Below are 144,179 nucleotides of genomic sequence, written 5' to 3'. Positions count from 1 at the left end.
AGTACTTCCGATTTATCCCTATTAATTTTGAGCCCAGCAAACGTGCCAAACTGTTCCTGAACTTGTAGGAGATGGGGCAGGGAGACCTGGGGATTGGTCAGGTACACCAGGACGTCATCAGCGAAAGCCGCTACCTTAAAGGTCTGGCCGTTTTTAGCAAAGCCATAAATGTTAGGGTGGGACATGATTTTACGTAAGAGAGGGTCAATAGTTAAAATGTACAGAAGGGGAGACAGTGGGCAGCCTTGGCGTACCCCACGTCGAATATCCACAGGGTCAGATAATGAGCCATTAGTCATAATACAGGATTGTGGGCAATGATACAGAAGTTCTATATACTTTACAAAGTCCCCCGCCACCCCATAACGTGCTAAAACAGAAAACATAAACTGCCAGGCGACTCTGTCAAAGGCCTTCTCACTGTCGAAGCCAATAGCAAGCGCAGGTATTTTATAGAATTGGCTGAAACTCATTGCGGACAGCAACTGCACTACTTGCCCTGTAGCGGAACGGCCTTTAACAAACCCTACTTGTTGTTCCGTAATTAAGCGGGGCATCAAGAGTGGAAGGCGATCTGCCAGGACCTTCGCCAATATCTTTAGGTCACTATTCAGCAGAGATATGGGACGATACGATTCTGGTTTCTCCGGGTCTTTCCCCGGTTTGGGCAACACTATAATAGTAGCCTTATTGAAAGTGGGCGGAAAGCTGTTCTTGGTTAACCCATCGGCATAAAAATTAGTCAGAGGAACCGTTAGGTGACCTTTCAACAGTTTATAAAAGTCGTACGAAAAGCCATCCGGCCCAGGTGATTTGCCCGAGGCCATAGAATTGATAACCGTAAGCACTTCGTAAGATTGGATAGGACGATTTAGAAAATCCCTTTGTGGAGTGGTCAGACACGGAATGTGCAGGTTGTGAAAAAAATCTTGCTCCCCCCCCTCCACAGGGGCCGGGTCCGCAGCATACAGCATAGAATAGAAGGAATGGAAAACCTTCCCAATAGACTTAAGATCTGTAGCCTTCGTACCCTGGGTAGTTAACATTGCTGGTATCGAACTCCGGGCCTTAGATACCCTGATTAAGTTAGCTAGGGGCTTCCCCACCTTGTTACCATACCGGAAAAAATTGTGCTGCGCCACCTGTAGAGAAGTGCTAGCCCGCTGGTGTAGCACCGTATTGAGCCTATGGAGGTAATGAAAGTACTCCTGCCGATGCTTGTCTGAGGGGCTGGCAATTATTTATTTATTTTTATTTATTTAAATGCTTTTAAAATATACCGACATTCATAGGACACATCATGCCGGTTCACAATCAACATTGCAAAGGAGGAAGAGGAAATTACAAATAACAGGGAGGGGGGAGGTGGAGCAGTGAAGGAAAAAGGAGAGGATGGGGTCAGGTGACAGTAAGCGCAGAAGTTGCGGGAAGGAGAAAGGTAGTGAAGTGCTAGGGGAGAGAGAAATTGATAGGAACTGTGTTAAAAAACTGAGAATAAAAAATTAACAAATTACAAAATCAGCAATTCCCTAGGATGCATCAACGGATTAGAAGGGGTAAGGGAATTGGAAGTGGCAGTGGAGGGGGTTTAGGTCTGATTGGAGTCAGGGTATGCTTGTAAGAAAAGCCAGGTTTTGATGCCTTTTTTGAAGTTGGGTAAGGAAGGTTCAAGGCGGAGATACGTGGGAAGAATTAGGGTCCGCCTAGCCTGTTTGGTTTGAGCGTCCAATTGAAGAATGTCATTGGTGAGACGTTTATAACGGGCACTGACAAAACCGATTATTTCACCCCGCATAACAGCTTTAGCCGTTTCCCAGAACAATTGGGGGTCATCAACATGTTGTGCATTATTCTTCGTGTAATCTACCCATTTGTCCGCCAAAAACTTTTGGAACTCCTTGTCCCCTTTTAAATGGTTCAGGAAACGCCACCAAGTGGATCCACCCGCCTTGGGTCCCAAGTGCAAAGTAAGTGACACAGGAGAGTGATCCGAGATAACCGGATTCTCTATATCAGAGCGGACCACATGCCGGAAGGCTTCTTGAGCCAGAAGAATATAATCTATCCGGGAAAAGGTCTGGTGGGGATTCGAGAAAAAAGTATATTCCTTATCTGTTGGATGCATGGTCCTCCAAATATCTAAGGTTCCTGTCATGTCACAAAATTTCCCCACGACCTCACCCCTCATCCCCAGTCTGGGCTGACCGTGCGTGGATCTATCTAACGAGTTATCTGTCACACAGTTGAAGTCCCCCGCAACACATAAGAGGCCCTCACGGTTTGCAAGTAGTACATCAGCGAACTTTTTTAAATACCGTTGCGGGTTATCTGTGGGTGTGTAGACATTACCAATAGTGATCAGTTGCCCCTTCCACCTCCCAATCACCAATATATAATGCCCATCGGGGTCCACAACAGAACGTTCCAGCACAAAATCTGCAGTTTTGCTAACTAAGATGGCGACTCCCGCTTTACGGCTACTAGCCGCTGCATAGAAGCAAGCTTTTACCCAGTCCTGTGTCAGTTTTTGACTTTCAATGGCGGTCAAATGGGTTTCCTGTAAACAGGCAATATCCCCCTGTAGTCGTTTTAGATGTGTTAAAAAAATTTTTGCGCTTAATAGGGGACCCCATACCGTGCACATTCCACGAAATCAGTTTCAACATCAGCTTATGATAAAGGAAAGCAGCCTTGCCAGTGAAACAAAACACAGAAGCAGAAGAGAGGAGTCCCAGCTGCTCCCCCCTCCCCCCCACACACATACCCCAAACTGGCGCCGCCTGGGAGAACTAACCCTCGCTGAGGAACCCCACATTGTAGCTTTGTGGGACTGGTCAGTCAAATCCGTCTCCTTCACACATTTAATACCACACTCTTGATAACACAACAATGGAACACCCCCCCCACCCCCCCTCCCTCCTGCCCCCCTTATCCCCAAAAAACATAAAGTAAAAGCTAATCATCGGGTAAGCCAGATAATACCCGATCAGGGGGAGTCTGCTTAGGATGTCCGGGTGCCACGGACCACAAACAGTTTAAACCAACCCCTAAGGTGAACAGGAACAGAGCAACAGTCAAACTTGGAATAAAGACCGGTAAAGGAAAACTGCAGGTATCTCCGAGCTTAGGCACTCCAGTGTAGGACACAGTTCTCCGCTATCCTCAAAGAGCCATGGCTCCAAGGGAATCACGTAGTCGGCGCAGTTAGGGCCCACTCCGGCTGGGTCAACTGTAAGCAAAGGAGAAACAGCGTACCATGCCCGCCACCGGTCTAGCGGTAACAAACGGTCCCAGAGACATACCATGTCCAACACGCATACCAACTGGTATAGAGCCTAGAATAAGCCCAGCGACCATCAAGGCTCACAATTTAAGTACCCAAAAATTTCTGCGCCTCTTCCGGGGTTTTAAAAAGGTGGGTTTTCCCTTCCCACCAAACTTTCAACGTGGCCGGGTAAATGAGAGCAAACTTCGTACGTTTCTCATAAAGCTGTGAGCAGAGCGCAGAGAATTTTTTTCGTTGTTGCGTGACTTGGGTCGAGTAGTCTTGCGTAATGCGTAACGTATAATTTTTATATTTCGCCTCAGGATTTCGCCGATAAGCGAGCCAAATTTTTTGTTTGATGGCAGAATTGAGAATTTTTGCAATCGCAATGCGAGGTCTTTTATCCGACTCACGGCGTATCCCCAATCTATGTGCACGTTCCACTTTCAGCGTACCTTGCAGGTCAGGTAGGCCTACCGCCGCCGGTAACCATTCCTCTAAGAAGTCCACCAGGCCTTGAGCGTCCACGGTCTCCGGCAGCCCTAAGAAACGCAGATTATCGTGGCGGAGCCGGTTTTCTAAATCATCTGCCTTCTGCAGGCAATCAGTAAGAGTTTTGTCCTGCATGTTCGTCTTTTCCACGTTGGCTGCGAGCCCTTCTTCCATCCCCACAATCCGCTCCTCTAAGCCGTCTAATCTCGCGTGGAGGTCTGCTAGTGAGGACTTTACCTCCTCTAGTTGCTGTGTGATCCCGGCTAATTTTACGCCCAGCGTGGAATCCAGGGTTGCTTGTAGCGTTTCCACCATGAGCGGTGTTGTTGACACAGGGCCTGCTGTTCCGGGGCTCACCGCCATTTTGGGTTCGGCCACCTTGAGCTTGTCTTTATCTTTGTCCCGTTTTCCACCTCGCGCTGCCATCAGTTGTGGTGATTTGCTCATATAATGCACGATCGACATGAGCTGTAGCCGAGGTAGTTTACTGCACACCGAATCGCCAGGGTTTGGGGGTGATGACGGTAGATTTAAGTCCGTGGCACCCGGAGCTCAGGGAGAACGCGTCCTCCCTAGCAAACCATCCCACGTGACCCCCCATGAACTATTTTCTAACATGAATGCATATGCTCATGTATGTTATAAAATGGCCATGTCCCTGGCTGTGGACTGATGCACAAATGTGTGCCGCTTTGAAAGTTACCATTATAGGGGGTTATTTTCCAAGCTGTGTTATGGGCTTTTCGCGTGCATTAATGCGTTTTTCACGTGCAAAAAGCAGCATAATGCATGGTGCGATGCTAATTTAGAAAAGGGGTGGAGTTTAGGGCAGGATTTCTGGCCAAATGGGCTGGCTTCACAAGATGAGATTTGTACAATGTTCTCTCAAACTAACTTGACGGACTCTCTAGGTTGAGAGAACATTGTACAAATCTCATCTCTGGGTGAGTTTCCTCACTCCGAAGGACATCTCTCTCTCTCTCCCCCCACCCCAGTGGTTATAGGTAGGGATTACAGCAATTGTGGAACTTACCGCAAAGTGTGAAAAGTTATTGTACTCTGTGGTAATACCTGTGCTAAGATAGCACACTTTGGGCCTCATTTTCCAAGCCGCTCGCACGCGATAAGGGACCTTTCGCACGCGAAAAGTCCCTTATCGCGTGCGATACCAGGATGGGGGCGGAGTCGGGGCGGAGTCGGCCCCAGAAGAGGAGGAGTCGGGGTGTCACTGGGGCCGACTCTGTGCCGACACCGTGGACAGCGAAAAGGTAAGGCCCTTTTCACGTCCGCTTTCGCTCCCAATAGCTACACCTCCTATAGTGGCGCTATTGGGTGCGAAACTGGCAGCGATCGCACCGTGATGGTGCGATCGCTGCCGGCTAGCGCAGGCCGCCCCCGATTCGGCCCCCCGCCCCCTCATTTCCTAAAGTATCGCAGGCCTGCAATACTTTAGGAAATGAGGCCCTTTGTGATAAATAAGCTATTACCATAAAACACACCTCTCTTCCTATCACATGCGATAGTTTGATGAATCTAGGCCATAGTGAATAAATGTGCTATGTGCATGTGTTAGCTTTATTACTGAGGAATCAATTGTAATGCTAGCCTAACACAAACCCCCCACCCCAAGAAAAATAGTTAATTTTCCTCATTAAGTGGCCAATTTACTAAGCTGCAATAATGTGTTTGTGCATTTTAAACATCAGTTTTGACTTTTAAAACATCAGTTAATGATTAATCTTGGTTTAGCTTTTGCAGACTTCCTGGATTTCATTCTGACGTCCTTTTCACTACAAAAGAACATTCCATCTGTGCTAACAATGAAGAGCGCCCCTGATTTTTTTTCAGCATTGAATGGCATCCGAGCCTTGAGTCTTTTGTGGATAATCTATGGACACACAAATCAAATTGCTGACATTTTTTTTCTGGGTACTAAGGATATTAATTTGTTAGAGTACAATGCATTACTTGGAATGTATGAGGATAATTTTCAAAAGGTTTTACTTGAGTAACTAAGCAGTTGCCTGGATAAAATTGAGGGCTACAAACTGCCTTATCCCTCTGTGGATAAAAGCACCTGCGCTGTTTCACAGCATCGGTGCCTTTTGCCTGCGTTGAAAAGGGGTGGGATTGGGAATAGAGGAAGGGTGGAGATAGCTGAAAATGTGTAGGAATTTTATTTTGAAATCCCCACATGCTAATGTACCCATAGAATTGATCGGCCTTGAATCATGTGATGGGGAAAAAGTATAAAACAGGCCAGCCTGTGATATGTTGAAGGGGATGGCAGGGCCCAGAGTCAAGAAGCTGCTCTGGGCCCCACTAGCTCACCAGGGATCGTGAGATATGGCAAAAGAGGGTCAGGAGGAGGGCTAGGGAGGGAAAGACAGATTGCTGATCCCAGGGAGGGAACTTATAGAATAAAAGGGGATGGGGTTTGGGGGAGGGGGAAGAGAGAAGGGGAAGGGAGGGGCCTGTGTCACAAAATGTGATTGTTTTTTGGGGGGGGTTTTTAACCTATGTGGCTGCCTCAAGGGGTGGAGGGAGTATGGAACAGGTGGATCTCCCCAGACCCTTGAGATTTTTCTCCACTGGGGACACATATTCAGGCCGCTTGTACCCTGAAAAATGTGGATGTTCCAAATGAATTCTTCAAGATAAGTTTCATTCTTTATAATTTGTGATGGTGAAAGTTTAAGGTATTGAATTGGGAATTTCAAGAAATTAGAGATTGCTTATATTTATCACAACAAAACATACAAGAACACAAGACATTTTCACCAGTAAATTTTTGTAGTGCTCGATTTCAACAAAAAGCTTTCTTGATGTATGCCATAGAGCAATATGGGCACTATGAAAATTATTTCGTTGAAATTGAGCACCATAAAAATGGTTTAATGCCCTGAAGCGGCTATCTTGCAAAACGTAGGCAATAACAGCATTTTTTTAGACTCTCTTTAAATAGAGGCAACTTGGCATTTACAAGAAATCAAAGAAAGTTCAACAACCCATAACAGAAATGTTCTCAGAATTACGATAAGTACATCTTTGATGATTGTAATACCGGGCACATTTTTATTTTAATATAAATATACAAAAATCATACAAAAAAGAAGAAAGGAATTTTCTCAGGAATAAATAAAAAGAGAGATTTTTCAGTCCTGTGACTGTACTATCTGAGTTCAGATTCAGTCGCTGATATTTTCACCAAGCGCGCTTATGTTATAAAATCCGGGGTTGGCACGCGCAAGGGGGTGCACACTTGTGCACCTTGCGTGTGCCAAGCCCTAGGGGAGCCCCCGATGGCTTTCCCCGTTCCCTCCGAGACCGCTCCGAAATCCCCCCCCCCCTCCACCTTTATTATTAAGTTGTGCCTGCCTCCGGGCAGGAATAGGTTGCACGCACCAGCCAAGTGCGTAATAAACGGGCGTAACCCTTTTAAAATCCGCCCCAATGTTTTGGTCTGCTGTTTCTTCCTGGTTGTTTGGACTTCTAGCTCAATTGGAACCAGACCCTGTTTCACTATGGTGCCAGCAGCCAATATCCTTCATTTGCAACTACAATTTTTTTCCTTAATTATTAAATCTTCCCTCCCAACAAACATGGCCCCAGAAATTGCAGTGATAATCATCGGCGTAGGGCTGTGCACCAGGGCTCCCTCCAGAACCTTGCAGACATTTGACCTAAATCCAGCCCAAGTTGTTGCCATTGTGCACGGACTGGGACTAACTCTCCCAGGGTGAAGCTGGTAAAAAAATGATGCCCTTTTCAGGAGCTGTTAGCTTGCCATGAACCTTTTCCCAACTGAAAATCTCTCCAGGCAATAAATTGTCCCAGGCTGTTTTAGGTCAAGGGACCAATAGAAAGAGGAGAAGAACAGAGAGAAAGGGCAGAACAGAAACAAGTCCAATTAGGCAGCTCAAAATAATCAAACAACAGCTAACAGTGACTAATGAGGATAAAGAACCTGTACCAGGCAGAAAATCCAAGCCAGAAAACAGGGAGGCAATGCACAAAGAAAACACTCAAATACACTGTGAAGACAGAACATCAGTCATATAAATGTATGCCAAAATGTCCTGCAAACATGGACAGTATAGTGTAGAAGTTACAGTAAAATATGACACTATCAGGTAAATTTTAAAAGGAGCACGCGAGTGCCCTTAAATGTGCATATTGGCATGGAAACAAAGATACACTTAATTTTATATCATGTGTGCAAGAACATCTCTATCATTTAAAATGTCCCTGCCGTGCACATATGTATGCAGCCTTGAAGTGCATATTTTAATAACATGCCTGCACAAGTGACCATGGGGAGGGGGAGGAAGAGAGAGCGAGAGAATCAACTCAGGGTGGGTTTTGGGGGTGCGGTGTTACAAGAGTCTACAGACACTTGTGCCCTAGGCAGACCAATGTAACATTGCCCCCCAAAATCCACCGTGAGTTGACTCTCTCACTCTCTCTTACGTGTTCAGGACCCCTCTGATTCAAAATCTCCAGACTTACTCTCTGCCCCACCCCTTTTCGGCCTCCATATTCTTGATGCACGCACAGGTATCTATGCACGTACTTCCCAGTTTCTTTAAAATTCCCATTGCTCACATGTGTTCCACATATGCGTGTAGGGGCCATTTTTGTGTGAACAACACTTAAAATCTACCTGTTATGGGTCCAATAATGGAAGTTATCTAGCCAGTTCACTAAGGAGTTAGATAGCCAAATCTGCAAAGGTGATAATTTCCTGCTTCTGAGCAGCTAATTCTTCGAGGACAAGCAGGATGGTAGCTCTCACACATAGGTGACATCATCAGATGGAGCCCCAACATGGACAACTTATGTCAAAGTTTCTAGAAATTTGATTTGTCACACTGAACATGCCCAGCATGTACTATACTGCTGTGGACGGGGCGCTATGGCGAGCCCCGCTCGGGTGTTTAGTGTGCCCTTGGGCCTCAGTCCGACCCCCGACGCGTCCAGGACCGACCCGAGGGTTGACGGCATGCTGCAGCATAGCTGACAGTCTGACCCTCCACCAAGCCTGCAAGATCCCATGGCCAACAACAGAGGATGTTGGAAGTTGAATGGTCCTCCGACCATTCCGAGCCTTTTCGGACCTGCTGCGAGGAACAGCATGGATCAGCAGGCCTGACCTGAGGTGAGGGCAGACGGAGGCCTTGACACATAGACAGGACTATGATTGATGTGACGGCATCATGGACGAGACTTGGCTTGATGCAACGGCATCAGGGACGAGACTTGGGTTGATGCAACGGGATCACAGACGAAGACACTTGGATTGAAGCAACAGCATCAGAGACGAAACTTGGGTAGATGCAACGGCATCACAGACGAAGACACTTGGGTTGAAGCAACGGCATCACAGACGAAACTTGGGTAGATGCAACGGCATCACAGACGAAGACACGGGTTGAAGCAACGGCATCAGAGACGAAACTGGTGTTGATAACAGCTGGGAGGAAGGGCATTTGCACTGTCTCTCAGGGCGCCCTACTCAGCCCACCTGTGGGACTGAGTCATGGACCACCCTGTCCCACTGCGCACCCTACACAGCCCTAGGAGGCTGGTAACGGACCACGAGGAGAGCGGGACAAGCGTAGGGAAGATCCAGGTGAGGAGGAACTCCGATGACGGAGCCGATGTGATCCAAAGCTCTACCTATGGCTGGCGGGAACAGAAGCTCAGGAGCACAGGGACAAATCCCTCCTGTAGGCCACTCCATTCTCGGGCACGACATCATCCGAGAACCACAGCCATACAGGATCAGAAGGCTCAGGAGCATCAGACGAAGATGCAGGGAAGAACATCTGGGCAGGCAGGCACATCAGGATGTGGAAACTCATGACGGGACATCAGGACAGGGAAGATCATGACGGGACATCAGGACATGGAAGATCATGATGGAATATCAGGACATGGACAGGGACCTCAGGCAAGACATCAAGACATGAAGATGTGGTATGAAGGCAAACGAGACAAGAATAGGAGCTCCACGAAGAACAGGAGACCTTACAAGGCTCTGGCAGGCAGGAGCCTCCAGAGAGATGTCACTCCGATGCAAGGCAAAGACGTACTGTGAAGACAGCCCTTAAATAGGGCTAGGCAGGAAATTAGCCCATAGATGGGGTCAGCCACACTTCCTGTGACTGGCCCTTTAAATCCATCAAAGAGACGCGCGCTGGTGCCTAAGAAGTAAGCAGGAAGCTGTGCAGGACCATGGACAGTGGCCTGCACAATGTGCAGCGTGAGAGGTGCAGGGCTGGGCCTGAGGGGCAGGCCCCGACAACGGCGGCGGCTCCGGCCGCTGCAGGAGGCCCCGGGAGCAGCTCCAGCCGCCACTCGAGCCTGGGGATGCGGCCCTCCCGCAGCGAAGGCAAGATGACATCAGCGGCGGCTCCGTGCCGCATGGGGGGATGCTGAGAGATCGTGGGTCCGGCCGCAGAGAAGAGGGCGTGTCAAGGCGGCCTGCAGGCCGCAAGGAAGAACACAGTCCACGGCTCTGGCCACCTGGCAGGCCCAACGGGGCGTCAGATAGCAGCGTCCATCAGATGAGTGAAGCCTGCTTGCAGGGGAAACCCGCGGGCAAAGGGTTCACAACACTATACCATGTATTCACATGCGGTTCCTCTTCAGTCTTTCTTTTCCTGTGGAGCTGTAGCATCGCAGTTTGTGAACTCACTTTGGCTTTTTAGCCTCTTTTGTAAAACTTTCAACTTTTTTCAAATTTCACATGATTTTGTTCTCTGCATTCAACATCAGGTCCCTCTTGGTCCTCTCCATAGTATTTCTATTAAGGGTTTTCAATGTTTCTTGGTAAGTTTCCTTTTGTAATCAATTCCCCATAGTGGCAATGCTTTGGTGCCCGGCAGCCATCGACTTCTTTTGCCATTGATTTTGATCTAGCTTCTCATTTGTTTCCCCAAGTCATGTCCGTGTCTGGTTTTAAACAATGCCCTCTGTGCCCAAGGACCATGTTCATCATTGATCCTCTGCCTGGGGCATTGCATGATATCCGGGATTGCCGCAAGTGCACCCAGATGGCTCCAAAAGGACAGTGTCTTCATCTCAATAAGATGGAATACTTCTTTGGGTTGAAGAAGACTGAGCCATTGGCATCAACATTGGCATCGAAGGACCATGGAGCCACACCAATGGACAATGAGCCATCAACATTGGCAGGACCGTCAATGCCATGGCTGATAGGGGCGCAAGAGATCAGCCATCATCAGGCTTCTCTGAGCCGAAGACATTGGGTTCCTTGTCATCGGCCTTGGCACTAGACAAAGACCTTGCCAAGCATTGAGGGAAGTCAAAGAAGCATCGGTGTCAGTCTCCATTGATGATTGGTTCTGAGCACAGGGATGTGCCAACTCATGGTGTGTTGCCCCGAAGCGAACCTGTGGTAAGGATTGCCAGTCCTCCATTGGTGCCGGGAGGTCCACAAGGTCTCCACCAGTCCTGATGCCAATTACCAATCCTCCTCATAGTTTCAAAGAGGATTTGGCCACCCTTTCTTCCTTCCAGTTGGTGTTGGCATTGGCAATGTTTAAGGAGGAGCTTGAGAGGCACCAACAGCAACGGAGATGGCACTGTCCATCTTGGAGCTGCTGTTGGAAAAGCTCCATGCGCTCATCGGCACATTAGCAATCCAGCTGGCTTCGGTTCCTGGATTGGCATTGGTGCCCGTCGGGGCCCACAGCCTCCCCCTGCTAATATGGTGGTCATGGCTGGTATGTCAAAGGAGGATGCTCCATCTAGGCCTGTAGAGATGCCAAGGTCTGCAGCCCCATCCAGCTCAACCAGAGCCTGCACCTCTGGATGAAGGCCGAGCGCCTAGGGACCCATCCCCAGTCACTTTCATTGAGGATGAGGGCCTCTATGAACCCCTGGGGGGATGACACCATGGAGACCTCCACCGATGGTTCTGAGGGTTTCCCCTCAGTCTCTTCTCCTCCAGAGGAGTGAAGGAAGTCTCAACCTGAAGACGTGACCTTCACAGGTTTTGTGTGGGCAATGGCTGAGGTCATGCCTTTTAAAGTCACTGACAAAGGAGGATTTCAGGCACAAAATGCTTGAAATCCACCAGTTCATGGTGTCTCCTAAGGAGATGTCACTCCGATGCAAGGCAAAGACGTACTGTGAAGACAGCCCTTAAATAGGGCTAGGCAGGAAATTAGTCCATAGATGGGGTCAGCCACACTTCCTGTGACTGGCCCTTTAAATCCAGCAGAGAGACGCGCGCCGGCGCCTAAGAAGTAAGCAGGAAGCTGTGCAGGACCGTGGACAGTGGCCTGCACGACGCGCAGCGTCCCAGTGCATGATAACCTTATGGAGTTACTGCAGATGATGTGGAAACACTCCCTTACAGTGCCTCCTGTGAATAAGAAGGCTGACAACGTTTACCTTGTCCAGAAGGCTCCCAAGGTCTATAAGTAACAGCTTCTACACCAATTGGTTGTAGTCGAATCCAATCTCAAGACAGCCAAGCGGATTTGGACCTATTCCTCAGTGCCCCAGTAAAGGATCACAGAATGATGGACACTCTTGGGAGAAAGATTTTTCAGGGAGCCATGCTCATTGCCCGCATAGCTTCCTACCAGCTCTACATGAGCCAGTACTCATGGGACATCTGGAAGCAGGTACAGGGGAAGACTAGAATAGCTGCCTCAGCAGCAGCAGGACCCCCTAATGTCGCTGGTGCATAAGGGCCTGGAGTGCGGAAAACACAAGGTCTGCGTAACCTATGATTTTTTGAAAATGGCTTCAAGGGTCTCTGCAGTAGGAACTGGTGCCCACAGAATGGCATGGCTGAGGGTCTCAGATCTCATCCCAGGCAGCAGAGGATTCCCAAGGCCCACCTGGCACCTCAATTAACTCCAGGGATGGGGTTTTGACTGGGTTGTAGGTAGTATAGTCCAGTTTCCCTTACCTGGGGTGATGGATCCACTGGTCAGAGGCAGGCTGTGGTTCTTTGCGAACCAGTGGCCCAGTGTAAGCTTAGAACAGTGGGGTCTTTCATTCGTCCATCAAGGGTACTGATTGAATCTACTGGGTGCCATACCAAGTTGCCCTCTGAGTCCATTTTGGGAGTGACTAGTGCATCAGGAGGTACTACTAACCGAGCTCTCCTCCCTCTTAACAGCCAGAGCAGTTGGGTCCCTTCTACCAGGGTAAAGAGGGCAGGAATTTTACTCCAGGTATTTTCTGATTCCAAATAAAACAGGAGGACTCTGTCCCATTCTAGACCTAAGGACCTTGAACAGGTTTATTAGAAAGGTAAAGTTCAAGATGATTTCTCTGGGCACCTTGATCCTCCTTTTACAAAAGGGGACTGGCTCTGCTCCCTCAATCTGAAGGACACATACACCCACATCGAGATCTTCTCAAGTCACCAGAACTATCTCTGAATCTTGGTGAGAAAACAGAAATTCCAGTATCGGGTGTTTCCATTTGGGCTCACATCAGGCCCATGGGTCATCACAAAATGTCTGGTCATGGTGGCAGTGCAGCTCTGAAGGCTGAAGGTGCATGTTTTCCCTTATCTAGTCAAAAGCACATCTTAGGCAGGGGACATCAAGTCCATTCGCTTGACCATCCAGGTGTTCGAGTCACTAGGGTTCGTCATCAACTACCCAAAGTCCCATCTCAGCCCATCACTTCAATTGGACTTCATAGGACCCTGCTAGACATAGCTCAGGCCAAGGCCTTCCTGCCTCATCAAAGGGCAGGTCCCCTTACCTCCACAGTGAGGCTCTCAGGCATGGCTCTCCCCCATTGCCGGCGGCTGCAGTGGCCGCCAACCACTGCCGATAAGGCCTGCCCTCATGGCTTGGCACACTGCCATCCCAGTCTCTGCACTCTCTTCCCAAGGTGCGCGCGCACCGTCGAGCCTAATTTAAAGGGCCCGTGGCGAGAAAGTTCCCCACAGCCTGTGAAGATGACATCAGCCAGTGCGGGTATATATACCCGGCCCTAACTCCAGCACTCTGCCTCAGCAAAGGGTCATGCTTAGATATTGAATGCATCGTCTGCGATTGTTCCTGATCTTGATCATGCATTCCAGCCTTGCCTTCTTGATCCTGTGTTCCAGCCTTGCCTTCCTGATCCTGCGTTCTGGTCCAGCCTCCTGTTCCTGTGCTCCTGCCTCGGTTCAGTTCCTGTTCTTGCCCTCAGACTGACTCCCCCGGTTTTGGACTTCTGCCTGGTACCTCGTCTATGCTTGACCTCCACCTGCCCTGACCTCCAGCTTGTCTCTTTGTCCTGCCTATCCGCTGCCTGTCCTGACCTCTGGCCTGTTCACTGCCTGCCTCGACCTTGCCTGCCTGACACCATGTTGTCTTCTCCAGGGACTCCCCAACATGAGAGACCCACACTTATGTCCTGCCAGCCTCGCCACCCAAGGGCTCAACCTGCGGGGTACGTGGGCTGGTAAAGGTGAAGCTCCAGTTGGGTCTTCTCCACCTGCACCACCTCCCAACGATGAGGACCACTGGGGGCCTCCCCTAGGTAGTGGAGGTATCAACCTCATCTCGGCTCAAGGGTCCACACACGCAACAGGCCATCACTTTGATGACCATCACGGCAGAGCAAATAAATGGAAGCCTGGTATATCTTGAGGTTGTTGAGCCATATGGTTGCAACCGTCCACATCACTCCCTTGGCATGATTATACATGTGCAAGGCCCAATAGACCTTGAAATCACAGTGGGGCCAGGCCATGAAAAGCCTCCAAGATTGCATCCATATCACTTCGCCCCTCCAGGACTCTTTGTCCCAGTGGCGGGTATTTTCCAATCTGGATCTCTTTCCAAGATCCTCCTACCCAAATTGTCCTAACCATGGATGCATCTACCCTAGGCTAGGAAGCTCATGTAGATGGGCTCAGCATTCAGGGTCTCTGGTCTGCCCAGGAAATCAGTTACATAATCAATTTCCTGTAGATTGGGTTGATCTGGTACGTGCTATGGGTTTTCAGAGATCGGTTTTCCAACAAAGTTGTCCTGATTCAAACCAGCAACCAAGTGGTGATGTGGTATGTTAAGAAGTAGGGAGGTATGGGGTCATACCTCCTGTGTCAGGAAGCAGTTCAGATCTGGTCATGGGCACTGTCCCTTTGGATGGTGCTGAGAGCCATGTACCTGGCTGGAATTGCGTCCTCTTGGAACAGAAGGGTGCTCAGTTCTGCTTCCTGTAAGGACAGATGGCAATCTAGCCTCAGACACCCTTGCCCAACATTGGGTAGAAGGTTTTCTGTATGCATATCCTCCAATTCCCCTAATAGTGAAGACTCTCTTGAAGCTTTGTGAGTACAAGTGGACTATGATCCTCAAAGCCTCTTATTGGTCAAGACAGATCTGGTTTCCATTCCTGCTGGAGTTGGCCATTCGGAGGCCGATCAGTCTGGGGACCCCCAGATCTCATCATGCAAGATCGAGGCAAGATGAGACATCCCAGCCTCCAGGCCCTGTCACTCACAGCCTGGAGGTTGAGAGGTTAGTTTTGCAACCACTCAATCTTACAGAAGATGTGTCTCGGGTCCTGGTGGCTTTTAGAAAGCCTTCCACTAGAAAGTCCTATGGACTAAAGTGGAGGAGATTTTCTGTGTGGTGTGAGTAGAAGTCCCTATATGTGTTCTCCTGCTCCACACAAAAACTGTTTGATTACCTTCTACACCTATCAGAAGCTGGATTGAAAACCAACTCCATCAGAGTTCATCTGAGTGCAACGGTGCATACCACCATGATATATATGGTATGCCCATTCTGTGCAGGGTCAGCGAGCTCCAAGCCTTAGTGACTTATCCACATTACACAAAGTTTTATCATGACAGGGTGGTCTTCTGTACGCACCCTAAGTTCCTGCTTAAGATGGTGACAGACTTTCATCTTAACCAGTCCATCATCCTGCCAACATTCTTTCCATTTGCACCAAGGTGAATGAGCTCTGCATACTTTGGACTGCAAGCAAGCCTTAGCCTTCTATCTGGAGCATACAGAAGCCCATAGACGGTCCAGCCAAATTTGTGTTTTTTTTGAAAGGAATAGATTGAGCATTGCTGTTGCCAAACAGACACTGTTGAATTGGCTAGCAGACTGCATCTTGGGGGTCATGTCAAGGCTTACACTGCCCAAGCCATGGCAGTGTCAGTGGCCCACTTGTGAGCAGCTCCCATGGAGGAGATCTGCAAGGCTGCAACGTGGAGTGCTCTCCACACATTCACATCTCATTATTGCTTGGATAGGGATGGCTGACGCAACAGTAGGTTTGAACAATCTGTCCTTCGGAATCTGTTTGAGGTGTAGAACCCAACTCTCTCCTGCCTAGTGCCTGTTGTTTGGGTTCAGGCTGTCTCCCCCTCTTTTATCAACAGCACCACTGTTGTTGTGCCAGTTGGCACCTGGTGTCAGTGTCTGTTGGTCCCCTTTTTGTGTTTGGGAGCAGCCAGTAGCTAGGGATTCACCCATGTATGAGGACTACCATCCTGCTTGTCCTTGGAGAAAGCAGAGTTGCTTATCTGTAACAAGTGTTCTCCGAGGATAGCAGGATGTTAGTCCTTACAAAACCCGCCCTCCACCCCACAAAGTTGGGTTTCTCCTAATTTTGATCTAATTCTATATTATATGACTGAAGAAGGACCCAACATGGATGTGTGCTATAGGGCATGCTAGGCATGATCAGTGTGGCATGCCAAAGTTCTAAAAACGTGGACATAAGTTTTCTGTGTCACGGTTCCATCTGATGATGTCACCCATGTGTGAGGACTAACATCTTGCTGTCCTCGGAGAACATCTGTTATAGATAAACAACTCTGCTTTACTATATAGCCACCTAGTTTTATTAGCCATTAAGATGATTATTTTTAAATAGCCTGCATAGCGGTAAAGTCTGTGAGGACATTGTACATGAAAACTTCACCAATTATTTTCAGAGCAAACTTATGTATGGAAGTGTGCTTTGAAAATACCAGAATAATTAGCCGAGTACACACACACATTCACTCATGTAATTATACCTCCTCTTTCAAGGGCATAACTTGCATGTGCATACAAGAGACATAAATAAATTGAGTGCCCTTGGTATGGAACCAAGAGTGACTGACTGGGTTAGAAACTGGTTGAGTAGAAGGTGACAAAGAGTATTGGTAAATGAAGTTTACTCTGACAAGGAAGGCATTATTAGTGGTGTGCCTCAGGGATCGGTCCTTCGACCAGTTCTTTACAACATTTTTGTGAATGACGTAGCAGAAGGATTGTTGGGAAAGGATTATCTTTTTGCCAATGATACCAAAATCTGCAACAGAGTAGACAGCTAGGAAGTTGTGGAAAATCTGAAGATGATTCTATCAGTGCTCGAGGAATGGTCTAGAGACTGGCATCTAAGATTTAATGCTAAAAAATGCAGAGTTGTGCATTTGGGCTGCAAAAACCCAAGGGAGAAGTATAGTATTGGGGAAGAAATTCTTCTAAGCACAAAAGAGAAGCAGGATCTGGGGGTGATTGTATCTGATGATTTTAAGAAAGTCAAACAGGTGGATAAAGTGACAGCAAAAGCCAGAAAAATTCTTGGCTGCATAGGGAGAGGAATGGTCAGCAGAAAAAGGAAGGTGAGATTGCCCCCTATAGATCCCTGGTGAGACCTCATTTGGAATACTGTGTACAATTCTGGAGACCGCACCTTCAAAAGGATACAAACCAATTGGAATTGGTCAGGAGAGTTGCTACTAAAATGGTTAGTGGTCTTCATTCTAAAGCATATGGGGAAAGTCTCAAAGATCTAAACATTTACACCCTGATGGAAAGGCAAGGTAGGAAAGATATGATAGAGACATTTAAATATCTCAAAGATTTCCATGCCCAGGAAGTGGGCCTCTTTCAATAGAAAGGAGGTTTTAGAACAAGGGGTCATGGGATGAGGGTGAAGGAGTAGACTCAGGAGTAATCGTAGGAAATATTTCTTTATAGAGAGGGTAGTGGATGCATGGAACGGCCTCCCAGTGGAGGTGGTGAAGACAAAAAAAGTATTTGAATTCAAGAAAGCATGGGGTAATGCCCGGATTCTCTGAGGGAGTGATAGGAATTGTAAGGGTGAGATAAATTAGACAGATGGGCAGACTAAATGGGCCATATGGTTTTCTGCCATCATATTTCTTTGTTTGACAATCAAAGTGTATACATGTAAGTGCTGACTGTGCCTCAACACCTCTGCACAATGCACATAAAAGTCCACAAGAAACTGGGTTATGTGCACGCACTGAACCACGATCAATTTTAGAACAACCAATTACACGCATAAAACTAGATTTTATTCAAGTAAACCACTTTATAAAAATTACCTCCTAACATATCAAACTTAGGGCATCATTTACTAAGCATTTTTCCCATAGACACAGAATGGGAGAAAAGCCTTAGCAAATCAGGCACATAGACTAGGACCAAACACAAGGAGAAAATTAACCATCAGGAACTAGAGGAGAATCAGCTTATCCATCTATGCTTATTTTAATTTAATGATGATAATGTCAAGAAAAAATAAAAACTTCACTTACTTTTACACATATGCTTGTCTTCTCATAGATAATAAGAAAGAATACATAGAAAAAATGCTAGGCGATCCCCTACACTGGTTTGCTGAATGCCGGCCTTTCTATTTAGCTGTGGATAATTTCTTCCTGCTCAGGTAAGAATGCAGTCTTATAGTTTAACAATCTAAAAGACAAGGCTGGCCTGATGGTCCATGGGAAGTACGCACTGATATCCAGGTTTTATTCCCAAACCCATTTCCTGCTTGGACAGTCAGGATCTTGGGAGGCTGTGAAAGCAGCATTCATGACTATAGGGAAGAAGCTTTGACTATTGCACAACCTTGACACCTACAATGTAACTCAGGAGTATGATTACAGTGAGCTCCATCCAGAAATAATCATGGTACATAGCTTTCAGCCTGTGGACTGACTAATTGGACTGAAAAATTTAAAAAAACTAGGATGGGGGGAGGGAGATAAAAAATGAGGAAAAAAACTTTGCGAAGCCACAAACTAAAGGCTGATAGGTCTATAGCCCCAGAAGGAAGCCAAAAGGGAAGTAGAGGCCTGCGGAAGAATATAATCTGAAACGCTGTAGTAGAGGTGTGCATGGGTGACATGCAGCAACTTGCATCCTGCCCTGGACCCTTGATAGAAAACTCAAAAAAGCCAAGCAGTCAGTCTTGCGTAAAGTAACCGCAGCTTTTTTTTTCCTTTACTCAGCTTGACATTTCACTGGTAACAATTACAATGCAGTTGGCAAAACTGATATGCAAATATACACAGAATTAAACAAACAGTGTATCAAACAAACTGGTCTAAATAGTCCATACAATCAATATATGATGCATAATGCTCAGCGAATAAAAGCAGACTGGCAACCCACAAAGCTTGGATAAAAAGCCTGGTCTTTAAGGACTGGCAAAAAGCCAAATAATCATATACTCAGGTTTGCCCAAACTATTAACAATCATCTTAAATTCCCTTTAGAGATGTAAGATTCTCTTTCCCTCAGCCACTCTCGAGTGCAGGTTCCCCAGGCCAAGGCTTTAGAGAGCTTATGCTCACCTGGAGCAGTAACTCTAAGCTTTCCTTCTTGACCTCCCCCTACTCTTTTGGCTGTTCCATCTTTAGTGTAAAAGGAATCTGTCCCTGCCGTCTCTTTCCCCTTTCTACCTCTGCAGTTGGTTTTGCTTTCCCTGGCTTCTCACACCCATATCAGCTTCACTTGTCTCCCAGGGTGTTGGCTCTGTGGAGCTACATCACCCAAAAGCCCTGTCTTGTTTGGTGCCCACTCTTTTCCTCTTCTGCTTCTCCAGGGTGACAAATACAATCTACATGATTCTGAGATTACATTACCCCAAATCCCCCCTTTAAAATTACACTTTTTTTCTTCTCTTTCCCCTCTTTCTTTCTCCAGAGCTCGCTATTACCCCGACAAGCTGTTCGCTCGGTTTTGCTTGGCCAGGTCTGTGGGTGTGGAATACCTGTTTCATCATAGCATGCAAAATGATTTCATTTTGCTTTGTTTTTCAATTTTTTGTTTAGTTTTCGTCTATTACAGGGTTTGTTGTTTGTTTTGTATCGTTTCATTTTTAGCATTGCTATTCTTTACAACATATGCTATTTTTTACAATGTGTGTTTTTCGCAACTAGCACATGCCATTTGCAAAACTTAGCATGATGACATGAAAAATAGCATTTGCTAAAATGTTTTAGCATGTGCTGAAATCATCCAATTGCAAAAACAATATTTTATTATTTTTTGGTGTCATTTCAGATGGGAAAAGACAGAACAAAGGGCATGATTTACTAAGGCTTTTCTACCATTTAGTGTCTATGGGAAAAATGCTTAGTAAATGAGGCCCAAATATTGCTGTTTCCTGTCATTTTAAGCCAACAGTATAGCCCTACTGGGATTTGTAAAAGTGTGCTTTTTAAGTGCAACACTTGTTTCAGCTTCTGTAATAACCTGTATGTTCTCCTGTAAAGGTTCCATGTTGCTTTGTGCTCTTCAGATCCGCAGCCTATTCTTCTAACTACACATTTTAATCTGCAACCTACTGTCGCTGAACCAATGACAGGGAGTCTGTCACTGACTAAAAGTAGTAACTCCCTTACCTGTGTTAGTAGGAGAACTCTCATCAACTTTAGCCAAGTTGTTCATATCGTTGCCTTTATTATTCCACACTGTCCCTTTCCTTCCCTCTACAGGAACTAGGGATATGCATTTGTTTGAAACAAATGTGTAAAATGTGAGGAATGAGGCCATTTTCATTTTATTCCTGGTCTCCCAAAATGAATGGAAATAAACATTTTCATTTCCAAACATTTATGTTTCTTATTAAAGTCTACGGCATAGTGTGACAGTGGCAGCTAGCTTGTCCTCCTTCTCTTCAAGGTAACTTAGCAACCAAGCAAAGCCGGTGCGGTCATAGACTGACCACAATCAAGGCAGGAAGCAGCAGAGAAAAAGACAGTAAGGAGGACTTATCAAGGTCAAGCAATTTTTTTTAACCAGTCCATAGCTGGTACCTGTATCAAGTGATGCTTATGTCCTCTTCCTGAAAGGTTTGAGCATATACAAACTCCATTTTGAGATTTTCTTCTCTGGTGTATTTTCCCAGCGGAAGGCTGTATTTTCTGGAGCCCCTTCTTGAGTGAAAGAAAATGTTTTAAAAAAAGGAAGGAAAGAAAAAAGCCTAGGTAAAGCAAAGGCTTTGTTCTTATCTTTACTACTGCATTCCATAATGTCAGAGAGCAGAATCACTGGAAATCTGTCTTTCTGCTCACTGGAGTACAGTAATGGGGAGAAGAATGAACAGGGAGTATTTTTAGTATCTCGGTTTCACTGCAGTCTACTGCAGTCCACTGTATGTGTGTTTATGTGTGAGTCATTTTTGCACATTAGGCATAGCCAGCCATCAGACAGTTGGTGCATCTCAGTCTCTGGACTTGTTTGTGCACGTAATAGTCACTCAGCCTTATGAGTGATACTAGTGTGAATAAACTATAGTATATGCTACAAAATTTTATTGTAACAACTATGAATATCGCCTCTCAATAAAATAGCAGCTCATCTTTAATTGATTAATATTTGAATATTTCACACTGAACATTAGAAGGACCATCATATTAAGAGGCTAAATGTTTTGCCATTTAGTTTTCAACACAGTCTGTATATTATTTATTTATTTATTTATTTATTTACTTACTTACTTATTTAACATTTTTCTATACCGACCTTCATGGTAATAACCATATCAAATCGGTTTACATAAAACAGGGAGGAACTTTAACAATAAATAATAAATAATCATTTAACAGAAGGAGCAAAGTTACAATCAACAAGGAGGATAAACTTGGAAGCAGAGGTAGCTGGAAAAAAGAGTAGAAGGAGACAAATAGCTGAGAACATAATAACAATACAGGTTAGAATTTTATATATTTTGGCTGCTTAGGGGTTTCTAATTCCAGAGTTCTTGAATTGTGGCTAAGGGCCGTTAGTGTGCTTCAGAAGGTTGCGGGAAGGCTTGGCGGAAAAGCCATGTCTTAAGTTTTTTTCTGAATGTTAGATGGCATGGTTCCAATCTAAGATCTGTGGGGATGTTGTTCCAGATAGTAGGGCCTGTTATCGAGAATGCCCAGTCTTTCGTGATAGTGAGCCGTGCGGCTTTGGTTGGGGGGGCTTGCAGAGTTCCTTTGTATGCTTCTCTAATTGGTCTGGTTGAGGTGTGGAGTCTGAAAGGGATTTCAAGGTCAAGCTGTAGATGATTGTGGACCGTTTTGTGTATTATGGTGAGGGATTTGTGTAGGATTCTGAAGTTTACTGGCAGCCAGTATAGGTCCTGGAGGATGGGGGAGATGTGTTCTCCACGGTTGGTGTTGGTCAAGATTCTTGCTGCGGCATTCTGCAGCAGCTGTAGAGGTTTGGTGGTGGAGATGGGGAGTCCGAGGAAGAGAGCGTTACAATAATCTATCTTGGCAAAGAGCATGGTTTGTAAGACTTTCCTGAAGTCGTGGAGGTACAGAAGGGGTTTGAATCTTTTTAACACCTGAAGTTTATAGAAACAATCTTTGGTCGTGTTGTTGATAGCTTTCTTTAGGTTTAGGCGGTTATTGAGGATAATACCGAGGTCTCTTGCATGTGTGACCTGAATGTTGGGGTGGGTCTGTGGAGGGGAATTGTCTTGGTTGGAGGAAATAAGGAGGAGTTCGGTCTTGGTGGTATTAAGGACCAGGTTTAAACTGGTGAGGAGGCTGGTGATGGATTGTAGGCAGTTGTTCCAGAAAGAGAGTGTTTTTGTGATAGATTCTGTTTTAGGAATCAGAATCTGCACGTCATCTGCGTAGAGGTAATGTATTAAGTTTAGGTTCGTTAGCAGCTGGCAGAGGGGGAGGAGGTAAATATTGAAGAGGGTAGGTGATAGGGATGATCCTTGAGGTACACCTAGCGAAGATTTTATGATGGGAGATTCTTTATTGTTAATTTTTACCTTGAAACTTCTGTTACTGAGGAAGGAGATGAACCAATTGTGAACCAATCCTGATAGACCAATGTCTGAGAGACGATTGAGAAGGATGGAGTGGTTGACTGTGTCGAACGCCGCCGAGATGTATAGAAGAACTAATAGGAAAGAGTGACCTTTGTCTAGTCCGATGATGATCCAGTCTGTTAGGGAGATGAGGAGGGTTTCTGTGTTACGTGATTTGTGAAAGCCATATTGGGAAGGATATAAGATTTCGTGTACTTCCAAGTATTCTGAAAGTTGTGTATTGACCAGTTTCTCTGTGAATTTGGAATGAAAAGCTTCCTGCAGACCTCTCTTTGGGCCATGGCAAGATAGGCTTTGCCATGGTCGTGCAAGACTTCTTGTCAGGCTTCAGCAGGATGGGCTCTGCCACGACCATGCAGAACCTCTCGTTAAGCCGTGGCAAGATGGGCTCTGCCACGGCTCCACAGGTTTTTCTTCGGGGCAGGTAAAACTACAGGATCAGAGCAACCAGGCCACCAGGAGATGCCCAATCCCCCTATAGGCCAGTCCGCCCATGCCTTGGTGATGTAGCTACCACTCTGACTTTCTGCCATATCCCAGACTCTACACCTTGGAGGTCTTGCTGCCACTCTATCTTGATGCCTCCCTGATATTTGCTATACCTTACACTCTATGCCATTGGAGGGAGGGTTAATTCCTTGGTGCTGTGTGCGATACCCCTCATTCTACATCTTGGGGGTTTTGATGTCTCCATGCTGTATGCAACACAATACACTCAACCTGCCATTGCTGGATGTTTACCTAAAGTGCATTGAGATGTTTGATTCTTGCAAACTCTTTTTCCAGTATAATTTAAATATGGTAGAATAGCTGTAATATCTGCTTCTTTCAAGTTTTCATTCAAGAGGCTGGCCATCAATATTGATTTCTTCTGCTCACATTTTATCTCTGCCTGCTTTATTCTCGGCTATGGACCCCTGAAAGCCAGTTTCGTTTGTTGCATTTTGTGCCACTGCTATGGTTCTCAAAGCTGGATATTTGTTGTTTCTGTATTTCTTACATTACACCATTTTGATTCAGTGTTTGGTTCATTCATCTTCTGAACTGCTACTGTGGTCCTCTTTTACTGTGGCCTTATCTCCCCCTGGTTGTTATTCCTCTTCTTCTGAGCATAAACACTGTCCATTTGTGGGATTTTATGCTACTATTGAGGTAGACGTGTTGTTTTTTAACACTCTCCTGCCCCCACTCCATGTTGATTGCCTTTCCCAGTATGATCCCACCATCTAAGTGATGTTTTTCCAGACATTTAAAGGTCTCTGACTCCCACAATAATTCTATCCTGGATCATTTCTTCATAGAGGGCACATATTCAGAATATTCATCAAGTGAATATAGAACATGATGAATTCATATACAGGGTGCTTTTCTCTTTTCATACATGAAATTAAACTTTACCTGTTCATAAATAACATTGTACTTCAGAATGAAATATTTTTCTACATTTCCCATGATTCTTGTCATATCTTCTAAATCCACTATAAATTTTCCTCACCTAAACACCAACGTACTAAAGTGTGCCGGATTTTGCAAAGTCTGTTTTGTCCATAAAAACTGCAACTTGTGGACAGAAGTTGTGCTAAAGCATACAATTTTCCCTTTTTATATGTGAAGCATATTTTACAAAATGTTTTGAATTTGCATATAGTTAATTTTCACATATAAGTTTACACTTGCAAAATTTTATGCTAAATTACATTTTCTGTGAAGCAAATTCATGCAAAGCAGCCCATTAGCTCTGTTTGCAGTCCTAAAATACACACATAAAAAGGTCAGTAAGATGTAGCTATCTTTTTGGTGAAGTTGCCCATACAGGAGGAAACTTGCACAAATAAGCTTTCTACCAGGCTTATTTGCATACAACTTATGGTAGAAAACCTATGCACAGAAATTTAAATTTCTGTGTGAAATTTGGCACACTTTAGTACATGATCCTCCAGGTCCGAAAGGCAGCAGGATGTCTCTGTTTTGTCCCCCATTAATTAGATCAGCCTGTTGATCTTCTCCTCCTCTGATTTACTTTTTAACCCACAGGCAGGCCACATCCATTTGTCATAACTTGTAGAGGTATGAACCCTGGGCCGAAGTGAGAGGTGTCACCGCCCACAGGGAGGAGCCCTGTGAGTCTCACCATCGGTAGGCATAAGAACATAAGAACATAAGAAAATGCCATATTGGGTCAGACCAAGGGTCCATCAAGCCCAGCATCCTGTTTCCAACAGTGGCCAATCCAGGCCATAAGAACCTGGCAAGTACCCAAAAACTAAGTCTATTCCATGTTACCATTGCTAATGGCAGTGACTATTCTCTAAGTGAACTTAATAGCAGGTAATGGACTTCTCCTCCAAGAACTTATCCAATCCTTTTTTAAACACAGCTATACTAACTGCACTAACCACATCCTCTGGCAACAAATTCCAGAGTTTAATTGTGCGTTGAGTAAAAAAGAACTTTCTCCGATTAGTTTTAAATGTGCCCCATGCTAACTTCATGGAGTGCCCCCTAGTCTTTCTACTATCCGAAAGAGTAAATAACCGATTCACATCTACCCGTTCTAGACCTCTCATGATTTTAAACACCTCTATCATATCCCCCCTCAGTCATCTCTTCTCCAAGCTGAAAAGTCCTAACCTCTTTAGTCTTTCCTCATAGGGGAGTTGTTCCATTCCCCTTATCATTTTGGTAGCCCTTCTCTGTACCTGCTCCATCGCAATTATATCTTTTTTGAGATGCGGCGACCAGAATTGTACACAGTATTCAAGGTGCGGTCTCACCATGGAGCGATACAGAGGCATTATAACATTTTCCGTTTTATTCACCATTCCCTTTCTAATAATTCCCAACATTCTGTTTGCTTTTTTGACTGCCGCAGCACACTGTACCGACGATTTCAATGTGTTATCCACTATGGATGGACTCAGTGGTTGTCAGACACGGCCGTGGAATAGAGTCTTTATTAGGAAATAAGAAAGGCACAGCCTGTGGAGCGGGAGGTGCAGTTAAAGTAAAGTAAAGTCCTGAGCAGAAGGGTATCCCCAAGGGTAATATCTCCATTGTGCAGATCCGGTAGTGGCCCGCAGAGCGGGATTCGCTGATGAAGTCTCTCTGTAGTGGGGATACGGTAGTGGCCTGCAGCGCAGGGTACACCGAGGAATTCCTCACACAGAGGTGATGAGATGGTGGTCAGAGGTGCAGGAACCCGAATGAGGGTCCTGTAGCGATGGTGCGGTAATGTATTAATTTATTAATTTATCAAGTTTTATATACTGTCGTTCAGTTTCGCCATCACAACAGTTTACAAAGTTTTGATGTTTAACAGAGTTTCCAAAAGATTCATGCGATTGTTAATATAGATATTGTAGGCTTTATAAGCGTAGTTCGGATGTCAAACTATACAGGTTCAATTATGTGATCTATTACGTGCTTGCATTGGTTCCACATGTTTGCATAGGACCAGTATGAGGGAAGTAATATCTGGGAGTCATTGGGTGTTTTGGTAGGCTTTGGTAAACATCCAGGGTTTTAGTTCTATTTTGAAGGTTTTTATATTTTTGGGAAGGTGTTCCAGAGTTTGGGACTTCCTAGGGATATGGCTCTCTTCCGAGTTGAGGTAAGTTGTTTGGAACGAGCAGGTGGAATCTTTAATAGATCTTTGTTAGCTGAGGGAGGTTTCTGTTTGGAGAGTGTAGTTTTATGGATGTACTTAGTCAGTTTGTTTGTTTTTCGTATATTATTTTGTGCAATATAGATAGTATTTTGTTTTCTATCCTGAATTTTATTGGGAGCCAGTGTAGTGATATAAGTGTTGGAGTAATGTGATCATGTTTTTTAGTTCCAGTGAGTATTCTGGCGACTGTATTTTGGAGGATTTGGAGTGGTCGGATAGTGGTGAGAGGTAATTTGAATAGCAGGGAGTGCAGTAGTCCAGGTTGGAGAAGATGAGTAGTTGAAGGACTGTTCTTAAGTCGGGGGAAAGGAAAGGTTTTAGACGACGTAGGGTTAGGAGTTTGTGATATCCGCCTTTGATTTTAGTAGTGATGTGGTTCTTGAAGGATAGTTCATTGTCAATTATGACTCCTAGGTTGCGGGCATGAGTAACGGGGAGATTGCTGCTTTTTGGTTCATTAAGTTGAGTGGTGGTAGTTGAGGAGTATTGTTCTTTCTATCCAGTATGATTATTTCTGTCTTATCGAAGTTTAGGATGAGTTTCATGTTGGTTAGTAGTTGCTTTATTTTGGTGAGGTAAGTGGCTGTTATTTTGTAGGTGTCTTCCAGAGTGTTGTGTATTGGGATTAGTATTTGGATATCATCCGCATATGTGAAGTGGGTCAGTTTAAGGTTTGAGAGGAAGTGGCATATCAGGAGCAGATAAATGTTGAAGAGTGTCGCAGTTAGAGCGGAGCCTTGGGGAACTCCGGTGTCAAGGTTTATTTTCTTTGAGAGGGTGTCACTGACCAACACCTGGTAGGTTCTTTGTGATAGATAGGATGAGAACCATTGTAGGGTTTTTTTCTTTTGCACCAATTTCGGAGAGATGGTCAATCATGATTGAGTGGTTTACCGTGTTGAAGGCTGCTGATAGGTCAAGTAGGACTAAAAGGTAATTGTGGCCATTTTCAAAACCTTTGAGTACGGTGTCATTTAATGATAGGAGTAGTGACTCAGTGTTCAGGTGTTTCCTGAAGCCAAATTGCGAGGTGAGTAGGATGTTGTTTTCTTCCAGGTGGTCGCTGAGTTGGGAGTGGATGATTTTTCAATAATTATGGAAATGAATGGTAGGTTTGATATAGGTCGGTAGTTTAGTGGGTTTTCTGGATCGTTGGTCTTTTTCAGTATGGGTTTGATAATTGCTGATTTTAGGCAGTCAGGGTAGTTTCCTTCTGTGAGGGATATGACCTGTGAGGGATAATGACCTGCAGTGCAGGGTATACCGGAGTGGTTCCTACTGGGGACGATACGGCACGAGGTACACCAGAAAGGATCCCACAATGAGGCTTAGTTTAGTTGTAGTCCGTAGTGACAAGGTACTCACAAGAGGTGGTTCCAGTGGGTGTCCGAATGGTGGAAATTCATAGGTGCTCCTGAGCAGAGGGTATACCCAAGGGTAATGATGTGTAGATACGGTAGTGGCCCGCAGAGCGGGGTACGCCAGGAAGTCTCTCAATAGTGGTGACAATACCTCAGATGTGCAGATCTGGTAGTAGCTCATGGAGCAGGGTACGCCGAAAAAGTCTCTCTGTAGTGGTGATGCAGTAGTGGCCTGCAGCGCAGGGTACACCGAGGAATTCCTCACACAGAGGTGATGAGATGGTGGTCCAAGGTGCAGGAACCCAGATGAAGGTCCTGTAGCGATGGTGCGGTAATGAACTGCAGTGCAGGGTATACCGGAGTGGTTCCTACTGGGTACGATTACGATATGGTAGTGGCCCGAGGCACACCGGAGAGGTTCCCACAATGAGGCTTAGTATAGTTGAAGTCCATAATGGTAAGGTATTCACAAGAGGTGGTTCCAGGAGGGGTCCTGGGAAGCGGGAACAGATAGTAGTCCAAGGCAAGGAGGCCCTCCGAGGAGCGGATAGCCAGAGACGAGGAAGGGCCCCGAAGAGCAGGTACCCAGAGCGTCTCACGCCAAGTGCAGATTCTGGAACCGGAAGTCCAAAGAATGGAGCGGATTCAGCAACGAGGGAACTCCTTGCTAACTCATCAAACCATAGGGCCAGCCAGCTTAAGTACAGCAGCGGGATGATGTCATCTGGAGGGGATGCCCCCAAGGTTGCTGCCATGACGTGTACAAGAGTGGCCCATGCGTGCATGCGCCTAGGTGATCCCTGAAGCAAGATGGTGGTTGGCAGTGTCCACGCCATCCCGGGAATGCCAGGCAGGTTGGCGGTGGTTGGCGGAGGCCACCATTTTTCCAAGAGATGACAAGGCAGCAAAGAAAGAGGTGAGCATTAGTGGTCGCAGCTGTCTGCGACCGATGGGCGTAACACCATTCAAATCTGTGTGTCTGTTTAGGTCTCTTAATGGGGGTTGTAAAGGGAAATGGCTCCGAAGACATTAAAGGAAGCGATTGTCATTTCTACCTTGTCAGTACAATCTCTTCCTCTAGCCTGACTATAGTTTTCTTCCCACCACTGTTGCCTTCCCAAAACTGTGGATTTTGGGCGTCTGCTACCAACATTTATTGCTATCAGTGAGCTTGGGCCTCTCAGGAAAGAGATGCAACTACTTCAGAAGTGATTTAACTAGGAACAAAGTCTTTATTAGCTATGAGTGTCCATAGAACATTTTGTTTGTGGAGGAGAGGGAAACATAACAACAACAAAAATAGGGATGTATAAACCAAAATCATAGTAATTGTTTTTGTAACTATCAGTCATTAAAATCCAGAGAAGAAGGTAAATGACTCCACTGCTCCCCGCCTCCCCCCCCCCCCCTCCCTTCCAACACACACACACTCACACACGCACACACACGCACTATTATGAACACCATATTATTAACCAAAAACACTGACTCCCTGGGCTAACACACTGACAACTTCTCTTTTTTTTTTTTACCAGAGACTAGGAAGTGATGTCAAGTAAGTGTTTCCCTTTTCCCAGGAAACAGGAGCTTTTCACATAATAATGTTGATAGGGAAGCAATGACCATTCTTATAAGCATGCTTAGCTTTCTCATTTCATGGCAATTACAAAGTTGAGCCAGGAGATTCATGTTAATTCCAGGCAAAACATACATCCAAACTCCATTTCCATTTCACCCTTCTGATACTGTAATCTATTGTCATATGAATAAAGATATCAGAAAAGATGCTACCAGAAAAGAGAAATGGTTTAAAGTTTTATAAAAGCAAAACTTATAGATTCTTTAATAATAATTCTCCCATTGGCTGATAATATATCAGGTTACTGGGATCCTGTGCAAGTAAGCCACAGACTCCTTCAGATTCCCAATCTGCTTTTATTTGGATATCACTTTAACAGGAATATTGTAGTGACCTGATTTAATTTGCTGACTTAACCAGAGTTTAATCTAGTTGCTTCAAAGCATTAATAGGGATTAGTTCCAAACAGGCTTCATTAGGTTTCAGTTCACAACAAGTGAATTTACTTTCAGATTAGTCTCCTTCCCGGGCTCTTCAGCTTAGCCAACTAGTCTGCAAATTGCCTGGAATACCTTTCTGGCATTCCAGCAACCTTTTTGAAGCCCTGAGGACCAATTCAGATCCTCACGGGTACGATTGCATATCCAGGCTTGAAGGTGCAAGCAACCCCCTTCTGAATACTCGGCCTCAGTTCAACAGAACCACGCAGTAGCTCAAGGGAAGCGTTCCAGCTTCTGGCCCCAGCCGTTTTACAGGTTGTGGCTTGCCAAAGTCTTTTTCCATTGAGAAAACTGAAACCACAAATAATGTATGCATACAAAGGTCATAAATTATGCAATCTAGTTGGATAATTTGGAACTTATTCTTGTGTATGGCAAAACATCACAATTCATAAATATATTTTTCTTTTTGTATTTTGCTAATTTATCTTAATTTTATTTTAAATTTTCAGTGGTTTCTTGAGCTCAAGATCACTCATAAACAGTATTCAAAAGTTGGAAAAGAAAGAAATAACCCTAAAGATTGCAGTGAAATATATTTGGAATAGATTTGTAAGGTAGGTTTATTAATATTATTTTCCTTTTCAGATTCACTCTTTATTTCAGTGCAAGCAATAAATAAAATTCATAAGAAATATAAATCCTTAATGTTTTTTGCATTTCCTGTTTTTTCCTTTTTAGGGACAGATTTATCAAACTTTTTCCTCTTATTTTGTTCCAGTGAAAAATGACTCTAAGTATAGTAATACTATGGGGCCAGATACACTATTCTTCCATTCTATGTCTGGGACAGGAATGTTGGAGAATCTTAGGCTTAGGACATCTGGTGCTTACTGTGGAAATCTCTGGTGTAAAATGAGCAAAATTTGCAATGCAGCAAAACTATGACAAATCTGTCCCTTAGTCCCTTAGAGTCAGGAGTAGTTACAGAGGACTGGAGACAGGCAGATGTGGTTCCTATTCATAAAAGTGGAAGTAAGAAAGAGGCTGGGAACTGCAGGTCAGTTAATTTGACCTCTTTGGTGAGAAAAAATTAAAGGAATCGCTGCTAAAACAGAGGATAATGCAATTTCCGGAATCCAATGGATTGCAAAATCCGAGACAGGATGGATTTACCAGAGGTTAATCTTGTCAAGTGAATCTGATCAATTTCTTTGTTTGGGTGACCAGAGAGTTGGATCAAGGGCGAACGCTAGATGTAGTAGCTGGATTTCAGTAAGGCCTCTAACATGGTTCTGTTAGAGTCGTGGACCCTTGGGCCGGCTGAGACTGCAGGTGTTGCACTGTGGGGACCCACAGTGAGCATCGCAGCTGGGAGGTGGCACTAATAAGAGGCTCCGAAGAAGGGTCCCCCCAGGAGGAGCCTGTAGGGACCCAGACCTCTTGGACTTAGGTGGGACCCTATGTGACCAAGGATCCAGGAAGCGGCCGAAGAGATGGAAGATGAAGACGGCAGGGCCCAGGAGGCTGGAAGAGTCTTCACCCTCGGAAGCCCAAGCTCCCCCGGGAGGAGCCCGTGAGAGCCCGAGCCGCTGGGACTTAGGAGATTCCCCTGGGCCAGCAAGAAGCAGATACCTGTGGAGGCGGAAGAAGCGGAAGTCAGAGTCCAAGAATGAAGCCAAAGCCAGGGGCAGAAGCTGGAATCACAGTCAATGACAAAGCCGGGTCAGAAGCCAGAAGTCCGAAGTCCAAAGCCAAAACCAGGGGCGGAAGCTAGAATCACAGTCAATGACGAAGCCGGGTCAGAGGTCAGGAGTCAGAAGTACAACGTCAGGAACCAGAAGATGGAAACAGCAACTGGAAGCTCTCAGAAGAGAGGGAACCTCGTTGCAAGGCGAGGCATAGATGTGACTGCCGGGTTTAAATAACCCGGCAGCATCTGACGTCACCGGGAGGCTGTCCCAGGGCTTCCCGCACTGACCTCTTTAAATCAGGAGCCCCAGCACGCACGCATGCCTAGGGGGCGGGGCCAGCCACGGATCGTCGACAGTGTCTCCCTCGCAGGGAGAACGCTGCGGTAGGCCACGTCTCAGGCCTGGGAGCCGAAGAGGAGGAGTTCCCATGGCCGGGTCAGGGCCACGCAGTGAGTGAAGGTCCCAGGACATGGCCCGGGACCGTAACAGATTCCATGTAGGAGACATAAATAAATTGAATACCCTTGATATGGGACTTAGAGTGACTGTCTGGGTTACAAACTGGTTGAATGGGATGGTCCAAAGAGTAGTGGTAAATGGAATTTTCTCTGAGGAGAGGATTGTTACTAGGGATAAATCCTTGGACCAGTTCTTTTCAACATTTTTGGGAGCAACATAATGGAAGGATTGTCAGGAAAGTTTTGTCTTTTTTGCCAATGATATGAAAATATGCAAAACAGCCAGGAAAACATGAAGCAGATTTCTAGTGAAGCTCGAGGAATGGACTAGTGTCTGGCAACTAAGATTTAATGCTAAAAAATGTAAAGCAATGCATTTGGGATGCAAAAACCAAGGAAGATGTACATTATTGGAAGTAAAATTCTTCTAAGCACGAAGGAAGAGCTGGATCTGGGGGTGACTGTATCTGATGATCTTAAGATGACCAAACAGATGGATAAAGTGATGGCAAAAAACTAGAAAGATGATTGGCTGCATAATGAGAAAAATGATGAACAGAAAGAAAGGAGGTGATATTGCCTTTCTATATGTCCCTGGTGAGACCTTGTTTGGAATACTGTGTACAGTTCTGAGACTGAGACTGCACCTTCCAAAGGATATAAGCAGGATAGATTCTGTTCAGAGGGTAGCCACTAAAATTGGTTAGTGGTCTTCATTATAAAATATATGGGATAGACTTAAAGATCTAAGCATGAACAACCCAGAGGAAAGGAGAGATAGGGGAGATATAACAGAGACATTTAAATATCCCAAAGGTTTCCATGCACAGGAAGCGAGCCTCTTACAATGAAACGGAGGCTCTAGAACAAAGGGGTCATAGGATGGGGGTGAAAGGGGGTAGACTCAGGTGTAATCTTAGGAAATACTTCTTTTCAGAGAGGGTGGTAGATGCATGAAATGGCTTCCCAGTAGAGGTGGGAATTATAAAGCTAAAGTAATTGGGCAGATGGGCGGGCCATGCCATCTTTTTTTTGTCAAACAAGAGTGAAAATACCCCTGCATAAAGCAGAAACTTTGAAATAATCAATACACAAAAAATTCTGCTGCTAATGACTCATATAATATATTATATAGGTGTGGTGGATGACCATAATAGGTGTCTTGTCACTGGCTATATTGATAAAGCCTATAATGACGCTAAGACCTGGTATTTGTGGTGCAACAGGCAAAAATGGTATAGCTTAAAGCACTAAATCCAGATTAATCATCTTCAACCTGAAGAGGACCAACTTCAGGACTCAGATAAGTGCACATTAAATGTTGATTTGTGCACTATCTTATGTTCACCATAGCAAAAGCAATTTCAGTGCCTGTACAAAGACAGAGGTGAGGAATGACCGATGATTAATCTGGATTTAGTGCTTTAAGGCTATACCATTTTTGCCTGTTGTACCACAAATACCAGGACTTAGCATCATTATAGGCTTTATCAATATAGCCAGTGACAAGACACCTATGATGGTCATCCACCACACCTATATAATATATTATATGAGTCATTAGCAGCAGAATGTTTTGTGTATTGATCTTTTTTTTGTCATCATGTTTCAATATTTCTCTGTTTTAGTTTTTTATTTCAAATGTATCACAAGAACATAATTGAAGACACCCTTTAGAAATCAGGATCCTTTATAATGAAAAGGAGATATTTTAACAGAAATGGAACATTATAAAAATAATTTGAGTAATAAAACAACTTCCTTGTACAACAGTTTGACCTATTTGATGCATTTTGATTTGTCTTAAATCTACTGAGGCTCTTTTAGCCATATTTGACTTGGAGGACACTGGAGTCTTGAAGTTTGTGATATCTTTTATTGGACCAGCAGAAGAATTATTCAAAGATTTATTTATTTAAAGTCTTTTCTATACCGGCGCTAAGTTATATACCATCGCAAAGGTTTACATGTAGGCACATAAGTAAGTTTGGAGTAAGCGTATTATAGTACATTCTAACAGGTGCCATTCAGTTTTGGTTACATTAAATCATAAAAATACGTACAAATGTTTAGTGATGTAGGTTCTGGCCAGATGTACCTAGAAGGTACTTTTACAGGTCAAAAAAAATCACATTTACTGTGTTATATTACATTCATTGTGTACTCAATATGTTAAAATATTATAATGCACATTTATGAGAATAGTGTTGTGTGCCGGTGTATTTTCTATTCTCCGGTCTCTTTATAAAAGGCTTGTTTAAAAAGCCATGTCTTTAGACCTCTCTTGAATGTTTTGGGGTCTCTCTGTAATCTGATCTCCAAAGGCATTGTGTTCCAGAGTGTGGGTCCTGCTAACGACAATGCCCTTTCTCTTACCTGTTAGTCTCGCTGTCTTGACTGAGGGAATGGTTAAGAGAGATGCTGCTGTATATGAGTTTTAAAGACTGCTGCTGTATATGAATTTTAAAGACTACCCCTGTCCCTTTTGAAGAAGACATCTGAGAAAGGATCTAGGTAGTCTTGAAAGCTCATGTACAACAATATCTTTGGATGCTGTTATGTTGCACTAGCAAAATATACCAAATCTGCAGAGAAACCTGTCTGGAGAATCTTTTTTTTTCCTTTCAGCCAAGTCAACGATCTGAAAAGTTGGCCAGTGATAAATGAGGCCAGCTACGCCCCACATATTGCTTCCTGCCTGTAAACTGTAAACAATTCTGTCCGAAGCCAATGCAACAGTTATTAAAGGTACCAAGTGCTCTTTGGACTCCTCTGCACTTATATTGAAGGAAGAAGAGGGTCCTTATTGAGTAGAGACACCGTGGTGGCCATCATGTGATATCTTGTCATATGTCATGCAGGACATTTAGAAGCCATTGTATAATATATTTCACTATGTTTCAGAGAACCCCCCAAAAATCTTTTAGATTAACTTATTTCACTTGTCTACTAAATCATGCCTGGAAGTATTAAATAATTGCTGTAATTTTAGAATGCTAAAGGCACATACAAAGGTTGTGATCTTTAATTATTTATGCTCCTATAATCTATTTTCATTGTGTTTTCAGAATCCAACCACTTCATCTTTATTGTGTGTGTGCTTCAGTTGGATTATATTCTTTAGTCCAATTCGGCCCTGCATGGGATATAATAAGTGATCAAGTGGATTCCTGCAGAAAGGCATGGTGGACCAATCTCCTGCTAATAAACAACTTTGTATTTGAGGAAAAAGTAAGTCTGTAGTAATGTATCCCTACTAAAGATACACTTGTACTTTCAAGCCTGCAAACAATCTAATTTCCAAAGACAAGGAACTTTCCTAAACTAAATTTTAAAATCAGGTTAGTATACAGCTAAATATATGCGCTTACTTTTAGGCGATGCAAAACAGGGGTGTAAAGTTAGATTATTAATATTATTTATTGATTTTTATATACCGACATTCATGTGCACATATATCGGTTTACAATTATGAAAATGTAAGTGTAATGGGATGGCATGAATCTAAAGCTAGGGTACTTCTGCTTTTTCTTACCACACCCCTCACCAGTTCTCTCAGCAGTGCCACAGGTTCTGGGCTCCAATCAGCAGCCACTGATAATATTTTCCTCCTTTTCTTTTCTTCACAATTAGCGTCAATGATACCTTCATCCCCTTGCTCCTTTCTAGCATGATGCTGCTCAAGGAGAAAATTTTATAAGATTCACAACCCCCTGAATACTTTGCAAGATTAGACCACCAAAGTGCATATATATTATGCAATGTAAAAGTAATCCAAAATATTTATATACAGTATATTTAAAACATATGAGTGGTAATAAACATAATTAAGCAAATCAGTATTACCTTTCATACATTAAAACAAATGTAAGTTCCAATATTCTATTCTGACCACTAGAGGTCTGCTGCAATGCAAATCAATATTACTATGGCTGCTACTATAGAAGCAATCAGGTGCAATTCACCAAATGTTCACTAGATGGCATAGTAGTACTGAAGGTAAAAGTCTCTGTAAGTCACAGGGGCTCTCATTTGAGTCAGACCCAATAAAAATCAAATTGCTCGCTGTGGGGATATTTCAAAGGGCTATGGCTCGCTCTCCCACTGTAAGCATTTCATCAAGAAAATTGAGCTCAGTCAGAATGAACTCCAAGGTGTTCAAAGGTACTAACAGATATTTCCAGAATTCAGTTCACCTTCATGGACTCTCTTGGGATAAGCACAGATTTTAACCTCTCTAGATTAACCAATGATGTTTCATATCACATTGCAAGTGAGTTCCATGCTGACCAGTCTCTGATTCAATCTGCAGACCTTTGGAAGATTCATATTGGTGCTGGTGAAGGGAGGTCCATGGATGCAGAGTTGTAGGGCTCAGCAAAATGATATATCATAATTTGGCACAGGTTGTCCATACACCCCTCACTGACAGATGGGTTGCAATCAGGTCATCCATAAACATGCAACATTTATTTATTTAATTAATTTTTTTCTTGACCACCTTCCCAGCCAAACAGATCACTCAAGGAGGTGTACAGTAAAATCTCCAACTCAACATGACAAATATACCATGGCAAACAACAAGCAGACTAATAAGGTAATTGCAGAGTTCAGCTACACTGAAGCTCATGTTTCCAATCTCGTAAGTCCCCTGATCCTCAGCCCAACAGCTCCTGAAGATAAAATCTTTTCTTCTACCCCTGAACCCTTTAGACCAGGACTAATTACAGATGGGCTGATGCAATATCGGCGTGCTTTAAAGGTGCACTCATGATTGAGCACCCGCTCCCTTAACGCGAGCCGATCCATCTCTCTGGGGCGCCCATTGCTAAATGCAAATGGGCCGCCGTGGTAAAAAGGAGGCAGTAGGGGAATTTGCGTGCCCCTAGCGCCTCCTCGGCAGCGGACGCCCGGGAGAGGTGGCTCTCAGCCACTTAGGAAAATGGACGCTCAATTTTAGAACGTGTGCTTCCCTAACCTGACCTCCAGCACACTTTTTTTTTCTTAAAATTTTTTTTTGGGACATTTCTCATTTTTTAGTTCCTCCACAATATTAAGTCAGAGGTAGTACAGAAAAGCAATACTTTCTGCTTCTCTGAACACTTTCTGGGCTCCTCAATACAATACCAGTTTAATTTTTGAGATTAAAAATGAGTGCAACTGGCCCACTTTTTTTTTTATGCGTGGAGGAGGAATCATTAATAGCCTCATCAACATGCATTTGCATATAATGAGCGCTATTATCTATGCACTCTCAGGCCAGCGCACGTTTTGGCCTAAGAGAGCAGTGTTACAACGCATATGTTAACTGGCTCTCACAAACTGGTACAGGCATGCCCCTGGGCTATTTCCACCTCACTTCCTGCAAGCATAGCAGTGAAAAACCTATGCAACAAGATTTTCCTAGCCTAGGCAGCCCTGAAGAAGGTATACTAGTTTTTGCAAAGAATCTCCATAAATCTTTCTACAGATAGACATATTTTCACAAAGGAAAATGTAGATAGCTGGGTGGCTGGTGGCTGGTGGGCGTGAGGATCGCTTGGTAACATGCCTACCTGGTGTGAAGCTGGCGGACCTCACGCGTCACCTAGATAGGATTTTAGACAGTGCTGGGGAGGAGCCGGCTGTCGTGGTACATGTGGGCACCAACGACATAAGAAAATGTGGGAGGGAGGTTCTGGAAGCCAAATTTAGGCTCTTAGGTAAAAAGTTTAAATCCATAACCTCCAAGGTAGCATTCTCTGAAATGCTCCCTGTTCCACGCACAGGTAACCAGAGGCAGGCAGAGCTCTGGATTCTCAATGCGTCGATGAGACGATGGTGCAAGGAAGAGGGATTCAGTTTTGTTAGGAACTGGGGAACCTTTTGGGGAAGGGGGAGGCTCTTCCGAAGGGATGGGCTCCACCTTAACCAGGGTGGAACCAGACTGCTGGCGCTAACCTTTAAAAAGGAGATAGAGCAGCTTTTAAACTAGAACAAAGGGGAAAGCCGAATCGCTCAGCAGCGCATGGTTCGGAGAGAGGTGTCTTCAAAGGTTACTAATGATGCATTAGAATTAGGGCATCCCGACAGTGAGGTTCCAATAATAAGAAAAGTAGTCCAAGAGCCTGAAACTGAAAACTCACCTGAGCTAAAAAATTCTAACTTATCCCTATCAATTAAAAAGCAGAATGAAAATACAAACAAAAAACAAACTTTGAAATGTTTGTATGCTAATGCCAGAAGTCTAAGAAGTAAGATGGGAGAATTAGAATGTATAGCAGTGAATGATGACATAGACTTAATTGGCATCTCAGAGACATGGTGGAAAGAGGATAACCAATGGGACAGTGCTATACCGGGGTACAAATTATATCGCAATGACAGAGAGGAGCACCCGGGAGGAGGTGTGGCGCTTTATGTCCGGGATGGCATAGAATCCAACAGGATAAACATCCTGCATGAGACTAAATACAAAATTGAATCTTTATGGGTAGAAATCCCTTGTGTGTTGGGGAAGACTATAGTGATAGGCGTATACTAACTTCCACCTGGTCAAGATGGTGAGACGGACAGTGAAATGCTAAGGGAAATTAGGGAAGCTAACCAAATTGGTAGTGCAGTAATAATGGGAGACTTCAATTACCTTGCACGTAAGCAAGTATCACAATACACTGGTGCAGGATAATGAATCTTTAATCACCACAATTTCAATAATAGTCATAATCAGTTCCAATGGATAAAGGATCTCAATGTTAATGATGGCGACTCCAAACCGTTCAAACTGACAGCTCCGGGTATCTCTGTAAAGATTTAAATATACCCTTGGTCCCCCCCGACGCAGCCTGGCGAAACACGGGACCGTGTCGGGGGATCAATTTAAACGCTGTCAGTTTGAACGGTTTGGAGTCGCCATCATTAACATTGAGATCCTTTATCCATTGGAACTGATTATGACTATTATTGAAATTGTGGTGATTAAAGATTCATTATCCTGCACCAGTGTATTGTGAGACTTCAATTACCCCAATATTGACTGGGTAAATGTATCATCGGGACACGCTAGAGAGATAACATTCCTGGATGGAGTAAATGACACCTTTAAGGAGCAATTGGTTCAGGAACCGACAAGAGAGGGAGCAATTTTAGATCTAATTCTCAGTGGAGCACAGGACTTGGTGAGAGAGGTAACTGTGGTGGAGCCGCTTGGCAATAGTGATCATAATATGATCAAATTTGATTTAATGACTGGAAGAGGAACAGTGTGCAAATCCACGGCTCTCGTGCTAAACTTTCAAAAGGGAAACTTTAATAAAATGAGAAAAATTGTTAGAAAAAAACTGAAAGGAGCAGCTACAAAAGTAAAAAATGTCCAAGAGGCGTGGTCATTGTTAAAAAATACCATTCTAGAAGCACAGTCCAGATGTATTCCACACATTAAGAAAGGTGGAAAGAAGGCAAAACGATTACCGGCATGGTTAAAAGGGGAGCCAAAAGATCTTCATTCAAAAATTGGAAGAAAGATCCAACAGAAGAAAATAGGATAAAGCATAAACGTTGGCAAGTTAAATGTAAGACATTGATAAGACAGGCTAAGAGAGAATTTGAAAAGAATTTGGCCACAGAGGCAAAAACTCACATCATCAAGATATACGACTACGAAGGAGTACAAGAGGTCTCTGAGGATTTCATTCATAAGGCGTTGAAAGACCGCTGGGGTATTCCATAGCCCAAAGGGCATCACAGTATATTCATAGTGACCATCCCTCATGTTGAATGTAGTTTTCCAGACGTCTTCAGGTTGGATGCGTACCAGATTGTACGCACCCCTTAGATCCAACTTGGTGAAGATCCGTGCCCCTTGAAGGTGGTTGAACAGCTCGCTGATAAGGGGCAGGGGATATCAGTCTTTGCGGGTTATGGCGTTAAGCCCTCTATAATCAATACAAGGGCGTAAACCACCGTACTTTTTCTTAACGAAGAAAAAGCCTGCTCCAGCAGGAGAATCAGAGGGACTAGGTTCTCTTTGATATACTCAGACATGGCTAGGGTTTCTGGTTGAGTACCTGGCAGAGGTTCTATTGAACAATTGAACTTGTGTAACAGGCAAGGTATCTGCCTTCTGCTTCGAGAAGACGTCTTCGAAGTCAGCATACCGAGTAGGCAAACCAGAAAGAGTGGTAGACTTCAGAACAGGGACTAGTGGAGCTACTGGATGTAGACATGTCTTCTGGCATTTGGAGCCCCACTGCACCAACTGCAGGGAATGCCAGTCGAACTGGGGCTCGTGGGCCTGGAGCCAGGGCAGCCCCAGGCACTCCTCCTCGTGGAGAATGCCCACGGTAAGACAGACAGCTACTGTTCAATGGGTGATGAGCCCAGGGAGAGGTTCTCCTTGAATGGAGGCGATTCGGAAGCTCACATCTAATGGCTGAAGAGGAATGTTCAGAAGCTTGACAATGTCATCTATAAGGAAGCTGCCACTTGCTCCGGTATCTACAAGAGCAGTGGTGAAGGAGTGATCCTCGATGCCCAAAGAGATGGGAAGCAGGAGTTGGGGGCGGGTGACAGTAGCGCCTAAGCTCGGGACCCCCGCTGGGCTCAGGCATTGCAGTTTTCCGGATGAACCGGACAGAACTGTCGAAGATGTCCAGAAGTGCCACAGTAAATGCAAAGACACTCCTTCCTCTAACTGTTGGAGACAGTCGTCCTCGTTTCACCTCCATAGGTTCCACCACGGAAGAAGGCAGTGGTGCCGGAATCTTGGCTGGAAGACTCTGGACACACGTGGGACGTGGTGTAGGAGAGCGGGGAGCCTTTACTTCTAGGTGCCTTTGCCAGAGACAATGGTTGATCTTCCCGGTGAGGGAAATCAGGTCCTCTAGAGATGTGGGAGTCTCACGAACAGAAAGTTCATCTTTGAGAGCGCTGGAGAGTCCATCTAGGAAGATGGCTTGCAGACAATCTTCTTGCCACCCAAGTTCAGTAGCCAGGGTCCTAAACTCCACCGTATACTTGGTGAGGTGGAGCTCAGGACCCTCGGCGAGGGTCCTGAACTCCACCGTATACTGGGTCGAGGCAGGATTGTTGTTACTTGCAGGGAGGAGTTCTGCAGATTCCCACTGACAACAGGTGGACCTGGGTGAGATAGAGAACCGGTGGGACCTTCAACTATACCAGCCCTTGTTTTCCTCAGGTTGAGCCTTTGGTACTGGGGCCAGCTGGTCTTTAGGCAGTGTCTCTGCTGATGGCAGAAGTGGTGGTCCTTGGATATCTTAGGTTGTATGCAGGCAGAGGTCAAGCAAGTCTGAGGTCCAGGCAATGGTCAGAACAGGCAGTGGTCAAGCATTCCTGAGATCGGGCAATGTCAGAGGCAGGTGGCAGTCAGACGTATCAGAGATCTGGCTGAGGTCACACCAGGTATCTGTCCAAGAGGAGAGGAGGGACGGATAAGCAGATCAGGCAAGCAAGGAGAAGGGCAGGTGGTCAATGAAGAAAGAGATGAAGACTGAAGACAAGGCTGGAACTGAGGATTAGGCTGAAACCGAAGACAGGATGCTGGAGCAACATGCTGTACTCTGGAGTAGGTGGACCTGTTGCTGAGGCAAGTTGAGACTGGAGCATTGCCCTTTTAAAAAGCCTAGGTGCTGCCTTCAATAGAAGCCATGAGGGATTTCCTACCACGGTCTCTTTAAATAGCAACATGGGGTGCTTGTGCGCATAGGGAGAGGTGCGGCGTTCCAAAGTTGGTGGCATCCTGCCACATGCATGACTGGTTGTGGTCTCTGCACTGGGGGGGGGGGGAGGTTTGCATAGTGGGCTGAAGAAGCATCCTCCCATTGGGACATGGCATTGCAGGTTCAGAGTTGGAGTTGAGAGCGATGGTCTGTGGGGGTAGCCCATGGACCGCCAATCATAACAGTACACCCCCTCTCCCCCTTTCCTAAGGCCTTGGGTTGTTGGAGGTATCTTAAACTGAGGCACTGGCCTCCTTCGATCATCTATGTCTCTCTTGGCTCAAATGGCAGCTCTCACAACCAACTGATTGGTTTGTCCCCATAGTACATGCAATTCCTGGGATGAGGGCAAAGCTACAAGTGGGGGAATTGTCAGGAGTGGGGATGATGGAGGCAGAGGTATTTTTTACAAAAATCTGCTGGAAAGGGGAAGAGCCAGTGGTCTTGATGTGGTGGTTATGGGGAATCTCGGTTTCTTCTGGACTGTGTTGACGGAGGACAGATTCTAGTTGAAGAGTAGAGGCATCTACTTCCCTATCAGATTCTTAGCTGGTAGTATTAAATGGAACTGCAAGGTTCCTTTTACTTTCTGTCTGAAGTCTGGTATGCAGGATCCATATTTCCTCATCTTTGCCGTTGATATGTGCCTCAAGCCTTTTCTTAGTAAGATTGTTTTCTTTCTCCAGATTCTTTCGTTCTGATTTTTCTTTTAGCAATAGTGATTTCCTTGGTTCCTGTAGACCAGGAGGATAGAAGCCATGATCACCAAGCAAGGCGCTCCCACAGGAACCAAGCAAGTGTCTATATATCCAGGTCCCCATCCAGTGAGCTCTAGGGTGGATCAATCAAGCTGTGGATGGTGTTGTTGGAACCATGGCAGGCCTAATATAACAGAGTTCACAGCTCTTGGAATGATATGGAAGTTGATTTCTTCAGTGTGAGAGGGACCAGTGTGTATGATGAGGGGTACCATGAACCGGGTCACCTGTTCCAGAAGGGTGTCTCCAAAGACTGACGAAAGTACCAGTGGTGAAGTTGTCTGGACCATAGGTATTTTGAATTGGTCGATGAGATCCTGCACTATGAAGTTTCCACCAGATCCAGAATCCACCAAGACTCGTGTGAAGAAACATGCAGGACCCAATTCCAATGTGGCTGGCTAGAGAAACTGAGGAGCCAGGATAGTGAAACTTAGTCAATTGGCCAAGGGACCCTGGGTGTTTTATGTTTCCTATTCTCTCACGGCACTGAGTCAAGAGATGACCCTAGGACATGCAATAAAGGCAGAGGCCTTGTTGCTGGCATCGTAGCTTCTCTTTGGGACCTAAGCAGCAGCTGCCCAATTGCAACAGTTCTCGTGGAGCTAGAGAGGTCATGGGTGTAGCAGGAATGGGTGTAAACGGAGGCTAGAAGGGTGGCACTTCTACAAGCCTGGCATGTCTCTCTGGTTCTCTCCTGCAGGCATGGATCGATCTTGCCCATGAGGCCAATGAGGTCTTCCAATGAGGTAGAGATCTCCCGGGCAGCGAGCTTATCCTTAATCTTCATGGAAAGGCCTTCCACAAGATGGTTTTCAAGCTGTTCCCCTGCCAATTTTACTCAGAAACCAAGGTCCTAAATTCCATGGCATACTCTGATAAGGTTCGGGAGCCCTGGTGAAGCTGGAGCAGATCGGAGGCCATCGAAGTTACCGACCCGAAAAGAGGATTTGTATTCAGACAACAACCAACAAGGACAGAACTTCACAATCTGGGTAAACAAGGGCAGGGGTAGCTTGCTTATTACGGTGGTTACTGCCTGATACATCACTTTGAATGCATATACAGAGTTGCTCTCTGCTTCAACGGCAGGGGGAAATGTGGAAAAGAGGATTTGCATTCAGACAACAACCAACAAGGACAGAACTTCGCAATCTGGGTAAACAAGCGTGGGGGTAGCTTACTTATTACGGAGGTTACTACCCTAAACCAATTAAGTCTGATACATCACTTTGAATGCATATACAGCATTGCTCTCTGCTTCAATGACAGGGAGAAATGTGGAAAACAGGATTTACATTCAGACATCATCCAACAAGGCATTGATCTGTGCAGTCTGGGTAAACATGCATCGGGGTAACTTTTGATGTGGTGGTTACTATCCTTAACCATTAAGCCTTATGCTCACCTTTGATGCAACTCCAACATTACTCTCTGCATCAATGACAGGGGATGGCAGGAAATTTGAATCAGTTACCAACAAGGGCCCTGAACTTGGTGGTTGATGAAACAGATAAGTATGGGAAAACAAGTGTGGAAGCTTGCTGGGCAGACTAGATGGGCTGATTGGACTTTTTCTGCCGTCATATCTATGTTTCTATGTTTCTATGACCCTGCTCCTTAAGAACAATGTGAAACTGCTCCATGAACTGTTGTAAATCAAGCAAGAGGGGGTTCCCTCACTCCCAGAAGGGAGACACCCATTCTAGGGCTTTTCCATAAAGAAGGGCGAGGATATATGTGGTTTTAGTCTGATCGTTGGGGAATAGCGAGGCCTGTAATTAGAAGTGCATTTTGCACTGGTCAGGAATTCTCAACATCGCTTAGAGTCTCCAGTATGCCGGGGTGGTGCCAGCAGTTGCGGTACAAGCTGACTGGATTCTAGAGGATTTAGCAGCACAGCTACAGGCAGAAATGGTATGGTAGGTGCAGACAGGGTGTCCAGTCACCTGGCAAGGTGATCTATAGCTGCGGCCAAGCATTTCAGGGCAATCTGTTGTTCCTGAAGTTTGAAAGTTAGGTCAGGGATAGCCTGTAGTTTGGTCAAATCTGCCGAGTCCATGGCCTCAACAACTTGTTGCATCTGTGGACCCTTCCCCACAGGCAGGTTCCCACCATTGGCAAATGGAGCTGGGAAAAGCAGAGACCCAGTGGGACCATTACCTTTACCAGCTCTCCTTCCCCTTGGTTTGAGTCTTTGGGTGTCAGGGCCCGCAGGTATTAGGTGGGGTCTCTTCTGATGGCAGAAGTGGTGGTCTTTGGATAGCTTGGGTCATAGGCAGGCAGAGGTCAGGCTAGTCTGAGGTCCAGGCAATGATCAGCAGCAAGTAGCGGTCAGGTGTATCCGAGATCAGGCAATGGTCAGAGGCCAAAAGTGGTCGAGTGTATCCGAGATCAGGCAGAGGTCACACCAGGTATCTATCTGAGAAAAGAGGAGGGGTGGCTAGACAGGGCAGGTAGGCAAGGTGTAGAATAGGTAGTCAACGAAAAAAGATATGAAGACTGAAGACAAGACTGGAACTGAGGACAAGGCAGGAACTGGAGCAACATGCTCTACTCTGGCATAGATGGACCTGTTGCTGAGGCAAGTTGAGACTGGGGCATTGCCCTTTTATAGGGCCTAGGTGCTGACATGATCAACAGGGGCCGCAGGGGATTTCCTGCTGCAGTCCCTTTATGTATTTATTTATTTAAGTGTTTTTATATAGAAATAACCATATTCACATCGTATCGGTTTACATAGAACATATAATAATGATAGAGAAAATATATTGAACAATTTGGTTACATGGCAAACAGAGAAAGCAGAATAACTTTATATGCAGAGTGAACATAACTGTTGATATAAGTATATATATATATTGGGTACTATATATAATGTTTGGATAAAAATAAGGTAATAAGGCATGTTTAGAGATAAGTATATATTATTGAAACTAAAGAAAGGAGCATAATGTTATATGCAGAGTGAAACATAACTGAGGATAAAGGCATATATATATTGTACACTATATACAATGTTTGGTTAAAGATTATGGTAACAGGCATGCTTAAAATGCGGTATATATCATTAAAACTAGCGAGTAGACGGCTGTTGAAATAAAATATGTGTAAAGGAAAATGGCTTGGTGACTAGGCATGTTCAGAGAGCATTTTATGACTTTTTTTAAAATAGAGCATAAGTTGCTGGGGTAATGGTAGGTATTATGGGTAGGCTAGCTTGAAAAGCCAAGTTTTCAATTTTTTTTTAAATTTGTGTATGCAGGGTTCAATGCGTAGGTCGGGAGGCATAGAGTTCCAGTTGATGGGTCCTGCTATTGAGAGTACTCTGTCCCTAGTGGAGGTTCGTTGTGTAGTGTTAGGAGAGGGGATGTGGAAGGTTCCTTTATAGGCAGATCTGGTTGGCATGTTGGAGGTATTGAAGTGGAAAGATTTATTTAGCCATATGATGTTCTGGTTGTGTAAAGTTTTGTGTATAAGGGAGAGTGTTTTGTAAAGGATTCTAAATGAGATCGGGAGCCAGTGAAGGTCTCTTAGGATGGGTGTGATGTGGTCTTTTCTACAGGTATTGCTGAGTATTCTGGCAGTGGCATTCTGTAATAGCTGGAGGGGTTTAGTGGTGGAAGCGGGGTGGCCTAGTAGGAGAGAATTACAGTAGTCTATCTTGGCGAAGATTAAGGTTTGAAGAACGGTGCGGAAATCATGGGCATATAGGAGCGGCCTAATTTTTTTTAACACATGAAGTTTAAAATAGCATTCCTTTAAAGTTGATTTTATGAGTGCTTTAAGGTTCAGCTGGTTGTCAATAGTAACACCCAGGTTGCGTACTTGTTGAGTGAGGGGGGTAGGGAGGGGTGATGTGCTATTAAGTATGACGTGATGTGTAGTGGGATTGTGAGAAATAATAAGGAGTTCCATTTAGTTGTTGTTGAGTGCCAAGTTGAGGTTAGATAGGAGGTGGTTGGTCGAGTTGATGCAGTTGTTATAGACTCTTAATGAATTGTCTAGTGAACTGGTTATGGGGATAATAAATTGGACATTGTCCGCATATATAAAGTAAACGATGCCTAAGTTGGTTAAGAAGTGGCAGAGGGGTAGCAGGTAGATGTTGAAGAGGGTGGAAGAGAGGGCAGAGCCTTGGGGTACACCACGGGTATGTTTAATGGGGTCAGATTCGTTATTGCTTAATTTGACCTTGAAATTAGAGATGTGAATCGGAACCGGAATCTGTTCCGATTCCGGTTCCGATTCACATCATGGATTTTTTTTCGTTCAGTCCCATCGTTTTTGTTTTTTTATCGGCTGCGCCTGAGCCGATAAACAAAAAACCCACCCCGACCCTTTAAAACCACCCCCTTAGCTTCCCCACCCTCCCGATTCCCCCCAAAATATTTTAAAATTACCTGGTGGTCCAGTGGTGGTCCCGAGAGCGATCTCCCCTCTCGGGCCATCGGCTGCCACTAATAAAAATGGTGCTGATGGCCCTTTACCCTTACCATGTGACAGGGTATCCGTGCCATTGGCTGGCCCCTGTCACATGGTAGGAGCACTGGATGGGGGAAGCTAAGGGGGCGGTTTTAAAGGGTCGGCGTGGGTTTAGGGGTTGTTTTAGTGTGCCGTTTTTCCTGCCCTCCTCCCAAAACGATAAGAGAACCCCACGAACAATTTTGTGGAGTTTTCCTATCGGTTTCGGGAAGCCCCCGATTTCTGACAACTTTGAAAATATCGTACGATATTTTCAATCGTCAGAAACACGATTCACATCCCTACTTGAAATGTCTGTTTTTAAGGTATGATTTGAACCAACGATGGGCAGTTCCAGATATGCCTATGTTTGAGAGGTTGTTTAGAAAGATCTTGTGACTGACGGTGTCAAAGGCAGAGGAGATGTTAAGCATCGCTAGGAGGAAGGCTTGACCATTATCCATGCCTTTGAGAATGGTGTCTGTGAGGGACAATAGGAGTGTTTCAGTACTGAAAAATTTACGGAAACCAAACTAAGACGAGGATAGAATGTGGTGTGTGTCTAGATAATCAGTGAGGCGGAGGTTGAATACCTTTTCAGTGATTTTGACTAATAGAGGTAAGTTTGAGATTGGGCGATAGTTCTGATGGGTAGAAATTAGGTTTTTTTTAGGATGGGTTTCACAATTGCTTGTTTGAGGGAGGCGGGGAATACACCATGTGTGATGGAACAATTGATAATCTCTGCAATGATTGAGGATATTGCGTTGGGGATGTTTTGTAGCATTTTGGAGGGGATGTTGTCTAGGAGGTGTGTGGAGGGCTTGATTTTCTTTAATAGGGATTCAATTTCTAAAGCCGATGTGGTTTCAAGGTGTTCAATGTTGGCAGTGGTGTCGGGGGGGGGGGGGGGGGGGTCATGGTAAAGTCTGTGTCAGGGGGAAAATTTGCTGTCAGATTGGTGACATTGTTATGGAAGAAGGAGGCTAGGTTGTCACATTTGCTTTTGAAGTCTAAGGATGGGCTGTGTGTGGGGGAAGGTTCAGTGAGATTTGATATCAGAGTGAATAGCGCCTTGGAATTGTACTGATAGTCGTGTATTTTGCGTGCATGGAAATCACGTTTGTTTTTAGGATGGTAGTCCTGTATTCATGCATGGAAGTTTTGTATGATGAGAGTAAAGAGGGGGATGGATGCTTCCTCCATTTTCTTTCCTTAATTCTCAGGTTATGTTTGAGTTCTGGTGTGAACCATGCTTTTTTTATTGCTGCGGGATGGGTTTACATTTATTGTTTTTAGTGGGCAGATTTTGTCTGCAATGTCTTTGGTGGTGTCGTTCCAAGAGAAGATAGCTGATTCTGGGTTAGTGAGGTCAATCTTGTTTAAGATATCAGAGCATAATGCGATAAGGTCTTCTCTGGAGCAGTGTTTGCGAAATTGGAAAGAGTGCGTGGGGGGGGGGGGGGTGTTGGTTTCATTATAGAGAGGGTGGTGTTTATGAGGGCGTGGTCGGACCAGGGTACTGGGGTGCAGGTGGGGGTATTGGTGGTGGCTATGCTGGAATTCGTAAAGAGATCAAGTGTGTGTTCTGCTTTATGGGTTGGGAGGTTCATGATTTGCTTGTATCCCATGAGGTAAAGGGATAAGAGGAATGCTTCGCAGGAGGGGGAAGGTAGGCAGGAGTCGACATGTAGATTGAAGTCGCCGAGTATGATGAAGGGTGTGTTGAGATCCATGTCGTCGCCAAAGAATTCAATGAGGGGGGACGTGTCATGCTCTGGTAGCCCAGGGGGGTGTATACTAGGCATATCTGTAGCAGTGGGGATTTGAAGATGCCAAGCTCATATTTGGGGGGTAAATTGACCGTTTGGGGGGTAAGGATAAGTTCATTTTTGGCTGCAAGGAGAAAGCCGCCCCCTTTTTTTTGGGTCTGGGTAGAGAGTAAATGTTGTAGAGATGTAATGGTAGTTGGTTTAGTTGTGCTATGTCAGTGTGCTTGAGCCAGGTTTCTGTGATTGCACAGATGTCTGGCTTTGATTCTAATAAGAAGTCATTGAGTATGTGGGTTTTCTTCACTAGGGATTGGGCATTGAAGAGAGTGAGTGAGAAGAGTGTGAGTCCGAGGAGTTGTGTGAGGGGGGAGGTCATGATGGGAATAAGTGATTTAGGTTTGTGCAATAGATAAGGGGTGGGGGGTTTTCTAAGGTTGCGATAAATGTGTTGTATGATGGGGATGGGGAGTGCATGCATCGTTGAGTGTGTGAGGTGGGTGTGCTGTAGCGGTGAGGGTAGAGTGTAGCGTAAAGTGGTATGTAGTACTTGGTGGAGGGGTGATGGGGTTCACGGGAAGATCCAAAGGACACAGGGGAGACACCAAGGGGCGCACTAAGGGGTGCGCTCCTTAGGAGCTGCACGCTGGGCGTCACGCACCAGGGGCCTGCAGGAAGCTTTCAGGTCTTTGCAGCTCTCCGCCTCCTATGACATCATGTCGGCTCGAGGGGCGGTGCATCGAGATGCAGCTGCGATCAGGGCTTGGTAAGGCCGAAGGCGAGGTAGGCCCTTATCCCGATGGGTGCACGCCAATCGCACGGGCCGGTCCTTGTCTGGGGGTCGGAGTCAGTTGGCCGAGTGTCCGCGGGATGGTCTGGTGTCCGATGGGTCCATGGGTCAGGTCTGGCATCCAGAGAGGGCCACGGGTCGGTCCGGCATCCGGAGAGGGCTGCGGGTCGGTCCGGCATCCAGAGAGGGCCGCGACACTCCGAAGTCGACAACGATCTGCCACATGCATGACTGGCAGTGGTCTCTGCCCCAGGGGGCAGCATGGCAGGCTGGACAAGCATCCCCATGTCGGGACATGGCATGGTGGGCCCAGAATTAGAGATGAGAGTGGCGATCCATGGGGGTAGCCTGCGGGCCGTGAATCGTAACATCCAGTTTATCTTTTGCTCTAGATAATCTAGATTTTAGTGATGTAACTTCCATTTCCAGACTGCTTACCATGTCCTCAACACATGAAAGGTACCATGTCACTTCAGAGAGCGCCCTGTTTATACTTGACAATTGCTGGCATGCTTCATCAAATTTCTGAAAATTATTTTCAAATTTGTCATGCAGTGCTCTCACTACAGCACTTGCCACTTTTTTTACTTGCAGTTCTTTAGGAATCAAGATAGAGGCCTCTTGAGTAACATCAGCCATCTTGATGTCGCTGGGCTTCACCATGGGCTTTTCTTTTTTTGATACTCTAGTGGACATAATATTAGTGATTCAGCAACCCACTTTGCAAAAGTCATCAGGGAGGAGATATTATCCAACACACAAACATTATCTGGAAGATGACACAAAAAATGAATCAAAAAGGGTGGAGGTCCCAGGAACAGGTCTAAAACATTTCTACCTCTTCTTACTGCATCACATGACCAATCCCAGCTTTTTATCCAGCTCCTGCTCTGGATCATAAAAACATAAGAATTACTATGCTGGGTCATACCAAGAGTCCATTGAGCGCAGTAGTCCATCTCTGATAATGGCCAATCTGAGTTACTTGGAAGTACCATTCCAATCCTTGGCAAGCAATGGCATTAAATTGCTTGGCCACGGCATTTGGAGACAAGTGAGAGAAAGTGGGTGATATTAACAAGCACACATTATACTGCAAATTACAGTGCTTGTGGATTTAGTGATTCTGAATAAATCTGAAATTTGTTTTGCTAGTTGTAATTTCTTTTATAACACTAACACAGGTCCATTTGTCAGATGCCCATTATACTGTAACGTGAGATACTCTCAAATATTTTAAAAAAAGAGCTTTTGTATCCCATTCCAGAACCATATTCCATTTCAGCAATGACATGGAGCAGCTTAATACTCTGATGAGAGCACCTTATATCTGAAGTTCCTTTATCTCAAATCTCCTATTATCTGATAAAAATCATGGGCTTTATTCAGAAAAACTTATCCAATGTCTGAAATTCTTTTAACAAAAACCTCCCATTATCCAGAATAAGCCTGGCTCCAATGATTTCAGATAATAGGTACTCTATTGTAGTCACAGCAGAGTAGCTTGTCATAGTCATTTTTTTAAAATCCATATTGAACTACTGCTTTTCCCCTTCATGATGAAACAGAGCATGACTGTCCCACCCTGTTGATTTTTTTCGAGAGACTATGACCATCTGCTCATTTGGCCCCTCTCTCCTGTCTCCCTATACCATCGGGACCTGCCTTGGAGCATAAAAAGTGGCTTACAGTGGTGCTCCATTGCTGGCACCCCTAAACCACACGCTAAAGGGGCACACGCCTGAGGAATTTTCCTTTTGGAGTCTCTCTCACTTTTTTGGTCCTGGTATGGGGAAGAAGACAAAAGGGAACCTCCATTCTCTCCCTTCCATGTCAGCGACTCCTTCTTCTTCCCCACAGGTGATTATTGATACTTTTTTTCAACCACAAGTAATGGGCACAGTAGGAATTGGAGCTTCTAGCTCCTTCTATGATGAGACTAAGGCCCGGATTCTCTAAGGTCGCAGACCTTAGAGATTCTAGCGGTAACAGGGGGTGGGGGGGGGGGGGGGGAAGCGGGGGGTGGGGTGGGCCTGCGAAAGCCGGCAGCCATCACACCACTGTGCCGGCTGCCGGCTTTCACACCGAATAACTACATCATAAAAGGTGTAGTTATTTGGCGTGAAACTGGCAGCGATAAGGGTCCTTATCTTTCGCCGCCAGCGATGTGTCCGCAGCGTCGGCCCCGGTGCCGCCCCAACTCCTCCTCTTCTGTGGCTGACTCTGCCCCAACTCCGCCCCCATTTAGTGATCGCACACGAAAAGTCCCTTTTCGCGTGGAATCGCTTTTGAAAATGACCCCTACGGTCACTCTGAGCCCGGCTGGACCTATACCTCTGCAGGCTTCTATATTGGCTACAGGTGTCTCTGTCAGCAAGTTTGGAGTGATGAGTGTGATAAGTGTACCTTCCTCCTCTCTCTACGGATGGGGAGAGGCCCCTACTAGGAGGTATAATACCTCAGAGTTGGTTTGTCGTTCTCCAATGGAAAAGCCTGCAGAAGTAACATTGGAAGTTTTGTGGTCTGCTATCACCCAAATAGATCCGTCTGTTTCTAATAAGATTGATTCCTTAGTCAAAGAAGTTCATGGAACTTTCTATCCTTAAATGAGCATTTTTAGAAAATACAAGACCATTCTAAGAAATTAAATGTACTTAAAAATCAATGTGCTAAATTACAAGAATGTGATGCGGCACTTATCAGGGATATGCATTCTATTCACCATAAATTGGGAAACATTGGTAATAATCTCTAAAGACTTAATTTGCATTTCTTAAATTTTCCCAAATGTCCTCTCATTTCCCCTAAGAAAATGTTATTTCTTAAGGTCTCTAAAGAGATGATTCCCAATTTTACCAAAGTGTATTTTTGATTAAAAATGTCTTCTTTTATGGGTTAAAATATTTCCTTATTTCCAGATGTGGTAAGAGAGACGCAAGCTAAACATAGGGTTTTTCTTTTGCAGAACCTTAGAATTTTAGCTTAGGTGCATCATTTGTAGTGAGGTTTCCCTGTAAGCGCATTCTTAAATATCAAGGAATGTAATATGTGTTTTTCAGCCCTAATCATTTGGAAAATATTTTGCAAAACAGAACTATTCCTACAGGTATAATGGATGACCGCTCATAAGCGGTGGTTTCTCTTTTCTTCTTATTACAACTAACTACATTGTTTCTCACCAGGTATGTGGCCTGTTTTGGAGACAATTTATAGAATGATGTATTTATTTAGAAAATATTTTCCTAATATTTCGTGGCTATAATTGTTCTCTGTTTTTCTTTGCATCAAGTTATTTTGATGTATATTATTTGGAAAATTTAAAAAGAAAAGAAAAAATATGCATGATTTTAAACATGCCATTCTTCTGTGAACTGTAGGCTGGCCACCTTTCAAATGCTATTTCGAGAGTTGATTTGCAACATCATTCATAAAGCCTCATTGAAATGGATGGGAGAGGAGTGTTTGGTAGAAAAAAAAAAGTGTAGCACAGAGGTCATTTTTAAGCCATAGCCTAGGAAGATTATGCACCTGTAATATATTCAGGTGATAGAAGTTTGTAACTGCTATATAAATAAGGGAGTAAGCAATATACACAAAAAAGGAGTGATTTTTATTTTTATATCATTTTCCATTAAATATGAACCTAGCTCATAAAATTGTTTTTTTGTGAACTCATATTGTACAGATCAAGCAGGTGCTGATGTTCTTTTCCTTGTTTTCAGTGTGCACCATGGACCTGGTACATCCCAAATGATTTCCAGTTGTATCTTACAACACCCCTACTAATCTTTCTTTATGGCAAGTAAGTCATTTTTCTAGATAATTACTTTTCTTTTTTTCCTCCAGCACATTCCTGAATATTTTGAGGGATAAATTGTCATTCTGCCCACTTAGCTGCAAAGTTTGTGGGTACTTTTTATTTGTGAACTTTGCACCCATTTTCAAAGGGAAAGTAGACACATACTTTCACTTAGAAAAGGTCAGAAGAAGACCAAATGAATGCCAGTGTGGTTTAATGGTGAGATAATGGAGGCAGTTAAAGCTAGAAGGGCATTGTTTTAATGGAAAGCAGACTCTAATAACATTAGGCAAAAACATAAGCACTGGCAAGTTGTAAGGATCTGTGGGCAGTTCTTGCCTCTCACCTGCAGGAGGCCCTCAATTGGCTTTGCATACCAGCTGTCTAATCCTCCAGGCTCTATGGCTTGCAGGTCCTAGTAGTGGCCATCTTCTGTACTGCCTCACATATAAGCCTGTCTCATACCATGCACCTTGCCACAGCTTGGGTGCAGTCCCGGATCTGCTTCCAGTCAAGTCCCTTGTTTAGGTCCCAGTCTTGGACTCATGTTTTGGTTTGCCTTGTATTCTTCTTTCTTGTTATTTGTTGTTTTTTTTCTGTATCTACCAGAATTTGGGCCTTAGTCTTAGTCCTGTTTTGCTTTTATTTTGCTCCCTTTCCTCCCAAACTCTGGCTCTGTGTTTGTGTTCTGGCCCTACTCTGAGGCCTTATGTTGGCACCACATTCAGGCATGTATTCTGCCCTGTGTCCTTGTCTGTTTTGTTTTAGTGGGCATCCTCTTGCCCAGTTCCTGCTGCAGGTTTGTTCTGCTCCTGTGGGAGCCTTCCAGTACCTGGTGTGGGTATCTCTGCTCCTGTCTAAGCCTACTGGCTACCAGCACCTGAAGGCTCAATCCAAGGGGAAGGTGGCCGTACAGGCAGAAAAATACATGAGTTTTCTCCTGCTTTAGCCAGCCTCACCAGCATCCAGCCTAACTCCTGTCCCTGTGGTCAGAATACCATCAGTATGCCATGACACAAGTTAAATATAAAATAGTAGTAAGACAGGCCAAGAGCAAATTTAAGAAGAAGCTTGCCAGTGAGGCAAAAATTAATAATACAGATTTTTCAAGTACATTAGAAGCAAAAAGCCTGTGGATAAGTCAATTGGATCGGTAGATGACTGGAGGGCAAAAGGGGTGCTCAGGGATGACAAAGAAATAGCAGAAAAACGGAATTAATTCTTTGCCTTGGTCTTTACTGAAGAGGATGTTAGGAATATACCCAAACATACTTTAATGGCAGAGGTTCTGAGCAACTACAATTTATATCTGTGAAAATGGATGATGTAATAGATCTATTTGACAAACTAAAGAGAAACAAATCACTGGGACCAGGTGGCATCCATCCCAGAGTTCTAAAAGAAATAAACTTGGAATTGCTAACCTATTACTAGTAATCTGTAACCTATCATTTAAAACAGCCATGATACCTGAACACTGAAAGTTGGCCAAAGTTTAAGAAGGGGAAATCTAGGTTGACTATAGAATGGTGAACCTGATTGTGCAGGGCAAAATGATAAAAGCTATTCTTAAAAACAAAATCATTGGCCATCTAGATAGAGTCAACCTGGTTTTAGTAAAGGGAACTCTTATCAACCTCTCAGATTTTTTGAAGGCATAAATAACATGTAGATTAAGGTAAGTCAGTTGATATAATGTATTTGGATTTTCAGAAGGCATTTGACAATGTCCTATTCTGGATTGATAACTGGTTAAAACAGCAGAGGATTGCAAAATACTGCATAGGGACCTTGTGAGACTAGGAGACTGGACAACTGAATGGCAGATGAGATTTAATGTGGAAAAGTGCAAAGTGATGCACAGTGAGAATAATCCTAAGATATAGGTATATGATATTGGATTCTATATTGAGAGTCACTACCCAGAAAAAGGACCTTGTGGACCTTGAGGATAATACATTGAAATCTTTAGCTTAGTGTGTAGCAGAAGTCAAAAAAGCAAATAGAATGTTATGAATGATCCAAGTAGTAATGGAGAATAAAACAGAAAATATCATATCGCCTCTATATTGAGCAATGTTGCAACCACATCTTGAGTATTGTGTACAGTTCTAGTCACCCCCATCTCTAGAAGGATATAGCAGAACTAGAAAAGGTGCAGAAGAGGACAGCAAAAATGATAAAGGGGATGGAACATCTCTCTTATGATGAGAGGCTACATAGGCTCAGGCTCTTCAGGTAAAAAAAGAGACAGTTGAGATGGGACATGATAGAGTTTATAAAATCATGAATGGAGTGGAATGGGTAAATAAAGGATGGTTATTTATCCTTTCAAAAAATACCAAAACAAAGGGACATGCCATGAAACAACTGGCAGATTTAAAACAAATCATAGAAAGTATTTCTTCACTCCATGCATAGTCAAGCTGTGGAATCTGTTGCTAGAGAACATGATCAAGGCAACTAGCAAAATGAGGTTTAAAAGTGTTCTGGACAAGTTCCTGGAAGAAAAGTCCATAACACGTTACACTGGTAAACAAATTTCTGGGAACATTTTGTTTCCTCCACAACCTTCGGTGAAACAAGGAGATTTTAACAAGCTGAACACAAATATGTATTTATTATGTCTTATCACGTACCGTTTGCCAGAAAAGTGTGATATACATTAACAATTGTTACGTCTCTGTAGCGGCATAAGCTATAATGGCAATGTTGGCACCAGAAAACAAAACTAAAAATGTTTTGCTGCAGATTTTAGTTTATAATTACTGTCCAACGCTTCACGGATGAGAGTTCAACAATAGTCACCCAGCATGGAGGGGTACCACTTGCCTTGATACCGTTTCTCCATTTTGACAATGTCTTGATGAAACCTTTCACCATGTTCGTCACTCACAGCGCCAATGTTGTCTGGGAAGAAGTCCAAGTGGGAATGAAGAAAATGTATCTTCAATGACATGTTGCCCTTCATCAATTTGTATGCCTGAAGCAGATTTTCAACCTGTTCGACATAGTCTGCTGCCTTATACTTGCCTAGAAAGTTACAAACAACATTCTTGAAGGCTGTCCATGCAACACGTTCTGTACCTTGCAGAAGAACATCAAAGTGCTGTCCTTCATCACAACTCAGATTTGTGGGCCAAAGAAAACACCTTCTTTTATCTTGGCGTCACTTATGCGTGGAAACATTTGCAGCAAATAATCAAAGGCTTTACTTTGCTTGCTCATTGCCTTAACAAAGTTTTTCATCAGTCCAAGTTTGATGTGCAAAAGTGGAAGAAATATCTCACTTGGATCCACCAATGGATCATGCGCAACATTCTTCTGCCCTGGAACCAACTTCTTGCGGAGAGGCCAGACTTTTCTGACATAATGCGAATCTCTTTCTCGACTGTCCCACTCACAAAGGAAGCAATAATACTTGGTGTAACCAAGCTGCAGACCCAGTAGAATTGCAACTACCTTAAGATCACTACACAAATTCCAGTTGTACCTCGAGTACTCAATGTGGTTCAGCAGTAGCTGCATGTTCTCATACGTTTCTTTCATATGAATGGCATATCCAGGTATTGATGGGTAGATATTGCCATTGTGTAGCAAAACAGCCTTCAAACTTAAGATTGATGAATCAAGAAACAGTCGCCATTCTGTTGGGTCGTGGTCACATCCGAAAGCACAAAACAATCCATTGATGTCACAGCAAAAAGTCAGACTGTCTACTTGGTTGAAATATTTTGTCAAATCTTCATGACGGCTGCGAAATACTGAAATTTTCGTATCAGATGACAAAAGATTCCACCCTTGCAGCCTTGACCCAAGCAGCTCTGCCTGACTCTTTGATAAAGCCAAATCTCTGACCAGATCGTTCAACTCTGACGGAGATATTAAATGAGGATCGCTGGATGTTGATGGCACAAAGTCAGGATCAGCCACAGCTGCCATCTGCGATGGCTCACCATCATCGCCTACCTCCTCATCCTTGTCATCAAGTGTCCACACCTCTGATGGTTTTGCAACAGGAAGACTGTCGTCATGCGACATTGGTCTCATTGCCGATGCAAAGTTAGGGTACTCAAACTTCCTGTTCTATGATGAGTATCCTGACACATTTGTCATGCAGAAGTAACAGTCAGTTATATGATCTTTCTGTTCCCTCCATATCATTGGGATGGCAAACGGCATGGATGGTCACACACCTTTGAGCCAAGCTCACAGACTATTGGTGCAAGATGCACAACATATGAGGAACCCATGCTCTGTCCTGGTCACCAATTTTGCACCCGAAGTATAACTCTATGCCTTCTTAATGAGTGCAGTCATACTCCTTTTCTGTGCTTTCAGAGTAAACTCACCACAGATGTAACAAAACGTGTCACGGCTATTCCGACATTGGCGCGACATTTCATAAAGTATATGAAATTAAATCAAAAAGCTTTAAACTCAACAGTTTTAGTGATATGATTCACTCATTCACACAGATGTTGCATAGGAGACTACTCATTGCTGCTGCTTATTAGGGATGTGAATCAGGCTTCGGACGATTGAAAATATTTTTACAGGTACCTGGTGGTCCAGTGGGGGTCCCGGGAGCGATCTCCCACTCCCGAGCCGTCGGCTGCCACTAATCAAAATGGCGCCGATGGCCCTTTGCCCTTATCATGTGACAGGGTATCTGTGCCATTGACCGGCCCCTGTCACATGGTAGGAGCACTGATGGCCTGCACCATTTTTAAAGATGGCGCTGGCCATCCAGTGCTCCCTCCATGTGACAGGGACCGGCCAATGGCATGGATACCCTGTCACATGGTTAGGGCAAAGGGCCATCGGCGCCATTTTTATTAGTGGCAGCCGACGGCCCAAGAGCGGGAGATCACTCCCGGGACCCCCACTGGACCACCAGGTACCTGTAAAATGTTTTTTGGGGGGTTCGGGAGGGTGGGGGAAGCTAAGGGATTCGTTTTAAAGGGTCGGGGTGGTTTTTTTGTTTATTGGCTCGGGCGCAGCCGATAAACAAAACCGCGATCGGGCCGGACGAAAAAAAAAACACGATGTGAATCGGAACCAGAATCTGAACCGATTCCGGTTCTGATTCACATCTCTACTGCTTATATAAGGCTGCGTCGTCATGGAAACAAGTTGGAATCTTACTGCCGAGCTGGGGCTTGCCCGAGCAAGTTCTGGCATGATCAGGCAGAGTTTCTTGGTGTATTTTTTAAAAAGTTAGTCTCTGTTACATGTTATGTTGCTTATGGCCATCAAAAATGCATGAATTTTAAAAATCATAAAAACTACTGTCCAGCAAGGAAATATATGTACGTGAGGTTATGTTTTAAAATTTCACAATTAAAACTGAACTGGTAATTGCAGAAATGGGGGGCAGAATTGTTAATCGTTTTTGGGTAATGGATAATTATTTTTATGCTTTGCTCTCGTCTTGTGGTGTGAAGTATGAACTCACATCCAGGTAAACCTAATGATTGTGTTGTATTTTGAATTGTTAAATGCCAGGAAACAAGATTTAAACATAAATGTGAGGGACAGTCATACATCTGCAAAATTCAGCTTCTGCAATTATTCCTGATTTTCAATAAGAGTAAAGGAAGCAAAATATTCCTGTGTATTTCTCCTACAACGAGATTGGCCATATAAGATTATCATGTTTGTCTTCGTTCTCCCTAATAACTTTTGAACTATTTATACAATTTCTTTAGGATTTTTGCCAGAGATAGAGCACCCAGTGACTCCAGCTGACACACTTCATGTGTCCCTGATCTCCTCTACACTTTCACTTTTTTCCCTTACCTTTGCTTCCTATAGGGAAACAGACCAATTCAGTTCAGTTCAATTGTAATCTCAGGTAGGTCATAGCATATTGTAAGCTCATCAATGATTTTGAAAGCTGCCCTGCCATTGATTTAGAGTCATAACATATGCAAATTTCTGTACCAAAGAAGGAAATTAGGCATAATGAAATGTTCACACATCTCCTTGTTTATTTTAGAGTTAAAGGTGTGATGATTATTCTAGTGGCAATTCTGTTCCTGACATCTTTTACTGTGACTGCGCTTCTGTCATTCTTTTTCAAAATGCCTATTGGTATACCTGCAAATACAAGGTAAGCCTTTTCAAAAAAAAAATATTCTTCATATTCTTTCTAATCTCAAGAAAATCAATCATGTAGAAAGAAGGAAATCCTTGGTGAATTGGTTGTCAGAACTCAGCTGTTATACAAGTTTGAATTACTGTGACAACTATGTATTACTGCAGCTCTTATAACTATACTGATTCTGGAGAAAACTAGAAGCTTTGTAACTTTAATTTGGTCGGATTTAAATGCATATTTTAATTGAATGTTCCAGATCACGGAGCACTTTGGGGTCCATATTCAAAGGCATTCAGCTAGATAAATTGTGAGTTTTCTGGTTAAATGCCAACTTTTGAATATTTTGGGCACTTATCCGGCTGAATTTTAGCTGGATAAGTCATTATTCTGCTGAAATGTAGTCAGATAATGTAGGCATGTTCCAGGGCAGCCTGATAATTTTAGACTTAACCAGTTATATTCAAAAGAATATAGCCAGTTAAGTGGCACAGTGTTGTACAAAAATAAATAAATAAATAAAAGTAAAGTGCAGGCTGGGGAAGCATCAGCTACCAGCATCACTAATAACAACATCATCAATGGTGGCTTGCACTTCCAGTGTTTGCTCTCATAGCAATGTTGAAAGCTGCTGGGACTGTGCTACCAGCACCATAATACCGGCCCAGGGATAAGATGGATATGTAAAGTTATCAGGTGGGTGGGAGGATGAGGGGGGCCTTACCTACAAATATCTGTTGAGCTGGGGAGAGGACAGGCCACCCAACGGACATTACAGCATTTCTTTATTAAGCACATTTGGAGAAGTTGAGGGAGTGGGATTGCTCAGCCCAGCAAGGCCATTTGTAAATTATCAGGTGGGTTATGAGACTCGTGCCACAGGCCCACACTTCACGTTCTTTTACAACACTATGCCACTTAACCAGCAATATTCTTTTGAATATAACCGGTTAATTCTTTAAACCTAACCAGTGATAGTCAAAAGATGGCCGGTTAGGTTTAAAGTTACTCATTAAAGTTAGCTGGATATTTATCCAACTGATTTTCCGGGTTAAGATATCTGGCTAACTTTAGCCAGATAAGTTAAACATTTGAGGCTCTCTGAATATTGGCCTCCTTATGTACAGAAGTACAAAAATGTATACCATGATAAAAATAGGACAATAAAAAGGAGTGAATTAAATGGGAATATGTATTGAGATCACTTAGTAACTAACAAATGAAAGTGACTGTATATAAAATCTTAAGCCCAGGTTCAGCATTATGGGGAATCTCATCCTCAATTTTTTTTCTGTATATATTTATACAATTTATATATTACAAATAAAACACTTGAAAAAAATAGAATTAACTAGTCAGCAATAATTTAAATCACAATAAAGTATAGACTGACCAATCCCACAATTGAGAAATCCAAGTGACAAATTATGGTCTCAACCTTATTTTTTAATGTATCAGTGGGTAATTAGGATACATATTGACTTCATACACTTTAAAATAATATAAATTAAATTAAAATACTTTGGCATTGTACCTACTAAGAAGCTGATATTAAAAAATAGCTGAACACCTAAATTTAGGCACCTAAACCTTAGAATGGCTAATTTTAGGTCTGCTATTCATTTTCCTAGATTTAGAATCCTAAATTAGGTGCCTAGTGTTGAAAATGAGTGCTAAGCACTTACATGCTAATTTAAAACGCGCACACGTGCACCCTTATTCGCATGTATTGGCGCACGAGCAAAGATACACTAGAATTATAAATCATGAATGATTTAAAATACACCTACCACTCATAAGTATGCTCCTAATGTAAGCACTTACTCAACTAAACATACTTTGTTTATCTTTCTTAGGACTTTGCTGGCTTTAATGCACATGTATAAGTGGATTTTAAAACAAGCTTACGCTGGAGACATTCCCAGTTTTTACAGTTAGTCCACCAGTTTACCCAGTCAATCTCAGGGTCATCCAGACCCTCTGGTTCTTCATCCTATATGCCCCCCAGTTGACCTGGACCCCTCACTCTGTTGTTTAAGCCTTAAAACATGATTTCTGTAGACTTGCTACTCAAAAGGAGCAGCAGTAAATATATGTAGCTAACTAGCCAACCCTTGCTGCAGCCTCTGGTTTAAAACATGAAGTTGTGTGTGCAATTGTTGATCCCGCCGTGGAATGCACATGCCACACCCCTTTTCAGCCCTCTTATTTTTTTGTTCACACACACTTATATATGCGCATAATTCATGGCTCTATATATGCACATAATTTATGGCTTTTAAAATCTGTGTGGCTCACAAGCAGCCCACATACACATGTATATGTTCCTTTTTGCATGAGTAATCTTTTGAAAATTCACCTAACTTTTCCCTGTCCTAACTACATCCCCATAGCCACCCACTTTTTAGGAAGATGAACTTATGCGCCTAGAGCCACAAAGTCATAGAATATTCTGTGACAAAATTTAAGCACCTAAGTTAGGTACCTACTTTGGGTTTTTATATTCAGCCAACTTCAGGTGCCTTAACTTTAGGATGAATATAAATTCATAAAATGAAATTATAGGTGTCTAAGCTTAAGGTGCCTAAATTTAGGCTTTCCATCAATTCACCTAACTTTAGGTCCTGTTGCACTTGGTGATCCGTGGGTTAGGCCCGCTGCCACTCTTTGCTCCAGCCCAGGCTGTTCCAGTTGATTCCTGATACCATGGTTGTGTCTCCCATCAAAGAAGCGACCGCCCACTCACCACACCTGAGCTAGGCCAACATCACCGCTACAACCGCAACCGACATCTGTAGAGGAAGTCCCCTGGGTGTGCGCATCCAGACTGCCCTAATTTAAAGGGCCCGTGAAGGAAATCCCTGTGGTCCCTCCAGATGACGTCAGAACCCCCCTGCCTACAAAAGGCAGGTGCAGCAACACACTGACACCTCGGCAACAGTTCACCTCCTTGGAGTAATGGTTTGCCTCAGCGTGGTTCCTGGTCCTGGATCCTGCAAACCTGTTCCTGCATTCCTGTGTTCTGGTTCCCTTTCATGACTTCCTGCTTCATCTTCTTTGTGGTCAGCCCTTTGTTCCTGTTGTTTGTCAGTCCTCTTGTCTTCCATCATTTGTCCTGCCCATCCTTCTTGAATTGTTACCTGCCGCCCTGCCTCTGTCTGCCCTTCGCCTTCCCTGGACAGCTTCTCAGTTTTGACTTCAGCGTGGACTATGACTCTGCTTGAACTTCACCTGCCAATGACCTCTACCTGGACACCGTCCCTGGTCTGCACCTCTTCGGATCCCTCGGATCTTCACCTCTGCACATGCCCTTGCATAAATCCAGCCAGCCCCAGAACCCAAGGGCTCAACCTAAGGGGATCATGGGCTAGTATTAGTAAAGCTCCAGTTGGGCCTCTGCTTCCATCTACTCCGCCTGCTGATGGTGGGGCCCTGCAGGGCCCCTCCCTGCAGGTTGCACCAACTCCATCTTAGCCCAAGGGTCCATGCCCACAACAGGTCCCTAAATTCAATCCCCATCCTGGATCCTCTGTAGTCCCTCTCTGGCCTGACTCATGTTTAATTCACCTAAATTTAGGGACTCATCAAGGAGTAACTTTCTATTGGCCAAATCAAGACACCTAATTTTTAGAAAATGAGCAGCTAGATCTGCATCTAAACTGTTAAAATTAGACACCTAGATCTTTATACTATCAGGCTCCTAGGATATCCTTATTCAGGAATCCAGTGAGTGGCAGATTTTTTCAGGTAAATTTACCTGGATAACTTTAGCCAAATATTCAGTGAGATGAGTCTCCCACTGAATATAATTAGTTAAAGTTACCTTACTGAAGATATATGATTTTTTTAAAAAGTAATGGTCCATAATAGCCTGATTTTTCCTCCGTTTCTCACCCCAAAAAATTATGCAAAAGATGTTAGGGCCTCTATGGTCCAAGTTCCCAAATAATCCCATTCTCAAGTTTTAAAAAATGAAAAAGTTCCGCAGCCTCAGTCACCCATTTTCCATATAATAAATAGTAAGGCACCATCCTTAATGTCTATAAGTTGCCATGTGCCCCAGCATGAGTAGAAGCTCTTACCTATTCATCCTGCCGAAGGAAGGAGGTAAGTGCCAGTCCAGTGGCCAGGTATCAGAGCTTACATATTCATTTAGTCACTGCACTCTGTGGACTGGTTGGAATTCACTGATCACCGAACATTTCCTATTTCCCATTCAGAACTCAGGTGATTGTGGTGGGGGGATTGGGCTGTAAAAGGGCCACTGGCTCCTGTAAGACAAGACCCCAGGAGCATGGAGACATGCATTAACGTCCACAGCTCCCAGGTAAAGTTAGCTACAACTCAAAAGTTGTAGCTAACTTCAAATCAAATAGCACAGCTTGCAAATTTTTTGTCAAGCCATGTTGATTTGCATCAAATAGGGTATTTGAGCATTTTCATGCTAATGAGCTTATTTAAGTTTGTGAAGTGTGTTGTGTTCCTTACTAGTACTAGCATGTGGTGACATTTATAGCAGGGGATTCAGTCTCGCTTCCTCAGCCCCGCTCTCCACTGTCATCCCACCCCCCACCCCCTCTGAGTCACTTCCTCAGCCCCTTCTCCACTCCTATCAGACTTTCTCTGAGTCACCAGCAGTCTTGCTCCCTCAATCTTCTTTCCAAGAAACAAAAGATACTTGGAACCTCAATATGTAATAGGGATGTGAATCGTTTTTTAACGATTTAAATTATCGTCCGATAATTTTAAAATCGTCATTAATCATAAGGGACTTGATACAATAGGAATTCCCTCGATTTATCGTGAAAAATCGTTAAATCAAGTACGGGAATTATTTGGGGGGAGGGCGGGGAAACCGGCACACCAAAACAACCCCTAAACCCACCCTGACCCTTTAAAACCAATCCTTTACCCTCCCCCACCCTCCCGAACCCCCCCAAAATGTTAAATTACCTGGTGGTCCAGTGGGGGGGGGGGGGTCCCGGCACGATCTCCTGCTCTCGGGCCATCGGCGCCATTTTGGCTACCACTGATAAAAATGGCGCCGATGGCCCGATTAAAAAAACCCCACCCCGACCCTTTACAAATTACCCCTTTGCTTCTCCCACCCTCCCGACCCCCCCAAAAAACCTTTTACATGTACCTGGTGGTCTAGCGGGGGGTCCGGGAGCCATCCCTTCAATCATACCCTCGGTGCTGGACTGGTTTCAAAATGGCGCCGATCGCCTTTGCCCTCACTATGTCACAGGGAGCGACCGTCCCTGTGACATACACACACACACACACATGCCCTCTCTTTCATACACACACATACACAGGCTCACACACATACCATCTCTCCCTCTCACACATATACATGCTCTCAGACATACACCAACACGGGCTCTCATATAGACTTTCTCTCTCACACACACATACCATTTCTCTCTCTCTCTCTCTCATAGGCTCTCACATATATGCCCCTCTCTCTCACACACACACACACAGGCTCTCACATAAATGCCCATGCCCCCCTCTCTCTTATGCATACACACTCACACACAGGCTATTACTCTCACACACAGGCTTATTCTCCCTCATACACATAGGCTCTCTCTCTTTCTGGTGTGCTCACCACAGGCTCTCTCTCCATCACATACACACACACACACACACACACACACAGACACATACATACACAGGCTCTCTCCCTCATACTCTCTCTCACTCACATATACATAGGTTCTCATTCATACGCACATTCACAGGGCCTCCCCCTTTCTTCTTGGCCTTTTCTTCTAGGCTCCATGATGGTTCCATGATGGCCTGCCAGGCCCCTGTTACTCTCTTCAGCCACCGCGGCATAGGCTTCAGGGCAGCCTGTCAGGCCTTCTGGTGCTTTCTTTAGCCGATGCAGGATGAGCACTGCAGTGGCCTGTCGGGCCTCTGTCTTTCTTCTTACACGTGGGTGGGGGCAATGCATACACCTCTCCCCCAAATTCCACTCATGGAAGCAACTGCAGATGAAGAAAAGACACATACAAAAAATTAAAGAAATCGATTAGGGCTGGGGGTTCACTGAATCCCACGAAGGCCCTGATTGTATGCCACGCCTTACTGGACTGTTTGCACAAGAGCTGCAGGTGAGAAAAACCCTAACGGGCCCTGAAAGACTGACTCTTTTCCCCTTCTGCAGGAAGAACCCTGGAGGATAGCTTCAGTGCTGGCACATGAACCCCTGTATGCCCAGAGGCTGCATATATAAAGTATTAATAAGTTATGAAACAGTCCCTTATAGTTATAGTCCTTGTCTGATACTCATTATATACCATTTACTTTTCTAGTATGGATACTTTGAAAACCCACGGGATTGAATATTACATAAAACCTTACTGTCGGTATGGTCCATTTCTGGTTGGCATACTTATAGGGATGTTATTGTGCTACAGAGAAACACCGATTATACAAAACAAGGTGTGTACGTATTTTCTTTCAGATTATGTGCAAGGTGGTAAATATATTAAGCATTTTCTGTTTTCCCCTACAACCAGCATGTGACTAAGGGGAGTACAGCAAGTACATTTTAAAGTTTAAGTGCCCAGATTTATTTGATACCATATCAATTATGTCTCTATGACAATGCAAGTACAAGGAGTTCAGGACTGGCCATAATTAGCTTTGGATTAAATCTGAATTGACAAGGTTAGAATAATTAGAGTTGAACTGCGACAGTCTGTTAATCATTTTGAAGAAATGTAAGCCAATAAATATTTGTCAAATCTCCATATTCTGTTCAAAAAAGAGTTGAAATGTAAACATATGTATGAATCACCTCAAACAGCATTCCCAAAAAAACCCTTTCAATCTTACTCCTTGACATACACCAACACGGGTGGAGTAAGGTTGAAATTTCACATGCCTTTATCTCGAAGCATATAAATATTGATGTGCTCATATTGTCTTCAAGTTACCGCAATTTTTCAGTAATGGAAATTAAGACATCAAGTTTGCTGTAGCAAAAGGACAATGATCACTTTCAAAGTTAAGACATTACATCTGTTGCAGTAAAAATTAATTGGAGAGTGATATTTAATCCGCGACAGCAGTTCAATTACCCCGTTGAAGCTGGAACTTTTGGCATATACATTGCTTTACAAATGAAATTGGAAAAATAATAAGTTTTTAAAGAAAAAGAAATAAAGAGACATCATAGACCAGTGATCGAATCTACTGGCTAAGAAATTAGAGGTCAATCAAGCCTCTTTTTGCCAGTTCTGAGGTCTTTGTCTCTTAATAAAAAAATTTTTTAAGAAATTCATAAAAATTAAAAAATTGGGAAATTTATATTTTCATAAAAATAAAGGTTTATTTTTTAACAGAGATTTCACATAGGATAATTGAAGACAGTTTTTACAGTTAGTGCTTGTGTAGAATTTGAATTGGATACTAACTGTTCCCTTGGTATATTTACATTTGATATTTTGGAGGGATGGCGCATACTTGGCAGAGCGCCTTTAGCTACTCTCACGAATACGTGACCAATTTACTTAATACCGCATCATTGTTTTCCAATACCATATTAAAGACTACATCCGGTTCTTGGTCTGAATTGTTGGCCTTATCTAAACGCATTACAAGAAGCGAATTGCATGGTGTAACTTTAGTCAAATACTGTAAACAAGAGAAGATCCCGAGAGGTTTGAGAATACAAAAAGAGCCGAAGCTGTTTACAGAAGATACAACATTTCTTGAACGTTGGAATTCTATTCTTAACAAATGCTCCCTAGATCTAATGATCTTAATTATAGAATCTTCTCAATATTTATGTAATGAATTAAAGACACAACTTGATGAAAAATTAATAGCTATAAAAGCTGAAATGGAAACAACGCAATTCCAAGCAAGTTTAGCTGATTTTCAAAAAAGTGTTGATAACTTTAAAAAACAATTGAGAGAATATAAGTTATCCAAATTTAATAGAGATGAGCAGGATTACAAGCGTGGAAGTATATATAACTGGATGTTACCCAAAGACAAGAAAAAAAAAGGCGGCTTTTAACGCCTTTTCTAGCAGATCATCAGAAGAAGAAGTTGAACAACCATCCACTGATAATGATTTTTTAGAGAACACCACACACAACACAAGAAAAGGATGAATAGGATGGAAGGATCAACAGAAAGATCAACAAAAGATGACGAAGTCGAATATCTGGACGAGATCGAGGGGGTCCAACAGAGGGAAGAGAAAGTGATAATTAATTTGTCTACATATTCCCTCACAGATGAAGAAGAAAGAATTCTCAATTTGGGACTGGCATTTGTTCCAACAGAACGACACAATGCGTTCCAGTTTAGAGTGGACTTACAGCGTTTCATCAGGAAATTGATCTTAAAAAAAATGTTTCTTAAGGAAACACCATTTGTAGATCAAAGCATTATTAGTAATCCGTCAATATGGTTACCTTCAGGTCCTATTCATCCTTTAATTGAGACCTTTCATCGTCTAGTACTCAAGGAAGTACAGATATTAGAGACCGGCAATAAAAACAAATATTTATTTATTTATTTAACATTTTTATATACCGAAATTCATGTAGCAATGTTACATATCAATTCGGTTTACATTATAACATTAATATGCATGTAAGGATGTGGTTTCATTGAACAGGGAGATAAACTTGGAACAAGTAACTGGGGAATAAATTACAACGAATAAATAAAGTAGTGAGAGTTCTCCTGCGAAGTTGAGACTAACCTGACTAAATATATAGGTGCTTATAGAAGCTTATAGGATTCAATAGCCATGGAACATGAAGCACTTGATTGGATAGATAAGGCGGCGATTATTGGCCTAGATTAAACACTTGTTCGAATAGCCAGGTTTTGATTCTCTTCTTAAATGTGATTGGGCAAGGTTCCTTCCGGAGTTCTGGCGGTAGAGAGTTCCATTGCGTGGGGCCCGCTGTGGATAGAGCTCTTTTGTACAATACACGAATAATTTAAATAAAAAATCTCGTAGAGCATTGCGCTCTATGGCCAACAATTCTCAGTACATCATCAAACCGGCTGACAAGGGTGGTTCTGTTGTTGTAATGAATAAAGTTGACTACATTAATGAAATTAATCGTCAAATCGAAGCCAAAACTGTTTACTGTAAATTATCGAAAAATCCAACAGAAGAATTACAGAAGATTATAAAACATCATACCAAACAAGCCCAAGATCATGTTGTTTATATTATAATTTGCCCTTGTCAAAAAATCTACATAGGGCAAACTACAAGAAATTTACGATTTCGCATTAGTGAACATAAAAGCTGTTTGAGGCAGAAAAGAATATCTGCTCTTTTTGTTGAACACTGTCTTTCCCATAATCATGCCATACAAGAATTGCGATGGCTGGCAATTGATCATATCCGGTCAGATTCCAGAGGGGGCAATCGTGAAAAAATACTGTACCAGAGAGAACAGGAATGGATTTATAAATTAACTTCAGAGGAGCCGAATGGTCTTAACAGCAAGATAGAATGGGCAAGTTTGATCCGCTGATTTCAGACGTTAATACAATATATGAATAGTAATTTTTCATTTTGAAAACACAGTACAGTAATCAGTGTTACTAATCACATGAAGAACGAAAATTTACAGGTGAGTGAATCTTTTGATGTAGCCATCTATATTAGTTTAAATCCAAGTTAATCATTTACAAATTATTGCGCCAAAATAAACCTTCAATTAAAGGTCTATGACAGTACGTCATCACGTTGAGACGTGATTGATGATTGGTTCACGTAGAAGTAAGAGAGCGGTTTACAAAGTTGTAGCCATCTTTGTTGGCACTGCTGAGCCCGGACCATTAAAAGCTGAGAGAAAAAACCCGCCCTGATGAAGCGTTATGCGAAACATTAACGTTGGCGGTGTCGGTGTTGCACTGACTTGTTCAAAAAGAAGGAATTATAACAAGTTGCAAGATAAGTGCTTTTTCTATGAAGTTGGATAAATGTTCTATAAAGGTTGAAATTTCACAAGCCTTTATCTCGAAGCATATAAATATTGATGGGCTCATATTGTCTTCAAGTTACTGCAATATTTCAGTAATGGAAATTAAGACATCAAGTTTGCTGTAGCAAAAGGACAATGATCACTTTCAAAGTTAAGACATTATGTCTGTTGCAGTAAAAATTAATTGGAGAGTGATATTTAATCCACGAGAGCGGTTCAATTACCCCGTTGAAACTGGAACTTTTGGCATATATATTGCTTTACAAATGAACATGGAAAAATAATAAGTTTTTAAAGAAAAAGAAATAAAGAGACATCATAGACCAGTGATCGAATCTACTGGCTAAGAAATTAGAGGTCAATCAAGCCTCTTTTTGCCAGTTCTGAGGTCTTTGTCTCTTAATAAAAAAAGTTTTAAAAAATTCATACAAATTCAAAAATTGGGAAACATATTTTCATAAAAATAAAGGTTTATTTTTTAACAGAGATTTCACATAGGATAAATGAAGACAGTTTTTACAGTTAGTGCTTGTGTAGAATTTGAATTGGATACTAGCTGTTCCCTTGGTATATTTACAACAAATATTTTTAAGGACTATCATAAAAGCTGACCCCCACAAGACTTGCCAAAAGTCCAGCGGGGGTCCGGGAGCGATCTCCTTTCACGCTGGCCGCTGGCCGCCCGATCCCAATACTCAAAATGGCGCCGATTGCCGCCATTTTGAGACTCAAAATTGCCGTCCCGCCAATACTCAAAATGGCGTGCAATTGGCGCCATTTTGAGTATTGGCGGGACGGCAATTTTGAGTCTCAAAATGGCGGCGATCGGCGCCATTTTGAGTATTGGGATCGGGCGGCCAGCGTGAAAGGAGATCACTCCCGGACCCCCGCTGGACTTTTGGCAAGTCTTGTGGGGGTCAGGAGGCCCCCCCCAAGCTGGCCAAAAGTCCCTGTGGGTCCAACGGGGGTCCCGGAGCGACCTGCCATCCGACGCCAGGCCAGGACTCAAAATGGCACCGATAGCCTTTGCCCATACTATGTCACAGGGGCTACCGGTGCCATTGGTCAGCCCCTGTCACATGGTAGGAGCACAAGATGGCGCCAATGGCCATGTGACAGGGGCTGACCAATGGCACCGGTAGCCCCTGTGACAAAGGCTATCGGCGCCATGATGAAACTAGCACCGAGGGTCTGAGTGAGTTCCCGGACCCCACCGCTGGACCACCAGGGAGTTTTGGTGAGTCTTGGGGGGGGGGGGGGGCAGGAGGGTGGGGGGGTTTAAATTTTTATTTAGGCTGAATTAAACAGAAATCTGTTGAATACGTGGGGAGTCGTGAAGCGTTTTGCCTCCCCACGTATTTAACAGATAGCAAAAAATAAGTTGCGGATTTCAAATACGTGGAAAACGGATGCACATCCCTAGCATCAGTACATATGTCTCTTTTACAAATATTATGCTCTGTTAATCTAGTACATGCCATGAGCTTTATTTTTCTACATAATATTTTTTTTCACGCAGGTATTTTATAAGGTAAACCTCATGAGTGGATTTGCAATTAGCGAAGTGGGAAAACTTGATGCCTTCTGTTAAGGGTGGCAACTGCTGCTCCATGCAGGTTACCCCTATGCACCTTTTTCTTCATTTCCAGCCACTAGCTTCTATGGATCCACAGTGTTTATCCCATGCCCTTTTAAATTAATTTACTCTTTTTGTTCTCACCACCTCTTCTAGGAGGGCATTCTAGGCATCCACCACCCTCTCTGTGAATAAATATTTCCTGATGTTGGTTTTGAGTAGTCCCTCTGGAGTTTCATTTTGTGACCTCTAGTTCTACAGTTTCCTTTCCAATTGAAAAGGTTTGAAGTTTGTGCATCATTAAAACCTTTGAGGTATTTGAAGGTCTGTATCATATTTCTCCTGTACCTCCCCTCTTCCAGGGTATACATATTTAGATCTTTCAGCCTCTCCTCATAAGTCTTCTAATACAGACCCTACACCATTTTGGTCACCCTTCTCTGGACTACTTGCATCCCTTCTCTATCCTTTTTGAGATATGGTCTCCAGAACTGAATACAGTACTACAGGTGAGGCCTCCCCTGTTGACTGACAGGAGACAGTGTTAAATGGTAAATTGAACCTATTCTGAAGAGAGTGGAGTGGAGTACCACAAGGATCAGTTTTGGAATTGGCTTAGTTCAATATCTTTGTGAGTGACTTCGTGGAAGGGCTAGAAGGTAAAGTTTGTCTATTTGTGGATGATACTAAAATATGCAACAGAGTGAACATGCCTGAAAGAGTATTTATTTAACATTTTTAGACTACCTATCAACATTTCTAGGTGGTTCCCAATAAAATATCCATAAATCATTAACATCATCAACAGAATAAGCATAGAGAGAATGAAAAGTGATTTACGAAAGCTTGAAAAGTGGTTGAAGATTTGGCAGCTGGGAATCAATGCCAAAAGGTGCAGAGTCATGTATATGAGGTCCAGTAATTCAAAAAAGCTATATGTGATGGGGGAAAAAGCCTAATGTTTATGGACCAGGAGAGTGTCCTTGAGGTAATTGTGTCTAGCAAGCTGAAAGCAGAGAAACAATGTGACAAGGCAGTGCCTAAAGTCAGAAGGATGCTGGGCTGCATTAAAAGAGGATTAACCAGTAAGAAAAAGGAGGTGAAAATGTCTTTGTATAGGTCCTTGGTAAGGCCTCACCTATTAACATAATGGTCTGGAAACCAGGGAAAATCAAGTTTATATTCCTTTTAATATCATAAGAAGTTGCCATATTGGGTCAGACTGAAGGTCCATCAAGCCCAGCATCCTGTTTCCAACAATGACCAATGCAGGTTACAAGTACCTGGCAAGTACCCAAACAGTGAAATGCTAAGAGAAATTAGGGAAGCTAACAAAATTTGTAGTGCAGTAATAATGGAAGATTTCAATTACCCCAATATTGACTGGGATAGTGAAACATCAGGGCATGCTAGGGAGATAAAGTTCCTGGCTGGAATATGTAGCAATTGGTTCTCTCTGATGAGAGAGGGAGCAATTTTAGATCTAATTCTCAGTGGAGCGCAGGATTTGGTGAGAGATGTAATGGTGGTGGGGCCACTTGGCAATAGTGATCATAATATGATCAAATTTGAAGTAATGACTGGAAGGGAGACAGTAAGTAAATCCATGACTCTAGCACTAAACTTTCAAAAGATAAACTTTGATTAAATGAGAAAAAAAGATTTTAAAAAATTGAAAGGTGCATCTACAAAGGTAAAAAGTGTGAAACAGGTGTGGACATTGTTAAAAAATATCATCCTAGAAGCACAGTCCAGATGTATTCCATGCATTAAGAAAGGTGTAAGGAAGGTTAAACGATTGCCGGCATGGCTAAAAAGTGAGGTGAAAGAGGCTGTTTTAGCCAAAAGATCTTCTTTCAAAATTTGGAAAAAGGATCCATTGGAACTAGAAAATAAGATAAAGCATAAGCATTGGTAAATTAAATATAAGACATTGATAAGACAGGCTAAGAAAGAATTTGAAAAGAAGTTGGCCGTAGAGGCGAAAACTCACAATAAAAACTTTTTAAAATATATCCGAAGCAGAAAGCCTATGAGGGAGTTGGTTGGACCGTTAGATGTTCGAGGAGTTAAAGGAGCACTTAGGGAAGATAAAACCATCATGTAAAGATTAAATGATTTCTTTGCTTCGGTGTTTACTGAACAGGATATTGGGGAGATACCTGTACCGGAGATGGTTTTCAAGGGTGGTGATTCAGATGAACTGAACTAAATCATGGTGAACCTGAAAGATGTGGTAGGCCAGATTAACAAATTGAAGAGTAGTAAATCACCTGGACTGGATGGTATACACCCCAGGGTTCTGAAAGAAATAAAAGATGAAATTTCAACTACAATACCCGGCTAAGCTCAGAATATGGCACGTGGGTAAAGAGCACGTGTTCGTGGAAGCAACAGTGGCGAAAGCTTTTGTGGATGGCTTATCGTGAGCTGCAGCATACAGTTATTTTTTCTCATTGTCTTCATTTTACATTTGAAAATGGCTGCTGTGCCAGCGTTCTTTGTTTCTTGTTCCTGTTCAACTTTGTTGATAAAGTTGTTCGGCCTGTTAGTGCCATGCACAGAGAGTTCTGGGCATGGCACCTTGCTGCAATTCTAATCATAGGAACACTGCTCATTGGCTCTGAACTGAGGAGATTCATTGATTTGCAGTGACTTTTGCAGAACAGAGGAGGCTATAAGTCCATGTCCCTGTGGCCACGATCGAGGATCCTCATGTCTGATCAGGTGAGGGGTCGTACCAGATGCAGCTTTCCTCTGTGAGCTTTGGGCCCTATCATCGCTGGATACTCCCCGAATACAGTCTAAGTATTGACGTGATACCCCGAGTGTTTTTGTGGGGTTCACGGGATCAACCAGAATGGGGGTCAGTGAAACAAAATGCACAGCCGAACATGAAAGGCCTGCTCCCTGTCTCTGCTGGGCACTATTAATACAGTTTCTTCATCCTCCAATGACCTGTCTGTTAGCCCACCTTTGATGCCGGAACTTTCTTTGGACCTGTGGGGGTTTGCGCTGGAGGCAGCCTTTTCCTATGAGTCTTGGAGGGAGTCAATCTATCTGGACTGTTGGACTAAGCCAATGTGTTGTGATGTTTTTGTTGGTCCCGCAGAAACTACATCCACGATGAATAGTACTTTGTGGCATGTTGTGATGAATACCATGTCTATGACTACGTTTTCCTTCCTGTTTAATTCTGGTGTATCTCTATCTCTCTTTCTTCTACTAGAATGTGTCACTTTTCTTTACCAGGTTCCTGATTGGGGAGGGGGGGGGAACTCTCTCTCCCGTTCTGTCTCATAAGCCTTGGCTCTATCGGCACCTATATGGGGGGATGGTGCCTGTACACATAAAATCATGCTCTATGCTCCTTATTAAGGAGTTTTTGACTGTGGGAGTAGTTGAAAGGGTGGAGGATGGGGGGCAGGGGAAAGGGGTTAGTGAGGAGTTCATTCTTTTTTGAGGGTTTTCAAAGGGCAGGAGGCAAAAGGCAGTCAGTTATTAGCATTAATAACAGGTTTCCTTTTCATTATAAGCATGAGGGTAATTTTGGACAAGTTGTGGGCCCACGCTTGAGGGGCCCATAACATACGACTATTATGAGATCTTGGAATATGGCAGGGACTTCTGACTTATGGGTGATACTATCCATTTGGCCTCTTTAAGTGCAAATGGCCTGGATAGTCCTATCAAACAAACCAAGATATTACAGGCGCTCAAGAGATCCAAGGTGGATATAGCCTGCAAAGAAACAGATGCAAAGAAACAGATGCAAAGAAACAGATGCAAAGAAAAAAAAAGTACAGCGCAAATGGGTAAGGTCTCTACATTATACTCCCATTGTAGGGAAAAAAGCCAGTGTAGCCATATTGGTCCATAAGCACTTACCCTTCCAACTAGAAAAGCAGTTTTTGGACCCAGAAGGTAGATATACAGTCCTTGTGGGAAAGCTGAAACGTAAAGATATAATGTTATGTAACTTATATCGTCCTAATATTTACAGCCATGAGTTCTACAGTGATTTGGTGAATCTCCTTACAGTATATAGGAAGGATTGGTTAATTGTTGTGGGAGAGTTCAACTTTGTCCATGACCCCTCAATTGTTACGTTACCGTAACACTTAGGAGTAAAGGTATAGATCAACAGAAGAGTATAGCCTTTATGTGTAGTATTTTACAAATGTTGGACTTTTGGAGAGTGTTGCATCTAGATGAAAAAGACTACACTCACATCTCTAGGGCCCAAAATACTCTATCACGGATTGACTATGTTTTACGTTCCCAAGAGTTATTTCCTCAAATTACTGCCACAACTATTGGGACGGCCAGCGTTTCTGATCATGCCCCTAAATGGATAGATATCTAAATAGAAGACACTAAAAGAGGAGAACGCTTGTGGAGATTTCCGACCTTTTTAAGGCAGGATAAAGACTTCCAGTCATTTCTACAGTCCAAATGGGTGCAGTTTGCCTCTCATAACTCCCAACATATCTCGGCTCAAAGTCTCTTCTGGGAAACCAGTAAGGCAGTGGGACAGATACTCTCATATTTGAAAAGTAGAAATAAACACCTGAATGGAAAGATCCTTCTTTTATAATCCAAATTAAAATTGGTTAAAGAAAACATGATTCAGCCACTCTCTGCAGAGTCCAACTTAAAATATAATTCTACTCTGACCAGTTTGCTTGCTTGTCTAAACCAAAGGGTGCAGAGAATGCTTGAATACTCTGAGCATACATTTTTCAAATATGGGAACAAAGCAGGCAAACTTCTTCCAAATCAGTGTGAGTCAGTAAGGTAAAACCTATATAGAGAGATTGAGAACCTGTCAGGGAACATGGGCTGTCCTGTGCCCAGATATTTGTGAGACCTTGTGAGGATTTTATGAGACCTTATACTTTGAGGATAGATGTGGGGGCACAGCAGAAGATTCCTTTTTTCAGAACCTGACTATACCACAAAGTACAGAACAAAAATTGACATACTCAAACAGACCAATACAATCTTTTGAGATCCTGAATGCTATTAGAGCAAGCAAACAAGGCAAAGCCCCAGGCTCAGTCAGGGTCTCCTACGATTACTACAAAATATTACAGGAACAGGTAATAGTACCAATGAGCCTTTCTTATGCGGACGCGCTGGCTTAAGAAGCTTTTCCAAAAGATACTAACAAAGCATTTATAATAGTATTGGCAAAACCTGGGAAAAATCCCATTCAACCATTTTCATATAGACCAATTTCCTTATTAAATTGTGACTTAAAAATTTACGCAAAGATTTTAGCTTTTAGGTTAAGTTTCGTGTTCCCATCTACCATTTCCCTTAATCAAGTGGGCTTTGTAAAAGGTCGAACAGCTTATTAAACCGATCTGATATGGTTCTTACCCATGAAGGTCGGTATGGAAAAGTGTTAAATAAACTAGTTACTCATACTAAACTAATTACAGCAATGGCATACTGTAAACACCATCAAGTTCCCTCTATAGCAGTGAGTTTTGACTGAGAAAAGGCTTTTGACCAAGTTTCTTGGTCCTACCTTTTTTCAGCTCTTCAATGCTTTGGGTTTCATGGGGGGACATAGTTAGGAGCATATCTCTTTTATTTAAAAACTCGATGTCTCACATACTGGTTAACAGTGGCAAATCTTCTGCTTGTGCAATACATCGGAGTGTGCATCAGAGATGCCCTTTATCCCCTTTACTCTACTTATTATCCATTGACTCACTTTTATGGAAAATTGATAACGACTGTTTCATAATGGAACTGGAAGTCAGAAATACTTCCTTCAAAATTGCAGCATTTGCCAACAATGTATTAATCTTTTTTTCAAACCCTTTGAATTCACTGCCAAAAGTTTTAACATAGGATTTATTTGGATAATTTTCTGGTATCAAAATCAATAGGAACAAGTCTGAAGCCCTGGATGTCTTTGGCAATCTAAAGAAGAGTTGGGGACCTCAATTCCCACTGCAGTGTGTCAGCACAGACATGAAATATCTAGGAATTAAAATACCTATTTAATTTATTTATTTACCGACATTCATGTGGAGAATTACATATCATATCAGTTTACAGTGAAACAGAAACATTGCAAAAAGCATTACATAGAACATGGGGTTACATAGAACTAGGAACACGGGGGTAGAACTAAGTTAATTATTAGAAAAACTGTCAAATGAACAAAAACTAACATGATGCAATAAATGCGAGTACATATATAATAGAGCTTATATCCGATAATATGCTATTAAGAACAGTCCCCTCTAGTCTAGATAGAGAGTTCAAACCAGACAGGAGAGGAGAGCATTCCTGATTTAGAGAAAGGTTTATCCGGTTAAGGAAACGCCTGACTGAATAGCCAGGTTTTGAGGGTTTTTTTGGAAGTTAGATGGCATGGTTCTTGCCTGAGATCAGGGGGAAGAGCATTCCATTGCGAGGGACCAGCGTTGGATAGGGCGCATTTCCTTAAGGTGGTCTTTACTGGGGGTCGTAAAGAGTGCCTTTGTAGGCAGATCTGACTGGTCTGGAAGATTCATGGGGACGAAGAGGAAAATTAAGATCAAGAGGAGTTAGGTTGTGAGTGGCTTTATGGATTATCGTAAGGACTTTGTAGAGAATTCTGAATTTGATGGGTAGCCAATGTAGGCTCCGAAGTATGGGCGTGATGTCTCTTCTGTTAGTATTGGTCAGGATCCTAGCGGCGGAGTTCTGTACCATCTGAAGGGGTCTGATTGTGTTTGCTGGGAGACCTAGAAGGAGACCTATGGACTTTGACCATCTTTATAAAATGAATGTAGGTCCATTGCTTCAAAAAAATGAAGGCAAACTTACATCAATGGCCCAAACTTCCTCTCTCTCTGAGTGGTAGAATCCACAATTAAAATATTGGAAATACCTAAAATGCTATACTTACTACTGATGCTGCCCATATGGTTAAGTAGACAAGACATACTGGCGTTAATATAACTATTAGGCAGTTCATTTGGAATTTAAAAAAAAAAAAAAAAGCAAGATTATCCCTGATGCATTTACACAAACCTATTCAACAGGGAGGCTTGAATTGCCCAGATATTCAAAAATACAATCTCACTTGTATGTTAAGGAACATAGGAGACTGATTATTGAAGACCTCAAATTTTTCCCCTGCTTTACACTTTCAACAATAGTTTGAAAACTGGTTCTTGTCTTCTTTATTACAATTTAATGCTCCACAAAACCCATTTGAATTTTGACACTATCTAATTATTATTTCCTGCAGGTGGGCGTGGAACTATTTATGCTAATATTTGGGTCTCTCGGGGAAACTCTCTCCATTTTTGGCTATTTGCGGGAATCCTCAGTTCCCCCCCAGGGTGGAGAACAAAATCTTTGTCAATTGGGCTCAGAAAGGCTTAACACGTCTATTATCTGTTTCCTCCTAATTCCAACATATTACAGAGCTTCCAAGAATTGCAAGCAAAATGTGATCTTCTATACTCAAATTGTTTTGCTTATGTACAGGTGAGACATTATCTTAATACTATAGTTCCTGCCAACTTCCCATCAAACCATTGGTTGAAGTTAGAGGAGCTTTTCCTGGACAAACAGTCTGGGAAACCCTCATGTGCCACATTTTCAAGAGCGCTTAGCACTTTTGCAATTGAGTGATTTTTCAGAAATTTTAGTGCATTGGTCTGGGGGCTTAGCAATCTCACTGACTTTCGAGGATTTACAGTATTGTTTCACACGTATAGCTCACATTACCGAGAATGTTTATTTGAGAGAATTATAATTTAAATTCCTTTGGCAATTATTCTATTCACAACAAAGACCATACCAGGCTAGACTGTGTTCTTCACCTAGATGTCCTAAGAGTGAAGCCCCTACCAATGATTTCATACATGGATTCTGGAACTGCCCAAGAGTTATGTCTTTTTTGAAGGCCGTAAGAACCCGTTGCTCTTCTCTGCTGGGGGTTACTAATTCCAATGCTCCCAGAACTTGGTTATTTGGACTGTATAATATGGAATCCCATATTACCTATAAAAGCCAAAAATTCTTTTTAGATAAAGTGAACCTCATGGCTAAGAAAGCGATCTTAGCAGTATGGCTGAGGGGGAGACACCAAGTATGAAACAATGGGAAAATAGAATGATCAAAATGCTTACAATTGAGTGCATCTCAGCCAAATCCTTGCCACCACCTAAACATGAGGCTTTAATCAAAATATGGCAACCATTTATCAACAATTTGCCCCAAGTGATAAAGGATACCATAGCCTCATTGTGATGCAGCTGAGACTCCTATATAGTTAGTCACAAAGATTCACATTCTTCTTTTCTTTTTCATTATTTAAAAGCATGGGAACTCTAAGCTTGACTCTACTCATGCTTTATTCCTAGTCTACCCTATTCTCTCTATTCTTTAACTCCTTTCATCTGTTTAGGATGGGTAGGGGGGAGGGTGAAAGGTTTATGATGTGGTTTTATGCATAGTGTTCACCTGTTATTTCTATTCTGTATATTATTGATACATAACACAATTGTATTTGCAGTTAACTGTTGATGTATGTTTTGTGAAAACCCAATAAATAGATTTAAAAAATAGAATAAAAATCACAAAATATTTAGATAGACATTTTTAATGGGACACAACCAGAAGTCTTGCTTCACAAATCTCCTACATTTTTTGAAGGGATGAATAAACATGTGGAAAAAAGTGTACTGGTAGGTGTGTTATATTTGGATTTTCAGAAGGCATTCAACAAAGTCCCACATGAGAGACTTCTAAGAAAACTAAAAAGTCATGGGATAGGAGGTGATGTCCTTTTGTGGATTGCGAGCTGGTTAAAAGACAGGAAACAGAGAGAGTAGTATTAAATGGTCTGTTTTCACGCTGGAAAAAGGTAAACAGTGGCGTGCCTCAGGAAGCTGTATCTTGGACCGGTAATTTTTAATATATTTATAAATGATCTGGAAAAGGGTATGATGTGTGAGGTGATCAAATTTGTGGATGACACAAAGTTATGCAGAATAGTTAAATCTCGAGTGGATTGTGATAATTTACAGGAGGACCTTGTGAGACTGGAAAATTCGGCTTCCGAATGGCAAAAGAAATGTATTGAGTACAAGTGCAAAGTGATGCATATAAGGAAAAATAACCCTTTCTGTAGTTACACAATGTTAGGTTTTATCTTAGGAGTTACCACCCAGGAAAGATATCTAGGTGTCATAGTGGATAATACATTGATATCATCAGCTCAGTGTGCTATGGCGATTAAAAAAGCAAACAGAATGTTAGGAATTATCAGGAAGGGAATGGCGAATAAATCAGTGGATGTCATAATCCCTCTGTATCATTCCATGGTGAGACTGTATCTTGAATACTGTGCCCAATTCTGGTCACCACATCTCAAAAAAGATACAGTTGCACTGGAGAAAGTGCAGAGAAGGGCTACCAAAATGATAAGGGGCATAGAATGAATGTCCTATGAGGAAAGGCTAAGGAAGTTAAGGCTGTTCAGTTTGGAGGATATGATAGAGGTCTACAAAAGCATGAAAGGACTTGAACAAGTTAATGTAAATCAGATATTTACTCTCTCAGATAATAGAAGGACTAGGGGGGCATTCCATGAAGTTAGCAAGTAGCTCATTTAAAACAAATCAAAGAAAATTCCTTTTTCACTCAGTGCATAGTTAAGCTCTGGAATTCATTGCGAGAGAATGTGGTTACAGCAGTTAGTGTAACTGGATTTAAAAAAGGTTTGGATAAGTTCCTTGAGGAAAAATCCATAAACTGCTATTAATTAATAAGCAATAGTAGCTTGAGATTTATTTAATGTTTGGGTATTTGCCAAGTACTTGTGAATTGGATTGGCCACTGTTGTAAACAGGATACTGGGCTTGATAGACCCTTGATCTGATCCAGTATGGCATATCTTATGTTCTTATGTTCTAATGTTTGGGTATTTGCTAAGTACTTGTATCCTGAATTAGCCACCGTTAGAAACAGGATGCTGAGTTTGATAGACCCTCAGTCCAACACAGTATGCCCCATTGCATGCATGGAGTTGTAGTGCTGACATAGAACTTAATGGTCACACTATATTTGGTTATACTCCTGGCCTCCAGAGGAATACACTGCACAATACCATCCTCTTTACTCATAGACAATTTTAAGTTGCTGAACTTTATTCTCTTCCTGCAGGTCCAGGCTCTTCTTGGATGGCTACTTTCATTGTTTTCTTTATTTATGGTAATTGCACTGGCCTACATAATCAATGACTCCATTGATTCCTATTCTATTACTGCTGCAATCTATCAAGCTCTACACAGAACCCTTTGGGCAATGGGTGTCAGTTGGATCATTTTGGCATGTGCAGGAGGATATGGAGGTATGATCAACTCTGTCTTTGACATTTTCATTCAAAACTTGTTGACATTTCCATTCTTTATAAAGATGAAGTATCATAAAAGGCAAGACATAAAAAAAGAGTTAAAACCTTACTCTCCTTTTTAGATCTCTCTGATATAGTTTAATAAGTTTATGATGCTTTACTTAACATTAAAATTAATATTTAAAGAGCAATAAAAATAGGAATAAGAGTGTGGTCTTCACAAGTTCTAGTGGATCCATATCCCATGGAAGAGCAAAGTAGACACTAAGGGGGTCATTTTTTAAAGCTTTCACACGCGTGCGATAGCTAAATCGGGGCGGAGTTTTCTTCTGCGCAGCCATCCACACAAATAGTAGGTGGAAAGTAAAGATTTTTAATGTGTGTACTCGCACCTACTCATTGTCAAAGGGAAACAATGCAGGTTTCACCCTCTGAGAATCAGTGCGATCTACGCTGGCTAAAATAGCCCATATATCTTTAGAGATGTGCATTCTTTACAAAATGAAATGATACAAATACAAAGAATTTTTATTTTATTTACAATGAAATGGAATAGCACTGCCATACGTGGTAGAGTAGCCTAGTGGTTAGAGCAGCAGGCTGAAACTGAAAGAAGCCAAGGTTCAAATCCTGCTGGTGTGCCTTATGACCTTAGGAAGACTTTGCCTTAGGGGTCTGTTTATTAAGTATTTTTTGCATAGGCACAGAATGGGAGAAAATCTTTCATAAATGGGCCCCTTCTGGGGACAGGGAAATACAAACTGAACATGAATGAAAGTTGACTTGAGCTACCAGTGAAAAGGTGTGAGCTAAATTTAAAATATACTGTGTGTGTATATATATATACAGACACACATATATATATATATATATATATATATATATATACATATATATTAGGGATGTGCTATCGTTCAAGATGAATTAAATGTTAGCACACATTAACCCGAAATTCGGGTCCCCGAATTACAAAGGCCCGAACCACGGGAAATATGATATTTCCCGCAGCGGGCTGAAAATGAAGCCTGAACCAAAAGGTTCGGGCTTTGCTCAGCCCTAATATATATATATATATGTTTGTTTTTGCTTCGTTGCCATTAAAGTCTATCGGGGAAGCATTAAGCAGTGCATTTTTCTTTACTGAATTTCAGACAACTTTGAGCCAGAAGGGGAATAGCCAAGAAGCAGAACCAATCATTTGCAAGCAGATTTTCAACCAGTCTATTCCGGCTTGCCAGATTGTTTTTTTCTTTTCATCCAAAATTGAACCAGAAAGATAGGCTGTACAGCCTACATTTTTGCTCATGTGTGTAATTGATTTCAAAGATTCAACACACACACTATGAAACTCCTTGCTTCTCAGAGTTAAAAGTTCCAGGGAAAAGTTTATAAAAAAAAAAAAAGAATTAATGTGCTGTCAACCTATCACTGCTTCTACATACTGTTGTGCTGTGCAATGCTACTAAAAGCTGTTACTTTAAAAATGATAAAATTTATAAGCAGGGCTTTCAGTAGACACAGTCACTGTCAGACTACTGTAGTGTATGTTTTTAGGAAAGGTACACTGTCTGCCAGGGATTGTGTTTTCAGTGTTGTGTATCCCAGCCACAGCAGGCCCGCGACAGGCTCTACTCACACCCGATGCCCGGGTCCCGGACCTGGTCCCCTCCTCTTTGGCAGCAGTAGGCAGTCACCTACGCGCTCACATTCCTGCTACACTCCTAGGTTCCTCCAGCAGCTCCACGGCCTCCTCTGGTCCCAGTAGGGTCTCCCCACGTGCATCGAGGGGAGACGCCACCACCACGTAGTTTCAGTCTGTCTGCCTTAGGTGCGCGCCTGCCTTCCCTGACTTTAAACCTTCCCGTGGCCCCAGATGATGACATCTCCGGGCCCTGCTACTTAAGGCAGGCTCCGCCATCTGGTTTTTTCCTTGGCAATAGGTCTCCATGCTTCTAGTCGTGTGGTTAGTTGCTTCGTGTTCCTGTTCCAGTACCTGTCCTAGTTCCAGTTCTGCGTTTCTGTTCCAGTCCTTGTGCTTCAGTTCCAGCTTCCTGTTTCCAGTTTACCCTTTGGACTGATTCCCCGGATTGACCCTCGCTTGTTCCTGACCACATTTTCGACGGATTCTCTGGCTTGATCTTCACTTGTTCCTGACCATGCTTTGGACGGATTCCCTGGCTTTGACTCTTACTCAGACCTGACCTTGTCTCCAGCCACCTGCCCTGACTCCAGCTTGTACCTGACTTTGTCTCCAGCCACCTGCCCTGACTCCAGTTTTTTCCTGACCTTGTCTCCAGCCGCCTGCCCTGACTCCCACTTGTACCTGACTTTGCCTTCAGCTGACTATCTGTACTTGGCCTTTTTTAGGCTTTTGCCCACTTACAAGTCCAGGTTTAACGTGTTCCTGACTCCTAGCCTGATTCAGCCACTCCAGGATTCTGGTTCCAGGCACTGTCTTGAACCCATCTCCATTGGACCATGTGTGCTGCTTCCTGGCTCCCTGCCTAGAGCATCCTCCAAGGGATCAACCACACGGAGGCCTGCCTAAGACCACCCGGCCCTGGTACCCAAGGGCTCAACCTGCGGGGAATGAGGGCTGGAATTGGCAAAGCTCCAGTCGGCCTCCACTTCTCGTTCTGAACCACCTCCTGACGGTGCTAAGGGTCCACCTCTGCAACATTCAGTGTCTGCTCTGCATAGTGGCAGCTTACTTTCTGTTTGCAAAAGCAATATACAGAACAGCAGTAGAAAGAGTCTATTAGTCAATACATAGCAGCGTACTATATTCCTGACAATATTGACTTTGTATATTCACTCACTGAAGTGTGTACATTGTTGGGATTAGGGATGTGAATCGTTTTTGAACGATTAAAATTATCATCAGATAATTTTAAAATCGTCCAAAATCGTTAGTGCACGATACAATACAAATAAACCCGATTTATCGTCAGGGGCATTTGTAATGTAATATGGCGCGGGAAAACCGGCACACCAAAACAACCCTAAAACCCACCCCGACCCTTTAAAACAAATCCCCCACCCTCCTGAACCCCCCAAAAATGTTTTAAATTACCTGGGGTCCAGTGGGGGGGTCCCGGCGCGATCTCCCGCTCACTGGCCACGGCTGCGTTAAGAGAAATGGTGCCGGTGGCCCTTTGCCCTTATCATGTGACAGGGCAAAGGTAGCGCCGGCGCCATTTTGGTTCCTGGCTCCCGAAGTCACGCGTGCAGGAGATCGCTCCCGGACCCCCGCTGGACCCCCAGGGACTTTTGGCCAGCTTGGGGGGGCCTCCTGACCCCCACAAGACTTTCCAAAAGTCCAGCGGGGGTCCGGGAGCGACCTCCTGCACGCGGGCCATATTGCCAATATTCAAAATGGCGCCGGCGCTACCTTTGCCCTCACTATGTCATACGTCGCCCGTATGACATAGTGAGGGCAAAGGCATTGGGCAAGTGAAAGGATCAAGGCCCTGATCCACACACCAGGATGAAAACCTCTTCCACTTCACTTGGTAAGACTTCTGCATGGAAGGCTTACGCAAAGCTACCAAAACTTGCGAGACATTGTCCGAAAGGTTGAGGGACTGCAGCACTAGCCTTTCAACATCCAGGCCATGAGGGCTAATGACCGGAGGTTCAGGTGGCATAGCCTGCCCTGATCCTGTGTGATGAGGTCTGGTGAAGTGCCCAGGTGGTTGGGCTCCTGGACTGACAGGTTGCGGAGGATTGGAAACCAGACCTGTCGCAGCCAATGCGGGACTATGAGGATCATGGAGCCTCGGTATTGTTGTAGCTGTTCCGTCCGTCAGTGCTAGTCGGCTTTGCCCCATTTGCCTCACCTTGTTCACGGCTCCTCCCGCTGCCTTGGGGAAAATGGCTACCATCGCGTCTTCAAGCTGACCTCTCTGGTGTCCCTGGAAGGCTATGGTGCTGCCTCTCGCCATGCTCCTCCCAAGGGTTTACTAGGGTGCGTGTGCGCACGCCACCCACGTCTTTATTCCAGCAATGGCTTGAACTTCGGGGGCGTTCCCCTCTATTGATGTCACGCCATCTGGGTATATAGCCTGAACTTTATTGCTATCTCGTTGAGTTAGCAAAGGATTGGTTTCCACCGGTCTTAGCTACTCTGCCGCTTCCATGCTGCCGCTGGAAGCTCTCTCTCTCTCTGCCCTTCAGGGTATTGCTAACTTGGGTACCCGCTCCTCGGGGGCCCACTGCTTTATTTCAGGTGCCTTACAGGGATCAGGTACTCGCTCTTCGAGGGCCTGCTCTCCCTGCCTCAGTGCCAAGTACCAATTTCTTCAACCTGGTAGAATCGCATATCTACAGCAACCATCTAGTGAGTAATCTAACTCTCAATCTATCTCATCCACAGTAATGCTGTACTGGGAAACCTACACCATCGGGGTGAGAAGGCTTCCCTCTGCCGAGGGTCCCGAGACTGCTACATCCAGACTACCTCACTACTGCCACCTCTGGTGGCTCACTTCAAGCTGTTTAATAAAAGAACTAATTCTGTGTTTGTGTGTCTACGTTTAGCCCAGTGCTGTGGTGCCTCACAGGGCTCCTCCCCATGGGCATGGTCATCTACCACAGCACCCAAGAATCCACCCAAACATTGCTTAACCATAACAGTAGCTTCAGGAGAGTCTTGGCTATGAGCAGGATTGGAGGGTATGCATTCAGGAGACCTGCATTCCAGGAGTGGGTGAAGGCATCCACTGCTGGTCCCTTTCCTTCCTTGTGCAGGGAGCAGAAAACGGTCCCACCTTGTGGTTCTGCAAGGTCGCAAAGAGATCCACATCTGGCTGACCCCACTGGCAGAAGATCCTGTCCACTGCATAGGGGTTTAGAGACCACTCTTGGGGGTGGAATGTCTGACTAAGGTGGTCTGCCACCACATTCTCGGGCCCTGTCAGGTAGATGGCACAGGAGCATGGAATGTGACAGGGCCCAGGCCAAAATCTGTTCTGTGCGTGACCCTCATGGCCAGGCAGGCCATTGGGGTGATGTGTACCAACGAGGCCATGTGACCCAGCAACTTCAGGAATAGGCGGGCAGAGGCTATCTGCTGGTGACAGATGGACCTGGCTAGCCCATCCAAAGTGACGGAGCCATCTCGATCTTTAAACGGCCAAGCATGGGAAACCCGACTCAGATGCGAATTGATGACATCACATAGAAGCCCTATATAAAGCAAGGTCCTGCCCTCGCCTTGGCAGTCGGGTCGACACCTCAGTGTACTAGTTTGCCTGTTGCTTGTATCTGATCCTTGTTCCAGTGTCACCTTGTTCCAGCATCTCCTTGTTCCAGCATCACCAGTGTTCCTGTGTCCTTCCTGTGTCCTTACTCAGTAGTACCTTCTTGGACTGATCTTTGGTACTGACCTCGGCCTGTCTGACTTCTCTCTTTGTCTGCTGCCTGGAACTGACCACTGCCTGCCTGACCACTCTCTTCACCTGCTGCCTGGAACTGACCCTCACTTGCCTTGACTATACTCAGACTGACCTTGGTATTGACCCCTGCTTTGGCTGACCACTTCTGGATGGATATTCTGGCTTTGACCCTTGCGCTTCACTTGGACACTCTCTTCTGGCCTACCGTGACTACCAGACCAACCTGCTTGGATTCAACCCACGGCCATCACCAGACTAGACCCGCAGGCACTGCATGTCTCGCCCGGAGAACCTTCTTGAACTTTTACCTCCCTGAGGTCTCCGGAGCTTCCAGTTCGGGTCTGGTCCATCCTTTCAGCATCAGCTGCGCATCCTTGCTCGTGGTGGGCACACTCCTCCGCTACCACTCCGGTAGACCATCTGAGGCCCACCTAAGTCCAGGCGGTCCAGGTACCCAAGGGCTCAACCTGCGAAAACCCCAGACTGTTATTGGCGAAGCTCCAGCTAGCCTCTGTCTCCTCGTGTGCTCCGCCTCCTGGTGGCAGGCGCTCTCTGGGTCCGACCAGAGGGCCGTATCAATTCTGCACCAGGCCAAGGGTCAACCTCCAGTGCAACAGGGAGGGGATCGGAATTAAGTACTGGAGGGTCTGAGTGAACTTATCAAGGTTTGAGTGAACTAGTGGAGGTGTCAGCAAATTAGTAAGTATTTCCATAAGCAGAATACGCACATTCTTGATAAAATACATGCCTCCGTGTATAATTCAGAATTATTATATGCACATGTTGCAATTATCATGCGAATAAGTTAATCATGTACTTTTATAAAATGGGTAGACAAAGCAAGTGGTTTCCTGCCTTACAAATATGCACATGTACTGAAACATACATGCATACTTTTGGGGCAGAAATACATGGTACTTTATAAACTGGGCAGCTCCCACCACATGGTTTATAAAATACTGCTGTACTTTAGATACACCGACTTATCTGCATTTGTGCTGACTTATACAGACTGTTGAAAATTACCTTCCCTATGTTTAAGCCTCAACACCCTTAATAGCACACAAATTAGTATACTAGAAATGTTAGTAAATGTCTGAATAAACCTGAATATACAGATGCAGCGCACTGAAAACCTAATGCTGCTTCTCTCTTTCTAACAGGTTTTGTCAATCAGGTGCTTTCCTGGGATATATGGAATTTTTTGGCAAAAATAAGCTATGCCTGTTATTTGGTCCATCCAATTTATGTATTTACTTATTATGCAATTCAAGAAACTGCTTTCCACTACACAGACTTAAACTTGGTGAGTCACAGCCTTTGCTCTTGTATAGATAGGAAATCCACTAGACTTATTGCTGTCATATATATTTGCATTATGTATTCTGGCTCACTGAAGTACATTTTTGCTGGGGGTCGGATTCTGTAATATCATTATTGTGTCATGCATAAAGAGAATGCTAGTATGTTAATTGTAACTATGTAGAAGCTGAGCTCTAACAAATGCTCCTTTTGGATATTGTTTCTTTTTTATTATGGGCACTTTTATTTATTTATTTATTTTTTTACAGTGACCGTAAGCCACAATGTACCAAAGTGGAAATGTCAAATGTTCTGTAAATGTAAGCAATATTCATACAGTGGTTACGAATATGCATTCTCTGTAGACATTCATAATAAATTTCACAGGCAAATAAAGAGGAAATATATATCTTGCCTGGTGAGATATGGCAACATCACTTTCACTTTATTTTATATAATGCACCTTTTTACTTTTTTCGGAAATAAGACTTCTTTGGTTACAATGTACGATACTGCCCCTTCCTTGAGAGAATAATGCATTGCTTTTGACTGATTTTCCTTTCTAACACAAAGGAGATTGCATCCCTTTGCAGGGTACATCATTTGACTTTTTCCACATTTTTGCCAGCATACATTCTAGCAGTATACACAGGCTTTTTCACATGCTGCTTAAGAAGTCAAAGACAGGGTGCATGTTCTACTGAGGACATCATTTTTAGAAACTCCTCAACAGAAGTGTCACGTTGTGACGGTACCCACTGAACGACGGTATAGAAAAATGTTAAATAAATAAATAAATAAATAAATAAATAAATAACTGTCATGGATACCAGGCAATTTTATTTGGCCATTGAAAACTATATTCAGTTTCATGAACAAAATGTTAATGTTTTGTTAAAGCAGCCCAGAAATTCTAATAAACTTAACTAAACTGGTTGGATTGCAAGTGACTCTGGTGAGAACAGTAGAGGACACAGTTTTGTTAGACTGTGATATAGAGCATTATACCTTTACTGAGCATGAGGTATCCTTAATTTCATTTTTTCAGTTTGCAATGCATTCGCTTATTGACCTGAGAAGTAAATGTTACTGATGTATTTATTTTGTTTTTGCATTCACAGCATTTTTAGGAATTTTCATAAGCATCTCTAAAGTCACAATGCATTCCATAAGTAGAAGTACAGCAGTAAAGAAAGTGGAGATCGGTGTATAAGAAAGACCTTTATTGGAATTTGTCCGACTCTGGACGAGTTTTGCTCTTTTGTCAAGAGCTATGCCTGTTAGCAGGGTAGATGACACAAAGTTAAACACCCGCTCTGTCTATAGCATTTATGCTCAATTTATTCCTGTTGTGGTCTCCACCGCTTCCCCCCTATCCGCTCTGCACTGCGCTTACCTGCAGTGGTGGAAACGCCGCTCCCGCGGCTCTGCTGGCCTCCTAGGGCGTCCGCCATTACCGGCCCATCTTCCTGCCACCACGCGCGAGGACGCGCACTATGGACGCACAGCCGCCGGAAGTCTGGCCCCGCCCGGGCTAACGATGCCACGCCCCAAGCCTGATTTAACCGGCGTTCGGTTACCGTCTCATTGCCTTGCAACGAGTTTCGCTACTGGTTAGTAGTTCTGAGTTGCGCTTCGTTTGTTCCACGTTCCTGACTTGACTTCAGCCTGTACCTGACTTCGCTCCTGCCTGCCGCCTGCCTTTGACTTCAGCCTGTTCCTGACTTCATTTCTGCTCGCCGCCAGCCACCGACTACAGCCCGTGCCTGATCCCGCTCCTGTCTGCTGCCAGCCTTTGACCTGGGTTCGTCTTCGTTCCTGCTCACAGCGTGCTTCAGCTCACAGCACGCTACAGACTCCGTTCCTGCTCACAGTCTGTTCCAGTTCTCAGCACGCTACAGACTCTGTTCCTGCTCACCGCTTGCTTCAGCTCACAGCACGCCTCAGACTCCGTTCCTGCTCACAGTCTGTTCCAGTTCTAAGCACGTTACAGACTCCGTTCCTGCTCACCGCTTGCCTCAGCTCACAGCACGCCTCAGACTCCATTCCTGCTCACAGTCTGTTCCGGTTCTCAGCTCACTACAGACTCCGTTCCTGCTCACAGCTTGCTTCAACTCACAGCACGTTACAGACTTCGTTCCTGCTCATAGCTTGCTCCAGTCCTCAGCACGCTACAGCCTCTGGTTCTGCTCCAGTACACGTCCTACCCAACTAGCCCGCAGACTACTGCATTCCTATTGGACTACCTTATCATATTCTCTGCCCAGGCCTTCTTCTACTATAGAGACTCAGACTGTTCTCCTAAGTCCCAAGGTTCCAGGACCCTACGGGCTCCTCCTGGGGGGTTCCCGGGTGAATACCTCGGCCTGTGGCTCCCCCTCCCGACCTGCCCTACCATTGGGGTAGTTCGGCCCAAGGGTTCACTCCCGGACTGCAGCTTCCCAAACTGCAACAGTTTGCAAGGCCATGGACTCGGCGGAGTCCCCTAGTCTACAGGCTATTCCAGGGATGGCACAACGCCTTCAACAACAGCAACATTGCATCGATACTCTTGCTGCTACAGTGGACCAGTTGGTCTCTCGTTTTGAGGCTTCCAGTCGCCAAGGGCCTCCTGCACCGGCATCTGTTCCTAATACACAGCTGCCCGTTCCAAGCAGGTACGCTGGGGACAGTAAGACTTGCCGTGGGTTCCTGAACCAGTGTCAAGTACGGTTCACCCTGCTACCATCCCAGTTTCCTTCCGAGGCAGCCAAGGTGGCCTTCATCTTCTCTTTACTGGATGGTAAGGCCCTAGACTGGGCTTCACCCTTGTGGGAATGCTCCGATCCTCTGCTACAGAACCTCCAGGATTTCTTTCTTCAGTTCCGGCTAGCCTTTGATGATCCTGCGCGTCAGTCCACTGCGGCCTCGGAGCTCCTGCACCTCCGACAAGGCACGCGTCCGGTAGCAGAGTATATTATTAACTTTCGAACCCTGGCCATGGAGCTGGCGTGGCAGGACGATTGCTTGAAGGGAATCTTTCTCGAAGGCTTATCTGGTCGAATCAAAGATGAACTGGCAGGACGGGAACTCCCTGAGAATTTGAACGACTTAATGGACATTGCGGGTAAAATAGACCGCCGTCTTCAGCAGCGGGACAGAGAGAACCGTTCATCTAGTAAAAGTTTGCATCGCCTGCCGGTCTCCTCCAGGTCACCCCCGCTGAGGGCTTCTTCCGCTTCTACCCCTGCATCCGAACCAATGCAACTGGGCAGGTCACCACTTACCCCGGAAGAAAGGAACCGACGGCGCTCTCTGGGCCTCTGCCTATATTGTGGAGGCAAAGGACATTACCTGTCATCATGCACTGAGCGTCCGGGAAACGCTTGTGCCTAGGTTATACCGAGGAGCTACACCTAGGCGCTACCGGATCAGCTCCTCTCTGCACACTTCCTGTATCCCTCAAATACCCCGGTGGGGAAATCCAGATTCGGGCCTTCGTTGATTCTGGAGCCGAGGGAAACTTTATTGTGGCTGAGCTGGTGACACAACTTGCCCTGCCCACCGTACCGAAGGTTCCCCCTCTGCGGATCTCCTCGATCCGAGGGACTTTGCTTCCTGGGATTATCTCTTGTTCCACGGTACCAGTGACTTTGCAGACGGGTCTCTTTCACTCCGAAGAGATCTCTTTACTTGTCCTGGAACGAGCAGTGCATCCGCTGGTATTGGGACTTCCGTGGCTTCATCAGCACTCCCCCGTCATTAGATGGGATGATTTCCAATTAGTCAGCTGGGGTTCTGCCTGCTTTGAACGATGCCTACACCTCCCACATCCTCCTCAGTCTCTGCATCTCTGCTCCTCGCACCTTCTGCCTGAGCCCTACCAGAGTTTCCAAGATGTCTTCTCCAAAGAGATGGCGGAGATTCTTCCCGAACACAGGCCGTTCGACTGTCCCATTGACCTGATTCCAGGTACCACACCGCCCTGTGGCCGAGTGTACCCTCTGTCATTGCCCGAGACCAAGGCAATGTCCCAGTACATCTCGGAGAACCTTGCCAAGGGGTTCATCCGTCCATCCCGTTCACCGGCAGGTGCCGGATTCTTTTTCGTGGCAAAGAAGGATGGCTCGCTTTGGCCGTGTATTGATTACCGCGGTCTCAACGCCATCACCAAGCGGGACCGGTACCCTCTCCCGCTTATTCCAGAACTGCTGGATCGTCTCCAAGGGGCTCGCATCTTTACAAAGCTGAACCTTAGAGGGGCCTACAATCTTGTCCGCATACGTCCAGGGGACGAATGGAAGACGGCGTTCAACACCAGAGACGGGCATTACGAGTACCTCGTGATGCCCTTCGGGCTCTCTAATGCCCCCGCCGTCTTCCAGCACCTCATGAACGAGGTGCTCCGAGAGATGCTCCATTCCCACGTGATAGTCTATTTAGACGACGTACTCATATACTCTAAAGATATGGACTCTCACCACCAGCATGTCCGACATGTCCTCCAGGCCCTCCGAGCTAACCGTCTATACGCCAAATTGGAGAAATGTGTATTCGAGGCAGAGTCTCTGCCTTTCTTGGGCTACATTATCTCCGCCACCGGCTTCTGTATGGACCCCGAAAAAGTAGCGGCCATTACGAAATGGCCCCGGCCCTCGGGTCTTAAAGCCCTCCAATGGTTTCTGGGCTTTGCGAACTTTTATAGACATTTTATCCCACGATACTCTTACCGAGTGGCTCCCCTCACAGCCCTGACCCGAAAAGGAGCTGATGTTAAACACTGGCCTGATGCTGCGGTTGCAGCCTTCTCTGATCTCAAGGAGGCCTTCCTCTCAGACGTCTGCCTCCGGCACCCGGACCCCTCACGACCATTCATCGTGGAGGTCGATGCCTCCAGTATCGCGGTGGGAGCGGTCCTCAGTCAGCATTCCGACTCTGGACAACTCCTTCCTTGCTCGTACTTCTCCAGGAAGTTCTCGCCCGCTGAATGCAATTACTCCATCGGGGATAAAGAGCTTCTGGCAATAAAACTCGCCTTTGAAGAATGGAGACAGTGGCTCGAGGGCTCCTTGCACACCACTACCGTTTACACGGATCACAAAAATCTAGAATTCCTGACTCAGGCTCAACAATTGAACCCTCGCCAAGCCCGCTGGGCCTTGTTTTTCAGTCGGTTCGACTTTGTATTACAGTATCACCCTGCGGCCAAGAACCTCCGGGCAGATGCCCTGTCTCGCACCTCCTGAGCCAAAGAGGATCATGAGCCACCTCAATTCATCTTGGACCCTGCTAAGGTCCGTCTGTCTGCCATGACTATCCTCTCCCAAGACAGGACGGTGCTCTCGCGCTGGGACCAGTTGACCGCCCTACGTTGGGCTCACGACTCCTTGATCGGAGGACACGCTGGATGAGAAAGGACCCTGGAACTTGTTAACCAGTATTACTGGTGGCCTAACATCCGGCGTGATGTCGCTTCCTATGTAGCCTCATGCCCCAACTGTGCCCGCCAGAAGCCCAATCCCAGCTCCCCTTGCGGGCTCCTCCACCCGCTTCCGGTCCCCACCGAACCATGGACCCACATAGCTACGGACTTCGTAGTAGACTTACCTCCGTCTGATGGGCATATGGTCATCTGGGTCACGGTTGACCGTTTTTCGAAAATGGTCCATCTAATTCCTCTTCCGAAGCTTCCCTCTGCACCCGAGTTGGCCCATCTGTTTGCCCAACATATCTTCAAGCTCCATGGACTTCCTCAGGACATAGTGTCGGACAGAGGCCCTCAGTTTGTTGCCCGCTACTGGAAAGCGCTTTGCCGATGCTTTAAGGTAAAGCTCAGTTTCTCCACAGCCTTCCATCCTCAAAGCAACGGACAGACCGAGAGGATGAAAAGGACCTTGAAGGCATACCTCCGGGCCTTCATTAACGAGAGACAAGACAATTGGGCTGAACTCCTGCCTTGGGCCGAATTCGCATATAACAATCAAGTCCATGCTGCTACTGGCAAGTCTCCATTCCATCTGGTGTACGGAAAGCCCTTATGGCCTCCGCTGCCGTTGGAGGCTCCCAGTGCCTCACCCGCTGTTCAGGTAACAGCCCAGCAGCTCCAGACGTTGTGGCACATGACACAAAGACAGTTACTCCGCGCGGCCGCTAAGGCCAAACAGACGGCCGATCGCCATCGCCGACCAGCTCCCACGTACCAGCCTGGGGATAGAGTCTGGCTCAGCACTAAGAACCTGCACCTCCGACTTCCCTCTCGGAGATTTGCCCCGAAGTTCTGCGGACCATTCCGAATCGCTGAACGAGTGGGCCTGGTGTCCTATCAGCTAAGATTACCATCTTCCTTCTGGGTCCACAATGTCTTTCATGCATCGCTGCTCAAGCCTGTGGTCCTCTCCCGGTACCACCGCACACCTCCGGATCCTTCGGCCACGACCATCGATGATGATCCCACGTATCAAGTGCGGGAGGTCCTAGATATCCGCTTCCACAACCGTAGATGGGAATACCTACTGGCCTGGGAGGGCTATGGTGACGAAGATAACACCTGGGAACCCAGCCGCAATATCCTGGACAAAGACCTCTTGCATCAGTTCCACCGGGACCATCCAGAAAAACCCGGGCCTCTTAAGAGGGGCCGTAAAGGGGGGGGAGGGGTACTGTTGCAGTCTCCACCGCTTCCCCCCTATCCGCTCTGCACTGCGCTTACCTGCAGTGGTGAAAACGCCACTCCCGCGGCTCTGCCGGCCTCCTAGGGCATCCGCCATTACCGGCCCATCTTCCTGCCACGACGCGCACTATGGACGCACAGCCGCCGGAAGTCTGGCCCCGCCCAGGCTAATGACGCCACGCCCCAAGCCTGATTTAACCGGCGTTCGGTTACCGTCTCATTGCCTTGCAACGAGGTTCGCTACTGGTTAGTAGTTCTGAGTTGTGCTTCGTTTGTTCCACGTTCCTGACTTGACTTCAGCCTGTTCCTGACTTCGCTCCTGCCTGCCGCCTGCCTTTTTCAGCCTGTATCTGACTTCGCTCCTGCCTGCCGCCTGCCTTTGACTTCAGCCTGTACCTGACTTCGTTCCTGCCTGCCGCCTGCCTTTTACTTTAGCCTGTTCCTGACTTCATTTCTGCTCGCCGCCAGCCACCGACTACAGCCCGTGCCTGATCCCGCTCCTGTCTGCTGCCAGCCTTTGACCTGGGTTCGTCTTCGTTCCTGCTCACAGCTTGCTTCAGCTCACAGCACGCTACAGACTCCGTTCCTGCTCACAGTTTGTTCCAGTTCTCAGCACGCTACAGACTCCATTCCTGCTCACCGCTTGCTTCAGCTCACAGCACGCCTCAGACTCCGTTCCTGCTCACAGTCTGTTCCAGTTCTGAGCACGTTACAGACTCCGTTCCTGCTCACCGCTTGCCTCAGCTCACAGCACGCCTCAGACTCCATTCCTGCTCACAGTCTGTTCCGGTTCTCAGCTCACTATAGACTCCGTTCCTGCTCACAGCTTGCTTCAACTCACAGCATGCTACAGACTTCGTTCCTGCTCATAGCTTGCTCCAGTCCTCAGCACGCTACAGCCTCTGGTTCTGCTCACAGTCTGCTCCAGTACACGTCCGACCCAACTAGCCCGCAGACTACCACATTCCTATTGGACTACCTTATCATATTCTCTGCCCAGGCCTTCTTCTACTATAGAGAATCAGACTGTTCTCCTAAGTCCCAAGGTTCCAGGACCCTACGGGCTCCTCCTGGGGGGTTCCTGGTTCCCGGGTGAATACCTTGGCCTGTGGCTCCGCCTCCCGACCTGCCCTACTATTGGGGTAGTTCGGCCCAAGGGTTCACTCCCGGACTGCAGTTTCCCAAACTGCAACAATTCCTTCTTAATTATGGACTTGCCTGTGTGATCCGGATTGTGTCAAAGCATTGTCCAACACGGAGTATTATAATCACAGTCCTTTATTTATATCCCCAGCATTTGAATGCGTTAGTATTTCATTTAATCGTTTAGAAAACACTGCGGTGTGTGTTCAAAAAGTGCTACCGCTGTGACGTTACCACAAGTAGAAGACCATTATACTTGTGTCACATCTGGTATTCACTTAACAAAATGGATTAGCTGATAAAACAGGCCTATGCTGGCTGCAGCGCATGGCTCAACATGTGATTGGACGCGTGTTTTGGACACGCTTATGTAAATCCAACCAAGCGCATAGCTAATAGCGTGCATCACATGTAAATCCATGTTGATGATGCTATTAGCTATTTCTCCCGATGCAAAAAAAAATGTGCACCCAGCACGCACATTTTTAGCCTAAAAAATTAGCACCTGCCTTGGAGCATGTGTTGATTCTTGAGGAGCCCAAAAAGATTACAGAAAAGCAGAAAATAACACCTTTTCTGTAGTTCCTCCGACTTAATATTGTGGTGATATTAAGTTGGAAGAACTGAAAAAGGATATCCCTAAAAAAAATGCTTAAAAATTGTGCTGGAAATCAAGTTAGGAAAATGGACACTCAATTGACAAGTGTCCATTTTCCTAACCCATGGCTGTGCACAGGTTAGGAAAATGGACATTCATAAAATTGACGTCCATTTTCCTAACCTCTGACAGTCACCTCTTCTGGATGACCGCTGCCGAGGAGGTGTTAGGGATGCATAATTTCCCCTAGTGCCTCCTTTTTACCATGGCAGCCCATTTAAATATTAAATTGGGCGTCCGGGAGAGGTAGATCGGCATGCATTAAAAGAGCGGGCGCTCAATCATGAGCACCCGTTTAATGCTCGCCGATATTGCATCGGCCTAAAAGAAGATTATGTAGTTTGTTATGTTAGGTTCTTATGGCTTGGATTGGCCACTGTTGGAAACAGGATGCTGGGATTCATGGACCCTTGGTCTGACCCAGTAAAGCATGTTCTTATGTTATTATTTCCTGCCAGCAAAGAGGGGCCAGATGCAGCTTTAACCAATCATTTGTTTCTTTAACAGTTCTACCAATTTTGTGGACACAGTGTTCTGGCATTCATCACTGGATTTGTATTTTCAGTCATAATTGAGAAGCCATTTCAATTAATTTTTCACATTTAAATTTCATGAAACAGGTAAGAGGTTGCATTTTGGTTTCCCTTCTTTTTTCGTGTATCTTTTTTTGTGTTACCTTCTTTTTGGGTAGTGGTTTTATTGTTCTGTTTTATTTGTATATTTGTTATTTTAGGTCTTCATTTAGTCTATGTACATTTTTTTTTTAATTGTATTTATTGGTATTTTTGATAACAAAACAGAACATTTCTTATCAGACAACAGTAACAACATCTGGGAACTTAAAACAACCTCCCCACCCATATCCTTCTCCAGGGAGAGGCTAAATTTATTAGTGAGTTACAGAGTCTAGTGCATGACCGAAGAACTAAATTGAGGGAGAATAGCTGACGTGGCGGCTACGGTAGCAGGTGAAAATCAATAATGTTTGACAGCAGTAATGTCTTCATCCAGGAACAAGTGCCATGGGTTGGGTATAGGGCCAATGTGTGGGTCCAAATAAGCTGTGAACTCCGCCCAAGTTTGAGAGGTATGTACAAACTTCCTTGGCGTAGCTGCCGTAAGAAGGGCATGCTCCATGGAACATAGATTCACCAGCCGTTTGAACCAACGTTCGTAGCTAGGGCGGTGTGGCTGTAACCAGCTGGCCAAAATTATCCTTTTCCCCACAAGCCCGGCTTTTGCCACAAATTGCTTCCAGGAGGTGGATAACGTTACTGGAGACAGGGCGTCTGTGCCAAATAGCCAGAGATTTGGGTGGAATGGCAATTTGGTTTTCAGAAAAGTTGAACAGGCTGCACAGACTTGTCTCCAAAATTGAATTACCACTCTACAATCCCAAAAACAGTAGAAATAAGAGGCCTGCTCTTCTGCACACTTAGGACATTGGGAGGACTGCGTAATTTTCATTTGTTTGGCCCGTATAGGCATAATGTAGCATTGCCAAAGAAATTTGTACTGTGTCTCTCGCAATATAATATTGTCTGATACCACAGGTAAGTCAAGGAAACATTGTTTAAATTCAGGGAATGTAAGAGAGAAGAGAACCCAGGGTTTCCATTTATCATAAATAGAATCTATAGTCTGCGGGTCTACAAGGCTGAGAGACTCTTTATAGTAGTAAGAAATGGTGGGTTGCCTCTTCTTCCCCACCTGGAGTATGTCTCTTAATTTATGAACTGCTGGAGTGTCGGCAAGATGAGGCTTCATGGACCGAATAAAATGTGTTACTTGATGGTATGCATAAATGTCGGAGTCTGGTAAAGGAAAGCACTGCTGGAGTGAATCAAAGGAAAGCAAAGCTCCAGTCGCCCCATCATATAGATCGAAAATACATGTAAGTCCTAATTGTCCCCAGCGGCAAAAATTACTCCCCTCGCGCCCCGGAGGGAACAAATCATGGCCAGCAATAGTAATATATGAGGTGAGGGTGCTCCGCACTTGTCCCAGTTTGCAGAAAATTTTCCAAGCCTTCTGACAGGTACCCAGCAGAGGTTGCGGTTTGAGGCGGGAGGGGAGCAAGTGCGCATCTAGTTGTATTAGTGGGTTTAGGGAGGGTACTCCAAACCATTCTAAGTGATAGGGATGTGGGGGAAAAGTCGCCGTCGAAAAAATCCAATCTTTTACATATCTTAAACTACAGGCAAGGTTATACAGGGACAAGTTCGGGCAGCCCAAGCCTCCCCACTCCAGAGGGCTGGCAAGAATTTCCATGGGTAAGCGAGCTTTCTTGCCACGCCACAAGAACAAACGAAGGGCATGATTTATCGTGTTATGGTCCCTGTTTGTGATCCAAAGGGGGGCCATCTGAATAATGTATAACCATTTGGGAAGAAGTATAATTTTAAAAAGTTGGATACGCCCAACCAGTGATAGAGGGAGAGAAGCCCACCCCCCGCAAAGTGCCCACTGTGTGCGCCAACAGGGGTTGTACATTAGCTTTGTACAGATTGTTCAGGCGTACAGGGATGCGTATGCCAAGGTATTTGAGGTTATCGGACACCCATCAAAGTGAAAAGTCCCCTGACCAAGCCGTACGCATATTCCCTGTGATATCTATAGCTTCAGACTTATCTTGGTTGATCCGCAGTTCTGCAAAGCAACCAAATGCTTGCAAAATATCTAGTACCACCGGTAGCGAGCGTTGAGGTTGCGTCACAAACACTAATAGATCGTCTGCTAAAGCAGCTATTTTAAATATGTGGTGGGGACCCCCGAAGCCCTTCACATCTCTACATGTGTCTATTTTCCGCAGTAAAGGATCAATGGACAGTATATACAATAATGGAGAAAGTGGGCACCCCTGACGAACGCCTCTCTGAAGTGCAACCTTACCGGACAAACAGCCGTTCGCGAGAATATAGGAAGATGGGTTATCATATAATAGAGAGATATATTGGAGAAAGTCTCCTCAAAGACCATATCGTTGCAAAACGGAGAATAAGTAAGGCCATGCCACCTGATCGAAGGCTTTCTCCAAATCAAATCCTATGGCCAATGCTGGGATCCTCCCACATGTGATGTGATCCTCCCACATGTGATGTGGGATCCTCCCACATCACACCTACCCTCAAAGAACTCCACTGGCTACCCATCACACAAAGAATCCATTACAAAACACTCACCCTCATGCACAAAAAAATACACAACAACAAAATGAACTGGCTAAACAACGCAATACATCCACACCCCACACAAAGAACCCTCAGATCCACCAACACTGGCCTCCTAGCCATCCCCAATCTCAAATCTGCACACCTCAACGCAACCCGCAAACGAGCCATAACAATAGCGGGACCCACCCTATGGAACACCCTCCCCACCTGTCTCAGAAATGAACCATCACAGCAAACCTTCAAAAAACACCTAAAAACATGGCTGTTTTTAAAAGCTTTCCCACCCGACCCTTAACCTGCCCGAACGCAACCCACTCCATCCCATACTCAAGTCCTCTCACCCCCCTGAATCCCTCACTCCGCTACTTCCTCCCACCCCACCTTCCCCCCTCCCTTCCCTCATCCCCCCCACCTCTATTCCTTAATTACCTACCCAACAAGTCCCTTATCCCATTTCTATTTTATCAACAACACATTCATGTACATATGTTATTTTCTATAACCTTTTGTTATATCCTATAACCTTTTGTTCCATGTACCACTGTTATAATATGTTATAATTGTTTTTTGTAAAATAGGGCGGACTACGCCCTATTCCCTTGGTTATCTGGAAACCGATGTGATATCTCGATTGAATGTCGGTATATAAAAAAAATAAATAATAATAATAATAATGTCTTGGGTTTGGCAGATGGTCATAGTGGTAAGTAGTTTGATGACATTAACCTGAGGTTTGCAGTCTCGGACAAATCCCGTTTGGTGTGAAGAGATAAGATGGGGAAGAAATATACTGAGGCGTTCCGCTAGAACCTTAGCCAAGATTTTTTGGTCACAGTTCAGTAGTGATAAAGGCCTATATGAGGAAGGGTTAGCCAGATCTTTACCCGGCTTAGGAAGAACTATAATGTGTGCCTCTTTAAAGAGGGAAGAAAAACTTTGCCGTGTAAGTCCATCAGTGAAATATTGTGTCAATGGTGTTCTGATATATTGAAGGAGGATCTTGTAAAAGTCATATGAAAACCTATCGGTTCCTGGGGATTTTCCGGTCGATGCTGACGAGATTACTTGGGACACTTCGTAAAGTTGTAGTGGACGGTTCAGAAATTCGAGTTGTGAAGCCGACAGTGTCGGAAGGTTTAAGACCCTGAAAAAGAGTTCCTCCTCCTTGCGGCCCTCTCAAGATTCAGAGGTATACAAATTAGTATAAAAGTGCCGAAATACCTCGCAGATTTCAGACAATGTTGGCAATGCCCCCGGAAGGCGTGTTCAGAGCAGCAATAACAGAGTTGGGTTTATTAACTTTAGCTAGGCTAGCTAGTAAGCGGCTGGGTTTGTTCCCAAATTTAAATAGATTTTGCTGTCCCTTTTGTAGATAATATTTAGTCCTGAGATCTAAAAGGGTATTCAAACGGCCCAAGACGCTATAGAAATCTGACCTATTTCCCTCCGTATTATGTTCTGTTAATGCTGACTTTGCCTGACGAAGTTGCGTTTCAAGGTGGAGTATATTCTGATTTAATTGTTTATTGCGAAAGTGAACATACGCGATCATTTTGCCCCTGCGTACTGCTTTCCCAGCCTCCCAGAAAAGTTCGGGTTGACCCACGTGTTGGTGATTTTGTTTTGCGTATTCGGCCCATTTGGCTTTCAAAAAAGTTTGAAAGCAGGTGTTGTCTTTGAGATAAGCAGGAAACCTCCAAAGGCGCGTTGAGTGTAGGGACTTCTGAAAAGAGAGAGTGATAGACACCGGTGAGTGATCAGAGATGGCGTGGGTTTTGATGGCCGCGGTAGCTACCTGAAAGAATTGTTTCTGAGACAGGAGAATATAATCGATATGGGATAACGAACTGTGGGCTCTCGAAATGTGGGTAAAGTCTCGTTCATTGGAGTGTAACATGCGCCACACATCTAGAAGTTGTAATTGATGGCATAAATAGGCAACCCCTTTCCTCTTTCCTAGGGTTTGCGTTTGGGCGGGACTCCTATCCAGGGAAGGATCATGAATGCAGTTGAAATCACCTGTAACATATAGGGTTCCCTGGGTATGTGTATGAAGCTGATTACTCAGGGTCTCGAAGAACGAGTGATTATACTCGTTTGGGGCATACACGTTGCATATTGTAACGGACCTCTGATTCCAAATCCCCTGTAAAATTATAAATCGGCCTCCCGGGTCAAGGATAGTATGTGAGACTGTGAAATTAAGAGACTTGTGAATCAGGATTGCCACTCCTGCCTTTCTGTGGACCGCTGGGGCGTATATACATGTGCCCACCCATTCCCTACGGAGTTTTTTACTCTCGGTGTCATTAAGATGCGTTTCCTGGATACAAGCTATATCGGCATGTAGACGTCGGAGATGGGATAGTACTTTTTTTCTTTTTACTGGTATTCCCAAACCATTTACATTCCAAGATATAAGTTTAGACAGTACTAACTATACAGGAGATTAATTAACCATAATGAAATATCCCACAAAGAAGCAAGAGGGGCCTCCCAGCTTAGCCCCCCTCTGCTAAGTCCCCTGCCACCACCCATAGGTGAGGTCAACGCCTCGAGGAAACCTGATTATAAATAATGCAAACTGTCCCCACCATGAGATAAAGAGCAACAGCATACCATAGCCATAAAAGAAAAACTTTCCATATGCCCTCCTCCCCCTCCCAACCATTTCTATGACTCCTGTTCCCTCCATCCCTTAGTCATCTCCTCCTTCCCCCACCCCACGTCCCCGTTTCCCCATTCCCCCCCTCCCAACAACCCTGCCCCGCAATCTCACGCCCCAACAACACACTCATCCACTCTAACCCCCTTTTCCCCTTTCCCCTGCCTATTTGTCTATCTCCTCCCTCCCTTTTGTCCCCTTCCCCAAAATTCAAAGTCAAAGTCAACAAACAATGCTCCTCGCTCCGGGCGAGGAGTCGGAGCCCGAGATAAGAGTGTACAGGCACCCTGCCGCTCCTTTGCGCTCCGTCCCTGCATCCGGTCATGAATGCCGTAGTTGGAATCTCACATTGGCCAGACCTCCTCTGTAGCACATTGTACTCCTCGTGGAGAGGTCCAAAATGTCCAGCCTGTAGGGCATTCTCATCCTCATTGTAAAAAGGAGCTTTCAACTTCCCCAGAGGATCTCCGCTGGCTGGAAACTGAACCATCCAAGCTGTAACTCACTCCGGCTGAGCCAGCGTCCTTCCCAGGGGGAGAGAGCAAAAGTAATCTGTACTTGCACAAATCGAACCGGGAACAGTAATAATTAACTTCTGAAACCACCACGCTCAGAGCTGAGTTACCAGCATGTCCCACTTGTAGCGGGCTTATGTGCCCTGTAGTCAGTTCGCTCCTTGCTGTAAGAATTTTTTAGCCTCATCTGGTGTTGCAAAGGATTGTATCTTCCCATCTACCCACACTTTTAATAGAGCCGGGAATTGGAGTGCAAATTTTATGTTCATTTCCACCAGTTTAGAACATATCGGAGAGAACTGATGCCTCAGCTGTGTTATCCTGGCTGAGTAATCTTGGGTGAGGCGGACTTTGTGATTTTTATATGTCAACTCTTTTTTAGCTCGGAAGGCTAGCCAGATTCTCTGCTGATGGGTTGCATTGAGAACCTTTGCGATTGCTATTCTTGGGTGCTGGTCTGTATTCCATTTTGGCCCTATTCTGTGGGCCCTTTCGATATGCAAATTGCCTTTGAGTTCGGGCAGACCCACTGCTTCCGGGAGCCATTCTTCCAAAAAGGACCCCAAGCCTTTGTCATCGACGGCTTCGGGGAGGCCCAAGAACCGCAGGTTCGCCCGCCTCGATCTATTTTCAAGGTCGTCCAACTTGTCTCTAAATTCCGTACGTGCCGCCTCGTGCTTCTGAATCATGGCCATGGCCGCCGCCATTTCGTCCTCCATGGTTGAGAGCCTGCCTTCCGCCTGCTCGATCCGTGGTCCCAGCTCTAACATCGCAGCACTCACCTCTGCCAGTTTAGAGTGTATGCTGGCAAGTTTTTCGTCAAGGGTGCCTGCAATAGTTTCCCGCAGAAGCTCCATGGTAAGTGGGATCGCCGGGTTAGGTTCCGACTCGCTGGGCGTCGCCGCCATCTTGGGCTCTCCTGGTTTGCTTCTGTCCTTCTCTTTGTCTTTTTTAGTACTCCTGGAGGCCATCGGCTGCGGCGATTTTTGCATATATCGTATAATCGACATAAGCAGGTGCTCTCCTTAGCAAAATTCAAGTGGTTCGAGGTGATTAGTGCAGTTAAATTCTGTGGGTAAGCGGCGGGGTGCCCGGAGCTGATGGGAAACACGTCCTTCTCAGCACATCACCCCACGTGACCTCTATGTACATTTTTATGTATTTTTTATCTTGTTTTTGGATTTCTTACATAAAATGTATGTGTTTATTTTGTGGCTGATAGTTATCTTTATATTTTGGATTTATTTGGTGCTCTTGCTGTTGCGCTGGAGGTGGACCCTTGGCCTGGTGCAGGATTGGACCCAGAGAGCGCCTGCCACCAGGAGGCGGAGCACACGAGGAGACAGAGGCTAGCTAGAGCTTTGGCAATAACACTCTGGGGTTTCTGCAGGTTGAGCCCTTGGGTACCTGGACTGCCTGGACTTAGGTGGGCCTCAGAGGGTCTCCCGGAGAGGTAGCGGAAGGGTGTGCCCACCACAAGCAAGGGTGCACGGCTAATGCAGAGAGGATGGACTAGACCCGAACTGGAAGCTCTGTAGACCTCAGGGAGGTAACAGTTCAGGAAGGTTCTCCGGTCGAGGCAGGCAGCTCCTGCGGGTCTAGTCAGGTGAAGGTCGTGGGTGGATTCCAAGCAGGTTGGTCTGATAGTTATGGTAGGCCAGAAGAGAGTGTCCAAGTGAAGTGCAAGGGTCAGAGCCAGAGTATCAGTCCAGAAATCGTCAGCCAAAGCAGGGGTCAATACCAAGGTCAGCCCGAGCGTAGTTAAGGCAAGCGAGGGTCGGTTCCAGGCAGCAGATTTATTTATTTATTTATTTAACAGTTTTATATACCGACCTTCATAGTAAATAACCATATCGGATCGGTTTACAATTAACAAGAATAAAAACTGGGGTAACTATTCAAGTAAACGAAAGATAAACAGTAGGTAGGAATGAGTCAAAGTTTCAATCAACAGGGAAGAGAATTTGGAAGCTTGCAACAAGCTGGAAAGAAGATAAGGCAGATATGGTTAGGCATGCAGTGGTTAGCTCCAGGCAACAGACAAGAGAATGGTCAGGCAGGCAGAGATCAGTACCAGAGATTAGTCCGAGGAGGTACTACCTGAGTAAGGATAAAAGGAATACACAGAGACGCTGGAACAAGGAGACCTGGAAAAAGGAGACACTTGGAACAGGATTATGCAAGCTTACTACACCACAGTGTCGACCCGATTGCCAAGGCGAGGTCCTGGGAACAGGGCCTCACTATATATATGGCTTTCAAGTGATGTCATCCATCAGTGCCTCCATTGGTGTTCCCTCACTTGGCCCTTTAAATCAGAGCATGTCGGCTGCGCGTGCGCCTAGGGGCGGGGTCAAGGCGGCCGAAGACACAGAGCCCCGACGGGAGCTACTCTGCGAGGCCTGCAGCATGGTGAAAGCCGGAGAGGGCCATGGTAAGTGATGGAGATGACAGGAGCAGGCAGCAATGGCGAAACCGGAGCTAGTTGAGGGCAGCGCAAGGTGAGCAAGCCTGGTCACGGCACCCATGCGGCCGGGGCACGCAACAGTTGCATTTCTTTCTTTGTTATGTATTGATGGGATTAAAATAAAAATGTTTTTATCTGTATGATATTTATTTTTGTGTGGCTTTATATTTTTATTCTTTATAAGTAGCTAAACATTTTGAAACCATAATGCTTATTCTTCCCAAATTTGTAGCCAGTGTGATGCTTTTAGCACTTAAAAATTCACATAGCCCCAGAGGATGATCAAAACAAATTAGCAGGGGCGGAGTCCTGCTCCAACAATCACTCTTCACCCTCCCTGCACTCCAGCTGATCCCCTCTCTCAACCTCTACAGGACCTCTTCTCTTAATCTTATTCAAACAAGCATACTCTTAATCCCTTCCTTGTCTCTTCCGACCTCCCAGCCTCCATTACTCCGGTCTCCATTACTCCAGGTTCCATTACCCCAGTTTCCATAACTACAACTATTTAACCCTGTCACTACCTAACTTACCTATAGTCTTCTCTGGTAAACCCCAAATATTATTCATTGTCACTACAATTTGCTGCAACAGCTAATGCTTTTGACTGTCATACAGTTTTGTAAATATATTATGTAATATAGTTGCTATAGCAACAAAGTTTTAAGTTTTTTGCTGTATTCTTCCTGCTAACACTTTGACTTGGCCCCTTAGACCGTTCCACTTTCTCACCCAGAGATGTTCTGGCGGGTCCACTGTGTGACCTGTTCAATAGATTCCTAGAAACGGGAGTGGTACCGAGAGATTGGAGAAAAGCGGTGGTGGTCCCGCTTCACAAGAGTGGGAACAGAGAGGAGGCTGACAACTACAGACCAGTTAGCCTCACTTCAGTGGTGGGAAAAGTAATGGAGTCACTGCTGAAAGAGAGAATAGTGAAATATCTACAGTCCGGAGAATTGACGGACCAGAGGCAACATGGATTCACCAGGGGAAGATCCTGTCAGACAAATCTGATTGACTTTTTTGACTGGGTAACCAAGGAATTGGATCAAGGAAGAGTGCTCGATGTCATCTACTTGGATTTCAGCAAAGCTTTTGATACGGTTCCGCACAGGAGACTGGTGAATAAAACGAGAAGCTTAGGAGTGAGTGCCAAAGTGGTGACCTGGATTGCAAATTGGTTGACAGACAGAAGACAATGTGTGATGGTAAATGGTACTTTCTCTGAAGAGAGAGCGGTTTTAAGTGGTGTACCACAAGGATCGGTGTTGGGACCGGTCCTGTTCAATATCTTTGTGAACGACATTGCGGACGGGATAGAAGGTAAGGTTTGTTTTTTTGCGGATGACACTAAGATCTGCAACAGAGTGGACACGCCGGAAGGAGTGGAGAGGATGAGACGGGATTTAAGGAAACTGGAAGAGTGGTCGAAGATATGGCAGCTGAGATTCAATGCCAAGAAGTGCAAAGTCATGCATATGGGGAGTGGAAATCCGAATGAACTGTATTTTATGGGGGGGGGGGGGGGAAGGCTGATGTGCACGGAGCAGGAGAGGGACCTTGGGGTGATAGTGTCTAATGATATGAAGTCTACGAAACAATGCGACAAGGCGATAGCAAAAGCCAGAAGAATGCTGGGCTGCATAGAGAGAGGAATATCGAGTAAGAAAAGGGAAGTGATTATCCCCTTGTACAGGTCCTTGGTGAGGCCTCACCTGGAGTACTGTGTTCAGTTCTGGAGACCGTATCTACAAAGAGACAAAGACAAGATGGAAGCGGTACAGAGAAGGGCGACCAGGAAGGTGGAGGATCTTCATCGGATGACGTACGAGGAGAGACTGAAGAATCTAAATATGTACACCCTGGAGGAAAGGAGGAGCAGGGGTGATATGATTCAGATTTTCAGATACTTGAAAAACTTTAATGATCCAAAGACAACGACAAACCTTTTCCGTAGGAAAAAAATCAGCAGAACCAGAGGTCACGAGCTGAGGCTCCGGGGAGGAAGACTAAGAACCAATGTCAGGAAGTATTTCTTCACGGAAAGGGTGGTGGATGCCTGGAATGCCCTTCCGGAGGAAGTGGTGAAGTCTAAAACTGTGAAGGACTTCAAAGGGGCGTGGGATAAACACTGTGGATCCATCAAGTCTAGTGGGCATAAATAGAGAGGAGGCAGCAAACACTGTACGGAGCGGCAGTAGCCACTGAGGCATTCACGGAGCGGGATGCCAGTGGCCAGTAGTTGGTGTTCTACCTTCAGGCAGCAAAACACTGCACGGAGCGGCAGTAGCCACTGAGGCATTCACGGAGCGGGATGCCAGTGGTCAGTAGTTGGTGTTCCACTTTCATGCAACAAAACACTGCATGGAGCGGCAGTAGCCACAGAGGCATTCACGGAGTGGGATGCCAGTGGCCAGTGGTTGGTGTTCCACCTTCACGGAGCGGAAGGATGGAGGGCTGCCATCTCAAAAAAACCCAAAAACAAACAAACAAGCAAACAAAACAGGGGTGGGTAAGGGGCAGGGGTGGCCTGCTGGTTGCGGCGGTTGCTACCCCTGATTGAGTTGGATGTTCACTAGGATGGCGCTGCTCTCTGCATTGGTGGAGGGGTGGAAGGGAATTAGGGCCGGAGGGTGCTGGAAGCCAATAGAGACGGGTGGGAGGGAGAAAAAGGGGGGGGGGGGGGAAATGGATAAACTGCGTAGCTTGCTGGGCAGACTGGATGGGCCGTTGGTCTTCTTCTGCCGTCACTTCTATGTTTCTATGTTAATTTCCTTATGATTCCCTATTAATTGTAACTTTTTATTCTTCATTTCTCTCTACTAGTTTTTTGACTTCCCAGTTGTATGTGAACCGATGTGATATTCATTTGAATGTCGGTATATAAAAGTTATAAATAAATAAATAAATCTCCTCCCCTCCAGCAAACCCCCTCTGTCAACCATCATACCTCTCACTTCACCAGCACATCCCTTTTCTCTCAGCTCCTCCAGTCCTTTTCATATCCCCCAGCTGATCCTGTCTCACCCCCAAGCCCGCTTATAACCACCAACTGATTTTCTGTCATCCCCTCCCTTTCCTCCCATCTCTATTCCATCCTCATTCTCAACCCCATCCCCTCTTCCCAGCCATTACTTCTATCACAGCCTCCCAGGTAATCATCCTCACACTCCATCAGCTCCTGTTTACTCCTAGGGGAATAATGAGCAACTACAGTACAGCATTTCCCTCCTGTGTAGAATTTTATTTTTTGTGCAGAATTTGGAGAGGTCCAATGGGCCACGAATATAGCCCAACCTGCTCGCAGCTGAAGATGATGGAGGCCCTGTGGGCCATGAGCGGAGCCCATTCCGCTTGTGGCCAAGGATCAGTGAACAGAGAGGCCCAGGAGACGCACCTGCAGCTGATGATATTGACATGGCCTGAGTGTGTGTGTGTGTGTGTGTGTGATTTGGAGCCTGTGTGCCTGAGTGAGGGTTTGTGTAAGAGAGGGATTTTGTGAGGGTGTGTGTTTGTGTGTGAGAGTCCACGTGAATGGGGTACGTGGGAAAAAGGGAGCCTAGGTGCAGGTTTGCGAGAGATGGAACCTGTGTGAGGGTATGTCGGTGTGTATATGAGAGCGAGCCTGTATGAGGGGGTGTGAGAGAGAGAGAGAAAGGGAACTTGTATGAAAGGGTGTGTATGTGCAAGAGAGAGGGAGCCTGTGTGAGGATCTATGTGTGTGTGTGTGTGTGAGTGTGCTATAAAAAAGAAGGGAGCCTGTGTGAGGATGTGTATGTGTGAGATAGGGACAGGGGGAGCTCATATGAGGGGGTTTGTTTGTGCAAGAGAGAGAGGGAGCTTGTGTGTATATGTGAAAGAGGAAGGGAGCCTGTGTGAGGATGTGTATTTGTGAGAGAGAGTAGGCTAGATTTATCATTTTGCGGCCCTGGCTCCCAGCTCCTACGGCGCAGGTGGATGAAGCGGCGGACAGGCTTTGGGATCGCCAGCTCGTGGTCTGGAGGTTGTCTGGAGAGCGCGCGGGGATTTAAATCCCCTCCTGGTCACACTTGTAGTGACGTCGGCGGTGGCGCGGTCGGATAGCTGTAAGTTTTTTTGGCCTCGTGGCCGTCGGTGGGCCGTCGGTGGTAGGGCGAGTGTTGCGGGCCTTGTCTATACTTGTCTATAAATTAGCGGCCTCTATACTTCAATTGGAAAAACAACTGAAGCAGGCCAAGCAGAAACTTAATTCTCAACCCACTCGGGAGAACCGTGCCTCCTTCTACTCTATTCGGAATATATTGCACGAATATATTCAACAAAAAACTCAGAAAAGTCTTCTTTATTATAAATATAAGTTCTTTCATTTTGGAAATAAAGCTGGCAAACTCCTGGCGGGTCTTGTAAAATCTTGGGAAGGAATGACTTATATCAAGGCTTTAAAAAATGATAGGGGGCACCTTAAAACATCTGCCTGGGACATTGATGAAATTTTCACTCGGTATTATCAGGCGTTTTATACAGTGGAGCCGGTCAACCGGGCAGCCGTTCAAGCCTACGTGGCTGCACTCCACCTTCCCCAAGTTACTAGTGCAGACTTACAGATGCTCAATGCACCCATAAGTAAACTTGAAGTTGAAGGGTCAATAAAGATCACTGCATTAGGCAAATCTCCAGGACCTGATGGTCTCACTAATGAATTGTTTAAGATTCTTAGTGACCAGCTTAGTGCCCCCATTCAACGGGTTTTTGATTCGTTGTCCCAGGAAAATTGCCCGGGCTGGCAAGCGAATCGTGCCACTATAGTTGTTCTGCCTAAGCCGGGCCGAGACCCTGAGCTCCCGGGTTCCTATAGGCCTATTTCACTTATTAATTGTGACCTCAAATTGATGACCAAGATTATGGCTGACCGCCTGGCATCTTTTTTGTACAAACTTATCTCTGCTCCGCAGGTGGGTTTTGTCAGAGGCAGACAAGCGGTCACAAATGTTCAGAGGGTTTTAGCCTCATTAGCTCACTCCACCTCTCATGATTTAAATACCCTCCTTGTAAGCTTTGATGCCGAAAAGGCCTTCAATAGGGTCAACTGGACCTTTTTATTTGAGACTCTTCGCCATTATGGTTTTCAGGATCCTTTCTTTCCTTTCTCACGACTATCTATAAAGCTCCACAGGCTAATATTTGGGTTAATGGCGACTTCTCTTTGGATTTCCCTCTCTATAGGGGAAAGAGGCAAGGTTGCCTCTATCCCCGTTGCTTTTTGTGCTCACTCTAGATCCCCTCCTGCGACTACTGGAAACCACAGAGGCGGTAGAGGGTATACCCATAGGTCCCTGCATGTTTAAATCGGCGGCCTTTGCTGATGACCTCCTGCTATACCTGGTGAATCTGGCTCAGTCCTTGCCAATTGCTCTTCAGATTATCCAGACATATGGTCGGCATGCCGGTTTAAAACTTAACTTAGATAAATCGGAGGCATTACCGATAGGGGCCACAGTGTGCGCAAACTGGGTTGGGGACTTCCCTTTGAGATGGGCTTCCAGAAAAATAAAGTACTTAGGGATATGGTTGCCTAATGATATTCAGGAGTTATATGAGGTTAATATACCTGTCTTGCAAGATAAAACTGACACCTCACTGTTGTCTTGGAGACATCTGCCGCTCTCTCTTATTTGTCGTATCCACTTGTTAAAAATGACTGTGCTTCCCCGCTGGTTGTATGTTTTGAATGTTCTCCCACTACTATTGAAAAGATCTACTTTGCTGCATTATCAACAGTCTGTGACTAAATTCCTATGGGGTGGTAAGAAACCGAGATTTGCTATAAGACACTTGATGCGCCCCGTCAAGGCAGGGGGCTTCGGCCTTCCGGATTTAAAAGTCTATGGTTACACAGTCAATCTACGCCATATTGGAGACTGGCTTTTGGACACTGAATTCTTTTCTGATACACACCTTGAGGCTCAGCTTTTGGCTCCGATATCCGCCAGATATGCCCTGCACACGGCGGGATCTATGTTGCCCACAGGTATCAGCTCGGGACTACTATTGCGACCTTTGCTAGGGACATGACGGTGGCTCTTGTGCAAATGCTCTTTGTCAACGGAGTCATCACCTTATTTACCCTTGTGGGGCAATGCAGCGTTTCCAGCTGGCATGGGTATGTCTTGCTTCATGTTGTGGGAGCAGAAAAATCTGAAATGCATTGACCAATTGTTTGAAGCGGATGGCTCAATCATGGATTTTCCCACTCTTTGCCAAACATTTGGGATCCCTCCTACTGACTACCTGCAATTTTATCAAGTTCGTCATTACCTCCATACCCAAAGAGACTTGGACGTCACCAACCCTAATTGGTCCTTCTTACGGGAATGGTTCAACGTCGATCATCCTAAGAAACACTCTATTTCTTTTTATTATAAATATTTGGAATCTCGTCATAAACCTTGGACTACAGACACGATACGTCTTAAGTGGCAGATGGACCTTTCCCAAGTCATTCTACCGGCTATGTTCAAGAAGGCTGTCTTACTTACTCCACAGGTGATTATCAATACCTTATTACGGGAAACCCGTTACAAGAGCCTATATCGGATGTACATCTCGCAACATCAGGCATTTAAGGCAGGGATCACAGCTACTGAAAACTGTATTAAGTGCCACGCACCAGGAGCTCACTTGAGCCATGCTCTCTGGAGGTGCCCCAATATACAGTGGTTTTGGAAACAGGTGTTCCGCTATCTTAGAACCGTCCTCTCCATTGTGATTCCGTATTCTCCGCTCGTGGCGTTGTTTGGCATCTTCCCTCCTACCTATCAGGGCCCTGCCATACAATCACTTTGGATCACGAAACACCTTCTGTTGGCCTGCAAGGGCATCCTGGCAGAACCCTACAGATCCTTATCTGATGGCATGGCAAGCTCAGTCTTGCAAATGCTTACCTTGGAAATTCTCCCTACGACCCAGATGTCTCCAAATGCCAGATGGAAATTACGCATCATATGGATGCCATACATTATGTCTCTCCGTCGGGACTCTAAGAATCAGTTTCCTAATCGCTTGGACCTGTGACTTGTCATAGTGACCACACCTTTGTTTATTCTCACTATTTCAAAGATTTTGCATTATTGGACTTTGAGACTGAGCACTTTGTTGGTAGGAGTATTTCCTGTTTTGGTTGCCATCTATCAGTGCTGGGGGGGGGGGGGGGGGGGGAGAGGGGAGGGTGGGTGGGTATAGGGTGACTTGTTCTTATGTTTTTGTGCATTTGATCGGTTATGGTTATGGTATGTAACAGAACCAATTATGTACCATACGTTATCTTTGTGTTTTCTATTCTATGCCTCAAAACTCAAACATGATTTCAAATAAATTAGGGCCTGTGCTAATAAAGAGGCGCTAGGGACACTAGCGCGTCCCTATTGACGGAAGTGACGGCTGTCAGCGGGTCTGACAGCTGACGCTTAATTTTACCGGCGTCGGTTGTCAAACCCGCTGACAGCCATGGGTTCAGAACACGGACACCGGCAAAATTGAGCGTCCATTTTCTAAAAGAAGATTTTTATATTTTTTATTTTTGGGGCCTCCATTTAATATCGCTATGGTATTAAGTTGAAGGGTGTACAGAAAAGCAGCTTTTTCTGCTTTTCTGTACACTTGCCCTGTGCTGTCTGAAATTAACTCCTGCCTTTGCCTTTGGCAGGAGTTAATTTCTGAGAGCAAAATGTGCGGCTTGGCCACACATTTTGCTTTCTGTAGTGTGGGTGAATACCTAATAGGCTCATCAACATGCATTTGCATATGATGAGCGCTATTAGTTTTTTTTGGGGGGGGGTTGGCCGCACGTTTTCCATGCGCTATTACCCCTTACCATATAAGGGGTAATAATAGCGCGTTAAAAACGCATGTCCAAACGGGGGCTAACGGTGCGCTTAGCCGAGCGCACCATTGTGTATTGGCCTGAGTGTGTTGCTTTGTCTCAGCTCAGGGTTTGGATAGTATTGCATACAGGAACTGCTTTCCTCTCAGGCCTGGTCTGATTATCCCCTCCTGGATCCTAGCTCTTATTCATCCCATGCTGGGCCCTGCCCACAGAGCTCTCTCTCTCTCAAGGGGAATTAAGATGAACCAGGCACCCAGCCTGTTCCTACACAGGTTTAAGAGAGAAAATAGGTTCACTGCCTCACAGAGCGGCTGTATGAGAGAGGGGTCAAATTCTGGGAGTGGAGATAGTGGAAAGGCTTGAGCCTGGAGGGGGAGGGAAGAGATAGAGGAGAGTGGAGGCATTAGAGCACGAGAGAACAGAGTCCACTGAACTACCTTCCCCCATTGACGAACCAGTTAAGGGAGTCAAGGTCAAGCGCTCCTTCTGACACAACTTTATCCAGGCCCCTCATCAGGCTAGTAAAATTAGACAAAGGCAATTCTCCCTGAGCTTCCAAGCAGAGCTGGCACAAGTTAGAGGGAACACCAGGCTGAGATGTCCAAATATGACAAGCAGGACAGAGGGTAAGGCGCTTAGGCTTCTTAGCTATAGGTGCCATCAGTCTGTCAGTATGCTTAACAGGTGACTAAAAGGTGTGTGTCCAGCTGAATCCGTGCTGTAAAAAATATGCGCCAAAATTTAGGTGTCCAAAATTTAAGCGCACAATCCCTTACCTCAATGAATGCCCAAAAACTGAGTGCCCTCAATGTCTGCCCAGATTGTGTGTATAGGAAAGTGTGTGCCCAAATTAAATGCACCCAAGCAGGCATCCAACTAAGCATCCAAAAACTGGGTGCACCACTGGATGCACAGCCAGATGCACTCGTATGAACCAACAGTCCTAAAAAGTATAGCCTAACGTTTGGAAAATACACAAAAACGTTGCCGCAGCCTAACACGTGGCACCCAGAGAAAAGCCTAAGAGCAGGGCCTAGCCCAAAAGAGCTGCTCAACCCACCAGGCTGCCCACGTCCATTAAACTCCCTCGGAGGTGGGAACAAATGTTGGATCGGTGCGCTGAGCACGGAGACCAGAGGAAGGAGGAAGCCCTACAGAAAACCCCTCCTTCTCTGTTCTCTTTCTTTTTTTTTAAGCTTTACCTGTACTCAGCCCATCCCAGCAGAATACAGAGTCAGTCTCTGCTTTGGGGGGAGAGGGCATATACCGTCACGGCCACACTTGGCTTCCTGCACCCACTGCCTTTTAGCTGTTTTAACAGCTAAGTCCAAGCCGGCAGCAACATCAGCTACTGAACCAAGGCACTCGTCTGTGGGACCTTGGAAATCACCTCAGAAATTCTCAACTGGGGGAGGGACCATTTGTTATCACAGCAGGAGAGCTGGGCGAATTAAATTTCCTTCTATTTTTCTCCTTCTAAAACTTGAAGCAATCCGAGAACAAGCAGATGCTTGTTCTCCATCTGCTGGAGACGGAGAATAGTGGCAGGCTGATGTCACTGCAGGGGTATATATACTGTGATGTCAGCTTTGTTCTGTCTCCATCTGCTGGTAGAGATGCATAGCCCATGGTTCTCGATTCTTCTATCTGGACATTAAGAAATAGATGTTATTTTATCATGGCTGACCATCTTCTCGATTGGCTGTGATAAAATACTTACATCAAATTTCCTATTTATGACCTTCTTTGCATGCAAATCTTTTAAATAAATAAATGTGGGTGGGTGCCAGGACAGGGACATGCAAAATATTGTGTTTTTATTGACTTAAGAAAGTCAACTTTCTTATTTATCTGTCAAAATCTCATGTACAGAGAAGAGGCAGAGTTAACAGCACACACATATAGCAAAATCACAACAAAAAAGGGATGTGCAGCATGCAAATTTTTCTGAACAATTTAATATATCAGAAAATTGTTCAGAAAAATTTGCATGCCGCATTCCGCACATGCCGCACATGCCTTTTTTGTTGTGATTTTCCTATATGTGTGTGCTTTTAACTCCGTCTCTCCTCCATACATGAGATTTTGACAGATAAATACGAAAATTGACTTTCTTAAGTCAATTACCTAAAGATGTTACAAAGTTGTAAATGATATATTAAATTTCTTGCACATTTCTAGTGTGCAAATGTAAAATAAATAATTTTTTTGGCTGCTATATTATTGTTCAGAAAAATTTGCATGCTGCACATCCCTTTTTTGTTGTGAAAATCCCATGTACATCTTTAGGTAATTCTTTTTCTGGCTCAACTAAACAACATATCACAACTTAAAAAGAAACCACTATTCTCCACAACCAATGTAATTAGTACAATTCTGTATGTATGTAACAGTCAACATTGTTTACATTTTAAAAATGCATTGAATAATGGATGTGTTTTTTCCTTTGTTTTTTAAGGAGATGACTACAAATATACAGCATCCATGACCATTAGAAATCTGGTGAATAAATTAAGGAAAATAAATGATGAAAATACAATTGAAGACACTGAAAAAAAGGTTCTGCTCTAATAGAAAAATCCATTCTGTGCTTTTCCAAGAATTTCCACTGTGCATTCCTATTGCAACTTCTTATTGAGTATGTTTCTCAACTTGTACAATTTTAAAAAAATTTCAACTTCATTATTAATAATTAAATAAATATATTAGAACATCTATTGCATTTTTTCCCTTTTTTTCACATTTTCTCTTTAAGTGCTGACAATTAAGTACAGAAAACATAATTTGTAGAAATACATTTGCAGGGTTATGTTTTCTTCATGAGCTTGTTAGAGTCATATATTGCCCCAATGATACAGATTACAAAACTGCCATAGGGGATATTTATTGTTACTAAATTTCTCAACATGAATACTAACAAAGAAAGCAATATTATCTGTAATATCAAATGTTGTTAAAATTCTGCTTACTCATGACCCTGACATACTAGTTTAGCCTGCAACGATTCTGGTATGTTCAACAGAAAAAGAGTAATTTCAAGACTTACCAGAGAGCAATGCTGCTCATAGTCATGTTCCCTATTCACATTTGTAAAATGATTGCTTGTATAACTTCAAAGTAGCAAATAACAGGAATACAGAAAAACACCCAAAGTTGAGACAAGAATTTAAAAACAAGAGAAAAGGAAAGCAAAAAATATACAACTGATGAAATGTATATTAGGAAGACAAAAATGTAGTTTCAGTTAGTTTATTTGTTTCGTAGGTTACAATAATTTATTTGGTTCATTTCAGACAAAATTTGTATTCCATTTATTCATTTTATTTGTTCATTTCCCATTAAATCAAAGGAGAAAGCAAGGCAGTGTATTTTGGGCTCCAAATTAGGGTTTTCTAGTCATTTAAAAACATAAGAACATGCCATACTGGGTCAGACCAAGAGTCCATCAAGCCCAGCGTCCTGTTTTCAACAGTGGCCAATCCAGGCCATAAGAAACTGGCAAGTACCCAAAAACTAAGTCTATTCCATGTTACCATTGCTAATGGCAGTGGCTATTCTCTGAGGGGCGGATTTTCAGAGCCCTGCTCGCCTAAATCCGCCCAAAACCGGGCGGATTTAGGCGAGCAGGGCCCTGCGCGCTGGTGAGCCTATTTTACATAGGCCTACCGGCGCGCGCAGAGCCCCGGGACTCGCATAAGTCCCGGGGTTCTCCGAGGGGGGCGTGTCGGGGGCGGGCCCGGTCGTCGCTGCGTTTCGGGGGCGGGAACGGGGGCGTGGCTACGGCCCGGGGCGGTCCGGGGGCGTGGCCACGCCCTCCGTACCCGCCCCCAGGTCGCGGCCCGGCACGCAAGAGGCCTGCTGGCGCGCGGGGATTTACTTCTCCCTCCGGGAGGCGTAAATCCCCGGAGAAAGGTAAGGGGGGCGGGTGTAGACAGGGCTGGGCGGGTGGGTTAGATAGAGGAAGGGAGGGGAAGATGAGGGGAGGGCGTTAGAGGATTCCCTCCAAGGCCGCTCCGATTTCGGAGCGGCCTTGGAGGGAACGGGGGTAGGCAGCGCGGCTCGGCGCACGCCGGCTATACAGAATTCATAGCCTTGCGCGCGCCGATCCAGGAGTTTAGTGGATACGCGCGGCTCTGCGCATATCTACTAAAATCCAGCGTACTTTTATTGGCGCCTGGAGCGCCAACAAAAGTACGCCTATGCGCGCTATTTGAAAATCTACCCCTAAGTGAACTTAATAGCAGGTAATGGACTTCTCCTCCAAGAACTTATCCAATCCTTTTTTAAACACAGCTATACTAACTGCACTAACAACATCCTCTGGCAACAAATTCCAGAGTTTAATTGTGCGTTGAGTAAAAAAGAACCTTCTCCAATTAGTTTTAAATGTGCCACATGCTAACTTTATGGAGTGCCCCCTAGTCTTTCTATTGTTTGAAAGAGTAAATATCCGATTCACATCTACCCGTTCTAGACCTCTCATGATTTTAAACACCTCTATCATATCCCCCCTCAGCCCTGTCTTCTCCAAGCTGAAAAGTCCTAACCTCTTTAGTCTTTCCTCATAGGGGAGCTGTTCCATTCCCCTTATCATTTTGGTAGCCCTTCTCTTTACCTTCTCTATCGCAATTATATCTTTTTTGAGATGCGGCAACTAGAATTGTACACAGTATTCAAGGTGCGGTCTCACCATGGAACGATACAGAGGCATCATGACATTTTCCGTTTTATTCACCATTCCCTTTCTAATAATTCCCAACATTCTGTTTGCTTTTTTGACTGCTGCAGCACACTGAACCAACGATTTCAATGTGTTATCCACTATGACGTCTAGATCTCTTTCTTGGGTTGTAGCACCTAATATGGAACCTAACATTGTGTAAATATAGCATGGTTTATTTTTCCCTATATGCATCACCTTGCACTTATCCACATTAAATTTCATCTGCCACTTTGATGTCCAATTTTCCAGTCTCACAAGGTCTTCCTGCAATTTATCATAATCTGCTTGTGATTTAACTACTCTGAAGAATTTTGTATCATCTGCAAATTTGATTATCTCACTCGTCGTATTTCTTTCCAAAGAAACTTGTGGTCAGAAGGGTAAAGCGTACTTCAACACTCAAGACTGTCAACTGTTGCGTCCGTCGGTCTCAGACGGCTTCGACCTTTGTGCCTCACCTTTCTTCCTTCTCTCTCTGCAAGCCTTGGGAAGATGGCTGCCACCGCGTTTTTTTGCCGTTCTCCCCGGCGTCCCTGGATCGGCTCTGGTGACGGCGATCGCCATGTTTCTCCTAAGGGCCTCCTAGGGTGTGCGTGCGCACGTAACCCACATCTTTATTCACGTCATGGCGGGAACCTTGGGGGCGTCTCCTCTGAATGACGTCAGGACATCCGGGTATTTAGCCTGCCCTTCATTTGCTAACAAACCGAGTTAGCAAGGATTGGATTCGCTCCGGTCTAAGCTGCTCTGCCGCTTCCCAGCTGCTGCTGGAAGCTCTATCCTCCCTTCGGGGTTTTGCTACTAACTTGGGTACCCGCCCCTCAGGGGCCCTTCTACTTTCTTTTCAGGTGCCTATCCTGGGATCCCAGGTACTCGCTCCTCGAGGGCCTGCTCTCCCTAGACCTGGTGCCTGCCACTCAACAACTTCTGCCTGCCGGAACTATCACAGATACAGCTTCTGCTTCAGTGAGTACTATCTTCAGTCTATCTCACCTACAGATACAGCGCTACATCGGGACCTGTTCCTGCTCTCTGCGCTGTCTCCTTCTATCTACTGAGAGACGGGTTCTCCCTGCTGAGGACCTCTGGACTGATATTGCTGGAGCTAACTACCATCACCACTGTCCACTCCTCAGGCAGTGCCACCATGCTGTATAATAAAGACTATCTTATCTGTGTGTGTGCCAAGAGTCTAGCCTAGTACTGCAGTTCCCCACGGGATTCCTCCCCATGGGAGTGGCCATCACTGTAGTACCCGAGAATCCACTCTAACACCTCATAACCATAACAGATTGCTAACTCCATGGATTTGGCTCAGCTCACCGCTTTGCAGGCCATTCCGGGCCTGGCCCAATGAATCTCCGAACAATAGAATTTGCTGGATAACTTGACTGCTGCCTTTAATCAGTTGCACGTACAGATGAATATACCGGCTGCCGCAGGTAAAGAAGTTACAGCGCCAGAAGTGACGGTCAAGACTACAGTGCCTCTATCTGCTCCAACACGCTTCGCGGGTGAAATATGGAAATGTAGAGGATTTATTAATCAATGTTGCATGCACTTTTCTCTGTAACCTAACTAAGTCCCTACAGCGTATGCCTATATTCTGTCATACCTGGACGGAAGAGCGCTGGCTTGGCCCTCCCCACTGTGGAAACGCAATGATCCTAATCTGGAGGATCTTACCAGGTTTCTTGAACTGTTCAAGTCATTATTTGATGACCCTGCCCAGAATTCAACTGCAGGATCAGCCTTGGTTCATCTAAAACAAGGTGACAAACCTTTACCAGATTTCACCATAGAATTCAAGACGTTGGTCTCTGAAGTACATTGGGACCCTAGATGTTTGAAGACACTATTCTTTGAAGGCCTGAACTCCCGGTTGAAAGATGAACGAATCGTGAGATGCCTGAGACCTTAGCAGAACTTATGAAGTTGGTGCTACGCTCTCCTTCTCCAAGGGGGAGGAGCTAGTAATCTGTTACGCTCACCTCCTCCAGAGGGGAGGAATTAGCAATCTGCTGTCGCTCACTCCGCCAGGAGGGCGGAGTTGGCAAGCTGTTCTGCTGTGCTCCTGAAAGGGGAAGGAGTAGCGATATGACATGACCTGCTCCTCCAGAAGGGAGGAGTTAGCTATCTGTAATTATATTAGTGAACTGCTGTTAGATGCTCCTATAAGGAAGGAAGTAGCAAGCTGTATCAATCTGCTAAGGAGTAGCAATCTGTTATGGATCAACTCTCCAAGGAAGAGGAGTTGGCAATAGGTATATAGTACTTCGCTATAGAGATAGCAATTTATCATGCCCCCTGCTACGGAGTAGTAATCTGTATAAATATATAATACTTCCATGAGCGGAGTTAGTGGTCTGTAGTGGTTGGCTCCCACAGGGTGACAATAGTGAAAGGAATGACCACTTGAGGAAATGGTGAATCCCTGGGCCGATGGTGGATGACAGCGCCCCCAGGAGGAGATCCTGAGAGGAACTACCGCCTAGGCTAGAATATGAGATAAACACAATAGTTCTTTATTAGACTGGAAGCTGGAAGCTGGACCACCAGAGGTGGCAGTAGAGAGTCGCTGTGTTCGGCAAGGCTGAAGTCCTTCTAATACTGGAATATAATCTCTGGGTCGCTGAGCTGTAGAGAGAGACTAGAAGTAGTGAGTAGATAAGGTATACTGGATACAAGATGCCACAGAGAGTCTTCAGTACGTTCAGGAACAGTAGCCGTAGGCGAGCACTGGTTCCCACAAACAGTCTGTAATAAGAACTCACAAATGCTGTATATGAAATGGCTTCTAAAGTAGAAGAGAGTCTGTAATAGATTCTAGGAACGTGGTCCCTCATGGAGCGAGTACCGGTTCCTATCTGTAATCTTGCCAATGTATCTCTTGATCTCTGTACCTGTGATAACGTCTTGGACGGAAGGGAGTCTTCAGAGCAATAGGGAGCAAAAGGGAGGTTAGGGCTGTTCAGCTTGGAGAAGAGACGGCTGAGGGGGGATATGATAGAGATCTTTAAGATCATGAGAGGTCTTGAACGAGTAGATGTGACTTGGTTATTTACACTTTCAAATAATAGAAGGACTAGGGGGCACTCCATGAAGTTAGCAAGTAGCACATTTAAGACTAATCGGAGAAAATTCTTTTTCACTCAACGCACAATAAAGCTCTGGAATTTGTTGCCAGAGGATGTGGTTAGTGCAGTTAGTGTAGCTGGGTTCAAAAAAGGTTTGGCTAAGTTCTTGGACGAGAAGTCCATTAATGGCTATTAATCAAGTTTACTTAGGGAATAGCCACTGCTATTACATGCATCAGTAGCATGGGATCTTCTTAGTGTTTGGGTAATTGCCAGGTTCTTGTGGCCTGGTTTGGCCTCTGTTGGAAACAGGATGCTGGGCTTGATGGACCCTTGGTCTGACCCAGTATGGCAATTTCTTATGTTCTTAATGTAGGCCCTCGTGGAGCGAATACCGATTCCTATGTAACAGAACTCACTGTGTTCATGTCCGTGATCGCTTCCAGGAAACAAGGAGTCTTCCGAGTGTTCTGGCAATCTGAAATCAAGAAGAGAGAGCAGAGCCCCCGTGGAGCGGGTACTCCTGGTAAGTTTGAAAAGGCCGAGCAGTGGGAATGGGCTCCCCGGCTGACTCGGATTGTTGTTGCAAGTATCATGGACTGCCAAAGCAAGTCCCGTTGGAGTTCCTTGCTAACTCGTTAGAGGTTAGCAAACAAGACCTTTTAAAGTACAAATGGATGACATCACTACGGGGAGACGCCCCGAGGTTCGCACCCTTGCTGGTACATAGTCTGGAGCGCGTGCGTCCTTATGTCATCGGGAACATGGCGGATCCGTAGCATCAGGCCAGCCCGGGGGAACCGGGACTAAGGAGGCAGAGAGAAGCCACGGCTGCACTGTCCATCAGAGCCAAAGGGAGTCGCATCCCAGGTTTGAGAGGGTGGAGCGAGGGGCGAGAAGAGGCACGAACGCAACAGTTGGCAGCTAAGATTGACCGTCGAATTCGTGACAAAGTTCAAGAGGTCAAGAGTCCCAGAAGACCAGCCCAGGGAGAGGTTCAAGTCAAGCCTGCACCCAAGCCTACACTCTCAGGACCTGTTGCTGGCAAAGAAGAACCAATGCAATTAGGCCGCAGCCATCTGACTTCTAAAGAGAGACAATTCCGAAAGAGGTTGTGACTATTTATGTATTGTTGACAAGCTGGTCATGCTGTACAAACATGCCCTATATGTCCGGGAAACTAGCAGACCTAAGTCCTGTGGGAGGACTCTTCTTAGGTCTAACTGCACCCTCTCATCCACTCTCTCTTCCAGTATCCTTACTCTGCGGGCCTTTGGAATATTAGACCCTTGCTTTAGTAGACTCTGGGGCAGGGGGAAATTTCATTTTGAAACGTCTAGTGGAACACTTGTGGATCCCTACCACTACCATGACATCTCCATTACTACTGTCCTCTATTCATGGAGAGCCCTTACCGGGTGAAGTAACCCTTCTTACTGAGCCTGTGAGCTTGCGCACCAGAGCGCTTCATACAGACACTATTTCCTTCTTTGTGCTAGAGAAGGCCATGCACCATGTGGTACATGGGTTACCGTGGCTACAGATACACATGCCACAATTCAATTGGACCTCCTTGGAACTTTCACGTTGGAGTCCAGACTGTCATGGCAAATGCTTAATGGAAGTCTCTCCCATACCATGCATGCCAACTACCCCATTGTTGCCTGGGTTGCTGCCTCAGTATGCATCTTATCAAGATGTGTTTTCTAAAGAAGCCGCTGATGTGTTACGACCACACAGATCCTTCGACTGCGCAATCAACTTGAAGCCCAATACAGAGCCATCCAAAGGAAGGGGCTACCCCCTTTCCGTTGTGGAGAGTAAGGCTATGTAGGAGTACATCCAGGAGAATTTCCAGAAAGGTTTCATAAGACCCTCTAAGTCTCCCGCTGGTGCAGGATTCTTCTTCGTAGGAAAGAAGGACGGAACATTACATCCGTGCATTGACTACAGAGGTCTGAATGAGATCACCATAAAGGACCGCTATCCTTTACCTCTCATCTCAGAGCTATTTGATAGATTACAGGGAGCCAAAATATTCTCCAAGCTTGTTCTCAAAGGAGCATACAACTTAGTTCGCATCCGCTCTGACGATGAATGGAAGACGGCGTTTAATACCCGAGATGGACACCTTGAATACCTGTGATGCCCTTTGGCTTGTGCAACGCCCCGGCTGTATTCCAGAACTTGATGAACGATATTCTGCATGATTTACTCTACTGATGTGTCGTTGTCTACCTAGACGACATCTTGATATTTTCTCAGGACCTGCATTCCCATCAAGAAGATGTCAAAAGAGTTCTGCAGAGACTTCGCGAGAACTACTTGTACGCCAAGTTTGCTAAATGTGAATTTCATAAAGAATCCGTGCCTTTCCTAGGGTACATCGTCTCAAACAAGGGATTTCAAATGGACCCTCAGAAGCTCGAGAGTATTAAAAAATGGCCACAACCCACTGGTCTGAAAGCTCTAAGACGATTTTTGGGATTTACCAACTACTACCGGACCTTTATCAAAACTTACCCTTCATTGACTGTTCCACTAACAGCAATGACTAAGAAGGGAGCCAATACCGCTAACTGGTCTACTGAAGCGGTGACCGCATTCTAGAAGTTAAGATGCCTTTCAAAGCAAGCCATGCCTTCAATATCCTGACCCTAGGTGACCCTTCATTGTGGAAGTCGATGCCTCTGATGTAAGTGTTGGGGCCGTGCTAAGCCAGACTGGTAATTTAAAAACTCTGCACCCCCATTCATTCTTTTCCTGACGCTTCTCGCCTGCGGAGAAGAACTACGGCATTGGGGACAAGGAACTGCTGGTACTAAAAATGGCATTTGAAGAATGGCGCCCCTGGCTTGAAGGTGCACAACATCAGATTACTGTTTATACTGATCGTAAAAATCTGGAGTACCTCATTCACGCTCAACGCCTCAACTATAGACAGGTGAGATGGTCTCTGTTCTTCAACAGATTTGACTTCATACTGAAATACCGCCCTGGTGACAAGAATGTCAGAGCAGACGCATTATCTAGGTCCTTCGTCTCGGAGGACGTTCCTGATGAACCTCAGCATATTTTATTTATTTTTATTTTATTTAAAAATGTTTATATACCGCTTTTACAATTCAAAAGAATTAATCAAAACGGTTTACAACCAAACATACACAATAAATGAACTTGACAAAATAAAAACAAAAATAAAACAATTAAGAGCTAACATAGTGCAGTATATATTCATATCCAGCTATTTTTTTCAAAGGATATTAGCAGAAAGTAAATATTATATGGTGTGAATGTTTCTGAAAGAAGAGAGAACAGTTGAAGTGAATAAGTGTTGAGTTTATGAAATAGTTAAGGTGTATGCTTTCTGAAATAAGTATGTTTTCAATAGTTTTTTGAACTGTTGTATTGATGAAGTGAGACGAATGTGATCTGGAAGTGAATTCCATAAAACAGGACCTGCCACTGAGAATGCTCTTTTTCTGGTAAGTTCAAGTTTTGCTGATTTAACAGTAGGGATATCTAATAAGTTTTTTGAGAGAGATCTGAGATGTCTGGCAGGTTTATATATGCGAAGATTAGTACATAACCAAGTAGAAGAAGTATTGTAGATGAGAGAATGGATAATTGATAAGACTTTAAATTGAATTCGGTATTTAATTGGTAACCAATGAAGTGAAAGTAGAACTGGTGTAATATGGGTACGGCGTGAAATACCTACTAGCACCTGAGCAGCGGAGTTTTGTATCATTTGTAATGGATACAGAACTGAATCAGGTAAACCTAAAAGTAAGGCATTACAATAATCCATACCTGAAAAGATTAACGATTGCAATACTGTACGATAATCTTTAAAGAAAAGAAAAGGCCGAATTCTTTTCAATAAATGTAATTTATAGAAAGATTTTTTTGTAATATTAGATATATGATTAACCATAGAAAGATTGGAATTAATTGTGATACCTAAGCTAATAGATGAGGTACTAACCGGAATTGAAATACCTTTAAAATTTAGGTGAGAAGGAGGACCTAAGGTAGATTCTGAAATGGATGAAAGATGTGTAATCATAGTTTTTGAGGGGTTCAATTTTAAGCGATTGTGTTCTAACCATGTATTAATCGTAGTAAGGACCAAAGATATTAAAGAAAAAGTTTCAGACCAAGAATTTTTTAACGGAAAGAGTAACTGGATGTCGTCAGCATATATTCGAAAATATACATTTAAAGTTGTGAGAATACGGCAAAGAGGAAGTAAGTATATATTGAAGAGTAGTGGAGACAATGATGAGCCCTGTGGAACCCCAGATGAAGAGATGAAGGAATCTGAGGAGTGATTATTGACATGTACATATAATGAGCGATTAGTTAGAAAGGATCGAAACCAGGACAAAACAGTGGATTGAATGCCTATAGAGTGTAAACCTGCTAAAAGTATATGGTGATTGAGAGTGTCGAATGCCGCGGAAATATCCAAAGAAATAAGAATGTAGTCTGTATAAGCATCGAACCCTCGAAAAACTGTATCAAAACAAGATAGTAATAAAGTTTCTGTCGAGTGGCCTTTTCTAAAGCCATGCTGGCCTGCATGCAGAATGTCATTGTCACTTAGAAAATTAGAAAGTTGTTTTAAAACTGCTGATTCTATAAGTTTAGCCAATGAGGGAATCAAAGCTACTCATCCAGTACCCCCGGGCAAGACCATTGTACCCCACAACTTAAAGAAGAAACTTCTAAGATGGGCTGATGATTCGAAACTGGCTGGATACCCTGGACAACGGCGAACATTGGCCAAGCTACAAAAGTACTACTGGTGGCCCACCATAAAGGAAGACACTCAAGCTTATGTAGCTTCCTGTTCCAATTGTGCCAGACAGAAACCTCCGCCTGGACGTCCTTGGGGTCTGCATCAACTCTTGCCAGCACCGGATGAGCCCTAGTCCCACATTTCAACAGATTTTGTGGTAGACCTGCCACTCTCTGGAGGTAGCAATACCATCTGGGTTACAGTGGATCAATTCTCTAAGATGGCTCACTTCATGGCTCTCCATGGCTTGCCATCAGCCATGGAACTTGCTAAGTTATTCATCAGTCACAGCTTTTGCCTACACAGCATGCCTAAACATATTGTTTCTGACAGAGGAGCTCAATTTACAGCTAAGTTCTGGAAAGCCTTGTGTAAGAAATTCGACATCACCTCAGCAGACCATTCTCTGTCGAATGGCCAAACAGAAAAAATGAATCAAACTCTCAAACAGTTCCTCCGTGCCTACGTCGGTTCACGCCAGAATGACTGGGCTGAACTGTTGCCCTGGGCTGAATTTGCCATCAATTCTCATCCAGCTTCATCTACTGGATGCACACCTTTTGAAGTGGTCTACGGACGACAAACATTACCATCTTTACCACTTCCACTTTCAGTGTCGTCCTCAGCAGCTCAATCTACTGCCAAAGATATATAGCAGCTCTGGAGAAAGACTAAAGAGATGCTCCAAAAGGCAGGACAAAGAGCAAAGAAAGGCTATGATGCTCACCATGGCAAGCCTCCTGAATTCTAGCCTGGTGATAGTCTGGCTCTTTACCAAATACTTGAGACTCAAGCTTCCATCTGCTCGCTTTGCTCCTCGCTTTGTCGGACCCTTCGCTATTCTCCGATGGTTGGGCTCACTCACCTATAGTCTGAAGCTGCCTCCAGCTATGAAGATTCATAATGCTTTCCACGTATCGCTGCTGAAACCACTTGTTCTTAGCGAGTTCTCCACCAAGACACCTGACCCAGCACCTGTTGATGCAGAAGAAGACATCGAATACAAATACTACCTTTGTCCCTCAAGGTTCCTCCCTCTCCCCAACCCTCTTCAACATTTACCTTCTACCTCTCTGTCGACTACTTACTAAACTAAATCTAACACACTACCTCTACGCGGATGACATCCAAATACTCATCCCAATCACAGAATCCTTACACAAAACCTTGATTCACTGGAACAATTGCTTGCAAATGATCAATCATCTTCTCTCTAGCCTTAGCCTCATTCTTAACAACAACAAAACCGAGATCCTAATCATCAATCAAGACGTCAACAACAAGCTGCTAAACCCAGCTGACCCACTCATTTCAACCACTCCTATATTAAATCACTCACCACATGTACAAGATTTAGGCGTCATGCTAGACAATCAGCTTAACCTTAAAAAATTTATAAGCACCACCACTAAAGACTGTTTTTACAAGCTACAAGTCCTGAGAAAGCTGAAGCCTCTTCTTCACTTCAATGATTTTCGGATGGTTCTACAAGCCATTATACTATCAAAAATCGACTATTGCAATTCGCTCCTCTTTGGCCTTCCAACCTCATCCATCAAACCCCTCCAAATGGTGCAAAACTCTGCAGCCAGAATCCTTACCAATACGAATAAAAGAGATCACATCACCCTCATACTCAAACTCCTCCACTGGCTGCCAATTAAGCAAAGGATTCTCTATAAAGTGCACATATTCTGCGGACAGAAGGTTTTTATATTTCCCGATGTCTCCAAGCCTACGCAGGCTAGGAGGAAGCAATTTTTACTCCTGAAAAGTAAAACCTTGGAATTAGGCGCAACTTTTTATCTGAAATATCCAAGCAAGTGTTTTATTAATTTTCAGGGGAAAAAATATATATTTACAGAACCTTCTCATCTCCAAACTTTTTTGAGGGATAAAAGTGAGATTAATTTGGGAACACCTGAACCAGTAGTAGTACAGTCCAATAACACAGATTTGACAACCCCCTCTCCTTGAAGTTAATATTCGAAATAAGATATGTATAGTATCAGGCCTCCAATTATTATAGTTTTCAATGTGAAAGAATGGAAATGGTTAATAATGTATGTAACTTTTATTGCTTTTCACATTGAATTGCCTATGTAATGCACAGAAATGTGATATTGATTTATAAATTGAGAAATGTTTAATAAAGAGTAAATTTCAAAAAAAAAAAGTGCACATAGCAATTCATAAATCCATTCACAATATCTCCCCACTGCACCAAAGCACCCAACTATGTCCTCACTCTTCATCTAGACCTATCAGAGGAGCATATAAAGGCACACTCTATGTTCCCTCAACAAAATCCTCGCTTCAGAAACGTGCCATATCTTCAGCAGGCCCCGTTCAATGGAACGCGCTCCCGCCAGACATCCGTCTAGAGCTCTGCCACTCTTCATTCAAAAAGAAACTTAAAACCTGGCTCTTCAGCCAAGCTTTTCCAGGACCATGAGCACTTTTTCCCCTCCAGCTAGCAAGAGCTCCTCACCATCGCAAACCCCATGTTTTATACTATTACTTGACTCTGTATCTAATCCCTGCTGCAGGACACATGTGACATTTACAGTTATGCTTTATTTTATGATTTTGATGCTCAATAAGACCTGTTAGCCAAGATGTTTTCTTTATGTTCTTAAATTTACAATGTTAATTGTGAACTAGTTTACCCTTTTCCAAGTTCCGTAACCTTGTTCTATGTAATGCCTCCAGGCGAAATTTATGTTCTGTTTCAATGTAAACCGATGTGATCTGTATTTCATAAAGGAACACCGGTATATAAAAATCTAAAAATAAAAAAAAATAAAAATAAATAAATAAATGCCATCCTTGATGTAAGAAAGAGAGGCAGAGTTTGGGAATACCTCCTGTCATGGGAGGGATACGGACCAGAAGAAAGCTTTTGGGAACCATTGGCTAATATCATGGACAAAGAGATGCTTCATCAATTTAATCGATCGCATCCTCAAAAACCAAGACCACCAAGGAGAGGGCCCTTTGAAGGGGGGCACTGTTGCTTCCGTCGGTCTCAGACGGCTACTACCTTTGTGCCTCACCTTTCTTCCTTCTCTCTCTACAAGCCTTGGGAAGATGGCTGCCACCACGTCTTCTTGCTGGTCTCCCTAGCGTCCCCGGATTGGCTCTGGCGATGGCAATCGCCATGTTTCTCCTAAGGGCCTCCTAGAGTGCATGCGCACACACCACCCACGTCTTTATCCACGTCATGGCGGGAACCTCGGGGGCATCTCCTCCGAGTGACGTCAGGACATCCGGGTATTTAGCCTGCCCTTCATTTGCTAACAAACCGAGTTAACAAGGTTTGGATTCGCTCCGGTCTAAGCTGCTCTGCCGCTTCCCAGCTGCCGCTGGAAGCTCTCTTCGCCCTTTGGGATTTTGCTACTAACTTGGGTACCCGCTCCTCGGGGGACCTTCTACTTTCCTTTCAGGTGCTTATCCTGGGATCCCAGATACTTGCTCCTCGAGGGCCTGTTCTCCCTAGACCTGGTGCCTGCCACTCAACAACTTCTGCCTGCCGGAACTATCACAGATACAGCTTCTGCTTCAGTGAGTACTATCTTCAGTCTATCTCACCTACAGATACAGAGCTACATCGGGACCTGTTCCTGCTCTCTGCGCTGTCTCCTTCTATCTACTGAGAGACGGGTTCTCCCTGTTGAGGATCTCTGGACTGATATTGCTGGAGCTAACTACCATCACCACTGTCCACTCCTCGGGCAGTGCCACCGTGCTGTATAATAAAGACTATCTTATCTGTGTGTGTGCCAAGAGACTAGCCTAGTACTGCAGTTCCCCATGGGGCTCCTCCCCATAGGAGTGGCCATCACACCCAAGAATCCACTCTAACACCTCATAACCATAACATCAACATGGCATCAAAGGTGCCCTGAATAGCCAAAGAATGAAAATGGGGCAAAATGCTACCAGAAGAGACAGGAATTCTCCAAGGCACCACGAGAGTAGCAGAACAGCAGCAAGAGTGGCCAGAACAGCCCACAGCTCCAAAAGAGAGGCAAAGGGCACAAACAGTGGCATGAACACTCCCTCCTCTCCTTCCGGCCAAGGGAGCACGAGAAGGGTAAAGCAGCACTAAGTGTAGCATGAACAGTTTTAGGCATGATGAAGGGAGAATGAAGCACCAAAAGAGGCAGGAAACTCCCCCCAGGCCATGATAAAGGGTTAAAGCAGCAGAAAGCATGATATGAAGATCCCATAGTACCATCAGAGATGAAAAGCTAGCATTTAGTGTGGCAAGTGTACCCCAAGGCTCCAAATGAGGGTCAAAGGGCATCAAACATAATGGGTACAAAGCTCCAGGCAAGGATGGCTCTAGAAATCATGGATCAATTACTGGGTTTGCACAAGGGAAAACCAGCATAGGTAACAGAGAGTGCACACTCATTACTACAAACCACTGTCCCACCCTGCAGGACAAATCAAGGTGAGGGAAACCTTAAAATTCTCATAGAACCTAACTGGGAAATATCCCTCTCCAGTGCAGGGGATGTAATCCCTTGGGTGAACACTATCCTCAGGAAAAATACTGAATTCTATCCCAAACTTCCAGGGAAACTGTTCCAGTGCAACCAGAACTATAACCTGGGATTTCCAGTGAGGTCTAATCCCGTTGTATTCCACACATTAAGAAAGGTAGAAAGAAGGCAAAAAGATTACCGGCATGGTTAAAAGGGGAGGTGAAAGAAGCTATTTTAGCCAAAAGATCTTCATTCAAAAATTGAAAGAAGGATCCAACAGAAGAAAATAGGATAAAGCATAAACATTGGCAAGTTAAATGTAAGACATTGATAAGACAGGTGTTAAAAGAGGGGCGAACCCTGTGTCTAATTACAGAATAAATACCAGCTTCAGACGGTAATAAAGAAAGGGGTTTATTAATACAGGTAATTATATAGAGGAAGGCGGATAATTCCTCTAGGAGCAGAAAAATACAGAAAGAATTTAGTACAAGCAAAGGTGTACAAGGTCTGTTTAAAATCTGCTCAGAGATCTTAACATGTGCATCAGCTTATAAAGGGTCTGGGGTCTGCTATTATCAGTCATCTGCATAATCCACACCCTTTACCTTTAATAGCCAATCGATATATATGTTAACATGTGTACTTTAGCTTGCTCTTACTATAGGCCACAGGCCTCTTCTTATCAGTTAGAATAACAAACTTAGTTCCATCCTTCCAGGAATGATGTCATCTGTGCTGGATGATTCTCTGGCAAGTTCAGTGATCAGTGCTTCATAGTGCTATAACTACATATGTGCAGGATATATGCAGTGCACTATTCTACATATCCCCCTGTGAAGGGTGATTAGCTAAGAACCCTTCATACCTATCTGCGTCGCATATCGCCATGTCTTAGGCTGCCCAGCCTAGTTAAGGCTACTCCTTACTGGCGAGAGGCATTACCCGTCTTCGTACCGATATGCTCATTTTTCACAGATAGTCATTACAGGTGGTGGGGGAATGGTACAGTGTCAGCATGAGAATCCAGAAGCATCAGGTTCAAGGTTTCAGCTTGATTAAGCATGATCCGAGTGCTAGTCTATGTCACCAGCATTTCAGAAACTTGATCACGGCATCTTCGTAGGCAGATACAGAGACATGGTAAGCAGAGACAGACAACTAGCCCAAGTAAGGCAATTGTACACATGGAGCCAATTAGAATTTGGAATCCTGAACCTAAACTAGAAAACCATGAGCCAAGGGATCCAAATGGATCACTGACATCAAGTCCTTTCAGGTTTGCACCGGTACATGTGCTATAGACATCATGTTCCGAGTGATTTCCTCAATCACTTCACCCTTGTCGTCTATTTGAAGACAACAGTTACTGAGGTTAAATTTACCACATAATCCTCTTTCTACAGCTAGTATATAATCTAATGCTAGATGAGTCTGATAAATAGCATTCCAAAAACCCTTTTGCTGAGTGGCTAATATTCTCAGTGCTTTAGCAGTTTCATTAGTAATTATTTCAACAACAGCTTGCAATCTTATAATACGATTCAACATATAAATTGGAGTTCCATAACCCCAAGAGCCATCCTAATAGGTTACAATATTGAGCCAATAAGAATTTACCATTTGAGCTTACATGGTATAGTTGAGAAAAGATTGAGATAAACAAGAAGAATTGCCTATAGCTATAGTGTGTAATACTGTGTAAGGGCTATGAATGCACTTTGTTGCAACAATGGAATGGGCCAATATCCACTGCGCTTTACATGAGATGGGATCGGTGCTTTTACACATGGGGGTCACAAATATAGCAATCAGGAGGGATAACCTAGCAGAGCAGTTGGACATCATTCTCAAAAGGTACAGAGAAAACATGAAGAGGTAGTCCATTGGAATGGACAAGGAGGAGAAGGAAAAACAACAAAAACATAAGGCATGTTCTGGTCATAGGTAGGAGTAGGTACAGTTGCATATCCTTGTGAGAGGAAGCCTCAGTTAGAATGGGTAAATTTCTATAAGGAGATCAATCTCAGAATAAGCACAAAGGTCATAAAACTACCAGGAAATATTTGTGAGAGGGTATAAACAAACTCCAGGTAAAATCTGAGAGGAAGTGTTACAGGAAGAAATGTTCAAAAAGGTTACAGAGAAATCAGAGTATAAAGGGAATAGGATATTGGAATATAAAAAGCCAGCAAAGTAATTACTATAGGTACAGGCTGCAGAAGAAAGAATAAGTCAAAGAGATGCAGAGGTACCAACAGTAAAACGAGTGGGAAAATGCTAGAAATAGCTTACAGCAAATAGGACAGCATGAATGTAACGTACTCTGATGTAGCAGAAATATATATGCACATAAGAAAAGGAGAGATCCAGAGAAAAACCTGATAGTTAAAGGATAAGGGTGTGTATGGCCAAGCCAAATCATTACCACATCTATAGGTCAAATCCCAGAATGCGGGTAGGGAATATACTTAAAAATGAGGGAAACCGACCTTTCGGTAGGGAGTCAAAGGGCAAATGTCATAACTAGATCTTGAGGAGTGTCTCATTTATGGACTTGTATCCATTGTTGGGCAGGGACTTCAGTAGGATCAAAACAGGTAATGGTTGTCTACACATACACTGTATTGTGTGGAATTATGGGAAAAATATGTAACTGTCCCTTCACAATCATAAGGGAATTTGTATAGCAGAGTAGAAGTTTTAGTCGTACCATCTATAGTTACTGTGATGCAAGCATTACAATTCGGGTCAGTGGTGCATACAGGGAGTATGCCATTCAAAAGGATAATACACAAAAAAGAATAAACATGTTAATGCAAAAAGTGAATACCAATCTGAAAATACAAAAGCAAACTAATAGTAACAAAGAAAAGAAGGCAAAGAAAAAGGGCTGTTGAAACATCAGGCAAGTGCAGTCATGTGACAAAGCATCTGTAGGCCCAATAGTGGATAAAACATTGTCCAGGGATAAGGGATTCAAGAAAACATTTGACCATACTGGGGCATATCTCGCTCTAAGAGAGCAATCAGTGGGATATAGTATGTGGGTAATGTAATCAAGGCAGCTTTCATAGACAAGGGTAATGGGTGAAGAAAAGCATATTACATAATCGTATAAAGATATAAGAGGTTGGGGTTAGACAAGGAAGATACTATAAAATTTAGAAAAACCAGCATTAATTCTGTCCAAATAATGGCAATTGGCACATAGGTCCAAACAGCATCTGAGCAAGACAAAAACAATGAATATGATGTATGATGGCAGTCTTTGAAAACAGTTCACAGTCCAAGTCAGGATAATCTTTGAATTCAATGATGCAGATGGGGGAAAACAGGTCATTCAGCTTAGTGCACTTCAGGGACAGGAGACAGAGCCGTGCAGTTCGACAGTAGGTAGGTTACTTGATCAGAAGCTACCATAAGGGCAAAACAAATTCAGATTAATTAGGGAGAAGAGTTCACCACAGACATCACATCACAAAGAACATTAAACTTTGACACACAACGGCACTCATTCATCAGGACACAGAAGACAAACAAGAAACACATGGTTTACTTCTGATGAGCTCAAACCCCTGATCAAAAATAAAGGTAGGCCAAAAAAAAAAGCGTGAAAAAGTACTGAGAAAATGTCTAGATCGATCTAGAATAAAAACAAAAGAAAAAGCAAAAAAAACAATCAGTTGAAAAATGAAAAACAATGAAAAACTGAGAAAAAGGAGAAAATGTAATCTTCAAATGGTCCAACGACTATTGACCTGGGGAAACATAAAATCTGAGAACAGATAAAGGTTAGAGGAATTACAGCTCATTGAAACTAAATATCCTGATATGAATTCAGCAAACTGCAGTCATAAAGCTACTGTTGGTTCATTAATATAACTGCGCCACTAGGAGGCGCTGTGCTCATTAATATTCAGCTTCCACTCTTTTCTTTTTTCCTGAAAGACAGACCTGTGACAAAATCATGGTTACCGGGATAACTCTTGCGCTGCTGGGGAAAACCTTCACCTCTGTGAAATGAGGAAACATCATTAATTAGAACATGTAACTGATACATAAAGGCAATTTCCCAATTCGCAAGAAAAGACTTAGGGCTGTACTGTAAGTATGCCAGTGCAATGACCAAAGCACTGTATACCGTGAAAGAGACAGAATCCTGACTGCTAAAGAATTCAAATGTTACTCAATGTCCCAAGAACTATGAATTATCTTAGTAACGTTCAATTCCTTGCTAATCCATGGTTAAACTAAACACACGTACAGCCTTTATCACCTTCCTGTGAGAAACCCTATCTCCGTCACCGCACAGCGAGACAAGCGGTGATCTGGAAACATGAAGGCAGACCCCTGCAAACCGCAGCAGATAATGCCCTCAACGCCAACTGAACACGGACTCCTGTAGAAAATAGTAATATACAAACATTGGACAGGGATAAATAGAGAAAGAAGAAAACGAAAAGTGCAGGGGAGGGTACGCTTGCCAGTAAACTAAACTGAGCAAATTATGAAAATGGAGTCTCTTTTGATTGTGTATGTGTATGTTGGTTTGGCCATAGGCAAATGAAAGGAAAGAATGTAATGAAACCTAAAAACAGTAAAAGTCCAGGATGTATAGAGCAAGGAGGATGAAAGGAAACGCTGGAAATCTGCGGCACCCTGTAAATTGTCCCACCAGAGAGGGAGACTAGGGATGGCCTCAGCACTAGCCAAAGCCCTGCAGGGGCGGAACTTAGAAAATATAGCTGTTGCAAATAAAATGTAAGAATTATAGAATACCTAAAACCAAGAAATAACCTGCGTGTAGTATCCTGAAAATATGTCCTAGCAGATGATGCCATAAAAGTCAGCTGTGCAGGCAGAGCTGGGAGCAATGGAAAGGATAGCACAGGACAGAGGACAATAATAAACAGAAAAAGAGAGAGAGAGAGCTCACAAGGTTCAAGAGTTATTTATTGGGGTATTTTTATTTTCATGTAAAGACAGAGCACGGGCCAGAGCAATGCAGGCAGAAAATAATAAGCAGTGAACACAGGAAGAAAGGGAATGGCAGAGGGAGGGGGTGTCAGCCGCCAGAGGACTCAGCATGAGCCAGGACAGACAGGCACGGAGAGGCACTAAGATAAAGAGCAAGGAGTCAGTTAGCAAAACTTCACTTCCCACCAAGCACCACGGAAGGGGACAAGGGAGTGGGAGGAGACACAAGAAAATGACTACCAATCCCAGGAGGCAAGGCCAATACCTGGGGCTCTCAATTCACAACTTAACACTACAGGAAGAGAGGGGGGGCGAATAGGGGCGAAGCAGACTGATGGGGTCTGCCCTCCCCTTGATACAGGAATGTGCGAGGGAGGGGCTGGGGGAATGGGAAAGGCGAGAGTTGCCCTGCGCCTCTCATCTGAAACAAAGAACAAAGAAATGGAAGGGTGTAATAAGAAAGAAGGACAGCCGCATAGATTTCAAGTTGCGATAAATGCATGTGATTGAGTCCGTCTCCTGAGAGAGAAAAAAAGAATTCAGGGCTCAGTAACATATGCTAAAAGTAGGCAAGTCAACTTCCATGCAAAAACTGCAATTCCCATCATGCACCAAAAAATCCCAGAGGAGCACAAGGGTAAGAAATCAAACAGATAATTAAAGGAAAGTAACTGTAAATCACAAAAGTGGTTCAGAAACTAACGGGAGCTAAAAAAAAAGGAACAGAACATTTGCAGGCAGGAAGGCAGAAAAACTGTTATATAAAGGAAAGTAAGCAACTCAGTGGCAGGAGAAGGGGGGGCTGAAGCTCCCCCTGCGTTCTGTGTCTGTGTGCTAACAAGCCACAAATTGTAACATGACAGCAGGCAGAAAAAAGGGAGGGGGGATCACCTCCGTTCTCTGAGCAAAGAAAGAAATTCCAAAGGGTGGGGCAGGAGCACTAACGTCCAAATAACCCAGGCACTTAACTCAGCAGCAAGAAATGCCGAGCGTAAACTACGGAAGGGGAATCACAGAGAACAGTAGAAACAGGGTCAGAAATAAGCTGAGCATTGGATGTACGTGGAAAACATATTGAAGATCAGTTAAAATAATCTCTGATGCTGTAACTTCTCCCAGTTTTTTCTTTTAAGGTCAGAGTTATTATGGGCAGTCCTGTGATGGAAAGACAGCACAAGTAAAAGAAGAACAGAGCAGTGGTCTGAATAAAAGCCCCTTGGAAAGGCAAAGCGAACAGCAATTAACACAGCAGGCGGTCTCTCAGCCTCCCGGAAACAAGAAACCAGGGAATTGGAATGCCAAAGGTGGGGGCAGATGAAGTCAGCCAGCAGTAAAGGCGATAGACAGGCACAAAAAAACAGAGAGAGAAAAAACTAAGAAGACCAGAATTCAATGCGGTCACAGGGGATACACTGCGGTGGGGGCTACCACCAACTCGTTCACGCACTCCTATCGCTCCGTGAGCGCTGAACAAAGAGGGGGAAGGGAGCAGGCAAGAAAAGAAAAAAAAAGAACTCATAATCTGTGCAAGAAACAGACGCATGAGCAATTAAGCCATAAAACTTTAATAGCTGCAGTTAAACTAACAAGGGAAGCCAGTCACACAAAGAAAACGAAAGTGAAAGAAAATCAACACAGCAAAAAATAGGAGAAGACAAACAGGCAGAGAAAGACACAGAGAGAGAAAAAAAAACTAACAAAACCAGAATGCAATGCGTTTACAGAGGACGAAGCAGGGCAGGGAGGGGGGGGAGGTGTGGGCCAATGCCCAAAGTGCAGAGAAACAAAGAAAGCCAGACACGAGAAGGCTCTGACGTAAGCAGGAAGGAATGTGCAAGGGGATGGGGCGTGACAACGCACAGCACCAAAAAAGGACAAAACTAAAGGGTGGGGAAGCAAAACTCAAGTACCCAACATGCACAGAGAAGAGACAAGGGAGGGGCGAGTTGGGAGGGGCGAGGAGGGAAAGCGAGGTGGCAGATAGAAGGATGAACACCAGACAAAGAAACCGGTCGCCACTTGGCACAAGAATGCAGAGGTGGGGGGGAAGGAGAGGGGGCGAGGGTAAGGCGTCTCCCGCCTCAAGAAACAAAGAAAGTGCAAGCAGAAGCAAGGAAGTGCAAGCGAGAAAGTAGAAAAACAGACAGCATTTAAACAGAGCAAATTAAACAGTCAGAGAGAGAGAGGGAAGAAAGTTAAGGCAAAGGAGAAAAGAATGCAGAAGGTTTACAACTACAATAAACGGAACATCAGAGAGAAAAAAAAAAGGGAGGGGGAGAGGGGGAGTAGAAAATCTGCACTAGAACACCAAACTGAAGTGAAAGTCTGAAAGGTTGAAATAATACAGAACAAAACCTGCTAAATTAGCCCGTTGGTAACACACATATAGCTGGAAAAAAAAAAAAGTACTCAAAAGCAGATTCCACAGACAGTAAGGAATGTCATTCAAAAGAAGCACGAACTACAAGTTAAACTAGGTCTTGCAGACTAACAAACTATAGTAAAAAATAAAAGAGAAGACATAGATAACTGAAACATTAATCAAATCAATCACTTTTTCTTAAAAAAAATTAAAATTAAATCCCATACATACCCAATGAACCAATCGACTCCCCCCTGGGACCAACGTCTTGGATCCGAAGGATGGAGAGTTTAATCGTGACCTCCGTGGCAGCCACCGGACTCACTTCACGATCTTGCCAGTACTAAAGTACGCTAATGACCCCAGGTCACCCTAAGTGGAACTGGTTAATTAGTCAAAGCCTTAAGCAGTTTCCGCACTGCTATAGCCTGTGAGACGCAGGAAAGGGCGCGAATCCTTTCCTGTGAATCCCAGCGGTGCCTCCAGATGTTAAAAGAGGGGCGAACCCTGTGTCTAATTACAGAATAAATACCAGCTTCAGACGGTAATAAAGAAAGGGGTTTATTAATACAGGTAATTATATAGAGGAAGGCGGATAATTCCTCTAGGAGCAGAAAAATACAGAAAGAATTTAGTACAAGCAAAGGTGTACAAGGTCTGTTTAAAATCTGCTCAGAGATCTTAACATGTGCATCAGCTTATAAAGGGTCTGGGGTCTGCTATTATCAGTCATCTGCATAATCCACACCCTTTACCTTTAATAGCCAATCGATATATATGTTAACATGTGTACTTTAGCTTGCTCTTACTATAGGCCACAGGCCTCTTCTTATCAGTTAGAATAACAAACTTAGTTCCATCCTTCCAGGAATGATGTCATCTGTGCTGGATGATTCTCTGGCAAGTTCAGTGATCAGTGCTTCATAGTGCTATAACTACATATGTGCAGGATATATGCAGTGCACTATTCTACACAGGCTAAGAGAGAATTTGAAAAGAAGCTGGCTGTAGAGGCAAAAACTCACAGTAAAAACTTTTTAAAATATATCCGAAGCAGAAAGCCTGTGAGGGAGTCAGTTGGACCGTTAGATGATCGAGGTGTTAAAGGGGCACTTAGAGAAGATAAGGCCATCGCGGAAAGATTAAATGATTTCTTTGCTTCGGTGTTTACTGAAGAGGATGTTGGGGAGGTACCCGTAATGGAGAAGGTTTTCATGGGTAATGATTCAGATGGACTGAATCAAATCACGGTGAACCTAGAAGATGTGGTAGGCCTGACTGACAAAATGAAGAGTAGTAAATCACCTGGACCGGATGGTATACACCCCAGAGTTCTGAAGGAACTAAAAATGAAATTTCAGACCTATTAGTAAAAATTTGTAACTTATCATTAAAATCATCCATTGTACCTGAAGACTGGAGGATAGCAAATGTAACCCCAATATTTAAAAAAGGCTCCAGGGGCAATCCGGGAAACTACAGACCGGTTAGCCTGACTTCAGTGCCAGGAAAAATAGTGGAAAGTGTTCTAAGCATCAAAATCACAGAACATATAGAAAGACATGGTTTAATGGAACAAAGTCAGCATGGCTTTACCCAGGGCAAGTCTTGCCTCACAAATCTGCTTCACTTTTTTGAAGGAGTTAATAAACATGTGGATAAAGGTGAACCAGTAGATATAGTATACTTGGATTTTCAGAAGGCGTTTCACAAAGCTTCTAGGAAAAGTAAAAAGTCATGGGATAGGTGGCGATCTCCTTTTGTGGATTGCAAACTGGCTAAAAGACAGGAAACAGAGAGTAGGATTAAATGGGCAATTTTCTCAGTGGAAGGGAGTGGACAGTGGAGTGCCTCAGGGATCTGTATTGGGACCCTTACTTTTCAATATATTTATAAATGATCTGGAAAGAAATACGAGTGAGATAATCAAATTTGCAGATGACACAAAATTGTTCAGAGTAGTTAAATCACAAGCAGATTGTGATAAATTGCAGGAAGACCTTGTGAGACTGGAAAATTGGGCATCCAAATGGCAGATGAAATTTAATGTGGATAAGTGCAAGGTGATGCATATAGGGAAAAATAAACCATGCTATAATTACTAGGGATGTGAATCATTTTTGAACCATTAAAATTATCGTCAGATAATTTTAAAATCGTCCAAAATCGTTAGAGTGCACGATACAATACAAATGCCCCCGATTTATCGTCAGGGGCATTTGTATTGTATCGTTAAATTTTGGGGGAGGGCGGGAAAACCGGCATACCAAAACAACCCCTAAACCCACCCCGATCCTTTAAAACCAATTCCTTACCCTCCCCCACCCTCCCGAACCCCCCCAAAATGTTAAGTTACCTGGTGGTCCAGTTGGGGGGGGGGGGGGGTCCCGGCACGATCTCCCGCTCTCGGGCCATTTTGGCTGCCACTAATTAAAATGGCGCCGATGGCCCGATTAAAAAAAACCCCACTCGACCCTTTAAATCAACCCCCCACCCTCCCGACCCTTTTTTTAAGGGAGGCCCGCGCCGCTAAAAAAGAAAAAAACACCCGACCCTTTAAATCGACCCCCCCCCTCCCTCCCCCCCCAAATCTAGCGCCGGCCATCCAGTGCTCCTACCATGTGACAGGGGCCGGCCAATGGCACGGATACCCTGTCACATGGTAAAGGCAAAGGGGCATCGGTGCCATTTTTTTTTTAGAAAAGCTGATGTCGAGAAATCTCTCCCCAAGGCCCCCCTGGATCTCTCCTCTCCCCGAGGCCCCCCTGGATCTCTCCCCGAGGCCCCCCTGGACCACCAGGTAATTTTAAAAGGTTTTGGGGGGGTCGGGAGGGGGGGGGTCGATTTAACGGGTCGAGGGGGGGGGTCGATTTAACGGGTTAAGATATGTGAATTGGAATCGGAAACGATTCCAATTCACATATCTTAACGATCAGATTTTCCCCCCCCCCCCCCCCCAGCCGAATCTGATTGTTAAGACGATCTGGCACACGATTCACATCTCTAATAATTACACAATGTTGGGTACCATATTAGGTGCTACAACCCAAGAAAGAGATCTAGGTGTCATAGTGGATAACATATTGAAATCGTCGGTACAGTGTGCTGCGGCAGTCAAAAAAGCAAACAGAATGTTAGGAATTATTAGAAAGCGAATGGTGAATAAAACGGAAAATGTCATAATGCCTCTGTATCGCTCCATGGTGAGACCGCACCTTGAATACTGTGTACAATTCTGGTCGCCGCATCTCAAAAAAGATATAATTGCGATGGAGAAGGTACAGAGAAGGGCGACCAAAATGATAAGGGGAATGGAACCACTCCCCTATGAGGAAAGACTAAAGAGGTTAGGACTTTTCAGCTTGGAGAAGAGACAACTGAGGGGGGATATGATAGAGGTGTTTAAAATCATGAGAGGTCTAGAACGGGTAGATGTGAATCGGTTATTTACTCTTTCGGATAGTAGAAAGACTAGGGGGCACTCCATGAAGTTAGCATGGGGCACATTTAAAACTAATCGGAGAAAGTTCTTTTTTACTCAACGCACAATTAAACTCTGGAATTTATTGCCAGAGGATGTGGTTAGTGCAGTTAGTATAGCTGTGTTTAAAAAAGGATTGGATAAGTTCTTGGAGGAGAAGTCCATTACCTGCTATTAAGTTCACTAAGGGGCGGATTTTCAGAGCCCTGCTCGCGTAAATCCGCCCAAAACCGGGCGGATTTACGCGAGCAGGGCCCTGCGTGCCGGTGAGCCTATTTTACATAGGCTCACCGGCGCGCGCAGAACCCCGGGACTCGCGTAAGTCCCGGGGTTTTCGGAGTGGGCGTGTCGGGAGGCGGGGCCGGAGCGTGCGGCGTTGCGGGGGCGTGTCGGCAGCGTTTTGGGGGCGGGTACGGGGGCGTGGCTACGGCCCGGGGGCGTGGCCGCGCCCTCCGTACCCGCCCCCAGGTCGCGGCCCGGCGCGCAGGAGGCCCGCTGGCGCGCGGGGATTTACGCCTCCCTCTGGGAGGCGTAAATCCCCCGACAAAGGTAGGATGGGGGTTTAGACAGGGCTGGGCGGGTGGGTTAGGTAGGGGAAGGGAGGGGAAGGTGAGGGGAGGGCAAAGGAAAGTTCCCTTCTAGGCCGCTCCGATTTCGAAGCGGCCTAGGAGGGAACGGGGGTAGGCTGCGCGGCTCGGCGCGCGTGGGCTATACGAAATCGATAGCCTTGCGCGCGCCGATCCAGGATTTTAGCCGATACGCGCGACTACGCGCGTATCTACTAAAATCCAGCGTACTTTTGTTTGCGCCTGGAGCGCAAACAAAAGTAGGCTGTTCGCGCTCGTCTGAAAATCTACCCCTAAGAGAATAGCCACTGCCATTAGCAATGGTAACATGGAATAGACTTAGTTTTTGGGTACTTGCCAGGTTCTTATGGCCTGGATTGGCCACTGCTGGGCTTGATGGACCCTTGGTCTGACCCAGTATGGCATTTTCTTATGTTCTTATGTAGGTCCTATCTACAAGACATGGACAAAACCAGACAGACCGGCAAGGTAAAAGACACCATTAAGGAATGAATGGTACTACATAAATTTGATAGGTAGGATGGACAGACCACAGCCAGGTAACTAAGTAATTATTAATCAAGAAGAAAATAAGACCCCCAAAGATAATTACAGTAGCTAATCAGAATTACAAGAAATACAAGTCCAAAGGGGCCATAAATTCTCCTGCAGGGAAAAATGGCCAAATCTGAACAGAGTGGAATAGAAGTAAAATAGAGTTTTTAGAAAAAATAAATTCAAAACTCACCATGGCTCCAGCATTCTCCTCACTTCTGGATAGGTTTCCAGCACTAAGATGTGTATATTTAAGTAGTAGTATAGCCAGTCAATTAGAGCAACTGCTGGTCCCTGGACCATATTTCCCTGTCTGAGTTGTGTTAAGACAATACACACAATAAGTAACTTCAGTAGGATTTTATTTGCCTAGCACACAGACAAGCATGTGCAAGGAAAGAAGATGCCTCAGTGACCAAGCTACCCAATGAAAGGTCTTTAGCATATTTATAGGATTTTTACAGACACTGGAAGTCTTTGGCTAACACTGAGGTCACATACACTCCAGGTGGAAGGTTCCACCACACAGGTACAGTTAACCACATGTCCAGCCCCAGAGTGAAGCAAAAGGCCAAACGGTTACTCAGAGTCCAGCTTGCAGGTGAAGTGACCACTAACCCTTAGATCAGGGAGGTTCAGAGCAGTGGCAAGTTCACTAGACCACCGAGCTAAGGTCAGCCCCACCAGGCCAGGGAACTTTCCATGGCTCTTGTTACCTCGGCCGCGCGGGTCTCGGCGAGACAGCACGTAGGAAGGGCTGTCCGGGGAACAGCGGGGCTGACTCAGCGGCATCGGCTGCGCGATCTGGTAGGGATCGGGGCGTTTCTCCCCAGCAGACAAGCCAGCACCTCCGCGCGAAAAGGGGAGCCAATTCTCACGTGATTCGAGCCCTGGCCACGCCCCCCTGACGTCAGACGCCGGCAGAGGCACCTCTGCGCGGGAAACTTGACTATTTAAAGGGAGCAGCTTCCCTGATTCGCTGCTTCGGCCACGATTGTTCTCTGAGCTCTCGTCTGGGGATTTTGCCTTTGGTTCCTGCCTGCTGTCTGTTGCCTGACTCGGACTGTGTATTGGATTTCGCTGCCTGCTGCCTGCCTTTGGATTATCTGCTTCTGGTTCCTGATTGCCTGCTGCCTGCCCTGACTCGGACTGTGTATTGGATTTCGCTGCCTGCTGCCTGCCTTTGGATTATCTGCTTCTGGTTCCTGATTGCCTGCTGCCTGCCCTGACTCGGACTGTGTATTGGATTTCGCTGCCTGCCTTTGGATTATCTGCTTCTGGTTCCAGATTGCCTGCTGCCTGCCCTGACTCGGACTGTGTATTGGATTTCGCTGCCTGCCTTTGGATTATCTGCTTCTGGTGCCTGATTGCCTGCTGCCTGCCCTGACTCAGACTGTGTATTACGTTTCTCGCCTCAAGGTAAGCGGTCTAACCGGTGGTTCCACTACTATCTGCGAGGTTAGCGTAACAGCTCTGATGTCACCCGCCTGTTCTGATCAGAAATAACCCTTGGTTCCAAGTATTGATAACTTAAAACTACAGCATTTACAGTGAACAGAGGCCCCTGATATTAACTTCCATATCTTCATATGTACTGAGAATGAACTGCAAAAGCATTTCCTGACACTTGAGGCAGAGGCCATCTTGAAGAAGCCATGCAAGGCACAATAATTCAAACATATTTTCTTCTAGACTACTTTCTGCTTAACCTTACCTAGCCTGCAGAATGCAGTGCACAGTTGCTGTTAAAGAAAAGCATAATCTGGCTAAGGGGTCAGTCTTGACCCCTGATAATATTCAACAGCCTCTAAATATTTCTCTTCTTCACCTCAGAGACTCACAATGCTACTATTGCACTTGCTTCTATCACTAACAGATCTAAATAAGTTTTGTTACACCAGTATACCATATTTGCTATTTTTTCTTCT

General features: G+C 44.5%; 1 protein-coding gene across 1 annotated transcript; it reads left to right on the top strand.

The window, feature by feature from the left end:
• The first annotated feature begins 35,133 nt into the window (after positions 1 to 35,133).
• On the top strand, positions 35,134 to 115,863 carry LOC115082261 (O-acyltransferase like protein-like). Its single transcript, XM_029586511.1, has 8 exons — positions 35,134 to 35,285; positions 53,274 to 53,353; positions 59,352 to 59,465; positions 65,774 to 65,903; positions 81,192 to 81,378; positions 87,941 to 88,083; positions 97,037 to 97,149; positions 115,669 to 115,863. The coding sequence occupies exons 3-7, from the start codon at positions 59,365 to 59,367 to the stop codon at positions 97,133 to 97,135; spliced, it is 660 nt and encodes a 219-aa protein (XP_029442371.1). The 5' UTR covers positions 35,134 to 35,285; positions 53,274 to 53,353; positions 59,352 to 59,364; the 3' UTR covers positions 97,136 to 97,149; positions 115,669 to 115,863.
• The last annotated feature ends 28,316 nt before the right edge of the window (positions 115,864 to 144,179 follow it).

This window comes from Rhinatrema bivittatum, chromosome 1, assembly GCF_901001135.1.
Source record: "Rhinatrema bivittatum chromosome 1, aRhiBiv1.1, whole genome shotgun sequence".
In the NCBI taxonomy this organism is placed as follows: Eukaryota; Metazoa; Chordata; class Amphibia; order Gymnophiona; family Rhinatrematidae; genus Rhinatrema; species Rhinatrema bivittatum.
The sequence above is the reverse complement of the archived record's forward strand: the minus strand, read 5'-3'. Positions and strand labels throughout refer to the sequence as shown.

Excerpts from the sequence above, each read along its gene's own strand:
- LOC115082261 (XM_029586511.1), top strand. The coding sequence starts at position 59,365 with ATGATTATTCTAGTGGCAATTCTGTTCCTGACATCTTTTACTGTGACT. Across the intron at positions 81,379-87,940 it reads ATGTGCAGGAGGATATGGAG|GTTTTGTCAATCAGGTGCTT; the intron begins GTATGATCAACT and ends TCTTTCTAACAG. Across the intron at positions 88,084-97,036 it reads ACTACACAGACTTAAACTTG|TTCTACCAATTTTGTGGACA; the intron begins GTGAGTCACAGC and ends TTTCTTTAACAG.